The sequence below is a fragment of the Nerophis ophidion genome, linkage group LG08, assembly GCF_033978795.1.
Source record: "Nerophis ophidion isolate RoL-2023_Sa linkage group LG08, RoL_Noph_v1.0, whole genome shotgun sequence".
NCBI lineage: Eukaryota > Metazoa > Chordata > Actinopteri > Syngnathiformes > Syngnathidae > Nerophis > Nerophis ophidion.
This window is the reverse complement of record NC_084618.1, coordinates 19,827,093-19,971,271: the sequence shown is the minus strand read 5'-3', so window position 1 is coordinate 19,971,271 and position 144,179 is coordinate 19,827,093. Positions and strand designations below refer to the sequence as shown.

Sequence of the window (144,179 nt, the reverse complement as noted above, 5' to 3'; positions counted from 1 at the left end):
TTAGTTTACTAAATTGCAATTTTAAATTTCCCGGGAGTTTTTTCTTGAAAACGTCACGTAATGATGACGTGTACGCTTGATGTCACGGGCTGTTAGGGAATATGAGCGCTGTGCACACACACAGCTAAAAGTCATCTGCTTTAAAGGCATAATTACACAATATTTTGGACATCTGTGTTGCTGAATCCTTTGCAATTTGTTCAAATAATATCGGAGAAGTCAAAGTAGAAAGATGGTGTTGGGAAGCTTTAGCCTTTAGCCACACAAACACACGGTGATTCCTTGTTTAAAATTCCCGGAGGTGAAACTTTACTATGGATCACAGCGAACATGGATCCCGACCGAATGTCAACCAGCAGGTTTCGGGGAGAAAATTGTGGTAAAAAGTTGCTTCTTGCCGGATATCGGCTGAGCTTGTGCCGTCCATACAGCACTATTAATATCCTCAAACACGAATCTTTCACCCTCGCTCAAATTAATGGGGAAATTGTTGTTTACTCGGTCCGAATAGCTGTTTTTGTTGGAGGCTCCCATTAAAAACAATGTGAATATGTGAGGAGCCATCAACATGTGACGACGTTGTCTGCGACTTCCGGTACAGGCAAGGCTTTTCTATTAGCGACTAAAAGTTGCGAACTTTATCGTCGATGTTCTCTACTAAATCCTTTCAGCCAAAATATGGCGATATCGCGAAATGATCAAGTATGACACATAGAATGGACCTGCAATCCCCGTTTAAATAAGAACATCTCATTTCAGTAGCCCTTTAAAGGCCTACTGAAACCCACAACTACCCACCACGCAGTCTGATAGTTTATATATCAATGATGAAATATTAACATTGCAACACATGCCAATACGGCCTTTTTAGTTTACTAAATTGTAATTTTAAATTTCCCGGGAGTTTTTTCTTGAAAACGTCACGTAATGATGACGTGTACGCTTGATGTCACGGGCTGTTAGGGAATATGAGCGCTGCGCACACACACAGCTAAAAGTCGTCTGCTTTAACCGCATATTTACACAGTATTTTGGACATCTGTGTTGCTGAATCCTTTGCAATTTTTTTCAATTAATTTTGGAGAAGTCAAAGTAAAAAGATGGAGTTGGGAAGCTTTAGCCTTTAGCCACACAAACACATGGTGATTCCTTGTTTAAATTTCCCGGAAGTGAAACTTTACTATGGATCACAGCGAACATGGATCCCGACCGAATGTCAACCAGCAGGTTTCGGTGAGATAATTGTGGTAAAAAAGTCGCTTCTTACCAAATATCGGCTGAGCTTGAGCCGCCCATACAGCTGTTGTCGAATTCCCTGAGACACTAAGCATCAACACACACATGGACCTACACCTCCAACTATCAGGTACTGTTAAACTCACTAAAACACTACCAACACAAAAGAAAGATAAGGGATTTCCCAGAATTATCCTAGTAAATGTGTCTAAAAACATCAGAATCTGTCCCAATGCAATCGCGTTTTTTTCCTTCAATATCCTCAAACACGAATCTTTCATCCTCGCTCAAATTAATGGGGAAATTGTTGTTTACTTGGTCTGAATAGCTGTTTTTGTTGGAGGCTCCCATTAAAAACAATGTGAATATGTGAGGAGCCCTCAACACGTGACGTCATCGTCTGCGACTTCCGGTAAAGGCAAGGCTTTTCTATTAGCGACTAAAAGTTGCAAACTTTATCGTCGATGTTCTCTACTAAATGCGTTCGCGAAATGATCAAGTATGAGACATAAAATGGACCTGCAATCCCCGTTTAAATAAGAAAATCTCAAACCCACTACTACCCACCACACAGTCTGATAGTTTATATATCAATGATGAAATATTAACATTGCAACACATGCCAATACGGCCTTTTTAGTTTACTAAATTGCAATTTTTAATTTCCCGGGAGTTTTTTCTTGAAAACGTTGCGTAATGATGATGTGTACGCTTGACGTCACAGGCTGTTAGGGAATATGAGCGCTGTGCACACACAGCTAAAAGTAATCTGCTTTAAAGGCATAATTACACAATATTTTGGACATCTGTGTTGCTGAATCCTTTGCAATTTGTTCAAATAATATCGGAGAAGTCAAAGTAGAAAGATGGTGTTGGGAAGCTTTAGCCTTTAGCCACACAAACACACGGTGATTCCTTGTTTAAAATTCCCGGAGGTGAAACTTTACTATGGATCACAGCGAACATGGATCCCGACCGAATGTCAACCAGCAGGTTTCGGGGAGAAAATTGTGGTAAAAAGTTGCTTCTTGCCGGATATCGGCTGAGCTTGTGCCGTCCATACAGCACTATTAATATCCTCAAACACGAATCTTTCACCCTCGCTCAAATTAATGGGGGAATTGTTGTTTACTCGGTCCGAATAGCTGTTTTTGTTTTTAATGGGAGCCTCCAACAATGTGAACATGTGAGGAGCCATCAACACGTGACGTCATCGTCTGCGACTTCCGGTACAGGCAAGGCTTTTCTATTAGCGACTAAAAGTTGCGAACTTTATCGTCGATGTTCTCTACTAAATCCTTTCAGCCAAAATATGGCAATATCGCGAAATGATCAAGTATGACACATAGAATGGACCTGCTATCTCCGTTTATATAAGAAAATCTCATTTCAGTAGGCCTTTAAAAGCACCCAACTGCTCAGATGTCACTATAGTGGACATTTTTTGTTTTTTTATGTGCAATAATTGCACAGCAGCAAGTTAGCTTAGCATGGTTGTTATGTTTGCACGGCTAACCGGACTAATCTGCTTAACGCTGCCGTGCAAGGTGGTGTAAGAGCACACGGAAGCACGAACTGCGTGTGCAAAATAAAATGTGCAAAATGAGACTATTGTCATTATAGTGAAGTTATCGTCTCACAATATTGCAAAGTGACCTCGGCTCAATGGCCTTAGCAGCATCGGCTTAAAGGGTGTATTAAAATGTGACATCTTCATCCGTTAAGACCATTTGGGTTAAAAAAAAAAAGGTGCAATAAGTAGAAATAGAGACATTATTAGTGATAATGGCTGCGTTCTGGCTATATTTGTGCTAACTAGCAATGCTAACGCTATGCTAAGGCTAGCTCGCTACTCACCAGGAGGAGTAGCCTTGTTCCGCCATGTCGCCGACGACGGTGGCCTCTCACACGGACTCCGGGCTCCGTGACGAGCCGCTGGGGCACGGGGGATGCTCTCCGGGCCTTTCAGCGGCGACTTGTCGGTGCCAACACGGGGATGTGATGCATCCTGGCGGCGGACGGCAGGAGCCACACGAGCCGAATGCGGTGCGCTTGGAGCGGCGGTGATGAGACAAAGCGACGCCGGAGTAAAAAAAAAAAAAAAAAAAAAAAAAACCACAAAAGTCCGCTGTTATTTGTGCTGATTAAAGTCCTGCCGTCCCCATTAGCCGAGCAGGCTCGATGTCCAGCGCCGCTACAGCCACAATAGATCCATACTAGCGCGATGTTGCTAGCTCAAGAAGTGTTATGGAAGACGTTTGGCTTTGTTGTCTATGACGAGGGCCGCGGGAGCGCGCACACTCGCCCTGCTGTGCTGTGCAGGGAGCGCGCGGGCGCGTGCACGCTCAGAGAGACCTTTATTTTATTTTTTGGCAAAGAGGACGCGCTTTTGTGCGTGCACTCGCTAAAAATCTTTATATCAATCAACCGATCAATCAATGTTTATTTATATAGCCCTAAATCACAAGTGTCTCAAAGGGCTGCACAAACCACAACGACATCCTCGGTAGGGCCCACGTAAGGGCAAGGAAAAACTCACCCCAGTGGGTCGTCGACCATGATGACTATGGGAAACCTTGGAGAGGACCCCCAACTGATGGCTAGTACTTCATCCATGGCCATCAGACCGGACCCCCTCCACAAGGGAGAGTGGGTCTTAGGAGAATAAGAAAAGAAACGGCAGATCAACTGGTCTAAAAAGGGGGTCTATTTGAAGGCTAGAGCAAGGGTCACCAACCTTTTTGAAACCAAGAGCTACTTCTTGGGTACTGATTAATGCGAAGGGCTACCAGTTTGATACACACTTAAATAAATTGTCAGAAATAGCCAATTTGCTCAATTTACCTTTTTTTAAATTTACCTTTAATATATATATATATATATATATATATATATATATATATATATATATATATATATATATATATATAAATGTGTATTTCTGTCTGTCATTCCGTCATACATTTTTTTTCCTTTTACGGAAGGTTTTTTGTAGAGAATAAATGATGAAAAAAACCCTTAATTGAACGGTTTAAAAGAGGAGAAAACACGAAAAAAAATGAAAATTTAATTTTGAAACACAGTTTATCTACAATTTCGACTCTTTAAAATTCATTGGGGCGGCATAGCTCGGTTGGTAGAGTGGCCGTGCCAGCAACTTGAGGGTTGCAGGTTCAATTCTCGCTTCCGCCATCCTAGTCACTGCCGTTGTGTCCTTGGGCAAGACACTTTATCCACCTGCTCCCAGTGCCACCCACACTGGTTTAAATGTAACTTAGATATTGGGTTTCACTATGTAAAGCGCTTTGAGTCACTAGAGAAAAGTGCTATATAAATATAATTCACTTCAGTTAAAAAACTAGCTAATTTGAATCTTTTTGAAAAAATAAAAAAATAAAAATTTATGGAACATCATTAGTAATTTTTCTTGATTAAAATTAATTTTAGAATTTTGATGACATGTTTAAAATAGGTTAAAATCCAATCTGCACTTTGTTAGAATATGTAACAAATTGGACCAAGCTATATTTCTAACAAAAACAAATCATTATTTCTTCTACATTTTCCAGAACAAAAATTTTAAAAGAAATTCAAAAGACTTTGAAATAAGATTTAAATTTGATTCTACAGATTTTCTAGATTTGCCAGAATATTTTTATTTATTTTAATCATAATAAGTTTGAAGAAATATTTCAAAAATATTCTTCGTCGAAAAAACGGAAGCTAAAATTAAGAATTTAATTAAAATGTATTTATTATTCTTTACAATAAAAAAAAAAATACTTGAACATTAATTTAAATTGTCCGGAAAGAAGAGGAAGGAATTTAAAAGGTAAAAAGGTATATGTGTTTAAAAATTCTAAAATCATTTTTAAGGTTGTATTGTCTTTCTGAAAGTTATAAGAAGCAATGTAAAATTAAAGCTGCAAGCAGCGTTGGTCGGGTCCGCCTTTGGCTGCTGCCGCCGTGTCCCGAGTCTCGATCTTAGTCAGACCTACATAGAAGTTTTCGTTTCATCACTCTACGACATTCCTAACAGAATTTACAAGCAGTTTTGTCAGTTTTTTTTCCTAGGGGGCGCTAGAGCACAATTTTAATTTTTGGGGTTTGGTTTTTTATTGGATGGCAATTTTCACCAGTCCTGATGTGTGTGTAAAATTTGGTGAGTTTTGAAGCATGTTAAGGGGGTCAAATTACGGATTGGCGTTTCTGGATGTTGTTGATAAATGGCTTTCGCTTGGCATAGTATAGCTTTAACTTGCACTTTGAAGCATTTTAAGGGGGTCAAATTACAGTTTAAAGAGGCAAAATATACATTTTTTAGGAAACTTTGCGCAGGGGTTTTTTGAAGGCGCGTAAAATCCAAACCGGAGCAGTAATCAAAACTTTGTTCGACAGTTTTAATGAAAAGGGTTTAATCTCTCTCCTGTGCGAGTTTGAAGCCGAAACGACAAACGCACTGGGAGGAGTTTCGATTTGAAAAAGGTGACAGGTTTTTACAAAACTTTTATTTTGAAGGGGTAATTTTTAACTTCCTGTTGATTTTGGCCGAAGGATGTCAATTATCTAAATGTAGATCTAAGTGAGACCTACATAGAAGTTTTTGTTTCATGTATTTCCGGCATTCCTACTGGAAGTTACAAGCAGTTTTGTCTGTTTTCTCTTTCTAGCAGTTTTTTCTGTGTTTTATTCAAAAATTGCGCTTATTTAAACAAGTGAAGACCGAGTCTTTAAAATATTTTCTTGGATTTTCGAATTCTATTTGAGTTTTGTCCATCCATCCATTTTCTACCGCTTATTCCCTTTCGGGGTCGCGGGGGGCGCTGGCGCCTATCTCATCTACAATCGGGCGGAAGGCGGGGTACACCCTGGACAAGTCGCCACCGCATCGCAGGGCCAACACAGATAGACAGACAACATTCATACTCACATTCACACACTAGGGCCAATTTAGTGTTGCCAATCCACCTATCCCCAGGTGCATGTCTTTGGAAGTGGGAGGAAGCCGGAGTACCCGGAGGGAACCCACGCATTCACGGGGAGAACATGCAAACTCCACACAGAAAGATCCAGAGCCTGGATTTTAACCCAGGACTGCAGGACCTTCGTATTGTGAAGCAGACGCACTAACCCCTCTGCCACCGTGAAGCCCTCTCTTAGAATTAAAAATGTCGAGCAAAGCGAAACCAGCTTGCTAGTAAATAAATACAATTTAATAAATAGAGGCAGCTCACTGGTAAGTGCTGCTATTTGAGCTATTTTTAGAACAGGCCAGCGGGCGACTCATCTGGTCCTTACGGGCTACCACGTTGGTGACCCCTGGGCTAGAGTAAAAAATGAGTTTTAAGATGAGACTTAAATGCTTCTACTGAGGTAGCATCTCAAACTGTTACCATGAGGGCAGTCCAGAATACTGGAGTCCGAATGGAAAACGCTCTATGGCCCGCAGACTTTTTTGTGCTCTGGGATTCACTAATAAGCCGGAGTCCTTTGAACACATATTTCTTGCCGGGACATATGGTACAATACAATCGGCAAGATAGGCTGGAGCAAGACCGTGTAGTATTTTATACGTAAGTAGTAAAACCTTAAAGTCACATCTTAAGTGCACAGGAAGCCAGTGCAGGTGAGCCAGTACAGGCGTAATGTGATCAAACTTTCTTGTTCTTGTCAAAAGTCTAGCAGCCGCATTTTGTACCAACTGTAATCTTTTAATGCTAGACATGGGGAGACCCGAAAATAATATGTTACAGTAATCGAGATGAGACGTATTGAACATATGGATAATATCAGGGGTGTCCAAAGTGTGGGACACTGACCAAAGCTTAAAGGCCTACTGAAATGAGATTTTCTTATTTAAACGGGGATAGCAGGTCTATTCTATGTGTCATACTTGATCATTTTGCGATATTGCCATATTTTTGCTGAAAGGATTTAGTAGAGAACATCGACGATAAATTTCACAACTTTTGGTCGCTAATAAAAAAGCCTTGCCTTTACCGGAAGTAGCAGACGATGTGCTCGTGACGTCACGGGTTGTAGAGCTGCTCACATCCTCACATTGTTTACAATCATAGCCAGCAGTAGCTAGAGCTATTCGGACCGAGAAAGCGACGATTTCCCCATTAATTTGAGCGAGGATGAAATATTCGTGGATGAGGACGTTTAGAGTGAAGTACTAGAAAAAAAGAAAAAAAAAGAAAAGGCGACGGCTCTAGGCGGCGTTTCAGATGTAATTAGACACATTTACTAGGATAATTCTGGAAGATCCCTTATCTGCTTATTGTTTTAATAGTGTTTTAGTGAGATTGTAAAGTCATACCTGAAAGTTGGAGTGCTGCGGTGAACGCCAGTGTCTCTGAGAGAAGCCGAGGAGCCAAGATCATAGCTGCCTTTTTGAGCTGCAGTAGGAGGAGGTATAACCCACTGATGTCTACGGTAAGAGCCAACTTAATATCACAATTTTCCCATTAAAAACTTGCTGGTTGACGTAGAGAAACATGTACACTTGACCGCTCTGTGTTAAAGCTTCACAACAAACAAAGACACCGGCTGTGTTTCGGTGCTAAAGGCAGCTGCGATCCACCACTTTCCACCAACAGCATTCTTCTTTGACGTCTCCATTATTAATTGAAGAAATTGCAAAAGATTCAGCAACACAGATGTCCGAATTATTGTGTAATTATGCGATGGAAAGAGACAACTTTTAGCCGTGTGTGGTGCTGGGCTAATATGTCCGCTACAACCCGAGACGTCATCATACGCGTCATCATTCCGCGACGTTTTCAACGAGAAACTCCGCGGGAAATTTAAAATTGTAATTTAGTAAACTAAAAAGGCCGTATTGGCATGTGTTGCAATGTTAATATTTCATCATTGATATATAAATGATCAGACTGCGTGGTGGGTAGTAGTGGGTTTCAGTAGGCCTTTAACCCATTGTTACTATAACAATCTACAAGCTTAATATAGGTTGCCTATCTCTCTTCCCCTCTGTTTTTCAGTATTACTTTTTTTTTTTTAAATCCGTAGTTATTATGTATATGTATTGTTGCATTTGAACAACTGCATTGTTGATAATAAAGGTAAACTATTGGTATTTTTCATGATCAATAGAGCTTTTTCTATTGGTATTCGTATTGCTCCAGTTGTAGTGTAAAAATGCTTATTGTCATTTCTATATTATTTATTTCGCTAACTGCTTCTTTGCTATCACTTTTACGAGCATATTTGTACATATTGTATGTGCTGGTGATGCTCTATTGTTCTTGTTATTGTTGTATTTGCTGTTGTTGTTTTTGTCTCTCTGTCTAATCCATCTCTTATCCCCACAATTTCCCCCTCTGTCTTCCTTTTTTTCTCTTTCTATCCCCTCCTGCTCCGGCCCGGCTGCACCAAATGAAAATATAAATACATTTAATAAAGTCAAATTGAAATAAGGCTGAGATAGGCGCCAGCACCCCCCGCGACCCCAAAAGGGAATAAGCGGTAGAAAATGGATGGATGGATGAAATAAGGCAAGAAGAAAAGTATCCTACACTTCTCTTTTGTAAAGTGGATCTGAACAGCCGATACGGGCATCTACATCAACTATATGATTTGCCTGAGAAGCTGGACAGGACAAAAAACAAAAAAGAAAAAAGTTTGGCCCCGAGGGGCCATTTGCGGCCCGCAGCTAATGTTTTGCCGGCCCGCAGCAAATCATTCTAAAAATACTAATATATATATATATTTTTTTTTTTAAACAATAAAAAGTGGAATAAAAGAGCAAATTTGTGAAATGCAATGACAAAAAGTTGCATTGTTGACTCTAATAACTTAATTTAAATAGACTCCCTTTTTAGACCAGTTGATCTGCCGTTTCTTTTCTTTTTCTTCTATGTCCCACTCTCCCTTGTGGAGGGGGTCCGGTCCGATCCGGTGGCCATGTACTGCTTGCCTGTGTATCGGCTGGGGACACCTCTGCGCTGCTGATCCGCCTCCGCTTGGGATGGTTTCCTGCTGGCTCCGCTGTGAACGGGACTCTCGCTGCTGTGTTGGATCCGCTTTGGACTGGACTCTCGCGACTGTGTTGGATCCATTATGGATTGAACTTTCACAGTATCATGTTTGACCCGCTCGACATCCATTGCTTTCCTCCTCTCCAAGGTTCTCATAGTCATCATTGTCACCGACGTCCCACTGGGTCATTATTGTCACCGATGTCCCACTGGGTGTGAGTTTTCCTTGCCCTTATGTGGGCCTACCGAGGATGTCGTAGTGGTTTGTGCAGCCCTTTGAGACACTAGTGATTTAGGGCTATATAAGTAAACATTGATTGATTGATTGATTGAATTTTTTAGATAATTTCTCCAAAAATCATGATGAATAAAAATCAATGTTGCTATAAATTATTGATTGATTTAAGGACAAAAAGGACATAAATACAACAAACATAAAAACATGAAAATTAGAAAAAAAATATTTCCATACTAATTATTAGGGCTACGAATCTTTGGGTGTCCCAGGATTCCATTCAATATCGATTCTTGGGGTCACGATTTGATAATATATCGATTTGTTCGATTCTCGATTTAAAAACGATATTTTTCCGATTCAAAAGGATTCTGTATTCATTCAATACATAGGATTTCAGCAGGATCCACCCCAGTCTGCTGATATGCAAGCAGAGTAGTAGATTAAAAAAAAAAAAAAAAACCTTTATAATTATAAAGGACAATGTTTTATCAACTGATTGCAATAATGTAAATTAGTTTTAACTATTAAACGAACCAAAAATATATCTTATTTTATCTTTGTGAAAACATTGGACACAGTGTGTTGTCAAGCTTATGAGATGCGATGCAAGTGTAAGCCACTGTGACTGAAATCATTCTGGGTCCTTAAGACCTAACTTGAGGGAGCCCCAACAATTAAAAAAAAAAAAAAAGTGTATATTGTATTGGTTTTGAAAATGAAAAAATATCAACTTGGCCCCCGCGTGCTTTGATTTTTCAGTGTGCGGCCATCAGTGGAAAAAGTTTGGACACCTCTGCTTTATATGTAAAATGTTTCTCGTTTTGCAAATGCAACATTTTTAAACTAAAATATTGTTGTTTGTATTTAAACAACAGCATTATTACTCTAAATCATTATTGTTTGTATGTAAACAAAAACATTAATCCATCCATTTTTCTACCGCTTTAGAGGTCACGGGGGGTGCCATTATTGCACAAAAACATTATTGCTTGTATGTAAACAACAACATTATTACTCTAAAACATTGTGTGTATGTAAACAACCACATTTTTACATTAAACATGAGTTTGTATCTGAACAGGAACTTTATTACACTAAAAAAGTAATGTGTGTATGTAAACAAGAACATTATTACACTAAAACAATATTGTTTGGATGTAAACAACAACATTATTGCACTAAAACATCATTGTTTGTATGTAAACAACAACATTATTACTCAAACCCATTATTGTTGTATGTAAACAACAACATTATTACACAAAACATTAGTTTGTATGTAAACTAATATATAAATAAATTACAACATTATAAGACTAAAACATTAGTTTGTATGTAAATGACAACATTATTACACTAAAACATTAGTTTGTATGTAAACTAATAAATAAATAAACTATAACATTGTAAGACTAAAACATTAGTTTGTATGTAAACAACAACATTATTAGACTAAAACATTAGTTTGTATGTAAACAACAACATTATTACACTAAAACATTAGTTTGTATGTAAACAACAACATTATTACACTAAAACATTATTGTTTGTATGTAAACAACCACATTTTAGTTTTTATCTGACCAGGAACATTATTACACTAAATCAGTATTGTGTGTATGTAAACAAAAACATTATTACAATAAAACAATATTTTTTGGATGTAAACAACAACATTATTGCACTAAAACATCATTGTTTGTACGTAAACAACAACATTATTACACTAAAACATTATTGTTTGTATGTAAACAAGAACATTGTTACACTAAAACATAATTTTTTGTATGCAAACAAAAACATTACACAAAAACATTATTGTTGTATGCAAACAACAACATTTTTACAGTAAAACAATATTGTTTGTATGTAAACAACAACATTATTTCAATAAAATTTCATTTTTTGTATAAAAAAACATTAGACAAAAACATTAGTTTGCATGTAAACAACATTATTACACTAAACATTTGTTTGTATGTAAACTACAACATAAATACAATAAAACATCATTGTTTGTATGAAAACAAGGACATTATTACACTAAAACATTAGTTTGTATGTAAACAACATTATTAGACTAAACATTAGTTTGGATGTAAACAACAACATTATTAGACTAAACATTAGTTTGTATGTAAACTACAACATACATACAATAAAACATAATTGCTTGTATGTAAACAACATTTTTACACCAAACCATTATTGTTTGTATGTAAGCAAGAACATTATTACACTAAAACATTATTGTTTGTATGTAAACAAGAACATTTTTACACAAAAACATTGTTTGTAAGTAACCAACAACATTATCACACTAAATCATTATTGCTTGTATGTAAACAAGAACATTATTACAATAAAAATTAGTTTGAATGTAAACAACAACATTATTAGACTAAAACACTAGTTTGTATGTAAACAACATTATTAAAATAAAAAATAGTTTGTATGTAATCTACAACATAAATACAATAAAACATAATTGTTTGTATGTAAACAACAACATTATTACAGAAAACATTATTGTTTGTATGTAAACAACAACATTATTACAGTAAAACTATTATTTTTATGTAAACAACATTAGTACAATAAAACATAATTTTTTGTATACAAACAACAACATTATTACACAAAAACATTAGTTTCTATGTAAATTACAACATAAATACAATAAAACATCATTGTTTGTATGGAAACAACATTATTACACTAAACATTATTGTTTGTATGTAAACAAGAACATTATTACTATAAACATTATTGTTGTATGTAAACATTTTTTACAGTAAACCAATATTGTTTGTATGTAAACAACAACATTATTTCAATAAAACATTGTTTGTATACAAACAACAACATTATTAGACAAAAACATTAGTTTTTATGTAAAGAACAACATTATTAGACTAAACATTAGTTTGTATGTAAATTACAACATAAATACAATAAAACATAATTGTTAGTATGTAAACAACAACACTATTAGACTAAAACATTAGTTTGTATGTAAATTACAACATAAATACAATAAAACATAATTGTTAGTATGTAAACAACAACACTATTAGACTAAAACATTAGTTTGTATGTTAACAACAACATTATTAGACTAAAACAGTTTGTATGTAAACAACAACATTATTAGACTAAATATTTATTGTTTGTATGTAAACAAAAACATTTATACACTAAAACAATATTGTCTGTATGTAAACAACAACATTACAAGACTAAAACATTAGTTCGTATGTAAACAACAACATTATTACACTAAAACATCATTGTTTGTATGTAAACAACAGCATTATCACACTAAATCATTTTGTTTGTATGTAAACAGTAAACAATATTACACTAAAACAAAATAGTTTGTATGTAAACATTATTACACTAAAACGTCATTGTTTGTATGTTAGCAACATTATTAGACTAAACATCTGTTTGTATGTGAACTACAACATAAATACAATAAAACATCATTGTTTGTATGTAAACAACAACATTATTACACTAAAACATTATTGTTTGTGTGTAAATAACATTATCACAATAAAACATCATTGTATGTAAACAAGAATATTATTACACAAAAACTTTATTGTTGTATGTAAACAAAAACATTATTACAGTTAAACAATATTGTTTGTATGTAAACAATTATAATATTACAATAAAATATCATTTTTGAATACAAACAACATCAGTAGACAAAAACATTAGTTTGTATTTAAAAATCAACATTATTACACAAAAACATTATTTTTTGTATGTAAACAACAACATTATTACACTAAACCATTATTGTGTGTATGTATACAAAAACATAATTACACAAAAACATTAGTTTGAATGTAAACTACAACATTATTAGACTAAAACATTATTGTTTGTGTGTACAAGAACATTATTACACTAAAAATATCGTTTGTATGTAAAAAGCAACAAAATTACACTAAAACATAATTGATTGTATACAAACAACATTATTAAACTAAAATATTATTGTTTATATGCAAAAAACATTATTAGGGTAAAATGTTACTGTTGGTATGTAAACAAGAACATTATTACACTAAAACTATATTGTTTGGATGTAAACAACAAAATTATTGCAATAAAACATCATTGTTTGTGTGCTAAAAACAACAATGTTAGAGTAAAACATTAGTTTGTATGTAAACAACAACATTATTAGACGAAAAAATAGTTTGTATGTAAACAACAACATTATTACACTAAACCATTATTGTGTGTATGTAAACAACAACGTAATTACACAAAAACATTAGTTTGAATGTAAACTACAACATTATTAGACTAAAACATCATTGTTTGTGTGTGTACAAGAACATTATTACACTAAAAATATCGTTTGTATGTAAAAAGCAACAAAATTACACTAAAACATAATTGATTGTATACAAACAACATTATTACTCTAAAACATTATTGTTTATATGCAAAAAACATTATTAGAGTAAAACGTTACTGTTGGTATGTAAACAAGAACATTATTACACTAAAACTAGATTGTTTGGATGTAAACAACAACATTATTGCACTAAAACATCATTGTTTGTGTGCTAAAAACAACAATGTTAGAGTAAAACATTAGTTTGTATGTAAACAACATTATTAGACGGAAAAACTAGTTTGTATGTAAACAACAACATTATTACACTAAACATTAGTTTGTAGGTAGACACCATTATTACACAAAAACATTATTGTTTTTATGTAAACTACTTTATGACACTAAAACAATATTGTTTGTATGTAAACAAGAACATTATTAAACTAAAAGATCATTGTCTGTATGTTAACAAGAACATTACTACACAACACACTATTGTTGTATGTAAACAACAACATTATTACAGTAAAACAATATTGTTTGTATGTAAACAACAACACTGTTGCACTAAAACATCATTGTTTGTATGTAAACAACATTATTAGAGTAAAACATTAGTTTGTATGTAAACAACATTACTACACTAAATCATTATTGTTTGTCTATAAACATTATTACACTAAAGCATAATTGTTTGTATGTAAATAACAATATTAGACTAAAAAAATATTGTTTGTATATAAAAAAGAACATTATTACACTAAAACAATATTTTTTGTATGTAAACAACAACATTATTGCACTAAAACATCGTTGTTCGTATGTGAACAACATTATTACACTAAAGCATAATTGTTTGTGAGCAAATAACATTATTAGGCTAAAACATTATTGTTTGTATGTAAAAAAGAACATTATTACACTAAAAAGATATTTTTTGTATGTAAACAAGAACATTATTGCACTAAAACATCATTGTGTGCATGTAAACAACAACATTGTTACACTTAAACATCGTTGTTTGTATTTAAACAACATTATTACACTAAAACATTGTTTGTATGTTTACAAGAACATTACACTAAACATTTTTGTTTTTTTATTTACAAGAACATTATTACACTAAACATTCTTGTTTGTATGTAAACAACAACATTATTACACTAAAACATCGTTGTTCGTATGTGAACAACATTATTACACTAAAGCATAATTGTTTGTGAGCAAATAACATTATTAGGCTAAAACTTTATTGTTTGTATGTAAAAAAGAACATTATTACACTAAAAAAATATTTTTTGTATGTAAACAAGAACATTATTGCACTAAAACATCATTGTGTGCATGTAAACAACAACATTGTTACACTTAAACATCGTTGTTTGTATTTAAACAACATTATTACACTAAAACATTATTGTTTGTATGTTTACAAGAACATTACACTAAACATTTTTGTTTTTTTATTTACAAGAACATTATTACACTAAACATTCTTGTTTGTATGTAAACAACAACATTATTACACTAAAACATTATTGTTAGCATGTAAACAACATTATACTAAAACCGCATTGTTTTTATACAAAAAACATTATTACACTACAACATTATTTTTTGTATGTAAACAACATTATTAGAATAAAACATTATTGTTTGTATGTACATGAGAACATTACTACAATAAACATTCTTGTTTGTATGTAAAAAACAACATTATTACTCTATAATGTCATTGTTTGAATGTAAATAACAATATTACACTAAAATATTATTTTTTGCATGTAACATTATTACACTTAAACAGTATTGTTTATATACAAACAAAATTTCATTAAAACGTTATTGTCTGTATGCAAACAACAACATTATTACACTAAAACGTTATTGTTTTTATGTAGACAACATTATTAGAGTAAAACGTCATTGTTTGTATGTAAACAAAAATATTATTACGCTATACATTCTTGCTTGTATGAAAAAACACTAATATTACACTAAAACATTATTGTTTGAATGTAAACAACCTTATTAGACTAAACATTGCTGTTTGTACGTAAACAAGAACATAATTACACAAAAAATTCTTGTTTGTATGTACATAACAATATTACACTAAAACATTATTGTTTGAATGTAAACAACATTTTTACCCAAAATTATTTTTTTGTATGCAAACATTTGTACACTAAACATTTTTGTTTGCATGTAAAAAAAACATTATTACACTAAAACATTATTGTTTGTATGTAGACAAAAAAATTACACTAAAACATCATTGTTTGTATGTAAACTGTCACATTGAGTTTGTGACGAACCCCAAGATGTGGAGATGGCGGCAGGCATGGTGCGGGAAAACATGATTTAATGTCCAAAAGTAAAAAAAAGAAAAGACACAAACCAGGTTCTAGGAACAGCCAAGCTGGAAAACGGAAAACAGGATCCAGCAAACAGGAACTAGGACCAAAAAGCAGTCAACGGCATACAGGAACAGCGACAAGTAACAGGTAGTAGCTACAAGTATTGATGACAATAATCCAGCTCTGACTGGAGGACAAAGCAGGTTTAAATAGGAGCGGGCTGATTGACACCAGGTGTGGCCAGGTGCCAATCAGCTGCAGTTGAGGGGAAACAGCGCTCAGGGAGAAAAGCAGGAAATGACCAAAATAAAAGCGCTGACTGGAAACAAAGACATATACAGAGGAAAAACTAAAACAAAACAAAACTATCAGGGACAAGCCTGACACAAACAACATTATACCACAAAAATACTATTGTTTGCATGTAAACAACAACAGTATCACACTAAAACATTATTGATTGTATGTAAACAACAACATTATTACACTAAAACATTGTTTGTATGCAAACAACAGCATTATTACACTAAACATTATTGTTTGTATGTAAAAAACTACATTATTAAACTAAAACACTATTGTTTGTATATGAACAAAATGATCACACTAAAAATTATTGTTTGTCTGTCAACAACAACACTATTACACAAAAACGTTATTGTTTGGATGTAAACAACAACATTATTAAACTATTATTTGGCGCAGCCAGACCTGAGCAAGAGGGTTTAGAAAGACAAAAAAGGAAAGACAGAGGGGAAAATTGTGGGGACAAGAGGGGGATAAGACAGAGATGACAACAACAACAACAAAAGAACAGCATCAGCAAATAGGATAAGTACAAATATGACAGTAAAAGTGATAGCAAAGAAGCAGTTAGTGAATCAAATATTAATAACACAAAAATGACAGTTAACATTATTAATCTACAAATGGATCAATACAAATAGCAAAAGAAATAGCACTATTGATAATAAATAATAACAATAATTACCTATATTATTAGCGATACAATTGTTTCCAATGCAACAATACATATATGTAATGATAACTTAAAATACAAAAGAAAGCAGATAAATAGAGGGGAAGAAAGAGAAGCAAACTGTACTAACCTTGTAGATTGTTATAGTAACAATACTTTAAGCTTTGTCAGTGTGCCGTGTGTTACCCAGTTTCCCCAAGGGCAACAACCCCGACTCAAAACAGCAGGTGCGGTACTCAGGGAACAAGGGACCACCGGTGGCAGGCCATAGACAGACACACCCAGCAGAGAACAAGGCATGGGAGAAGCAGGAAACAGCCCCCAAGTCAGCGAAAGACCACACCCTATGTTGGCAGGAAGACGGATTGCCACCCACTCCACCTTCAGGCACTCCAACGATGGAGATGGAACATCCAGCAACTACCCTGGCGGATCCTCCCCCTGAGGGAAGAGGGGAAAAAACAGGAGATCACAGACATGCTGACACACAAGGTCAATACCCCAGCAGAATACTCTGCAGCACACCAAGCTGCCACGATAGACGCAGGGACTAGACCCAACCAAAACGGGCATCAGGAAGGGGTGGACGGTGGGACCCAGGGGCCCCAGACACACAGCCTGGCTGCTGTACCCTGAGGCGCTAACCCCCGTTGGACAAGCAGGCCCCCAAAAAACCCAATCTAAACCCGCACAAACACACCACCGCCCAAACAACCGGGACACATCACCCACACCCAACTAGAGGGCTGCGCTGCCCGTGCATCTACCCACCGACACAGACCCCACAACGCTAGGCCAGACCAGACAGGCACGGACTTCGCCCAACAGGAAGTAAAACCCTCGCAAACGCCCAAAAAAACTGAAGTGAAGACCACTGACCACCCATTACACTTCCATTAAAAAAGTACAAATATAATTAAATACAAAACAATTAAAACCTCACATCCTCAGTGAGGACCCCCGAACCCCAACCCACGGTTAGTTCATGGACCGCCAGAATTACTAGGACAAAACGGCGCATGTTATATATAGTATATATCATCTACTGTTATTCTGGCAACATTATACTTTATACACAAGTAGTCTAGTACTCATTAAGTAGTAACCATGTTGGAGACATGGTTACTACTGTTGTGATAGTGAACCAGACTGTGTCCACATCTTGACCACCAGATGCCAGTGTTTACCTAATATCAGTAAATATTATCCACTATAGTAATGTCAACATTATACCTCATACACAAGTAGTTTAGTACTAGGTTAGTACTACTTAAATAGTAACCATGATGGGAAAAAAACACACTATTGTGATCTTGAACCAGACTGTGTCCACATCTGACCACCAGATGTCAGTGTTTACCTAAGATCAGTAAATATTCTCTACTGTATTACTGGGAAAATTATACTTGATACACAAGTAGTTTAGAATTGATTGATTGATACTTTTATTAGTAGATTGCACAGTACAGTACATATTCCGTACAATTGACCACTAAATGGTAACACCCGATTAAGTTTTTCAACTTGTTTAAGTCGGGGTCCACGTTAATCAATTCATGGTAAGAACTAGTTAAGTAGTAACCATGTTGGAAACACACACACTGTTGTGATAGTGAACCAGACTGTGTGTCCACATCTGACCACCAGATGTCACCTTTTACCTAAGATCAATACATCTTCTCGAGTGTAATACTGGCAACATTATACTTAATACACAAGTAGTTTAGTACTAGTTAAGACCTACAAGTCAGTCTCCAAGATCGAGTATGCAGATGATACCACCATAACTGGACTCGTAACAATCTACAAGGAACAAATAACTAGACCTCCACCCACAAGTCAGTCCCCATAATCAAATTTGCGGATTATTCCACCATAATTGGACTCACAACAAATTACAGGGAGCAAAAAACTTTACCTCTACACGCAAGTCAGTCTCCATGATCAAATATGGAGATCATGCCACCGTAATTAGACTCATAACAACGTAAAAGTAACAAATAACTTGACCTCCACCCACAAGTCAGTCTCCAAGATCAAGTGTGAAGATGATTCCATCATGATTGGAGTCATAACAATCTACAAAGAACTAATAACTAGACCTCCACACACAAGTCAGTCTCCATGATCAAGAATGCAGATGATATCACCATAACTGGACTCGTAACAATCAATAAGGAACCAATATCTTGACCTCCACCCACAAGTCAGTCTCCAAGATCAAGTATGCAGATCATGCCACCATAATTAGACTCATAACAATGTAAAAGGAACAAATAACTTGACCACCCACAAGTCAGTCTCCATAATCAAGTTTGCGGATGATACCACCATAATTGGAGTCATAACAATCTACAATGAACAAATAACTAGACCTCCACAAACAAGTCAGTCTCCATAATCAAGTTTGTGGATGATACCAACATAAATGGACTCATAATCTACAAGGAACAAATAACTAGACCTCCACCCACAAGTCAGTATCCATGATCAAGAATGGAGATGATATCACCATAACTGGACTCGTAACAATCTATAAGGAACCAATATCTTGACCTCCACCCACAAGTCAGTCTCCAAGATCAAGTATGCAGATCATGCCACCATAATTAGACTCATAACAATGTAAAAGGAACAAATAACTTGACCACCCACAAGTCAGTCTCCATAATCAAGTTTGCGGATGATACCACCATAATTGGACTCAAAACAAACTGCAGGCAATTAAAAACTTTACCTCTACCCGCAAGTTAGTCTCCATGATCAAATATGCAGATCATGCCACCATAATTAGACTCATAACAACGTAAAAGTAACAAATAACTTGACCTCCACCCACAAGTCAGTCTCCAAGATCAACTGTGAAGATGATTCCATCATAATTGGACTCATAACAAATCATGAGGAACAAATAATTTGACCTCAACCCACAAGTCAGTCTCCATGATTACGAATGCAGATGATACCACCATAATTGGAGTCATAACAATCTACAAAGAACTAATAACTAGACCTCCACACACAAGTCAGTCTCCATGATCAAGAATGCAGATGATATCACCATAACTGGACTCGTAACAATCTATAAGGAACCAATATCTTGACCTCCACCCACAAGTCAGTCTCCAAGATCAAGTATGCAGATCATGCCACCATAATTAGACTCATAACAATGTAAAAGGAACAAATAACTTGACCACCCACAAGTCAGTCTCCATAATCAAGTTTGCGGATGATACCACCATAATTGGACTCAAAACAAACTACAGGCAGCAAAAAACTTTACCTCTACCCGCAAGTTAGTCTCCATGATCAAATATGCAGATCATGCCACCATAATTAGACTCATAACAACGTAAAAGTAACAAATAACTTGACCTCCACCCACAAGTCAGTCTCCAAGATCAAGTGTGAAGATGATTCCATCATAATTGGACTCATAACAAATCATGAGGAACAAATAATTTGACCTCAACCCAAAAGTCAGTCTCCATGATTACAAATGCAGATGATACCACCATAATTGGAGTCATAACAATCTACAAAGAACTAATAACTAGACCTCCACACACAAGTCAGTCTCCATGATCAAGAATGCAGATGATATCACCATAACTGGACTCGTAACAATCTATAAGGAACCAATATCTTGACCTCCACCCACAAGTCAGTCTCCAAGATCAAGTATGCAGATCATGCCACCATAATTAGACTCATAACAATGTAAAAGGAACAAATAACTTGACCACCCACAAGTCAGTCTCCATAATCAAGTTTGCGGATGATACCACCATAATTGGACTCAAAACAAACTACAGGCAGCAAAAAACTTTACCTCTACCCGCAAGTTAGTCTCCATGATCAAATATGCAGATCATGCCACCATAATTAGACTCATAACAACGTAAAAGTAACAAATAACTTGACCTCCACCCACAAGTCAGTCTCCAAGATCAAGTGTGAAGATGATTCCATCATAATTGGACTCATAACAAATCATGAGGAACAAATAATTTGACCTCAACCCAAAAGTCAGTCTCCATGATTACAAATGCAGATGATACCATCATAATTGGAGTCATAACAATCTACAAAGAACTAATAACTAGACCTCCACACACAAGTCAGTCTCCATGATCAAGAATGCAGATGATATCACCATAACTGGACTCGTAACAATCTATAAGGAACCAATATCTTGACCTCCGCCCACAAGTCAGTCCCCAAGATCAAGTATGCAGATCATGCCACCATAATTAGACTCATAACAACGTAAAATTAACAAATGACTTGAACTCCACCCACAAGTCAGTCTCCAAGATCAAGTGTGAAGATCATTCCATCATAATTGGACTCATAACAAATCATGAGGAACAAATAATTTGACCTCAACCCACAAGTCAGTCTCCATGATTACGAATGCAGATGATACCACCATAATTGGAGTCATAACAATCTACAAAGAACTAATAACCAGACCTCCACACACAAGTCAGTCTCCATGATTACGAATGCAGATGATACCACCATAACTGGACTCGTAACAATCTATAAAGAACCAATATCTTGACCTCCACCCACAAGTCAGTCTCCAAGATCAAGTATGCAGATCATGCCACCATAATTAGACTCATAACAATGTAAAAAGAACAAATAACTTGACCACCCACAAGTCAGTCTCCATAATCAAGTTTGCGGATGATACCACCATAATTGGGCTCACAACAAACTACAGGCAGCAAAAAACTTTACCTCTACCCGCAAGTTAGTCTCCATGATCAAATATGCAGATCATGCCACCATAATTAGACTCATAACAACGTAAAAGGGACAAATAACTTGACCACACACAAGTCAGTCTCCAAGATCAAGTGTGAAGATGATACCATCATAATTGGACTCATAACAAATCATGAGGAACAAATAATTTGACCTCAACCCACAAGTCAGTCTCTATGATTACGTATGCAGATGATACCACCATAATTGGACTCATAACAATCTACAAAGAACAAATGACTAGACCTCCACCAACAAGTCAGTATCCATGATCAAGAATGCCGATGATACCACCATAACTGGACTCGTAACAATCTATAAGGAACCAATATGTTGACCTCCACCCACAAGTCAGTCTCCAAGATCAAGTACGCAGATGATACCACCACACTTAGACTCATAGCAAACTACAAGGAGCAAAAAACTTGACCTACACCCCCAAGTCATACCATCATAAATGGACTCATAACAGACTATGAGGAACAAATAACTTGACCTCAACCCACAAGTCAGTCTCCACGATCAAGATTCAAGATTGTTAATTGTCATATGCACAGTTAAACAAACAGTTTGCCGTACGATGACAATCTCACTTTGCTACTCCACCCTTCAACAAGTCACACGGTACTTAGCTAAAAGTAATACAAAAATAAAATAAAAATGTATATACAAGCCACAGTAAGTAACATAACATTATTGCACATTCTGATTGACAGTCAACAGTATAAATATGGAGGTGACCTTGGGTCAAAAGTTAAAGTTAAAGGCCTACTGAAATGAGATGTTCTTATTTAAACGGGGAGAGCAGGTCCATTCTATGTGTCATACTTGATCATTTCGCGATATTGCCATATTTTTGCTGAAAGGATTTAGTAGAGAACATCGACTACAGCTAAAGTTCGCAACTTTACGTCGCTAAGAGAAAAGCCTTGCCTTTACCGGAAGTCGCATACGATGACGTCACCCGTTGATGGCTCCTCACATCCTCACATCCTCACATTGTTTTTAATAAGAGCCTCTAACAAAAACAGCTATTCGGACCAAGAAAACGACAATTTCCCCATTATTTTGAGCGAGGATGAAAGATTTGTGTTTGAGGATATTGATAGCGACGGACTAGAAAAAAAAAAAAATAATCAAGTTAAAAAAAAAAACGCGATTGCATTGGGATGGATTCAGATGTTTTTAGACACATTCACTAGGATAATTCTGGGAAATCCCTTATCTTTCTATTGTGTTTGCTAGTGTTTTAGTGAGTTTAATAGTACCTGATAGTCGGAAGGGTGTGTCCACGGGTGTCTTGAGGCCAGTGTCTGATGGAAGTCGACGGCACAAGCTCAGCTGATCTCCGGTAAGTGGCGACTTTTTACCACAATTTTCTCACCGAAAACTGCTGGTTGAGATTTGGTCGGGATCCATGTTCGCTTGACCGCTCTGATCCATGGGAAAGCTTCACCTCCGGGATATTTAAACAAGGAATCGCCGTGTGTTTGTGTGGCTAAAGGCTAAAGCTTCCCAACTCCATCTTTCTACTTTGACTTCTCCATTATTAATTGAACAGGCCGTATTGGCATGTGTTGCAATGTTAATATTTCATCATTGATATATAAACTATCAGACTGCGTGGTCGGTAGTAGTGGCTTTCAGTAGGCCTTTAAAGTGTCTTTAGTGATCAAAGGTGAAAAGTGTCTACAGTGATGGTTCACAGTTCAGGGGTGGTCAAGGTACCTGTTTTGTTCAAAAGACAAAGTAAAAATGGGCTGGGGGAGGGGGGAGCTAGCATTCACAAGTTAGCCTTCACAATCCTGATGGCCTGTGGGTAGAAACTGTTTGTCAGTCTTGTAGTTCTGGATTTCAGGCTCCTGTATGGTCTGCCTGATGGTAGGAGGCTGAAGAGACTGTGCTGGGGGTGTTTACTGTCCTTTATGATGTTGTGTGTTCTCCTGGTGGCCCTGGTAGAGTACATGTCCTGTAGTGCGGGGAAGGCTGCTCCTGATATGTATTGAGCAGTTTTAATCATTCGCTGGAGTGCCTTCCTGTCCTTAGCAGAGCAGTTTCCATACCAGACCGTGATTGAGCTGGTAAGGACACTCTCAACCGTACTTCTATAGAAATTGCTGAGAATTTTGGGTGGCATTCCAAATTTTCTCAGCCTTCTTAGGAAGTACAGTCGCTGCTGGGCTTTCCTTATTGTTTGTTGGGTGTTGTGATCCCAGGTGAGGTCCTCGCTGATGTGGGGCCCGAGGAATTTAAAGGTTTTCACCCTGTCCACCTTTGTCCCCCCTATGTACAAAGGTGTGTACTGTGCACTTCTTCTCCGTGGGTCAATAATCATCTCCTTGGTCTTGTCTGTGTTCAAGGAGAGATTATTATCCTGACACCAGGCCACCAGTTCCGCTACCTCCCTTCTGTAAGCTGCCTCAGCTCCCCCGGTGATCAGTCCGACGACCGTAGTCTCATCTGCAAACTTGATGATACTGGTGTTGTTTTGGGAGGCCACAGTCGTGTGTGAAGAGGGTGTACAGTAGGGGGCTCAGCACGCAGCCTTGGGGGGTCCCTATGCTTAGAACCTTTGTGCCTGATGTCTGGTTGCCGATTCTGACTGACTGGGGCCGGTTTGAGAGAAAGTTCAGGACCCAGTCACAGAGAGTTGGTGTCAGACCAACAGTGAGGAATTTAGCGGTGAGTTTTTGTGGGATGACCGTGTTAAAAGCAGAGCTGTAGTCGATGAATAATAGCCTGGCATAGGTGTCCTTGCCTTCTAAGTGGGTGAGGGTAGTGTGGATGACGGTGTTGACTGCATCCTCAGTGGACCGGTTCTGCCGGTAGGCAAACTGTAGAGGGTCCAGTGTGTCTGGGATGGTCTTCTTGACCCAAAAGTCAGTCTCCATAATCAAGTTTGCGGATGATACCACCATAATTGGACTCATGACAATCTACAAGGAACAAATAACTAGACCTCCACACACAAGTCAGTCTCCATAATCAAGTTTGCGGATGATACCACTATAATTGGACTCATAACAATCTACAAGGAACAAATAACTAGACCTTCACCCACGAGTCCGCCTTCATGATCACGTATGCAGATGATACCACCATAATTGGACTTGTAACAATCTATAAGGAACCAATAACTTGACCTCCACCCACAAGTCAGTCTCCAAAATCGAGTATGCAGATGATTCTACCATAACTGGACTCATAACAATCTGTAAAGAACCAATAACTAGTCCTCCTCCCACAAGTCAGTCTCCATGATCAAGTATGCAGATGATACCACCACACTTCAACTCATAACAAACTACAAGGAGCAAAAAACTTACCCTTACCCACAAGTCAGTCTCCATGATCAAGTATGCAGATGATACCGCCACAACTGGACTCATAACAAACTACAAGGAAGAAGAGTACCGTTAGCAAATAGTACAAACACTCAACCGGTGCCAAGACCACCAAGTCAATAGAGCTGAAAGGCACTTCACCCGTACACTCACAATAAAGTCCCCCCGAAACATCTCTTATAGACCCTACTCCATCTAAGACTGGTTCAGGGTCTTTGGCACTCACATCCCCAACTCCCTTCAATGAATACTTCACTCTGATCACTTTTACAAAAAAATAAAATCTCGACTTATGATTATGACAATTCATATATTTGAATTAATATGAAGATGTATGTATTTGAGTTATGATTATGATTTATGCATTTGTGTTATGATTGACGGTTACTGTATTTAAGTTATGATTATGATTTATGTATTTCAGTTATGATTATGATGATTTATGTATTTGAGTGTGAATTAGTTATGATTATTTGTGTTTGAGTTATGATTATGATGGTTAATGTATTTGAGGGTGAATTAGTAATGATGATTATTTATTTTTGAAACATGATTATGATGATTTATGTGGTTGAGTTATGATTATGATAAATTATGTATTTGAGCTTGAATTAGTTATGATTATTATTTGTGTTTGATTAATGATTATGATGATTTATGTGGTTGAGTTATGATTATGATTTATGTGTTTGAGTTATGATTATGATAAACTATGTATTTGAGTGTGAATTAGTTATGATTATTATTTATGTGTTTAAGTTCCATCCATCCATCCATTTTCTACCGCTTATTCCCCTTTTTGGGGTCGCGGGGGGCGCTGGCGCCTATCTCAGCTACAATCGGGCGGAAGGCGGGGTATGTGTTTAAGTTATGATTATGATTTATGTATTTGAGTTATGATTATGATAAACTATGTATTTGAATGTGAATTAGTTATGATTATTATTTATGTGTTTAAGTTATGATTATGATTTATGTGTTTGAGTTATGATTATGATAAACTATGTATTTGAATGTGAATTAGTTAGGATTATTATTTATGTGTTTAAGTTATGATTATGATTTATGTGTTTGAGTTAAGATTATGATTATTTATGTTTTTGAGTTATGATTATGATGATTAATGTATTTGATGGTGAATTAGTTATGATTATTATTTGTGTTTGATTTATGGGTATGATGATTTATGTGTTTTATTTATCATTATTTATGTATTCGAGGATGAATTAGTTGATTATTATTAATGTTTTTAATGTATGATTATGATGATTTATGTGTAAAATTTATGATTATGATGATTTAAGTTTTTGAGTTATGATGATTTATGTTTGAGTTATGATTATTATTGTGTTAAATTTATGATTATGATGACTTATGTGTTTGATTTATGATTAAGATGATTTAAGTTTTTGAGTTATGATGATTTATGTGTTTGAGTTATGATTATAATGGTTTATGTATTTGAGGGTGAATTAATTATGATGATTTATGTGTTTGGTTTATGTCTTTGAGTTCTGATTATGATTTATGTATTTGCGTGTTTGAGTGATGATTATGATTTATGTTTGAGTTATGATTATGATTTATGTATTTGAGTGTGATTTAGTTATGATTATTATTTATGTGTTTGAGTTATGATTATGATTTATGTGTTTGAGTTATGATTATGATGATATATGTATTTGAGGGTGAACTAGTTATGATTATTATTTAGATTAGATTCGATAGTACTTTATTTATTCCTTCAGGAAAATTAAAATTTTCAGCACAATCCCATTCAAGATCAGACAAACATTACAGGGAGACAGTACAGGATCGCTGACGGGTCTGCCGGCTATCAGTGCCCCTTACAAAAAAGGTGAGATACAGGTAAACAAGTGGGGAGAATGGGAGAAAAAAATAGAAGATTAAAATAAAATAAAATATATTTAAAAAATCGGTCTAAGCCTGGGCCCTGGAGAGGGGTCCAGACTGAGGCCAAGGGAAATTAGTGTGAATTAGTTATGATTATTATTTATGTGTTTGAGTTATGAATATGATTTATGTATTTGAGGCGAGCGTGTGCTGGTGTGCTTCAAATGAGGGTTTGACGCACCTGACAGTTTTGGTATAAACACTGACTTGGTGTTTATTATGTATACACGATAGCCTGTTGAGTGAAGTATTCTTCTTGTGCTCACACTTCAAGTCTTCATTATGTTTGATCGGGTTACTCTCCATTGTCGCCTTCCTCGCCTCCATTCCTGCGTTTTATTTCCTCTTCTTTGTAACTTTTTCAAACAAGTGTTTGTTTAAAAAGTTTCAAAGAAGTTTGTATTTGATGCAAAAAAAAATCTGCATGGCGACTCCCGCCACCCATCCCGTTGTGGGGTCCCTGGGTCTTGCCACCCATTCCCCAGGTGGGGCCCTCGGTTCTTGCCCACTCAGTCCCCTTGTGGTGCCCCTGGGTCCTACCACCAATCACCTTCTGGAATCTTTGCGTAATGGGGGCCTGCTCGGTGTAGTCCCCGTGAATCCCTTGTTGTGACACTTGGCGGTGATCCCCCTGGCTACGGGGAATTTCCTGGCCACTCAGGGCCGGGCCTCCTATTTTTCCTTCTTCCCGCATAGGGTGTGGTCTCTCAGTGGCTGGTTGTCTCCTGCTTCTCTCGTGCCTCGTCCTTGGCCAATCATGTCCGTCTGTGGCCTTTGCTTGCTGAGCTGCCAAGGCTGGATCCGCTCCTGGGATTTTGTCGCCGGCGTGGACTGTATTGGCACTGAAACCACATCATTTTCCCACAAATGTACATCAAGTCCATCGTATTTTATCGTTAACATTATTCCCATTAATGATAGTAATCATATGTGCAGACATTGTTAGCACGGATGAAAGCTGGCTTGTTCTGCCTGACTGAGGTCCACAGGATTAGGGATTAGCAGACAGGAAGCTGGGAGGGACAAAAAAAACAAAGGATGATGATTATGTACGACGAGGAAGTCATGAGGAAAAAAACTGCTTGAGAAATCAACATCTCAATTCTCCTTTTAGGGTACATGAAATTCAAAGTAGATATATATATGTACACATGTGAGGTGAACAATTGATGATTATATACATGAAATATATATATTTCCTTTGTATTTCATGTATATAATCATTCATTCTTCAGTTCAGATTGAAGAATAATGATTATATACATGAAACATACATGAAATACAGAGGAAATATGCAGATGTACACATAAGTGAGTTGAACAATTGATGATTACATACATGAAATAAACAAAAAAATACACAGATGTGCATACGTTAGTTGAACAATTGACGATTGTATACATGAAATACACAGTAAATAAACATATGTACACATGCGTGAGTTGAATTGATGATTATATACATGAAATGAACAAAAAATACAAATATATATATACACGAGTTGAAAAATTGATGATTATTTACATGAAATATACACAGTAAATGTACATATGTATACATATGTGAGTTGAAGATTAAATGATTATATACATGAAATATGCATGAAATACACATCTGTACATATGTGAGTTGAACAATTGATGATTATATACATGAAATATGTATATTTCCTGTGTATTTCATGTATATAATCATTAATTCTTCCACTCACGTATGTGTACATATGTATATTTACTGTGTATTTAATTTATATGTACACATACGTGAGTTGAACAATTAATGATTGTATACATGAAATGTACATGAAATACACAGTAAATAAACATATGTACACATACATGAGTTGAAGAATGAATGATTATATACATGAAACCAACATGAAATACAGAGGAAATATACATATGTACAAATATGTGAGCTGAAAAAATTATGATGATATACATGAAATAGACAAAAAATACACATATGTACAAACATGAATTGAAGAATTGATGATCATTTACATGGAATTTACACAAAATACACAGTAAATATACATATGTGAGTTGATGAATTAATGATTATATACATGAAATATACATGAAATATATTTATATACATGATTAGACATTTGAGTTGAACAATTGATGATTATATACATGAAGTATTCATGAAATACACATATGTACACATTAGTGAGTTAAATTATTCATTATATATATGACATGGTAAATATACTGTACATACAGTATGTACACACTTGAGTTGAGGAATTATATACATGAAATACAGAGTAAATATACATATGTACACACGTGAGTTGAACAATTGATTATATACATGGAATATACATGAAATACGCATATGTATAGATAGGTGAGTTGAAAAATGTATGATTATATACATGAAAAATACATGAAATATACATATGTACACTCATGAGTTGAAGAATTGATGATTATATACATTAAATATTCATTTAATACACAGGAAATACACATAGGTACACATTCTTGAGTTGAAGTATTGATTATATACATGAAATATACACAAAATATACATGGAATACACAGTAAATATAAATTTGTTCCCATGTGAGTTGAATAATACATGTTTATATACATGAAATACACTGTAGATATACATATGTACACACATAAGTTAAAGAACTGATGATGATATACATTAAATATACATGGATTACACAGTAAATTAATATTAACACACGTGAGTTGAATAATTAATGATTATATACATGAGATACACAGTAAATATATATATGTACACACATGTGAGTTGAAGAACGTATTTCTGACATTTTTTATCACGTGTTCGTCCTCATTGGTGTGGATGTCAGCGGACTTTGCTCAGCCAATCACAGGAAACCTTTCAACAAACTCAAACAACCAATCAAAACATGCAAAGATTCAAACCCTCAACCTCCAACACGCTGCACCCTTGATCACTGACAAGTTTCAACTTAGTACCAACCTTCTGAAGGTCAGTGTACTAAAACACGTGCGAGGGGATCTACTAAACTTGTGAGCAGACCATTGTGTGTCTTCAGTCAGCAGAATGAGGCTGTGGGTTTTCATTTTGCATTCCTGTTCCTGTTCCTTGCTGCAAGTGACTGCTGATTGGTCGGCTGCCAATAATCTCACTTTAGCGACCATCTGCAGCAGCCACTCACTGAGCAGAACGCAAACACCAGCACCGGCTCCAGGACTGGTTTCCACAACAAAACCGGCTCCAAGACTGATTTTCCACACCATCACCGGCTCCCTGACTGGTTTCCACACCAGCATCGGCTCCACGACTTGTTTCCACACCAGCACCGGTTCCAAGACTAGTTTCCACACCAGCACCGGCTCCACGACTGGTTTCCACAGCAGCACCGGCTCCAAGACTAGTTTCCACACCAGCAACGGCTGCAAGCCTGGTTTCCACACCAGCACCGGCTCCAGGACTGGTTTCCACACCAACACCGGCTCCAAGACTGGTTTCCACACCAGCAGCGGCTCCAAAACTGGTTTCCACACCATCACTGGCTTCCACACCAGCATCGGCTCCACGACTTGTTTCCACACCAGCACCAGCTCCAAGCCTAGTTTCCATACCAGCACCGGCTCCAAGACTAGTTTCCATACCAGCACCGGCTCCACGACTGGTTTCCACACCAGCAGCGGCTTCAAGACTGGTTTCCACACCAACACCGGCTCCAAGACTGGTTTCCACATCAGCAGCGGCTCCAAAACTAGTTTCCACACCATCACTGGCTTCCACAACAGCATCGGCTCCACGACTTGTTTCCACACCAGCACCAGCTCCAAGACTAGTTTCCACAACAGCACCGGCTCCAAGACTAGTTTCCATACCAGCACCGGCTCCACGACTGGTTTCCACACCAGCAGCGGCTTCAAGACTGGTTTCCACACCAGCACCGGCTACACGACTGGTTTCCACGCGAGTACCGGCTCCAAGACTGGTTTCCACACCAGAACCAGCTCCAAGACTAGTTTCCACACCAGCACCGGCTCCAAGACGGTTTTCCATACCAGCACTGGCTCCACGACAGGTTTCAACACCAGCACCGGCTCCACGACTGGTTTCCACACCAGCAGCGGCTTCAAAACTAGTTTCCACACCAGCACCAGCTCCACGACTTGTTTCCACACCAGCACCGACTCCACAGCTAGCACCTGTTTCAGCACCACGACGAGCACCTGTTGCAGTCCCTCGGCAAGCACCAATACCAGCACCTCGGCAAGCACCAGTACCAGCACCTCGGCAAGCACCCGTTCCTGCACCTCGGCAAGTACCCGTTCCTGCAACTCGGCAAGCACCCGTTCCTGCAGATAATGTGGTTCTGATGGCTTCATAGGGCCAGGATCTTCAGCTCTCACAGGATCGGTTTGCTTGTAGTCGAGGAAGATGCGACTGGGATGACAATCAGCACATCCAAGTCCGAGTCCATGAACTTGGAGAAAGGGTGGAGTGCGGTTCAGCGCCCACATAAGGGCAAGGAAAAACTCACAACCCAGTGGGACGTCGATGAGAATGACTATGAGAAACCTTGGAGAGGACCGCAAATGTGGGTAACCTACCACCCCCTCTAGGGGAGACCGGATGCAATGGACGTCGAGTGGGTCTGACATAATATTGTTAAAGTCCAGTCCATAGTGGATCTGACATAATAATGAGAGTCCAGTCCATAGTGGGGCCAGTAGGAGACCAGCCCAAGCGGAGACGGGTCAGCAGCGCAGAGATGTCCCCAACCGATGCACAGGCAAGCGGTGCAACCCGAGTCCCGACTCTGGACAGCCAGCACCTCATCCTTGGCCACCGGACCTGTGCATTCCTCCCCCGGTGGGGTTCAGACATCTGGTCAGGATGCCCCCTGGACACCTTCTTGGGGACGTCCGACCGGTAGGCCCAGGACACCTTGGGAAGACTGGGAACGCCTCTGGATCCCCCGGGAGAAGCTGGACGAAGCGGCTGGGGAGAGGAAAGTCTGGGCTTCTCTGCTTAGGCTGCTGTCCCCGCGACACCTCCTCGGATACATCGGGGGAAGACCAGATACAATGGACGTTGAGTGGGTCTGACATAATATTGTGAAAGTCCAGTCCATACTGGATCTTACATAATAGTGTGAGTCCAGTCCATAGTGGATCCAACATAATAGTGAGAGTCTAGTCCAAAGTGGATATAACATAATAGTGAGAGTCCAGTCCATAGTGGGGCCAGCAGGAGACCATCCCAAGCGGAGACGGGTCAGCAGCGCAGAGATGTCCTCAACCGATGCACTGGCCAGCGGTCCACCCCGGGTCCTGACTCTGGACAGCCAGCACTTCATCCATGGCCACCGGACCTGTCTCCCCCTCGTGTTGGGGTTCAGGCATCAGGTCAGGATGCCCCCGAACACCTCCTTGGGGAAGTCCAAGTGCCAGGACACGTTGGGAAGACTGGGAACGCCTCGGGATCCCCGGGAGGAGCTGGACGAAGCGGGTGGGGAGAGGGAAATCTGGGCTTCTCTGCTTAGGCTGCTGTCCCCGCGATGTCGAGTGGGTCTGACATAATATTGTGAAAGTCTAGTCCATAGTGAATCTGACATAATAGTGAGAGTCCAGTCCATTGTGGATCTAACATAATAGTGAGAGTCCAGTCTATAGTGAATCTGACAAAATAGTGAGAGTCCAGTCCATAGTGGATCTAACATAGTAGTGAGAGTCGAGTCCATAGTTGAGACCATCCCGAAAAGAGACGGGTCAGTAGCGCAGACATGTCCTTAACCGATGCACAGGCGAGCGTTCCACCCTGGGTCCCGACTCTGGACAGCCAGCATTTCATCCATGGCCACTGGACCTGTCCCCCCCGCCCTCCCGACACATCCTTAGGGATGTCCAACCGGTAAGCCCAGGACAAGTTGGGAAAACTAGGAACGCCTCGGGATCCCCCGGGAGGAGCTGGACGAAGCGGCTGGGGAGAGAGAAGTCCGGACTTCTCTGCTTAGGCTGCTGACCCCGCGACACCACCTCGGCTAGGTGGAAGAAGATGGATGGATGGATGGATGGCTGAATGGATCGGGGACGAACATTTTGAGAAATATTTGGGACATTTTGAAAAAGGGGACGCGAGTGTTGCGTCCCCAGCAGCAGAGAAACAAAACAGAAGACCAAAAAATAAATAATTCAATTCCCAACCTGTCCATCACTTCCTGCTTCCCAGCCAATGGCAGTGGAGAAAGTGGTCACATTGTCACGGAGACAGTTGGCACGGAAACAGCACATTACACCATCGTCCATCCCCCCCTCCGACTCCCACCCTGCGCCCCCTCCCTCTGCTGCCGTCATCGCTCCCTTCCCCTTTCCCTCCCTCCACCCGCTGCCCTCCTTTTTCTCTCTCGGTTTTTTTCCTGTCATTAATGAAATCACAAGCCATGCTCGCCTTCATCCCGCACACACACACACACGCACGCACACACACATTCACACACACGCACGCACACACACACACCTTGATTGACTCCTCAGTAATGGAGGACATGAATGTATGACATAAACATCATGGACGCTCTCTTTTTACATCCTCAACACTTTTCCCTTTTCTCTCTCTCTCTCTCTATCCTCGCTGCTGCTGACTCCTCCCTCCGTTCCTACCCCCCCCCCCCCCCCCCACACACACACACGCACACACACACAAATACACGCCCTCCACCCCCATCGCTGCAGTGTCTCTGCTGGCCAGGAGCAAAGCGGGCGAGGATACAGACGCTTTGTCAGGGCGCAGAAAAGACGGAGAGATGAATGTTGGTGTGTGTGCATGTATGCGCGGGTGTGTGTGTGCGTACGTGCGCACGCGTGTGTGTGTGTGAGGAAGATCTGAAGATGAGGATGAGGGATTAAAGGCTGGATTTTCTGGGCGGACTGGTCAGTAATGGATGCTGCCTTGTGAACACGGTAAGACGCCTCGCCGCTCGCACACACACACACACACACACACACACACACACACACACACACACACACACACACACACACACACACACACACACACACACACACACACACACACACACACACACAAAGAGGAAGATGAGGATGAAGAGGATGCCACCCAGCAGCTTCTTCGTATTCGTCTTCCTCCGTCCTGCTACCTTTGCTAGTTGACATTCCTGGCTCCTATTGGTCCATTTCTGCACACGACTTCCTGCTTTTAGCTCATGAAGGACAAGTGGAGGATGTGTGACACTGTGTGTGTGTGTGTGTGTGTGTGTGTGTGTGTGTGTGTGTGTGTGTGTGTGTGTGCATGTGTGTGTGCATGTGTGTGTGCAGGCCCGCAGGCTAAGAAATGTGTGTAAGGAGCAGCACACATGATCAGGTGTTGTGTAGCCGCAAGAACGATCAATTGCTTAGTGTGTGGTAGCGACAAGGGACAAGGCCACGAAAGCCTAAACATCAACACATAATAATAATTATTATGATGATTTTTATGACTATGATGATTATAAGTGTGGTTATAGTCAACGGAGGTGTTGTTTTTTTGGGGGGGGAAGAAACGCTCAAAGGAGGGTGGAGTTGGCCGAGGGCGGAGGTGGTGATGCAAAAGAAGCAACTTTTTTATTTTTTGCAGACATGCTGGATAAAGTGAGGTGTTGGATAAAGTGGGTGTGTGTGGTGTCCTGTTATTACTTAAGCAAGTTGTTTCAAAAGTTATTTTGTCGACTTGGTATGTCATGCGACCCAATAGTGTGTGTGTGTGTGTGTGTGTTTTGGCAATTCTGACTTAATGGGGACATGGCTCTGTTTACACAGTCACCTTTAGGGGACTTCTGACAGTATGAGGACCAAAAAAAAGGAAACCTTTTTAAATAATAGTCAGATCCATTCTGAAGATGCCTAAGTGACTTTTTTTTATGCCTCCATAACCTGTAGAAAGGGCGGTCCCCACAAGTTCTGATCAAAAGCTTGGTACCCATTCCAAATGATAACCAGTATATGTGTGTTTGTGTGTGTGTGTGCAGGCCAGCAGGCTAAGAAATTTGTGTAAGAAGCAGCACACATGATCAGGTGTTGTGTAGCCGCAAGAACGATCAATTGCTTAGTGTGTGATAGCGACAAGAGACAAGGCCACAAAAGCCTAAACATTAACACATAATAATAATTATTATGATGATTATTATGATTATTAGTGTGGTTATCGTCAACGGAAGTGTCGTTTTTTTTTTTTTTTTGGGAAGAAACACTCGAGGGAGGGTGGAGTTGGCAGAGGGCGGAGGTGGTGATGCAAAAGAAGCAACTTTTTTTTTTGCAGACATGCTGGATAAAGTGAGGTGTTGGATAAAGTGAGGTGCAGGATAAAGTGGGCGTGTGGTGTCCTGTTATCATTGAAGCAAGTTGTTTCAAAAGTTATTTCGTCGACTTGGTACGTCATCCGTATCACTGCAACATGCACCCAATAGTGTGTGTTTTGGCAATTCGGACTTAATGGGGACATGGCTCTGTTTACACAGTCACCTTTAGGGGACTTCTGACGGTATGAGGACCAAAAAAACAGGAAACCTTTTTAAATAATAGTCAAATCCATTCTGAAGATGCCTAAGTGACTTTTTTTTATGCCTCCATAACCTGTAGAAAGGGCGGTCCACACAAGTTCTGATCAAAAACTTGGTACCCATTCCAAATGATAACCAGTATGTGTGTGTGTGTGTGTGTGTGTGTGTAGGCCAGCAGGCTAAGAAATGTGTGTAAGGAGCAGCACACATGATCAGGTGTTGTGTAGCCGCAAGAACGATCAATTGCTTAGTGTGTGGTAGCGACAAGGGACAAGGCCACGAAAGCCTAAACATCAACACATAATAATAATCATTATGATGATTATTATTATGATTATGATGATTATTAGTGTGGTTATAGTCAACGGAAGTGTTGTTTTTTTAGGGGGAGGGAAGAAACGCTCGAAGGAGGGTGGAGTTGGCAGAGGGCGGAGGTGGTGATGCAAAAGAAGCAACTTTTTTATTTTTTGCAGACATGCTGGATAAAGTGAGGTGTTGGATAAATTGGGTGTGTGTGGTGTCCTGTTATTACTTAAGCAAGTTGTTCCAAAAGTTATTTTGTCGACCTGGTATGTCATGCGACTGCAACATGCACCCAATAGTGTGTGTGTGGTGTTTTGGCAATTCTGACTTAATGGGGACATGGCTCTGTTTACACGGTCACCTTTAGGGGACTTCTGACGGTATGAGGACCAAAAAAAAGGAAACATTTTTAAATAATAGTCAGATCCATTCTGAAGATGCCTAAGTGACTTTTTTTTTTATGCCTCCATAACCTGTAGAAAGGGCGGTCCCCACAAGTTCTGATCAAAAACTTGGTAGCCATTCCAAATGATAACCAGTATGTGTGTGTGTCGGGCAGCAGGCTAAGAAATGTGTTTAAGAAGCAGCACACATGATCAGGTGTTGTGTAGCCGCAAGAACGATCAATTGCTTAGTGTGTGGTAGCGACAAGGGACAAGGCCACAAAAGCCTAAACATCAACACGTAATAATAATCATTATGATGATTATTATGATTATGATGATTATTAGTGTGGTTATCGTCAACGGAAGTGTCGTTTTTTTGGGGGGGGGAAGAAACACTCGAGGGAGGGTGGAATTGGCAGAGGGCGGAGGTGGTGATGCAAAAGAAGCAACTTTTTCTTTTTGCAGACATGTTGGATAAAGTGAGGTGTTGGATAAAGTGAGGTGCAGGATAAAGTGGGTTTGTGGTGTCCTGTTATTACTGAAGCAAGTTGTTTCAAAAATTATTTTGTCGACTTGGTACGTCATGCATATCACTGCAACATGCACCCAATAGCGTGTGTGTGTTTTGGCAATTCGGACTTAATGGGGACATGGCTCTGTTTACACAGTCACCTTTAGGGGACTTCTGACGGTATGAGTACCAAAAAACAGGAAACCTTTTTAAATGATAGTCAGATCTATTCTGAAGTGATTTTTAAGCTCTGGCCCATAAAACATGTTTACTGGTTGGTTTGAGTGTGAGACATTTGCACAGCAGACAACTTCATTACTGCCAAATAGCAGTTTTCGGTAATGTCACAGAAGATGCAGGATTTGCGTTAACATTTGGGCGGTGAAACTTCCTATAAGAGGACAACTGTAGTGCTGTATTCTGAGGATCATGTCTATTTAATTTGAACTTTTAATATCAACTTTTTCCCCCAGGGTCCCCAGTAAGACTGATCAGCACATTACTTCATCAATCCAGAGATTTAAAGACGTGTATTAGCTAGATGGGCAGTGGCCATTTTACCAAATTTTTTTTAATGCCTCCACAACCTGTAGAAAGGGCGATCTCCACAACTTCTGATCAAAAACTTGGTGCACATTCCAAATGATAACCAGTATGTGTGCACGTGTGTGTGTTTCATTGCAATCACGAGAATGCGGACACCATAGGGACCAAGAAGATTTCTCAGAAAGTGTGTTTGTGAAGGTGGGCTTGGACTAAGTTTTAGGCGCATTAACTCTGACACCCGTGATGCGTTTGCGCCTGCAACGTTCCTGAACAATCAATTAATCAATCAATCAATCCATAAACCAATCAATCAATCAAAGTTTATTTGTACAGCCCTTAATCACAAGGGAGGGACAGGAAGAGGAAGGCGTAGCACCTCAAATCAATTGGAGTCACACATTGGCTGGCATCAACAGTGCCAAGGAGGAGCCCGAGCTGGAAAACCTTCCCCTGTCACTCCAGTTTCCCCATTTGAACACGGAATACACAATTAAAAAAGACCCGAACAAGAACCAGCTGATCAGACACTGGCAGAGTGGTGACCTTGTTCACCGGTCAAAGATTAGTCACGGAGCCCCCAATTCACATATACTGCACAAACCACAATGACATCACTGGTCTGAAGCCACATCCGGGTAAGGAAAAACTCCAAAAAGCCCAAAATTATAAAAAAGCAGAAAGGTTGGGACAGACCCATCACTCGGTGCCGAGTAGGTACAGTTCTTGCAAATTCCTCTAGGTAAGGTGAGAGTCCGGTCCATTGGTATACATATACCTGGACACGTTCTTTGTACAACTAATTTTAATGTCGTTTGTACAAACACTTTCATGTAGTCTGTACAAATAATGTCATGTATTTTGTACACATAATTTGCATGGAGTTTGTACAAATATTTTCATGTAGTTTGTACAAATACTTTCATGTATTTTGTACACATACTTTTCATGGAGTTTGCACACATTATCTCAGGTAGTTTGTACAATTACTTTTATGTTTTTTATACATATACTGCTCATGTAGTTCGTACAAATACTTTCATGTAGTTTGTACAAATACTTTCATGTATTTTGTACACATACTTTTCATGGACTTTGCACACATTATCTCAGGTAGTTTATACAATTACTTTTGTGTTTTTTGTAGTCTGTACAAATACTTTCATGTAGTTCGTACAAATACTTTTTATGTACAGTAGTTTATGAATATATTTTTCATGTGTTTTGTACATTGTCATGTCAGCAGATAAGTCCATATATGGGCATGGTTAACTTGTCATGTCAGCAGATATGTCCATATTAGGGCATAGTTAAAGTATCATGTCAGCAAATATGTCCATATATGGGCATAGTTAACTTGTCATGTCAGCAAATATGTCCATATATGGGCATAGTTATCTTATCATGTCAGCAGAATGTCCATATATGGGTATAGGTACCTTGCCATGCCACAGATATGCCCATATATGGGCATAGTTCACTTGTCATTTTAGCAGTAATGTCCATATATGGGCATACGTACATTGTCATGTCAGCAGATCTGTCCATATATGGGCATAGGTACCTTCCCATGCCACATATATGCCTGTATATGGGCATAGTTAACTTGTCATGTCACCATAATAGTCCATATATAGGCATAGGTACCTTGCCATGCCACAGATGTGCCCATATATGGGTATAGTTCACTTGTCATGTCAGCAAATATGTCCATATATGGGCATAGGACACTTGTCATGTCAGCAGATATGTCCATATATGGGCATAGTCAACTTGTAATGTCAGCAGGTATGTCCATATACGGGCATAGTTGACTTGTCATGTCACCATAATAGTCCATATATGGGCATAGGTACCTTGCCATGCCACAGATATGCTCATATATGGGCATAGTTCACTTGTCATGTCGGCAGATATGTCCATATATGGGCATAGGCAACTTGTCATGTCAGCAGATATGTCCATATATGGGCATAGTCAACTTGTAATGTCAGCAGGTATGTCCATATACGAGCATAGTTGACTTGTCATGTCACCATATATGTCCATATATGGGCATAGTTAACTTGTCATGTCAGCAGATATGTCCATATATGGGCACAGTTAACATGTCTTGTCAGCAAATATGTCCATATTTGGGCATAGTTAACTTGTCATATCAGCAGATACGTCCTTATATGAGCATAATTACTTTGTCGTGTAAGAAGATATGTCCATATATGGGCATATTTACCTTGTCATGTCAGCAGATATGTCCATTTACGGGCATGGTTAACTTGTCATGTTAGCAGATTTGTCCATATATGGACATACTTACCTTGTCATGTCAGCAGATATGTCCATATATGGGCATGGTTAACTTGTCTTGTCAGCAAATATGTCCATATATGGGCATAGTTAACTTGTCATGTCAGCAGAATGTCCATATATGGGCATAGTTAATTTGTCATGTCAGCAGATATGTCCATATATGGGCATGGTTAACTTGTCATGTCAGCAGATATGTCCATATACGGGCTAATTAACTTGTCATGTCAGCAGATATGTCCATATAAGGGCATAGTTAACTTGTCATGTCAGCAGATATGTCCATGTATGGGCATAGTTAATGTGTCTTGTCAGCAAATATGTCCATATATGGGCATAGTTAACTTGTCTTGTCAGCAAATATGTCCATATATGGGCGTAGTTAACTTGTCATGTCAGCAGAATGTCCATATATGGGCATAGTTAACTTGTCATGTCAGCAGATATGTCCATATAAGGGCATTGTTTTATTAAATACTGTTGTGCGATTTCATAGTTTGTGTAGTGTGTTTGTAGTGCAACAAAGGTATGTCAATGTCATATCCACCATCTCAAAGGTTGTGTTGTTTTGTTGTTGTTTGTATCATACTAATGGTTTTGTTGTTGTTTTTGTCATCTCAAAGGTTGTGTTGTTGTGTCATCTAAGTGGTTGTGTTGTTGTTTGTATCATATAAATGGTCGTGTTGTTGTTTGTGTCATCTCAAAGGTTGTGTTGTTGTTTGTGTCATCTCAAAGGTTGTGTTGTTGTTTGTGTTCTTCAAAGGGTTGTGTTGTTTGCGTTCTCTAAACAGTTGTTATTGTTTGGGTTTTGTAAAAGGTAGTGTTACTTGTGTGAAACAGCCAAGTCAAAACACAAAGTTGCAGTTGTTATTGTTAGCAAGTAGCAAACATGCAGCTATAGTTAGCATTCATTCTTTGTTAGCATGATCTATTACTTTCAAACATCCGTACTGCATTATAGAAATATTAATACATTGAACAAAAGTATAAACAAAACACTTTTCTTTTTGACAATATACACCAAAGATCTATTCCTCTCAAATATTGTTGACAAATGTGTGTAAAGCTGTGTTAGTGAGCATTTCTTCTTTGCCAAGATAATACATCCCACCTCACAGGTGTGGCACAGGTGTGACGAGCATGCAAATGAATTTCCCTGAGACGGTTTCTCACAGTTTGTGCAGAAATTCTTTGGCTATGTAAACCAATTGTTGCAGCAGCTGTCCGGGTGGCTGGTCTCATACAACCACAGTAGCATAGCAGACATAAGTATTCATTAAGTACCACCATAATGACACCATTAAAATACAGTAGTTTAATAGGCCTAAGTATTCATTAAGTACCACCATAATGACAACATTAAAATACAGTAGTGTAATAGGCCTAAGTATTCATTACGTACCACCATAGTGACAACATTAGAATACAGTAGCATAGTATACCTAAGTATTCATTAAGTACCACCATAATGACAACATTAAAATACAGGAGTGTAATATGCCTAAGTATTCATTAAGAACCACCATAATGACCAACATTAAAATACAGTAGCATAGTAGACCTAAGTATTCATTAAGCACTACCATAATGACAGCATTAAAATACAGGAGTGTAATAGGCCTAAGTATTGCCATCTTGTGTTGTCACTTTTCAAAATAAAAGTAATAATGAAGGGGAAGGCAAAAATCTTGTGTTGTCACTCTTCAAAATAAGAGTGTTAGTGAATGGGAAGGATGCCATATTGTGTTGTCACTCTTCACAATAAGAGTAACAGTGTTGTCACTCTTCAAAATAAGAGTAACAGTTTGTTGTCACTTTTCACAATAAGGGTAATAATAGTGTGTCGTCACTTTTCACAATAAGAGTAACAGTGTGTTGTCACTTTTCACAAAAAGAGTAACAGTGTTTTGGCACTTCACAATAAGAGTAACAGTGTGTTGTCACTTTTCTAAATAAGAGTAACAGTTTTGTTGTCACTTTTCACAATAAGAGTAACAGTGTGCTTTTACTCTTCACAATAAGAGTAACAGTGTGTTTCTACTCTTCACAATAAGAGTAACAGTGTGTTGTCACGTGTCATGTTGTACCACAAACAAGTCTTTGTCCACTCTGGAGGTCAGGTGACTCAAATCAGCTGCTGGGTGTCTCCAACTACCAACAAAGAAGAAACACAAACATCAGCTCCAGCCTCCGCTCACTCTTTGCCTTTCCATTCTTCTTTGGACCCAATAGGTGGCCATTAAAAATACCTCCTATAAATGGCCCCAATGAGCAGCCCCTTGTAGTGTCCCTTATGAGCCGTCCCTATCAGTAGCTCCTATAAGTGGCCCTTATAAACTGACCTTATTCATGGCCCCTATGAATGGCCCTAATGAGCAACCCCTACAAACAGCCCTTGTGAATCACCCCTATAAGTGCCTCCTATATACACACCCTATGATCGGCCCCTATAAGTGCGCTTTATGATTGGCCCGTGTGTTCCCCCATGAGTGACCTTTATGATTGGCCCCTATGAGTCGCCCCTTCTATGCATGGCCTCTATTAGTGGCTTTAATGAGTGGCCCCTATGTGCGGCCTCTGTTAGTGGCCCTAATGAGTGGACCCTCTAAGCGGCCCAATGTGCAGCCCCTATTTGCGGCCCTAATGAGTGGCCTCTATTAGCAGTCCCTATGCATGGCCTCTATAAGTGGCCCTAATGAGTGGCCACTATTTGTGGCCCCTATGCACAGCCTCATTCAGTGGCCCCCAATGAGCGGCCCAAATTAGTAGCTCCTACATGCGGCCCTAATGATTGGCCCCTATTAGTGGTTCCAAGGAGTGGGCTCTACAGCGTCTCCTATTAGTGGCCCTAATGAGTGGGCTCTATTAGCAGCCCCTATGCACGGCCTCTATTAGAGGCCCCTATGAGCGGCCCCTATGTGTGGGCTCTATTAGTAGCCCTAATGAGTGGCCCCTCTTAGTGGCCTCTATTAGCAGCCCTTATGAGCGGCCCCTTTGCACAGCCTCTATCAGTGGCCCTAATGAGTGGCCCCTATTAGCAGCCCCTATAGCGGCCCTAACGAGTGGCCCCTATCAGCGGCCTCTATTAGTGGGTCCTAATGAGTGGCCCCTATGTACGGCCTTTTTTAGTGGCCATAAAGAGTTGCCCCCTTTAGAGACCCCTATGAACGGCCTATTTGTGTAGCCCAAATGAGTGGCCCCTATGAGCTGCCTCTATTAGTGGCCCCGATGCACGGCCTCTATTAGTGGCCCTAATGAGTTTCCCCGATTAGAGGCCCCTATGAGCGGCCCCTATGTACGGCCTCAATGTGCAGCCTTTATGTGCGGCCCCCTATGAGCGGCCCCTATTAGCAGCCCCCTACAGTTGTGATCAAAATTATTCAACTCCCACACAATTTTGGTGTTCTAGCAAGTTGGACATTTATTCCATATTTTGTTTATAGGCATATCAAATAAAGATGTGTCAAATAGACAAATGCAACTTCAATTGTAACACTGTATTTTACAAAATACCAAAAAAAAGTATTTTTCTTAATATCTCATTGACAAAATGATTCAACCCCCTAGTTCCATGCATCTTTAGTACTTAGTAGAACACCCTTTGGCAGTAATGACATCCTTCAAAGGTGATACATAACCAGACACAAGCTTCTTGCAACCATCTATAGGTATTTTTAGCCCATTCCTCCTGAGCAAAGGCCTCCAGTTCATTCATATTCTTGGACTTGTGTGCTGCAACTGCCTTCTTCAAGTCCCACCACTGCTTTTCTATAGGATTTAGGTCTGGCGACTGTGAAGCCCACTCCAGAGTCTTCCAGCCCTTCTTCTGCAACCACTCTGATGTTGATTTGGAGGTATGTTTGGGATCGTTGTCCTGTTGGAAGGTCCAACGTCTCCCAAGCCTCAGCTTCGTCACTGACTTCATGACATTTGCAGCTAATATATCCTGCTAGGAAATAGAATTCACAATGCCTTGAACGCGCTGGAGATTCGCGGTACCTGAGGCAGAGAAACAGCCCCAGAGCATGATTGACCCCCCACCATGCTTAACAGTAGGAAAAGTGTTCTTCTAATTTTTTCTCCTCCAGACATAACGTTGATTCATAGGCCCAAAGAGTTCCACTTTTGTCTCATCACTCCATAGAACAGTTTCCCAAAATCTTTGGGGTTTGTCCAGATGATTTTTGGCATACTGGAGTCTATTTTCTTGTGCCTGGTAGTCAGAAGTGGGGTGCACCCGGGAGTTCTGGCATGGAGGCCTTCATCTGGTAGTGTGCGCCTTGTTGTCTGGGACGAAACCTGCGTTCCCCCCTCTGCAATGTCCTGTTGTAGTTCCTCAGCTGTTACCCGGGGGTTTTTCACCACTGTACGCTTCAAATACCGGACAGCAGTTGCACACAGCATCTTCTTTCTACCACGCCCAGGTAGTGTTTCCACTGTGCCTTTAGCTTTAAACTTGCAAATTATGCTCCCAACTGTGTCTCTTGGAATGTGTAATGTCTTTGCTATTTTCTTATATCCATATCCTTTCTTATGAAGAGAAATGACCTCCTCTCTTGACTTCTTTGACCACTCCCTGGACTTCACCATGTTGCAAATACACCATTGACCATCTACAAGAAGCCGAGCGTCGCAGTCTTTTTCAATCATTTTAATTGTTGCTCGTTATGGTTCTAATCACATCTACAGGTGTTTTCAACACCTGATTGAAAATACCTTATTCAAATTCTGTTCTTATGAGTTATGATCTTCAAGGGGTTGAATAATTTTGTCAATGAGATATTAAGAGAAATGACACTGTTTGTTTGTGACAAAAAATATAATGTAATTCAAGTTGCATTCGTCTGTTTGATGCATCTTTATTTGATATGACTATAAACAAAATATGGAATAAATGTCCTACTTGCTAAAACACCAAAATTGTGTGGGGGTTGAATAATTTTGATCACAACTGTATGTGCATCCTCTATGTGCGTCCTCTACTAGTGGGCCCTAATGAGTGGCCATTTGTGGCCCTTATGAGAGGCCCACTGTGTTTTGAGGAAAAAGAGAGACTAGTGCCAGCATGGTTTTTGCAGAATGAATGATTGGCCCGCTCATGTACACACACACACACACACACACACACACACACACACACACACACACACACACACACACACACACACACACACACACACACACACACACACACACTTACCATCCAACAGTACTGCATCATGTTTACACATCACATGAAAATACACAACCTCATTCGAAACGAAGCATGAGTTATTCATACACAGGGTCTCTATTAGTGGCCCTAATGAGTGGCCCCATCAATAAATATCTTTCTGAATACATAAATATAGAATTAAATACATAACAGACAATATTGCATACAATTAAGGACTCAATTGTAGTTGTCACAATACTCCCTAATAAGTATATTAATATGTTATAAACTCTAGTGTGTATATTAATCAAGACTGAAACTGTTCTGTTTTGAGTTCCTATTTAGCAGGTCTAGAAGAAATATCTGTTAAAGAGGAAGTGTCATACCATGTATTTATTTATCCTGGGTATGACTATGAAGAAAATATTTTCATTTGCAACGTTGACCTAGCAAAGAGTCAGCATGTAGAAGTTAGAGAAGTTGAAGTGTGATGATCGTCTCTCTGTTTGCTAAACATTGTTGTCATCTGTTGACATATGTTGTTGAAGTAGGAGTGTGGGGACATACACAATGTTGTCAAGCAGGTGTGTGGGAACATAAACAATGTTGTTGAAGCAGGTGCGCGGGAACGTAAACAATGTTGTCGAGTGTAGAAGAGTGTCTGCAACATGTGGAGCACAGAGCAGACTGACGACAACGAGGAAGTCTTTGCTGCCGTGTCTTTCTCTTATTATGATCAATTTTTACTGTTAGAAGTCATGTGTATCTATAAGTATACATATAGGTATATAATAGAAGAGTATACATTTATAAGTATATATTTAAGTATAGAAACATATATATACATATATATATATGTATATCAGCATATCATATAAATACAGTCACTTGACAAGGAGGATGTACTTTTACTGCCATCTAGTGTCTACTTTCAAGTCTGTCCTTTTGAAGTCTGTTGTCATGTGACCTCTATCTCATGTGACCTCCATGTCACGTGACCTCTAAGTGATGTGACCTTTACACCATAAGACCTTGACATTATTTGACCTCTATGTCATATGACATATGTCATGTGACCTTTACACCATAAGACCTTGACATTATTTGACCTCTATTTCATATGACATGTGACCTCTGTCATGTGACATTGACGTCAATTGACCTCTACGTCATGTGACCTTTACGTCATGTGTCATCTACGTCACGTGACCTTTACGGCATGTGACATTGACGTCAATTGACCTCTACGTCGTGTGACCTTTACGTCATGTGACATCTACGTCACGTGACCTTTACGGCATATGACATTTACATCATGTGACCTCAACGTCATGTGACATTGACGTCATTTGACCTCTATGTCGTGAGACCTTCAGGTCAAGTGACATCTACGTGCCGTGACCTTTACGGCATGTGACATCTACGTCAAGTGACCTTTACGGCATGTGACATTTACATCATGTGACCTCAACGTCATGTGACATTGACGTCATTTGACCTCTATGTCATGAGAACTTTAGGTCAAGTGACATCTACGTGCCGTGACCTTTATGGCATGTGACATCCAGGTCATGTGACCTTTACATCAGATGACAATTACATCATGTGACCTCAACGTCATGTGACCTCTATGTCAGTAATTTGACCTCTATGTCATGAGACCTTTACGTCATGTGACATCTATGTGCCGTGACCTTTACGGCATGTGACATTGGCGTCATTTGACCTCTACATCACAAGACTTTTACGTCATATGATCGCTGTCATGTGACCGCTATGTCTTGTGACCTCTATGTCATGTGACATTGACGTCATTTGACCTTTTCGTTACGTGACATCTATGTCACGTGACCTTTATTTAATGTGACATTTACATCATGTGTCATGTGACCTCTATATCATGTGACCTCTACATCGTGAGACCTATACGTGATGTGACTTCTACGTCACGTGACCTCTACACCATGTGATCTCTACGTCATGTGACCTCAATGTGACATGACCTCTAGGCAATGTGATTTCTGTGATGTGTCCTACGTCGTTTGACCTCTATGTCATCTGACCTTCACGTCATGTAACCTCTACGTGATGTGACCTCTACATCACGCATAAAAGTAATCACACATCATTTTGAGACACACATATATATATATATATATATATATATATATATATATATATACACACACACACACACACATATACACAGTATATATAGCTACTTAACAAATGTTTTTATCACAATGTGGCCCCCGAGTCAAAAAGTTTGGATACCCTTACTATAGATGGTGTGCATATTAATGAAATAGTCAATACATATACTGTAGATGGTGAACATCACGCCTCCAGACGATTGTTTGATATCATTAAGACATGCCTCCAGATGATTGTTTGATATCATTAAGACATGCCTCCAGATGATTGTTTGATATCATTAAGACACGCCTCCAGATGATTAATTAATTTCCTTTAGACACGACTCCGGGTGATTGTTTGATATCATTTAGACACGCCTCCAGATAATTGTTTGATATCATTAAGACACGCCTCCAGATGATTGTTTGATATCATTAAGACACGCCTCCAGATGATTGTTTGATATCATTAGGACATGCCTCTAGATGATTGTTTGATATCATTAAGACACGCCTCCAGGTGATTAATTAATTGTTTGGACACGCCTCCAGGTGATGGTTTGATATCACATGCCTCCAGATGATTGTTTGATATCATTAAGACACGCCTCCAGAAGATTAATTTCCTTACGACACGCCTCAAGATGATTGTTTAATCTAATTAAGACACACCTTCAGATGATTGATTCATTTCATTTAGACACGCCTCTAGATGATTGTTTGATGTCATTTAGACACGCCTCCAGATGGTTGTTTGATATCATTAAGACACGCCTCCAGATGAATTTTTAATTTCCTTTAGACACGCCTCCAGATGATTGTTTGATATCATTAAGATAAACCTCCAGATGGATGTTTCATGTCATTTAAACACGCCTCCAGATGATTGTTTAATATAATTAAGACACGCCTCCAGATTGCTTAATATAATTAAGACACGCCTCTAGATGATTGTTTAATTTCATTACGACATGCCTCCAGATGATTGTTTGATGTCATTAAGACACGCCTCCAGATGGTTGTTTCATGTCATTTAAACACGCCTCCAGATGATTGTTTGATGTCATTAAGACACGCCTCCAGATAGTTGTTTAATTTCACTAAGAAACGCCTCCAAATGATTAATATAATTTAGATATGCCTCCAGATGATTGTTTGATGTCATTAAGACACGCTTCCAGATGATTGGTTTATGTCATTTAGACACGCCTCCATATGAATGTTTGATGTCATTAAGACACACCTTCAGGTGATTGTTTGATGTCATTAAGACACGCCTCCAGATAGTTGTTTAATTTCACTAAGAAACGCCTCCAGATGATTGTTTAATATAATTTAGACACTTTCCAGATGATTGATGTCATTTGGACATGCCTCCAGATCATTGTTTGATTTATTTTAGACACGCCTTCAAATGATTGTGTGATGTCATTTAGACACGCCTCCAGATGATTGTTTGATTTATTTTAGACACGCCTCCAGATGATTGTTCAATATCATGTAGACACGCATACAGGTGACAACAATCTAGTGTGTGGGTCAGCTTTAGGGGCATGTAGAGTTGGGTGTCCTCAGCAAACCACTGAAAGCTAACACCGTATTTGCGTATGATGTCACCTAGTGACCCCTCCATCCCTTTTAAGGGGAAGGGCAATATGTGCACTATTATAGTTAGGAAGAGATGCCTCGTTAAGCGGGAAAACTTCATTTGGTTTGAGGCATGTTTTGCTGAGACCAATGGCGTTAAGATTGTTATCTCTAATTACCTCATTAACTAATAACGTTTTGACAGATAATGATCTGATGTTTAAAAAGCCCATATTGTTGGTCGTGGGCTGTTTTTTTTGTTGATGTTATCCATATAAGTGATATTAATAACGTCACGTTGATTTTGTGTACTGATCACATCTAGGAATTGATATGATGGGGATCTTCAGATTGTTTGCTTGGTGCTGGGACATATTGTCCGTGTCATAATTTGCCAGTAAAATGCGCGTTCACCTCTGGCACAGTCACTGCAGAAAAAACATGTGAGTTGTGTATTATTCAAGGAGAAATTCTATGTGTGCAGGAGTTTTCCAGCCTGGCGCTAGTTAGTTCTAGCTTAACTGACTCCTCACCCGGATTTACAGACTCTCTAATTGCCTGTGTCTGAGCTGGCTCTAGTGCAGTTAGTCAACTGTGACTCAAACAGTAATCTGTTTCTTGGTAGAGGGATGGCGCCTTCCCAGTTAGGGTGAAGGTCATCCCTCATTAGCAAGCCCTGTTTGCCCCAGAAAGAGGTCCAATTAGGGCTGGGCGATATTGGCTTTTATTAATATCGCAATAATTTTATGCCATATTACGATATACGATATATATTACGATATTTTGCCTTGGCCTTGAATGAACACTTGATGCATATAATCACAGCAGTATGACGATTCTATGTGTCTACGTTAAAACATTCTTCTTCACACTGCATTAATATATGCTACTTTTAAACTTTCATGCAGAGAGGGAAATCACAACTAAGTCAATTGACCAAAACTGTATTTATTAAATACTCTTCATTCTCTCACGGATGAATTTTTATTGTTTTTCCTCCATTTGTGATAAGTTTGGCACCTTCTCTCTCTTGTATTGCCACAAGCTCCGCTCGACCTGCGTCAGCTAATGTTAGCCATGCTGCTACCTCTCTGATTGGTGAGAGCTATGACGCTACACTCGCGAGAGTATGTGACTTATGTAAGAAGGCGGGCTTGTTTTCCGTATCTGTCATAATGAGAGACGAGAGAGAAGGAGTGATAAACGCCAGTAATGTAATGCACGCAGCTAAAAGCAACGGTGTGAGAACATATAATCGAATATTACGATAGTCATTTTCTATATCGCACAGAGACAAACCTGCGATATATCATTTATATCGATGTATCACCCAGCCTAAGGTCCAATCATCAAAAAACATTATAGATCATAAAAAATTATCAAATATGAAGTATGGAATTAAGTATTTACTATATGTGTAACTAAAATATCGAATAAAGTATTCAATGTATGTCGGATTAAAGTATGGAATGAAGTATTTAGTGTATGTAGGATACATGTATGGAATGTATTGAGTAAAGTACTTAATGATGTTTACAAAGTATACAACAAAGTACAGTGACGGATATATTACTATATCAACGAGTGCTAATGATTACTAGTATTAGTCTGCTAAATGTGCGAGCCAGGCACTATTAATATGCTAAACATGCTAGCCAGGTATTGTTAATATGCTAAATATGCTAGCCAGGAATTATTAATATATGATCAACATGCTATCCAGACATTATTAATATGTTAAATATGCTAGCCAGACATCAAGAATATGCTAAATATGCTAGCCAGGCATCATGAATATGCTAAATATGCTAGCCAGGCATTGTTAATATATGCTAAACATGCTAGCCAAACATTATTAATATGCTAAATATGCTAGCCAAGCATTATTAACATTCTATATTAGGCATTATTAAGGTGTGTAAATGTGTGTGTGTGTGTGTGTGTGTGTGTGTGTGTGTTTGGACTGTCAACAGTGTCACTCCCAGCGAGGAAAGACAGTAGCGTTTGACTTCTAAATTTTCTTCAAGAGTTTGTTGAAGAGTTTTGTAAATAATACAGAGTAGTAAATTTTCTACAAGAGTTTGATAAATGATACAGACTAGTGTATTTTTTACAAGAGATTGATAAATAATACAGAGTAGTGTAATTTCTACCAGTTTTAACGATAATGCAGAGTAATGTATTTCATGACGGATATGAACGCAATGTGGATAAATGATATCAGACATTTATTTGTACTCTTTTAGTCCAGTTAAAAATGGCTTTTGACTCCTCCCCCCAAAAAACTTTGAAATACTTTGCCTTAGTACAAATACAGGCGTGTAATCATCTCTGTGTTCGTACCGTTCTCTTATATTAACCATCTAGATCTAGACTGAGATGCAACACATCTAGGTGTAGGCCTAGATGTGACCCATCTATGTCTACTACTGGATGTGACCTATTTAAGTCTAGGACTAAATGTGACCCATTTAGGTCTAGGACAAGCTGTGACCCATTTAGGCCTAAGACTGGATGCAATCCGTCTAAGTCTAAGACTAGATGTGACCCGTTTAGGTACATGACTAAATGTGACCCACCTAGGTCTAGGACTAGATGTGACCCACCTAGGTCTAGATATGACTAATCTAGAACTAGGACTACTTGCGACCCAACTTGGTCTTGGACAAGATGTGGCCCATTTAGGTTTTTAACTAGTTCTGACCCACCTAGGTCTAAGACTAAATGTGACCCACCCAGGTGTAGAACTAAATGTGACTCCATCTAGGTCTTCAACTAGATGTCACTCACCTAGGACTAGGACTAGATGTGACCTATCTTGGTCTAGGATTAGATGTGACCCATTTAAGTCTAAGACTAGATGTGACCCATTTAGGTCTGACTAGATGCGACCCATCTAGGTCTAGCACTAGTTGTGACCCATCTAGATCAGGGGTTGGCAACCTTTACCACTCAAAGAGACATTTTGACCCGTTTCACAAAATAAAGAAAACAATGGGAGCCACAAAACTCATTTGAAATTTAAAATGAAATAACACTGCATAAAGAGTTGTTTTTTTTTGCTTTGTGTTATGGATAAACCAGGGGTCTCAGACACGCGGCTCACACCTTATTATGAAAATTTAATGTCAGTGCGGCACGCAAGTTTTATATGAATGCCGCTTGACAACATCACACTTGCCAACCCTCCCAATTTTTCCGGGAGACTCCCGAATTTCGGAGCAACTATTCTTGCAAATGTCTGCTGATTTTCACCCTAACAGTAATAATAAGGGTGTGCTATGATGGCACAGAATTTGATGCCCCTTACAACCTGTGCCATCAGCTTGTCAGCCCAGTCACTTGTTGTGTGTGGCTTCTTATGGCTGTTGGAACAAGTATGCCTTGCAGACACAAGGCATAATTGTTTAACAGCCATACAGGTCACACTGAGGGTGGCCGTTTAAACAACTTTAACACTCTCACTAATATGCGCCACACTGTGAACCCACACCAAACAAGAATGGCAAACACATTTCGGGAGAACTTTCGCACCGTAACACACAACAGAACAAACACCCAGAATCCCATGCATCTCTAACTCTTCCGGGCTACATTATACACCCCCACTACCACCAACCCCTCCATGCGTCGGTTGAGGTGGGGGGGTTTGGTGGTAGCAAGGTGGGGTGTATAGATGGATAAATAGATAGATAGATAGATAGATAGATAGATAGATAGATGGATAGATAGATAGACAGTCCTTTATTGATTCCTTCAGGAGAGTTCCTTCAGGAAAATTAAAATTCCAGCAGCAGTGTACAGAGTTGAGATCAATTTAAATTAAAGTAAAAAGTAAATAATGGGGGTTTAAATGGAAACAAAATAGGGAAATATTACAATAAGAAGAAAAAATCAAAAGCAACGATGGGAATAAAAATATAATCAATCAATCAATCAATCAATGTTTACTTATATAGCCCTAAATCACTAGTGTCTCAAAGGGCTGCACAAACCACTACGACATCCTCGGTAGGCCCACATAAGGGCAAGGAAAACTCACACCCAGTGGGACGTCGGTGACAATGATGACTATGAGAACTTTGGAGAGGAGGAAAGCAATGGATGTCGAGCGGGTCTAACATGATACTGTGAAAGTTCAATCCATAATGGATCCAACACAGTCGCAAGAGTCCAGTCCAAAGCGGATCCAACACAGCAGCGAGAGTCCCGTTCACAGCGGAGCCAGCAGGAACACATCCCAAGCGGAGGCGGATCAGCAGCGCAGAGATGTCCCCAGCCGATACACAGGCGAGCAGTACATGGCCACAGTAAAGTAAGAATATAACACGACAAAGTAGGCAGTAGTGACCATGTTATGAAAACGTATTGCACTGTTATTGTTACTGTTATTGTATAATGTAACCCGGAAGGGTTAGGGATGCATGGGATTCTGGGTATTTGTTCTGTTTTGTTTATGTTGTGTTACAGTGCGGAGCAGATGTTCTCCTGAAATGTGTTCGTCATTCTTGTTTGGTGTGGGTTCACAGTTGGGCTGGGCGATATCGCCTTTTTTTAATATCACAATATTTTAGGTCATATCGCAATATACGATATATATTACAATAATTTGCCTTGGCCTTGAATGAACACTAGATGCATATAATCACAGAAGTATGATGATTCTATGTGTCTACATTAAAACATTCTTCTTCATACTGCATTCATATATGCTACTTTTAAACTTTCATGCAGAGAGGGAAATCACAACCAAGACAATTGAACAAAAGTGTATTTATCAAAGTTATTAAGCAATGGCACAAACATTCAAGTCATTTTCAAAACATAAATTGCAAGATTGTCAGAGACATTTTAAGTGTCAAATAAAGATGAGCTGCATAACAGGAAATCAAATAGTCCTTCACTATGTGGTATGTTACTAAGGTTATGAAATTCTCTTCATTCTCTAGCGAGTGACTTTACAAACGATGCTACATATTAGCAGTAATGCTACTTTTTATAGCAACGCTTTTTCCCCACACTTGACAAATTATGGTTGTCTGTTCGACATGTTCCCGCTTGAAGCCGAACCACCGCCAGACGATGGAAACCCTGCTGTTTTTATTGGGAATTAAGTCTTCCTTCCGCACCATTTTTCTCTCGTACGGCTACGTTAGCAGCTAACGTTAGCCACGCCGCTACCTCTCTGCCCCGCGAGGGCGTGTATGTGACGTATGTAAGAATGTGCGCCTGCTTGTCTGTGAGGAGACACATGAAAGAGCGAGGAGAGCCGGAAGTGTACGCCCGCAGCTAAAAGTCCTGCGTGAGAACGTATACTCGAATATTACGATACAGTCATTTTCTATATGACACAGAGACAAACCCGCGATATATCGTATATCAGCCCTAGTTCACAGTGTGGCCCATATTAGTACAAAACGTTTGTAAGAGTGTTTAAGTTGTTTATATCACAACCATCAGTGTGACCTGTGTGGTTATTGAGCAAGTATGCCATGAGGTCAGTTACGTGTGCTAACAAGGGTCGCATGACCGGCCAGTACGCTGATATCATGGCGTCAAAGTGGGCGTGACGACATGTTATAGGGGACGTTTATAGCATTGTATAGCATATTGTCGTGCGGGCGAAAATCGGAGAATGTTAGCACCGGGATATTTCTGGGAGAGGCACTGGAATCCGGAAACCTCACGGAGTAATCGTGGGGGTCAGCAATTGATTGATACTTTTATTAGTAGATTGCACAGTTCAGTACATATTCCGTACAATTGACCACTAAATGGTAACACCCAAATAAGTTTTTCAACTTGTTTAAGTCGGGGTCCACGTTAATCAATTCATGGTAAGTATGCAGCTGAGTCACATCAGAGTGATCAAAGAGCCGCATGCGGCTCCGGAGCCGCGGGTTGCCGACCCCTGATCTAGGACTTTGACTAGATGTGACCCATCTAGGTCCAAGACTAGATGCAACCCATTTAGGTCCAGGACTATTTGTGACCCGTCTAGGACTAGAAGTGACTCATCTTGGACTAGGACTATTCTAGACTCATCTAGGACTAGGACTAGATGTGACCCATCTAGGTGTAAGACAAGATGTGATCCACCTGAGTCTAAGACTAGATGCAACCCTCTAGGTCAGGGGTCGGGAACCTTTTTGGCTGAGAGAGCCATACAAGCCAAATATTTTAAAAAGTATTTCCGTGAGAGCCATATAATATCTTTTTTTTAACAATGAATACAACTAAATGCGTGCATTTTTAAGTAAGACCAACCTTATTAGAGTATAATAAATCACTTATTCTTTTCAATAGCATTGTTATTCTGAAGCTAACCAACAATAAAAAAAAATCATTCTTACCGTTAATGCGACTTCTTGAACAGGTGCGGTAGAAACCGGATGGATGGATTAAAATGCATGAGAATGTTTTATATTTTGAACGTTATTTTTGACACAGAGATTATCAGCGGAATTATTCATTACATATCGTGTTAAGCAATGTCAGCTAAGATTTATCTGAGAGCCAGGTGCGGTCATCAAAAGAGCCACATCTGGCTCTAGAGCCACAGGTTCCCTACCCCTGCTCTTGGTCTAGGACTAGTTGTGACCCATCTAGATGTAGGACTTGATGTGACTCAGCTAGGACTAGGACTATTGGTGACTCATCTAGCACTAGGACTAGATGTGACCCATTTAGAACTGGGAAAAGATGTGACCCATCGATGTCTAAGACGAGATGTGACCCATCTGAGTCTAGGACTAGTTGTGACTCACCTAGGTTGAGGACTAGATGTGTCCAGTGGTGTGTCGTCAGGGCCAGCAGAGAAGGCCTAACATAACCAGAAATCATGATCATAATTAAAAATAAAAGTATTTTTTTTCTTTACTTTCCCTAAATATGTAAAAGTATTCTTGTCGTCTTCATGTCATATTATGCTCCTTCCAGTGCTGTTTTTAGGTTTGCGTTTTTATCCAATCAGAATTCAGTTAGCTTATGTTGCCATGCTGTACCAAATCTGCCCGGGGCATTTACAATCAACAATGCAGGCGTCTGTGCACTGTAAGTGAATGGGCACATACAATTGATAGATAATTGCGATCAGATCACGAGTTGTCGCCAGTAAGACCTTCTAGATGGCCTCACGTTGAACGTGACATTCACGCGTCCTAGGACCGGATACTCACTGGTTTGAGCCGCCGCGGTGCTTTGCTGATCAGCCGAGCCACACCCTTGACGGTTAGCAGATTAATTTAATTATTAAATTCCTCTGATGATCATATATTAATCAAAGTTAATTTTATTTTTAATTTACTTTCCATAGATATATAAAAGTACTCATCATGTAGTCTTCATGTAGGGCTCCAGTGTTGCTTGTAGCCATTGTCCTATTTAGGTCTAGGACAAGTAGTGGACAATTTAAGTCTAAGACTAGATGTGACCCACCTAGGTCAAAGACTAGATGTGACCGATGTAGGTCAAAGACTAGATGTGACCCACCTAGGTCTAAGACTAGATGTGACCGATGTAGGTCAAAGAATAGATGTGACCCACCTAGGTCTAAGACTAGATGTGACCGATGTAGGTCAAAGACTAGATGTGACCCACCTAGGTCAAAGCTAGATGTGACCCACCAAGGTCAAAGACGAGATACGACCCATCTATGTCTAAGACTAGATGTGACCCACCAAGGTCAAAGACTAGATGTGACACATTTTGGTCTAGGACTACATGTGACCCATTTAGGTGTAAGACTAGATGTGACCCATCTAGGTCAAAGACCAGATGTGACTAACCTAGGTCTAGGACTAGATGTGACACATTTAGGTCGAAGACTAGATGTGGCCCACCTAGGTCAAAGACTAGATGTGACCCATGTATGTCTAAGGCTAGATGTGACCCATTTATGTCTAAGACTACATGTGACCAACCAAGGTCAAAGACTAGATGTGACCCATCTAGATCAAAGACTAGACGTGACCCACCTAGGTCTAAGACTAGATGTGACCCATTTAGGTGTAAGACTAGATGTGACCCACCTAGGTCTAAGACTAGATGTGACCCATTTAGGTGTAAGACTAGATGTGACCCGTTTAGGTCAAAGACTAGATGTGACTAACCTAGGTCTAGGACTAAATGTGACACATTTAGGTCAAAGACTAGATGTGGCATACCTAAGTCAAAGACTAGATGTGACCCATTTAGGTGTAAGACTAGATGTGACCCACCTAGGTCTAAGACTAGATGTGACCCATTTAGGTGTAAGACTAGATGTGACTAACCTAGGTCTAGGACTAAATGTGACACATTTAGGTCAAAGACTAGATGTGGCCTACCTAGGTCAAAGTCTAGATGTGACCCATCTAGGGTCTAAGACTAGATGTGACCCACCTAGGGTCTATGAATAGATGTGACCCACCTAGGGTCCAAAACTAGACGTGACCCACCTAGGGTCTAAAACTAGATGTGACTCACCTAGGTCTACGACTAGATGTGACCCAACTAGGCCTAGGACTACATGTGACCCATCTAGGTCTAGGACTACATGTGACCCATCTAGGTCTAGGACTACATGTGACCCATTTAGGTCTAAGACTAGATGTGACCCATCTAGGTCAAAGACTAGATGTGACTAGCCTAGGTCTAGGACTAGATGTGACCCACCTAGGTCTAAGACTAGATGTGACCCATTTAGGTGTAAGACTAGATGTGACCCATCTAGGTCAAAGACAAGATGTGACTAACCTAGGACTAGATGTGACACTTTTAGGTCAAAGACTAGATGTGGCCCACCTAGGTCAAAGACTAGATGTGACCCACCTAGGTCTAAGACTAGATGTGACCCATTTAGGTGTAAGACTAGATGTGACCCATCTAGGTCAAAGACAAGATGTGACTAACCTAGGACTAGATGTGACACTTTTAGGTCAAAGACTAGATGTGGCCCACCTAGGTCAAAGACTAGATGTGACCCACCTAGGTCTAAGACTAGATGTGACCCATTTAGGTGTAAGACTAGATGTGAAACCTCTAGGTCAAAGACAAGATGTGACTAACCTAGGACTAGGACTAGATGTGACACTTTTAGGTCAAAGACTAGATGTGGCCCACCTAGGTCAGAGACTAGATGTGACCCATGTATGTCTAAGGCTAGATGTGACCCATTTATGTCTAAGACTACATGTGACCAACCAAGGTCAAAGACTAGATGTGACCCACCTAGGTCAAAGACTAGATGTGACCCATCTAGGGTCTAAGACTAGATGTGACCCACCTAGGGCCTACGAATAGATGTGACCCACCTAGGGTCTAAAACTAGATGTGACCCACCTAGGGCTATGACTGGATGTGACCCATCTAGGCCTAGGACTACATGTGACCAATCCAGGCCTAGGACTACATGTGACCCATCTACGCCTAGGACTACATGTGACCCATCTAGGGCTATGACTAGATGTGGCCCATCTCGGGCTAAGACTGGATGTAACCCATACAGGTCTAGGACTAAATGTGACCCCCTCTAGGACTAGGACTAGATATGACCCGTCTACGTCTAAAACTAGATGTGACCCATCTAAGGCTAGATGTGACACAGCTAGGTTTACGATTAGATGTGACACACCAAGAGCTAGGACTAGATGTGACAATATAAGTCAGTGACTATGAAGTGATACATACTACTAGGATTAGAGGATAATCTGAATCTGTTTTGGTATCAAACATAAATAATGTTTGATACCACCATATATACCACCATGGCAACCCCCATAGATATCACCTAAGCAACCACCATAGATATCACCTAAGCAACCACCATAGAAACAGCCATAGATATTTCGCCTTAGCAGCCACCATTGCAACTCCAATAGATACCATCATAGATATTACCTGAGCAACCACCATAGATACCAACGGAGATATCACCTTAGCAACCACCATAGATACCACCAGAGATATCCCCTTAGCAACCACCATAGCAACCCCCATAGATATCACCTGAACAACCACCATAGATACCACCAGAGATATCACATTAGCAACCACCATAGCAACCACCGGAGAAACCACCATAGAAAACCACATAGTAACCCCCATAGGTATCACTGTAGACACCACCATAGCAACCCCCATAGATACCACCATAGATATCTCCAGAGCAACCACCATAGATACCACCATAGATATTACCTGAGCAACCACCATAGATACCAACGGAGATATCACCTTAGCAACCACCATAGATACCACCAGAGATATCACCTTAGCAACCACCATAGCAACCCCCATGGATATCACCTGAACAACCACCATAGATACCACCAGATATCACATTAGCAACCACCATAGCAACCACCGGAGAAACCACCATAGAAAACCACATAGTAACCCCCATAGCTATCACTGTAGACACCACCATAGCAACCCCCATAGATACCACCATAGATATCTCCAGAGCAACCACCATAGATACCAACATAGATAACACCTTAGAAACCACCATAGATACCACCTCAGAAACCTCCATATATACCATCTGAGAAACCACCGTAGATACCACAATAGGAACCACCGTAGATACCACCATAGATAATGTATCACCTTAGCAACCACCACATATAATACCATAGACACCACCATGGATACCACCACAGTACCCACCATAGATACCTCAAACTCCCCTGAAGAGCAGGGTAACAGACCTGTAGAGATAAAATAGCCTCCGTGTTTTTTTACCCCCAAACAAAGTAAAGGGACAAGCGGTAGAAAATGGATGGATGTGTATTGACACCTCCGGAAAGACTTTTAACATGTCACTAGGGAGGTGTGGGACATTGAGTACGAGTGGACCATGATCCGCACCTCTATTGTCGAGGCGGCTGATTGGAACTGTGGCCGCAAGGTAGTTGGTGCCTGTCGTGGGGGTAATCCTAGAACCTGTCGGTGGACACCGGCGGTGAGGGATGCCGTCAAGCTGAAGAAAGCGTCCTATCGGGTTCTTTTGGCTCATAGGACTCTAGAGGCAGCGGACAGGTACCGACAAGCCAAGCGGTGTGTGGCTTCAGCGGTCGCGGAGACAAAAACTCGGACATGGGAGGAGTTCAAGGAAGCCATTAAAAACGACTCCCGGACGTCTTCGAAGCGATTGTGGACCACCGTCCGCCGCCTCAGGAAGGGGAAGCAGTGCACTGTCAAAACCGTCAGTGGTGGGGATGGTGTTCTGCTGACTTTGACTCCGGATGTTGTGGATCGGTGGAGGGAATACTTTGAAGACCTCCTCAATCCCACCAACACGTCTTCCAGTGAGGAAGCAGTGCCTTGGCTAATCTGTGGTGGGCTCTCCTATTTCTGGGGCTGAGGTTGCTGAGGTAGTTAAAAAGCTCCCGGGGGTAGATGAGATCCGCTCGGAGTTCCTCAAGGCTCTGGATGCTGTTGGGCTGTCTTGGTTGACAAGACTCTGCAGCATCGCGTGGACATCGGGGGCGGTGCCTCTGGATTGGCAGACCGCGGTGGTGGTTCTTCTCTTTAAGAAGGGGAACCGAAGGGTGTGTTCCAACTATCGTGGGGATCACACTTCTCAGCCTTCCTGGTAAGGTTTATTCAAGTGTACTGGAGAGGAGGCTACGCTGGATAGTCGAACCTCGGATTTAGGAGGAACAGTGTGGTTTTCGTTCTTATAGTGGAACTGTGGACCTGCTCTATACTCTCGGCAGGGTCCTTGAGGGTGCATGGGAGTTTTCCCAACCAGTCTACATGTGCTTTGTGGACTTGAAGAAGGCATTCGACCATGTCCCTCGGGAATTCCTTTGGAGAGTGCTCAGAGAGTACGGGGTATCGGACTGTCTGACTGTGGCGGTCCGCTCCTTGTATGATCAGTGTCAGAGCTTGGTCCGCATTGCCGGCAGTAAGTCGGACACGTTTCCAGTGAGGGTTGGACTCTGCCAAGGCTGTCCTTCGTCTCCGATTCTGTTCATAACTTTTATGGACATAATTTCTAGGCGGATTCAAGGCGTTGAGGGGATACGGTTTGGTGGCTGCAGGATTAGGTCTCTGCTTTTTTGCAGATGATGTGGTCCTGATGACTTCATCTGGCCAGGATCTTCAGCTCTCACTGGATCGATTCGCGACTGGGATGAGAATAAGCACCTCCAAGTCCGAGTCCATGGTTCTCGCTCGGAAAAAGGTGGAGTGCCATTTCCAGGTTGGGGAGGAGAACCTGCCCCAAGTGGAGGAGTTCAAGTACCTAGGAGTCTTGTTCACTAGTGAGGGAAGAGTGGATTGTGAGATCGACAGGCGGATCGGTGCGGCGACTTCAGTAATGCGGACGCTGTATCGATCCCTTGTGGTGAAAAAGGAACTGAGCCGGAAGGCAAAGCTCTCAATTTACCGGTCGATCTACGTTCCCATCCTCGCCTATGGTCATGAGCTTTGGGTTATGACCGAAAGGACAAGATCACGGGTACAAGCGGCCGAAAGGAGCTCCCTCCGCCGAGTCATGGGGCTCTCCCTTAGAGAAACGGCGAGAAGCTCTGCCATCCAGGAGGAGCTCAAAGTAAAGTCCCTACTCCTCCACATCGAGAAGAGCCTGATGAAGCGGTTCGGACATCTGGTCAGGATGCCACCCGAACGCCTCTCTATGGAGGTGTTTCGGGCACGTCCGACCGGTAGTAGGCAACGGAGAAGGCCCAGGACAAGTTGGGAAGACTATCTCTCCCGGCTGGCCTGGGAACGCCTCAGGATTCCCCGGGAAGAGCTGGACGATGTGGCTGGGGAGAGGAAAGTCTGGGCTTCCCTGCTTAGGCTGCTGCCCCCGCGACCCAACACACACACTTTATGTACAGTGTGTGTATATAAAGTTCCCAGTGCTGTGTGGGCATCCAAATGTTTTGGGTTGAGGTAGTCTTTCTTGTTCTGACTGCAGGAGGAGGCAGTTGATAGTAAACAAAGTGGTGTCACCTTGTGGTGTGAGCAGAGGTGGAGTATTGGTCATCTCACTAATGCCTTGCTCATTGACCGTGTCAGCAACATCACATAAAATAATAATCCTTCTCGTGTCCAGCCGGACTTCAGTCTCCATTCTCTTACTTTTGATACGCTAATAACGAGGTGATCTTCCTTGGATTTGATGCCAGATCTGCAGTCACTTGACACTGATGTTGGGACCGGCTGCTGCTTTGGAAGTTGGCCCAGAGACTTCTGGGAATCGGCCTTTGAAAGGAAAAACAAGTGTCATGTGGCAAGAAGCGAGCGAAATGATCAGCTGACTGGAGGACATGTGAGCACTTTATGTGTGCCTGCACTGTCCTGGCGTCTGCAAGGCTCCTGCTCCAAGGTCTGCTGAGTATGCGGAGATAAACCTTCCTTTGTGAGGACCTCATGCTTGTGAGCAGGAAGAACTCTGCAGCCGGACTCCCAGCCTGCAGCTCAAAGGATGTGAAGTCACTGCAAAGTCACACCAACTGACACATTTCAACTATTTCTAATGACATGCCATAATAGTCTACTTATGTGTGTACTTATCATCAGTGTACTTAAAGTGAGTACTTGACATCAGTGTATGTGCACTTGACACCAGTGTACTTCAAGTGTGTACTTGACATTAGTGTATGGGTACTCAACATCAGTGTACTTTAAGTGTGCACTTAACATCAGTGTACTTAAAGTTTGTACTCGACATTAGTGTACTTAAATTGAGTACTTGTCATCAGTGTATTTAAAGTGTGTACTTGACATCAGTGTACTTCAAGTGTGTACTTGACATCAGTGTACTTAGTATGTACTTGAGATCAGTGTACTTAAAGTGAGTACTTGACATCAGTGTACTTAAAGTGAGTACTTGACATCAGTGTACTTAAAGTATGTACTTGACATCAGTGTATGTGTACTTGACATCAGTGTATTTTATGTGTGTACTTGACATAAGTGTATGGGTACTTAACATCATTTTAAATAAAGTGTGTAGTTGACATATGCGTACTTCAAGTGAGTACTTGACATTAGTGTACTTAAAGAATGCACTTCACATCAGTTTATGTGTACCTTGCATCAGTGTACTTCAAGTGTGTACTTGACATCAGTGTATGGGTACTTAACATCAGTGTGCTTTAAGTATGTACTTGACATCAGTGTACTTAAAGTGAATACTTGACATCTGTGTACTTCATGAGTGTACTTTACATTAGTGTATAGGTACTTAACATCAGTGTACTTCATGTGTGTACTTGACATCCGTGTACGTCAAGTGTGTACTTGACATCAGTGTACTTCAAGTGTGTACTTCACATCAGTGTATTTCAAGTGTGTACTTCACATCAGTGTACTTCAATTGTGTACTTCACATCAGTGTGCTTCAAGTGTGTACTAGACATCAGTGTATGGGTACTTAGCATCAGTGTAGTCTAAGAGTGTACTTAACATCAGTGTATGTGTACCTTGCATCAGTGTACTTCAAGTGGGTACTTGACATCAGTGTATTTAAAGTGTGTACTTGACATCAGTTTATGGATACTTAACATCAGTGTACTTTAAGTGTGTACTTGACATCTGTGTAATTCAAGTGACTCCTTGACATCAGTGTATGTCTACCTTTCATCAGTGTACTTCAAGTGTGTACTTGACATCAGTGTATTTAAAGTGCATACTTAACATCAGTGTACTTAAAGTGTGTCCTTCACATCACTGTATATAAAGAGTGTACCTCACATCAGTGTCCTTAAAGTTCCTAATCAACAGTGTACTTAAAGTATGTACTTGACATCAGTGTATGTCTACCTTGCATCAGTGTACTTGACACCAGTGTATGTGTATTTTTCATCAATGTACTTTAACATTAGTGTACCTAACGTGCATATTTGAAATTAGTGTACACTTAACATTATTGTACTTAAAGTGTGTAATTAACATCAGTGGACTTAAAACGTGTACTTAAAATATTTTCAAATGCAACAATACATACATGTAATGATAACTTGAAATGAGAAAGAAAGCAGATAAATGGAAAGGAAGAACGAGAAGTGAACTGTATTAACCTTGTAGATTGTTATAGTAACAATAGTTTAAGCTTTGTCAGTGTGCCGCGTGTTACCCAGTTTTCCCTAGGGCAGGTGTCGGCAAGCTGCAGCAGACAAAGAGCCATTTAAGCTCATTTCCCACCAAATTAAAACCCACTCGGAGCCACAACCTGTGTTTGATCCCTAAAATAACAAAACACTACTTTTAGTGGAAATACGACCACATCACAGCACTTCTCAAATCCCTTCACTGGCTTCCTGTTCCACTCAGAATTGAATACAAAGTCTACCAACTAACTCACCAGTTCCTCCATGGAAATGCCCACCTCGACCTCAAAGAACTGCTCACCCCCAAATCCTCCACACGACACCTCCGCTCCGGACATGCGATCTCTCTCAAATGAAAACAGTTACAATAAAATACAACACCTAAATACAATTAATCAAAATTAAATAGCCATTATTTATTGACTTTTTGTAAAAAGCCAATGGGAGCCAGGGTGGAGGCATGAAAGCCACATGCGGCTCCAGAGCCGTGGGTTGCAGATGACCAATATTCATGTGCTCATTCGGAATACAGGTCGAAATATTCATGTGCTCGATTGGAATACCAGTACAAATATTTGTGTGTTTATCTGGATTAAAGGGTAACATTTATAATGTACTCATCTGGAATACAAGGCCAAATATTCATGTGCTCATTTGGAATTCAAGTCCAAATATTCATGTGCTCATTTGGAATACAAGTCCAAATATTCATGTGCTCCATTAGAATGTGAGTACAAATATGCATATGCTCATTTGGAAGACCGGTACAACTATTCATGTGTTCATCTGGTTTAAGGGGAACATTTATAATGTGCTCATCTGGAAAACAGGTCGAAATATTCATGTGCTCATTTGGAATAAAAGTTCAGATATTCACGTCCTCGATTGGAATGCGAGTAAAAATATGCATGTGTTCATTTAGAATACCAGTACAAATATTCATGTGCTCATCTGGATTAAAGGGTAAAATGTAGAACGTGCTCATCTGGAATACAGGTCCAAATATTCATGTGCTCCATTGGAATACAAGTACAAATATTCATGTGCTTATTTGGAATTAAAGTCATAATATTCATGTGCTCATTTGGAATACAAGTCCAAATATTTATGTGCTCGATTGGAATGCGAGTACAAATATGCTTTTGCTCATTTGGAAGACCGGTACAAATATTCATGTGTTCATCTGGTTTAAGGGGAACATTTATAATGTGCTCATCTGGAAAACAGGTCGAAATATTCACGTGCTCATTTGGAATAAAAGTTCAAATATTCACATGCTCGATTGGAATGCAAGTGCAAATATGCATGTGCTCATTTAGAATACCAGTACAAATATTCATGTGCTCATCTGGATTAAAGGGTAAAATTTAGAACGTGCTCATCTGGATTAAAGGGTAAAATTTATAACGTGCTCATCTGGAATACAGGTCCAAATATTCATGTGCTTATTTGGAATTAAAGTCATAATATTCATGTGCTCAATTGGAATACAGGTCCAATTCATGTGCTCGATTGGGATGAGAGTAAAAATATTCATGTGCTCACCGCAATACAAGTACAAATATTTATTTGCTCATCTGGAATATAAATACAAATATTCATGTGCTCATCTGGAATACGAGTTCAAATATTCATGTGCGCATTTGGAATACAAGTCCAAATATTAATGTGCTCATTTGGAATACAAGTCCAAATATTTATGTGCTCGATTGGAATGCGAGTACAAATATGCTTTTGCTCATTTGGAAGACCGGTACAAATATTCATGTGTTCATCTGGTTTAAGGGGAACATTTATAATGTGCTCATCTGGAAAACAGGTCGAAATATTCACGTGCTCATTTGGAATAAAAGTTCAAATATTCACATGCTCGATTGGAATGCAAGTGCAAATATGCATGTGCTCATTTAGAATACCAGTACAAATATTCATGTGCTCATCTGGATTAAAGGGTAAAATTTAGAACGTGCTCATCTGGAATACAGGTCCAAATATTCATGTGCTCCATTGGAATACAAGTACAAATATTCATGTGCTTATTTGGAATTAAAGTCATAATATTCATGTGCTCATTTGGAATACAGGTCCAAATAATCATGTGCTCGATTAAAATTCAAGTCCAAATATCCATGTGTTCAATTGGAATACAAGTCCAAATATTCATGTGCTCGATTGGGATGAGAGTAAAAATATTCATGTGCTCACCGCAATACAAGTACAAAAATGTATTTACTCATCTGGAATATAAGTCCAAATATTCATGTGCTCATTTGGAATACGAGTTCAAATATTCATGTGCGCATTTGGAATACAAGTCCAAATATTAATGTGCTCATTTGGAATACAAATCCAAATATTCATGTGCTCGATTGGAATGCGAGTACAAATATGCTCTTGCTCATTTGGAAGACCGGTACAAATATTCATGTGTTCATCTGGTTTAAGGGGAACATTTATAATGTGCTCATCTGGAAAACAGGTCGAAATATTCGCGTGCTCATTTGGAATAAAAGTTCAGATATTCACATGCTCGATTGGAATGCGAGTACAAATATGCATGTGCTCATTTAGAATACCAGTACAAATATTCATGTGCTCACCTGGATTAAAGGGTAAAATGTATAACGTGCTCATCTGGAATACAGGTCCAAATTTTCATGTGCCCGATTGGAATACAAGTACAAATATTCATGTGCTCTTTTGGAATCAAAGTCAAAATATTCATGTGCTCAATTGGAATACAAGTCCAAATATTCATGTGGTCGATTGAAATTCAAATCCAAATATTCATGTGTTCGATTGGAATACAAGTCCAAATATTAATGTGCTTGATTGGGATGAGAGTACAAGTATTCATGTGCTCACCGCAATACAAGTACAAATATTCATGTGCTCATCTGGAATATAAGTACAAATATTCATGAGCTCATCTAGAATACCAGTTCAAATATTCATGTACTCATCTGGAATACCAGTACAAATATTAATGTGCTCATCTGGAATACCAGTACAAATATTCATTTGCTCATCTACAATATAAGTACAAATACATGTGAGCTCATCCGGAATACAAGTTTATATATGCATGTACTCATTTGGAATACCAGTACAAATAGTCATGTGCTCATCTGGATTAGAAGTTAAAATGTGCTCATCTGGAATGTAAACCCAAATATTCATGTGTTCATCAGGAATAAAAGTACATGTATTCATGTGCTCATATGTATCATAAGGTAAAATATTCATATGCTCATTTGGAATGCAAGTCCAAATATTCATGTGCTCACCTGGAATACAGGTACAAACATTTATGTGCTCATCTGGAATGCAAGTCCGAATATTTAAATTCTCATCTGGGATATACTGTAAATTCAAAAATTCATGTGCCCATTTGGGATATAAATATATATATTCATGTGCTCATCTGGAGTGAAAATGCAAATATTCATGTGCTCCTTTGGAAAACAAATACAAATATTCATGCGCTCATCTGCGATACAAGTACACATATTCATGTGCTCATCTGGAATACAGGTACAAACAGCCATGTGCTTATCTGGAATGCAAGTCTAAATTTTTCATGTGCTCATCTGTAATATATGTTAAAATATTAAGAGGCTCATTTGGAATGCAAGTCCAAATATTCATGTGCTCACCTGGAATACAGGTACAATATTCATGTGCTCACCTGGAATGCAGGTACAAACATTCATGTGCTCATCTGGAATGCAAGTCCGAATATTCATATTCTCATCTGGGATGTACTGTAAATCCAAATATTCATGTGGTCATCTGTGATATGAATGTAAATATTCATGTGCTCATCTGGAGTACAAATGCAAATATTCATGTGCTCGTTTGGAAACAGTTCCAAATATGTATGTGCTCATCTGGGATATAAGTACAGATATTCATGTGCCTCACTTGGGATATAAGTACGAATATTCATGTGCTTATCTGGAATGCAAGAACAAATATTCATGTGCTCATCTGGAATACAAGTTCTTTGTTCCGTGACACACCTTTTCTTCATGGCACTCCCAGCTGTCTAATAATTTTCTGGACTGTGAGCATGTGTGTAAAATAATGTTAGGGTATAAAAAAGCGCCATTAGATCTAATCCATTATTGTTGTTATAATTATTTCTTGTAGACATCTGCAGGTTTGAATGATTTGATGTTTGCGGCCAAGATCCAGATCTTGTTTAACTGCTGTGCCAGTTTGCAAAGGTCTAATAGTATGTACGTTCAAAAGGTGCAGAAAGGCAGTTGCTTATATCCATCCATCCATCTTGTTCCGCATATCCGAGGTAGAGTCACGGGGAGAGCAGCCTAAGCAGAGTAGCCCAGACTTCCCTCTCCCTAGCCACTTCGTCCAGCTCCCCGCAGGGGATCCTGAGGAGTTCCCAGGCCAGCCGGGAGCAATAGTCTTCCCAACATGTTCTGGTTTTCCCCCGTGGCCTCCTACCGGTCGGACGTGCCCGAAACACCTCCCGAGGGAGGCCTTCGTGTGGCATCCTGACCAGATGCCCGAACCAACTCATCTGGCTCCTCTCCATGTGGAGGAGCAGCAGTTTTACTTTGAGCTCGCCCCGAATGACAGAGCTTCTCACCTTATTTCTAAAGGAGAACCCCGGCACCCGGCGGAGGAAACTCATTTCGGCCGCTTGTACCCGTGATCTTGTCCTTTCGGTCATAACCCAAAGCTCATGACTATAGGTGAGGATGGGAACGTAGATCGACCGGTAAATTGAGAGCTTTGCCTTCCGGCTTAGCTCCTTTTTCACCACAACGGATCAATACAGCGTCCACATTACTGAAGACGCCGCACCGATCCACCTGTCGATCGCACGATCCACTCTTCCCTCACTCGTGAACAAGACTCCGGAGGTACTTACTTGAACTCCTCCAATTGGGGCAAGATCTCCTCCCCAACCCGGGGATGGCACTCCACCCTTTTCCGGGCGAGAACCATGGATTCGGACTTGGGAGGTGCTGATTCTCATCCCAGTCGCTTCACACTCGGCTATTGTTACATTAATGCATAATACAGGGGTCCAGTCCATTGAGAAGCTGACAGATAGTAGGGGGGATATTCTTCTGGGCCCAGTCAGATCCGCCCACATTTCTGCTTGGAAGAGTGATTCACCCCCGGGTCTCAACTCGGGAACAGCCAGAACCTCATCCAGACTGGTACTTCTCCAAATATGAACTGTGACCAGCTGTTATTCTTTCTCAGCAGGAGAAGTGGGCAGAATAGAAAATGGGCAGATCAACTGGTATAAAAAGGGTCAATTTAATTTATAAAAGAGTTATAAAGGCGGGATTTGAATTGTTTGACTGCAAAATGACACCAAGACATTGGAACTTCAGAATATTTAGCGAGTGGCCACGGACTTAAGGACACACCTTCACACCTGACCAGCTGTAATATTTCCGAGGATTGGTTACAAAATTTGTCCGTCATTGAGCAAAGCATTTCAGCAATTTAGAAGCTAATTGTCCATCAGTCAGAAAACATACAAAGTTAGGAAATATCAGTTTTGACCACAGATCATAGAGGTCGCCAAAAATGTGTTTCTGCACCTGTTCAAAATGCTGAAACCGGTCTTCATGTGTGTCTTCTCTGTTGTTTTTCCAGACACACGGCCCTTCGGTAAACTGAAGAATCATCGGCAAGACGAGGACAGTTGTGGACGATTGCAACACTTCCGCCATGTGGAGGCGGAGCCAGATGAGTTTCACCATCGCACACCTCAAGCCAGAACATTTCTTGCACTGACCAACGCTGAAAGGTGTCGGCCTTCCCTTGCAGAGCATTGCCCCCGGGGCGCCCCTGCTATGAACCCCAGATCCCTAGGCTTCAGCAGGCAGTCCATCCTCAGTGCCAGGCACTGTGTGGGCATCCCACCGGTCTGGGTTTTGCCCACACAGGACACAGACTGCCCCTGAGCTAAAAGAATGAAACGCTCCTAAGTCACTCGCCGGTTGTGACGTCGTACCCACCTCCTCTCCCGAAGATCCTCGGCCTCTGCCGCAGTTACCGTAACCTCTTCTTTGCAATTTGCTCCCTCGTCCGGCGGCAGCACGAGTTCCTTTGCGCTCACCACGTGGTGGAGGACCATGGGATGCCGTCAGAGCTCGGAGGAGAAGGAAGCGGCTCGGCGCTCGCGGCGGATCGATCGCCACCTGCGCTCCGAGAGCCAGCGACAGAGGCGTGAGATCAAGTTATTGCTGCTGGGCACCAGCAACTCCGGCAAGAGCACCATCGTCAAGCAGATGAAGATCATCCACAGCGGCGGCTTCAACCTGGAGGCCTGCAAAGAATACAAGCCCCTCATCCTGTACAACGCCATCGACTCGCTCACCCGCATCATCCGTGCCCTGACCACACTTAAGATTGACTTTCAGGACCCTGATCGCGCCTACGACGCCGTGCAGCTCTTCGCCCTCACAGGGCCGGCGGAAAGCAAGGGCGAGATAACTCCGGAGCTGCAGGGGGTCATGAAACGCCTGTGGGCGGACTCCGGGGTCCAGGAGTGCTTTCAACGGTCCAATGAGTACCACTTGGAAGACAACACGGCGTACTACCTGAACGACCTGGACCGCATCTCCGCGGCAGAGTACATCCCCACGGTGGAAGACATCCTGCGATCCCGCGACATGACTACCGGCATCGTGGAGAACAAGTTCACCTTCAAGGAGCTCACCTTCAAGATGGTGGACGTTGGCGGACAGCGATCAGAGAGAAAGAAGTGGATCCATTGCTTCGAGGGCGTGACTGCAATCATTTTCTGTGTTGAACTGAGCGGCTATGACCTCAAACTCTACGAGGACAACCAGACGGTAAGGAGCATGAAGCTTGTCTTTTCCATTGTTTTCTCCTCCTTATCCCTTTTTCTCTCCTTCTCCTTATCATCCCTCCATCCATCCATTTTCTACCGCTTATTCCCTTTCGGGGTCGCGGGGGGCGCTGGCGCCTATCTCAGCTACAATCGGGCGGAAGGCGGGGTACACCCTGGACAAGTCGCCACCTCATCGCAGGGCCAACACAGATAGACAGACAACATTCACACTCACATTCACACACTAGGGCCAATTTAGTGTTGCCAATCAACCTATCCCCAGGTGCATGTCTTTGGAAGTGGGAGGAAGCCGGAGTACCCGGAGGGAACCCACGCATTCACGGGGAGAACATGCAAACTCCACACAGAAAGATCCCGAGCCTGGATTTGAACCCAGGACTGCAGGACCTTCGTATTGTGAGGCAGACGCACTAACCCCTCTGCCACCGTGAAGCTTCTCCTTATCAGTCTTCTCCTTTTTTTTCTCCTTCTCCATCTTCTTTTCTTTCTCCTTCTCCTTGTTCATCTTCTCAATCTCCTTCTTCCTCTTCTCCAACTTCTTCTCCTTATCTTTGTCTTTCTTCTCCTTCTCCCTTTCCACCTTCTCTTTCTTCTTCCTCTTCTCCATCTTCTTTTCTCTCCCTTTCTTTCTCCTTCTCCATCTTCTCTTCTTTCTCCTTGTCCATCATGTCCTTTTCTTTATCCTTGTCCATATTGTCCTCCTTCGTCCTCTTGTACTTCTCCTTTTCTTTCTCTTTGTCCATCTTTTTCTTTTCTCTTTTCTTTCTCTTCTCTGTCTACTCCTTCTCCTTTTTTTCTCCTTCCCTTCTCCTTGTCCATCTTCTTTCTCTTCTCCTACTTTTCCTTTTCTTTCTATGTCTATCTTCTCCTTCCTTTCTCCTTGTCCATCTTCTCCTTCTCCTCTTTGTCTATCTTTTTCCTTATTCTCTCCTACTCCCTTTCTTTCTCCTTGTCCATCTTCTCATTTTCTTTCTCCATCTTATCCCTCTCTTTCTTCTTCTTCCTCTTCTGCTTCTTCTCCTTTTTCTCTCCTTCTCTTTTCTTTCTCCTTCTCCATCTTCTCCTTCTTCTTCTCCTCCACATTTTTCTTCTTCTTCATCATTTTGTGTTAGTCCTCATTTTCAAAATGGCTTCCAATGTTTGTTCTGACAGCTTGGATTGCCAACTTGTTATTTTGCGGCTCCACTCATAAATATTCACAAGTCATGTTCACTGTATCACTACAAGACACATTCATTATACGGTTTCTCTTTATTTGATCAAAAATACTGCAGGCTTTGACTGTGCGGATATATTTTCAAATCCTTCTACTTATTTTGTAGGTAATCACAAACGTCACGTAATCACAGGTTCGTTGTGGTACCACATCTGTTGTTCATGAACACGTGAATAATTAATACTGAACAAAAATAACTATTTACGTGTGTGGTAGAGTAATATATATAGTAGTAGTGTGTGGCAGAGTAAAACCTATAGTAGTAGTGAATGGTACAGTAAAACAGTAGTGTGTTGTAGAGTCTAATATGTATAGTAGTAATGTGTGGCAGAGTAATACCTATAGTAGTAGTGTGTGTTAGAGTAAAACATATTAGGGTGTTGTAGAGTCTAATATACTGTATATAGTAGTAGTGTGTGGTAGATTAATACATATAGTAGTAGTGTGGTAGAGTCATACGCATAGTAGTAGCGTTTGATAGAGTAATCTATTTAGTAATAGTGTGTGGTAGAGTAATATATATAGTAGTAGTATGTGGTAGAGTAATGTTTATAGTAGTAGTATGTGGTAGAGTAATATGTATAGTAGTAGCGTATGGTAGAGTCATACGTATAGTAGTAGTGTATGGTAGAGTAATACGTTTAGTAGTAGTGTGTGGTAGAGTCATAAACATAGTAGTAGTGTGTGATAGAGTAATTTATTTAGTAGTAGTATGTGTTAGAGTAATATGTATAGTAGTAGCATGTGGTAGAGTAATATGTATAGAAGTAGTGAGTGGTAGAGTAATAAGTATGGTAGTATTGTGTGGTAGAGTAATATGTATAGTAGTAGTGTGTGGTAGAGTAATACGTATAGTAGTAGTGTGTGATAGAGTAATTTATATAGTAGTAGTATGTGGTAGAGTAATATATTTAGTAGTATGTGGTAGAGTAATACGTATAGTGGTAGAGTCAAAAGTATCGTAGTAGTGTGTGGTAGAGTAATACGTATAGTACTAGTGTGTGGTACAGTAAAACGTAGAGTAGTAGTGTGTTGTAGAGTCTGGTATATATATTAGTAGTGTGGTAGAGTAACTTGTATAGTAGTAGTGTGTAGTAGAGTAACATGTGTAGTAGTAGTGTGCGGTAGAGTAATATGTAGAGTAGTAGTGTGTGGTAGAGTACTCTGTATAGTAGTAGTGAGCGGTAGAGTAATTACGTACAGTAGTAGAGAGTGGTAGAGTAATAAGTGTAGTAGTGTGTGGTAGAGTAATACGTACAGTAGTAGTATGGGGTAGAGTAATATGTATTGTAGCAGTATGTGGCAGAGAAATATGTATAGTAGTAGTATGTGGTAGAGTAACATGTATAGTAGTAGTGTGTGGTAAAGTAATACGTATAGTAGTAGTGTGTGGTAGAGTAAAACGTATAGTAGTAGTGTGTAATAGAGTAATTTATATAGTAGTAGTATGTGGTCGAGTAATATATGTATATTAGTAGCGTGTGGTAGAGTCATGCGTATAGTAGTAGTGTGTTGTAGTGTCTAATATGTATATTAGTAGTGTGGTAGAGTAACATGTATAGTAGTAGTGTGTGGTAGAGTAATATGTGTAGTAGTAGGGTGTGTGTATTAGAGTAATATGTAAAGTAGTAGTGTGCGGTAGAGTAATATGTAGAGTAGTAGTGTGTGGTAGAGTACTATGTATAGTAGTAGTGTGTGGTAGAGTAATTATGTACAGTAGTAGTGAGTGATAGAGTAATATGTGTAGTAGTGTGTGGTAGAGTAATGCGTACAGTAGTAGTATGTGGTAGCGTAATATGTATAGTGGTAGTATGTGGTAGAGTAACATGTATAGTAGTAGTGTGTGGTAGAGTAATACGTATAGTAGTAGTAGTGTGTGGTAGTGTAATATGTATTGTAGTAGAGTAATTTATATAGTAGTAGTATGTGGTAGAGTTATATGTATAGTAGTAGTGTGTGGTACAGTAATACGTATAGTAGTAGTGTGTGGTAGAGTAATTTATATAGTAGTAGTATGTGGTTGAGTAATATATATAGCAGTAGTATTTGTTCGAGTAATATGTATAATAGTAGCGTGTGGTAGAGTTATACGTTTAGTAGTAATGTGTGGTAGAGTAATATGTATTGTAGTAGTGTGTGGTACAGTAAACGTAGAGTAGTAGTGTGTTGTAGAGTCTAATATGTATAGTAGTAGTGTGGTAGAGTAACATGTATTGTAGTAGTGTGTGGTAGAGTAATATGTGTAGTAGTAGTGTGTAATAGAGTAATATGTACAGTAGTAGTGTGTGGTAAAGTACTATTTATAGTAGTAGTGAGCGGTAGAGTAAATACTTACAGTAGTAGTGTAATATGTGTAGTAGTGTGTGGTAGAGTAATATGTATAGTAGTAGTATGTAGTAGAGAAATATGTATAGTAGTAATGTGTGGTGGAGTTAAATGTATCGTAGTAGTGTGTGGTAGAGTAATACGTATAGTAGTAGTGCTATGTGGTAGAGTAATACGTATAGTAGTAGTGTGTGGTAGAGTAATACGTATAGTAGTAGTGCTATGTGGTAGAGTAATACGTATAGTAGTAGTGTGTGGTAGAGTAATACGTATAGTAGTAGTGCTATGTGGTAGAGTAATACGTATAGTAGTCGTGTGTGGTAGAGTAATACGTATAGTAGTCGTGTGTGGTAGAGTAATATGTATAGTAGTCGTGTGTGGTAGAGTAATACGTATAGTAGTAGTGTGTGGTAGAGTAATACGCATAATAGTAGTGTGGTGGAGTAATACGTATAGTAAGTATCACTGATAGTCAGACACACTAGGTGTGGTGAAATTACTCTCTGTTTTTGACCCTTGTTCCAGCCCCTGGGAGGTGAGGGGAGCAGTGAGCAGCAGCGCTGGCTGCGCTTGGGAATCATTTTAGTGATTTAAACCCCAAGTCCAACCTTTGATGCTGAGTGCCTAGCGGGAGGTAATGGGTCCCTTTTTTATAGTCTTTGGTATGACTGGGCCATAGTAGTGTGTGTGGTAGAGTAATACGTATAGCAGTAATGTGTGGTAAAGTAATACGTATAGTAGTAGTATGTGGTAGAGTAATATGTATAGTAGTAATGTGTGGTAAAATAGCACGTATAGTAGTAGTGTGTGGTAGAATATTACATATTTGTACTCATTCATACAAATATTACACATACTGTCTATTCAGCAATAGCATTTTATAATGTGCTGGATGACTTAAAGTAATTAAATGTTTTTACAATGCTCTTGGTTTTTTCATTTCAGAAATATATTTGATTTTCTGAATGAAAAAACAAACAGTATTAATAACAAGTTAGACATTAAAAAATAATGCCTTGCAATATGCATTTTCTTGTGTTTGGATCATTCAGACGCATGAAAGTGCTGCAGTGTCCTGATGATCCCCTGCCTCTCTGCAGCGTGTCACTACTAAAATACTTTGTGTTGTCTATATATTGTTTTACAATATATGTACTAAGGTTTTACAAATTATACATGTTGCTGCTTTTTACAAAGTACTCATTTCAGTAAGTACTACTTTTCAAATTGTACACACAGTGTTAGTAGATCACACGTAAAACACCCACTAATAGTACACACTATTTTATACTTTGTACACAGAAAAATTTTACACACTATTGTATACTTTTTACACACAAATATTACACACTATTGTATACTTTGTAAACACCAACAGAAAACACTGTTTTATACTTTGTACACACTAATAGTACACACTATTTCATACTTTGTACACACTAATAGTACGCACTATTTTATAATTTGTACACACAAATATTACAAAATATTGTATACTTTGTACACACTAACAGAAAACACTGTTTTATACTTTGTACACACTAATAGTAAACACTATTTTATATTTTGTACACACTAATAGTACGCACAATTTTATAATTTGTACACAGTGTACTTTGTACACACTAACAGAAAACACTGTTTTATACTTTGTGCACAATAATAGTAAACACTATTTTATACTTTGTGCACAATAATAGTAAACACAATTTTATACTTTGCACACAATAATGGTAAACCTTATTGTATACTTTGTACAATTTAATATTACACACTATTTTATACTTAGTACACACTATTCTATATTTTGTTCATAGTCATAGTACACACAAATTGTACATTTTATACTTTATACAAATTAGTAGTGCACACTATTTTACTTTCTATGCACTAATAAACATTATTTTATACTTTGTACACAAAAAGAGTACACATTATTCTATACTTTGTACACTCTAGTTATACTTTGTACACACTAATAGTACATACTATTTTATACTTTGTACACACATATTGATTACATGACATACTTTCTAATAATATTGATGATGAGACATAATTTATGATAATGTTGATCAGATGACATAATAGTATTGATCCCGTAACATAATTTATTATACTGATCATGCGATATTATTTATTATAATATTGATTATGTGACATCAGTATTATCATTATTGATCATGTGAGTGACATCATTAATAATGATAATTTTGATTATGTGACATTAATAATAATATTGGTCACGTGACATTTATATTGATCACGTGACATCATTATTAATAATACTGATCACGTGACACCATTAATATTGATCATATGACATCATTAATAATATTGATCATGTGATATCATTTATATTAATAATGGTCACGTGACAATCCTTAATAATAATATTAAATCATGTGACATCATTAGTAATAATATTGATCACGTGACATCATCAATAATAATATTGATCACGTGACATCATTAATAATAATATTGATCACATGACATCATTATTAATAATGCTGATCACGTGACAAAATTCCTGCCTGTTTCAATGATTGTCACACGGCAACTTCGTGTTGCCATAATTCTCACAGCAGAACACATTCATACCCGCATCCTCCCTGTCCCGTCCTTGTCCTCGTAATGAATCGGTTTCTGTGGTTACTGTTGCATAGCAACAAGCCAGTCAACTGCTCCTGATCCTGCAATGTTGACAATCAGCAGTGACGAGGGAGAGAAGGGAGGATGAGAAGAAACGGGAAAAGGAGGCAAGGGAGGGGCTGCGCACAACACACAGCGCATATATATATATATATATATATATATATATACATATACATATACACACACATATATATAGTTCAAGTAAAAAAAAATTAAAAATAAATAAATAAAAATATATATATCTGTATATCTATACACACACTTACATACATACATATATATATATATACACACACGTATTCTGTATATACATACATACATATATACACATACTTACATACATATATATATACACACACACATATACATACTGTACATACACACACATATACATTATATGTATATACACACATGTATATATACATATATACACGTATATATATATACACACGTACAGTATATATACATACACATACACACACACACATAAATACATATACACACACACACACACATATACATAAATACATATAAACACACACACACATATATATATGTATATATATATATATATTTATATTTTAAACAGTACAGATGGCATAATACATATACGTGGTATGTAGTACACATACAGTATGAATATATATTTACTGTGTATATGCAATACACAATACCATCTGTACTGTACACACACACACACAGAGTGGGTGTGTATAGATTAGAGATGTGTATAGTGTGTGTGGTATATAGTGTACATACAGTAGATGTGCAGCACAAACAAAATATTTCACTAGCATGTGATTTCTTACTGCATCATCTCATAATGCCGCTTTCATGACCGCAGGAAATCAGATGTTGCTTTTGTTGCCAAACTCAGGACGTGAACAAAAATGCATCAAAACTTTCTTTTTGAAAAGACATTCCTATTTGTAAATGTCACATGCTTTCAATCAACACCAGATTATTATTACTAAAAGATATTTCCCCCCATGTCGTGCCATCATGCAGACATGCCAGTGTATCATCTGTAGAACTGTAAACAACAGTCACAGTTGTTGTATCATGTGTAGAATTGTAAACTACAACATTCACAGTTGTTGTATCGTGTAGAACAGCAAACATTCACGTGGACAACAATGTGATGAACACACACGATTCAGTCTCATGATGATGTCATCATAAAGTCCCATTCTGCACTAACTTCTACTACACGCTGGTGATAAAGAACTGCAAACTTGATAGGACACAAAGACGATCAACTAAACTAAAATATTATTTAGTAAGATTTTGTTGAGTATATATCTTATATTTGCAGATTATCTTGTACAATTCTGTCAAGTTAATATCTTACATATTATATACTATGATTTTGTCGAGTAAATATCTTAAACTTGCAGATTATGATTTTGTCAAGTAAATTATTTATATTTGCATATTATTTATTAGGATTTTGTCAAAAACATATCTTATATTTGCCAATTATTTTGTATGATTTTGTCAATATCTTATAATTGCAGATTTTTGTTGTGTGTTTTTGTCGAGAAAATATCTTATATTTGCAGATTATTTATGATTTTGTCAATTTATATTTACTTTTTGTATGATTATATAACTACATATCTTATATTTGTGGACTATTATTTTTTATGATTGTCAAGTAAATATCTTATATTTTGTAACTATTATTTATTACGATTTTGTCAAGTTAATATTTTATATTTGCAGATTATTTACAACATAGGATTTCATCAAGTAAATATCTTAAATTTGAATATTTGTATTTGTTATGATTTTGTTGAGTAAATATATTATATTTTTAGACTAATATGATTTTGTCAAGAAAATATATTTGCAGATTATGATTTTGTCAAGTAAAATATTTATATTTGCATACTACTTATTATGATTTTGTCAAGTAAATATATTTGTAGAGCATAATTTTGTCAAGTAAATATCTTGTATTTATAGATGTATTATAATTTTGTCAAGTTAATCTTATATTTGCATATTATTTAGTAAGATTTTGTCAAGTAAATATCTTATATTTGCAGATTAATTAGTACAATTCTGTCAAGTTAATATCTTATATATTTGCATATCATGTACTATGATTTTGTAGAGTAAATATCTTAAATTTGCAGATTATGATTTTGTCAAGTAAAATATTTATATTTGTATATTATTAATTATGATTTTGTCAAGTAAATATATTTGTAGAGCATAATTTTGTCAAGCAAATATCTTGTATTTACAGATTTATTATAATTTTGTCAAGTTAATCTTATATTTGCATATTATTTAGTAAGATTTTGTCAAGTTAATATCTTATATTTGCAGATTAATTAATACAATTCTGTAAAGTTAATCTTATATAATTGCATATTATGTACTATGATTTTGTAGAGGAAACATCTTAAATTTGCAGATTATGATTTTGTCAAGTAAATTATTTATATTTGCCAATTATTTTGTATGATTTTGTCAATATCTTATATTTTCAGATTTTTGTGTGTAATTTTGTCAAGTATTCGACTAAACTTGTGAGCAGAGGATTGTGTGTCTTTAGTGAGCATACAGTCCACTTATTGTGTTTGTCTTTAAGAATATGCAAAACATATGCTAATCATCAGAATGCCAGCAATAATGGGATGAGAAGATGCAAATTTAACACACAGTGTGATTTAGCAAGACTACAACTGTTCTGCGGGGGCTATTTGGTGTCTTCATTTAGCAGGTCTTAAAAGAATGTTGCACGGAAAAATATATGTGGGAGAGGAAGCTATCGTGTTGCAGCTCCATCCTACGAGTGTGTGTCAACATATGTGTATTGTCATTCGCACAAATATCACTTGTCTATTCAGCAATATCATTTTCTAATTTTACATCTGCCGGATGATTTAAAGGGCTTATTAAAACTAACTTTTAGGTGTCTGCTGGCGTTGTTTGAATATTTTAATGGTTTGTTTTGTTCACATTGAAAAAAAAAAAAAAAAACCTGAGATTTTGTTGAGAGACCAGTTGATCACTTCCATTGTTTAGGTTTTAGAGAGCAGTGCAAAAAGAGGTGGCAAGACATAAGGGGCAGGGGGAGGGAGTGTCCGCCTTCGATGAGAGCCAGTGAGGAAAAAGCCCAAGTGTGATTCCAGTTTGAAGGTTGGATTCCGAAAATATATGAGTGTTAGTGGGAGATGTCAGGCTTGTTAAAATGTTCAAAAGGTATTAAAATATGAAAAATGTGCGTTGCTTAGTGTCATTCAACATGTGATGAGAAACAATAAGACAAGTTATGGTGTCGTCACAATGTTTTTTTAGTTGTCCAAAGTATGATTTTGAGTAAATATCTTATATCTGCAGAATATTTATTATGATTTTGTCAGGTAAATATATTATATTTGCAGATATATTTATTTAGACCGTGCCTAGTAAGTATCTTATATTTGTAGACTATTATTTATTGCGATTTTGTCAGATATTTTTATATTTTCAGATTATTTATTATGATTTTGTCAAGTAAATATATTTACAGATTATTCATTATAATTATCAAGTAAATATCTTATATTTGCATATTTATTATGATTTTTGTCAAGTAAATATCTTATTTGCGGAATATGATTTTGTCAAGTAAATATTTTATATTTGCAGAGCATTATGATTTTGTCAGGTAAATATCTTGTATTTGCATATTATTTATTTTGAATTAGTCAAATACATCTTATATTTGCATATTATTTAGGAGGATTGTGTCAAGTAAATGTCTCATACTTGCAGATTTAGTTTGATTTTGTGGAGTAAATATCTTATATTTTCTGATTATTTTGTCAAATAAATATATTTTATTTGCATATTTATTATCATTTTTGTCAAGTTAATATCTTAGATATTTGCACATTATTTAGTACGATTTTGTCAAGTAAATATCTTATATTTCAAGATTTAGTACAATTCTGTCAAGTTAATATCTTATATATTTGCATTTTACGTACTATGATTTTGTCGAGTAAATATCTTACATTTGCAAATTATGATTTTGTCAAGTAAAGTATTTATATTTGGTCAAAAACATATCTTAGAGTTTTTTTGTATGATATTGTCAAGTAAATATCTCACATTTGCAGATTTATTATGATTTTGTCACGTAAATATCTTATATTTGCAGAATATGTATTATGATATTGTCAAGTAGACAGCTTATGTTTGCAGAGCATAATTATTTTGACAATATCTTGAATTTGCAGATTTAGTACAATTCTGTCAAGTTAATATCTTATATATTTGCATATTATGTACTATGATTTTGTCGAGAAAAGATCTTAAATTTTCAGATTATGATTTTGTCAAGTAAATTATTCATATTCGCATATTATTTATTATGAGTTTGTTAAAAACATATCTTATATTTGCCAATTATTTTGTTTGATTTTGTCAATATCTTATAATTGCAGATTTTTTTGTGTCATTTTGTCCAGTACATATCTTATATTTGCAGATAATATTTCAAGTAAATATATCAAATTTGCAGTTTATTTAGTATGGTTGTCAAGTATATGATTTATATTTGCAGATTATTATAATTGTGTTGAATAAGCAAATATAAGATATTAATTTATTATGGTTTTGTTAAGTACATTTCTTATACTTACAGATTATTTAGTATGATTTTGTGGAGTAAATGTTTTATCTTTGCATATTTCTTTGTATGATTATATAACTAAATATCTTATATTTGTGGACTATTATTTTTTATGATTGTCAAGTAAAATGTCTTATATTTTGTAACCATTATTTATTATTATTGTGTCAAGTAAATATTTAATATTTGCAGATTATTATGATTTTGTCAAGTAAAAAATTATATTTGAAGATTTTTATTTATCATGATTTTGTTGAGTAAATATCTTAAATTTGAAAACCATGGTTAGGACTTGGCAGGAATGAGGACTCAGTTGCAGACGGGAAACGATTGAAACTGACACTGATCTAATAACAACAATCCATGATAAGCTTCACAAAAGGAAAATCGCCCACAAAGAGCGAGAGACAAATCGCTATAAACAGAAACTACTCTATAAAGAGCTAAGAAAAATCTACAAAGAATAAATCAAGGCAGTACTTATCGACTTTGACAAGACTGTGACAGCCGGCTGGAGGTACAAGACGAGACGATATACTCTGGCAACAAGACAGGGGGGGACGAGGACTATATACACATGAGGGAGGGTGACACAGGTGGACACAATCAGGCAATCAGGAGAGACATCAGACCAGTGTCACAGGTGGAAGGGCAAAAGGATTACATTTTCCACATAAAACAGGTAGTTTGCCAGACAACCCCAAAACAGGACTTCCCTCACCGCGGTGTGACAACTATTATTAATTATGATTTTGTCGAGTAAATATATTTGTAGACAATTTTTTACTATGATTTTTTTCAAATAATTATCTTCTATTTGTAGACTATTATTTAAAGTAAATACTTGACAATGCAAATTATTTATTATTTATTTTGTCAAGTAAATATCGTAAATATAAAGACTATTAATAGACTATTATTTATTATGATTTTGTCAAAAAAAATTATATTTGTAGACTATTATTTATTATGATTTCCTCAAGTAAATACTCGACAATGCAGATCACTTATTCTGATTTTGTCAAGTAAATATTTTATATTTGCAGATTATTTATTATGATTTCATCGAGTAAATTTCTTGAATTTGAAGACTATTATTTATTATGATTTTCTCAAGTAAATATGTTATATTTGTAGAATATTATTTATTATGATTTTGTCAAGTAAATATTTTATATTTGAAGACTTATTTATTATGATTTTGTTGAGTAAATATATTTTATTTGTAGACTATTATTTATTATGATTTTGTCAACTAAATATCTTATATTTGTAGACAATTATTTTTTAGCATTTTGTCAAGTAAATATCTTATATTTGTAGACTATTATTTATTATGTTTTTGTCAAGTAAATACTTGACAATGCAGATCATTTATTATAATGTTATCAAGTAAATAGTTTATATTTGCAAATTATTTATTTTGATTTTGTCAAGTACATTTCTTAAATTTGAAAACTTTTACTCATTATGATTTTGTCGGGTAAATATATTATATTTGTAGACTATTATTTATTATATTTTTGTCAAGTAAATACTTGACAATGCAGATCATTTATTATGATTTTATCAAGTAAATATCTTATATTTGTAGACTATTATTTATTATATTTTTGTCAAGTAAATACTTGACAATGCAGATCATTTATTATGATTTTATCAAGTAAAAAGTTTATATTTGCAGATTATTTATTATGATTTTGTCAAGTAAATTTCTCAAATTTGAAAACTTTTATTCATTATGATTTTGTCGGGTAAATATATCATATTTGTAGACTATTATTTATTATGATTTCGTCAAATAGATATCTTAGATTTGTAGACTATTATTTATTATGATTTTGTCAAGTAAATATCTTAGATTTGTAGACTATTATTCATTAGGATTTCGTCAAGTAAAAATTTTATATTTGCAGATTATTTATTGTGATTTCGTCAAGAAAATTTCTTAAATTTGAAGACTATTATGATTTTGTCGGATAAATATATTTTATTTGTAGACTATCATTTGTTATGATTTTGTCAAGTAAATATTTTATATCTGTTGACTATTATTTGTTATAATTTTGTCAAGTAAATATTTTATATTGTAGACTATTATTTATTATGATTTTGTCAAGTAAATACTTGACAATGCAGATTATTTATTATGATTTAGTCAAGTAAATATTTTATATTTGCAGATTATTTAGTACGATTTTTGAAATTTTTATTTGTGGCAGCCGTAATTCTTTCTTAAATGTTTGGGAAACCCTGCAATGTATTATGATTTTGTCGAGTAAATATTATTTATTTGTAGACTATCATTTATTATGATTTTGTCAAGTAAATATTTTATATTTGTTGACTATTATTTATTATGATTTTGTCAAGTAAATATCTTATATTTGTAGACTATCCTTTTTTATGATTTTGTCAAGTAAATATCTTGTATTTGTAGACTATTAATTATTAATATATTGTCAAGTAAATATTTTACATTTGCAGAGTATTTATTATGATTTTGTCAAGTAGATATCTTATATTTGCAGATTATTCACTATGATTTGGCAGAGTAAAAGGTGAATACTTGCAAATTGTTATTTAGTAAACATTGATCCAAAGTTGACCGAGTCCAAGACTTATTTCCGTGATCTTCTATTGACAGTCCTGCCAAGCGACCTTGGACTAAGGTTCTCCATCCCTCGTTCTTCCGTCCCTCCATCTTCCACTGCCTATCCCTGTCAGGGTGGCCGTGGATCTGGATCTGGATCCCGTCCCCCTGCACCGGCTTGGTCTTGTCGCTCTAAAAAGTCTTCTTGTCCTCCTTTCAGAGCCGCATGGCGGAGAGTCTGCGCCTGTTCGACTCCATCTGCAACAACAACTGGTTCACCAACACGTCGCTCATCCTCTTCCTCAACAAGAAGGACCTGCTGGCGGAGAAGATCAAGCGCATCCCGCTGACGCTGTGCTTCCCCGACTACAAGGGCCAGAACACCTACGAGGAGGCGGCCGTCTACGTCCAGCGGCAGTTCGAGGACCTGAACCGCAACAAGGAGACCAAGGAGATCTACTCGCACTTCACCTGTGCCACCGACACCAGCAACATCCAGTTTGTGTTCGACGCCGTCACGGACGTGATCATCCAGAACAATCTCAAGTACATCGGCCTGTGCTAGGGCCCGGCCCGGTCCACGGGGGGTCAGGGAAGGCACGTTTCTGTTCACGCGCAAGATGTCCCATCAAGTGGAGCACTTAACGGCGGCCATGTTGGACACCTTCCTCCACCTGCCGGCCGCACCTGAGACCGGCGAGAACTCGCCAGGTGACTTTGGTTCGACTGAAGACTTTTAATGCTGCTTTACGAAAACTACATGGACACTTTTTCTTTCGGGGACTTTTTTTTTTTTTTTGCTACTTTGGTTCACACCTGAGAGGTTGTTAGAAAAGTGCGCACTTCACGCTCGTATTCTTTTGCCATGTGACCACAGCTGCGCCGTCAAGAACAGAAACGCGACGCAAATATTGGAGAGGTAAAAATATTGCACCGGCAGACAGAATTCCAGTGACTTGGCATGTCCTCTAAAGCAGGGGTGTCCAAACTACGGCGTCTTTACAATGGCAAGTCAGACATTGTGAGGACTCTGACCAAAACAAACCACAGCATTCGCTTATATGACCCAATGCAAACAACCTTCTCTAGTCATGCTGCAAAAACAACCAACAACAAATCCATTAGTGGATATTATCAAAAACGAGCATGCACCGTAAAAATATTCATAGCCACACCCATTGCAAAGCATGATGGGAAAAATTCAAAGTTTGGACACCCCTGCTTTGAAAGAACCCAAGTCCTTAACCGTATCCAGTGACTAAGAGACCAAGTGGGGACCCTTACTTGCATATGTAGTATAAAGGTATATACTCTCCTAAAAGTACAGTGTATTTGTGCAATACTAAAATGTTCACTTACTACAGTATAGAGCGGCTAATCGCCAGCTGCTAGCCAGAACGCTAATTGCTAGTTATCTATGGATAAAATATAATTATCTTAGCGACGTTCTTGGAAAAGTTGCACAGGGAGAGTAAATAGATACATATATATATTTTTAAAAATTCTTATCAACCAAAGATTTCCTCACCTCCCTGCAATACCTCTGCGGATCCCTAGGGGTCATGGACCCTCAGTTCAGAAGCTTTTGCTGAAATCTAAGTTAGTAAATACAACAGAATATAAAAATTAATAAAATAATGTATTCTTGGAATCTTGAGTCAAATACACTATATATACATACACACACACACACACACACACACACACACACATATATGTATATATATAAAATCTCTATTATTAGCTCAATTAATATCAATAAATCTTGAATTTTTATATATATATATAATTTCTATAATTTAATTCATATATACATATATGTGTATGTATATGTATATATATATATACATATATATGATTTAAGATATAATGACATTAATTTAGCTGATAAGAGAAGTTTATATATATATGTATATATATATCTATATATATATAGATATATATATATGCTAGAAGTTTATATATATATATGTGTGTATGTATATATGTATATATATATATATATATACACATATAAATATGAGTATATATAAATATATATATATACAAAATTTAAGATATAATTGATATTAATTTAGCTGATAATAGACATTTTAATATTATGTCATAATCCACGTTTATGACACATCCTAGCTGAGTGCAATGTCGCTTCCTTGCTGGTGGCTAACCTCCCTCCACAGTGCAAAGCTATATCTATTTTTTTTCTAAATGATCCTCGCCCGCACGGAGGCAAATAAAGTAAGTTGTCCACAAGTATTATTATCAATGGAGGACGTGGAAGAGGTTTTGATTGATTGATTGAAACTTTTATTAGTAGATTGCAAAGTACAGTACATATTCCGTACGATTGACCACTAAATGGTAACACCCGGATAAGTTTTTCAACTTGTTTAGGTCGAGGTCCACGTTAAGGTAAACATGCTATACAGGAAGTCATGCTCACCGCTAAGCTATAGCTCTTGATCGTAAACCAAGGTAGGCGTAGCGATGCGAATATTGAGAGTAATGATACCAAGTATAATACCAGTTTATGATCAATACTACAGTAAACGGACCAATATTTTTACTATCACATCATCTTTTCTTTGTCATTCCTGTTATTGTTTACAAACTCAGGAAATAAGTTTAAGTGCAAAATCAAATGATTTCAAGCAGTTTTTGTTTATGTTTCCTTTTTTTCTGTGCTATTGACTTCATTTAGTGCCAAATATTTTAAAGTAATCAGGAAATTATTTCAACTTTGAATTGGACTTCAGTCTGATTGGAATTGTGATCAATAATGTGACAATGTATTGACGTTTTTCGGTTTCAGTATTGGTATGATCCGTAATGATACTGGAACTACCCGTGCACCCGATCCAGACCCATACTTGAAGTATCGCCCAAAAACGTTAAAAGAGCCATATTGGACCAAAAAACAAAAAATAAAAATCTTAACACTTATATAACTTAAAAGCCTTATATAAGTGTTATAATGAAGGCAACACATGATCTATATTTGCCATATTGGCCTATTATCAAAGGCTGATGCAAATCTCCATTGACAGAAATGTTGTATTTTAGTATTTATTTTACACATTTTTACAACATAGGAAAAAAATAGTATAACTTCTCACAGGATGAGATAACTTCTGGAAATTACTGGCTTAGAATGGCCAAAGATATAGATGTGTGTGTCCAAGTTTAATGGATGTATTACAATCTTTGCAAGCTAGTTTGCTGTGGTCTGGAACAACATGGCACACAAACAACTATCAGAAATGCAGCCAATATTACATACAGATAATGTGTCATGAGACATGCAAATATAAATTAAATACACAGAGGACATAAGTAAAGGAAACTAAATGAGCTCGAATATACCTACAAACGAGGCATAATGATGTAAAATGTACATACAGCTAGCCTAAATAGCATGTTAGCATCGATTAGCTTGCAGTCATGGATTGACCAGATATGCCTGATAAGCACTCCAGCAAATCAATAAAAATCAACAAACCTTACCTTTGTGCATTCAGTGCACAGCATAAAATATTTGGTGGACAAAATGAGACAAAAATGAGTGGCGTAAAATTAGTCTTTCTGTGGCAGCATCGGAGAAAATTGTCCATGTAAACAAACGAAGATAAGTTCAAGGATTGCTGAAATTAGTAGAACAATACGGTGCTTGCGAAATACTGTCATCAGTGAGGATTGCGAACAATTGGTAAGGTTTGTGTCATCTTTGAAGAAAAGTAAAAAAAATAAATGAATTTATTTAAACAAGTGAAGACCAAGTCTTTCAAATATTTTCTTGGATTTTCAAATTCTATTTGAGTTTTGTCTCTCTTAGAATTAAAAATGTCGAGCAAAGCGAGACCAGCTTGCTAGTAAATAAATACAATTAAAAAAATAGAGGCAGCTCACTGGTAAGTGCTGCTATTTGAGCTATTTTTAGAACAAGCCAGCGGGCGACTCATCTGGTCCTTACGGGCGACCTGGTGCCCGCGGGCACCACATTGGTGACCCCTGATCTAGAAGAAAGCGCTCACACAGGAAGTAATGATCTAGTAGAACACGCTCAAACAGGAAGTATTCAAATAGTACAACACTCTCGAACAGGAGGTAATGATCTAGTAGAACACGCTCAAACAGGAAGTAATGATCTAGTAGAATACGCTCAAACAGGAAGTATTTAAATATTAGAACACTCTCAAACAGGAAGTAATGAACTAGTAGAACACTCTCAAATAGGGAGTAATTAACTAGCAGAATACCCTCAAATAGGAAGTAATGAACTAGTAGAACACATTCAAACAGGAAGTAATGAACAAGTAGAACACGCTCACACAGGAAGTAATGATCTAGTAGAAGACGCTCAAACAGGAAGTATTCAAATAGTAGAACACTCTCAAACAGGAAGTAATGAACTAGTAGAACACTCTCAAATAGGAAGTAATTAACTAGCAGAATACCCTCAAATGGGAAGTAATGAACTAGTAGAACACATTCAAACAGGAAGTAATGAACAAGTAGAACACGCTCACACAGGAAGTAATGATCTAGTAGAAGATGCTCAAACAGGAAATATTCAAATAGTAGAACACTCTCAAACAGGAAGTAATGATCTAGTAGAAAACACTCAAACAGGAAGTGTTAATATAGTGGAACACTCAAACAGGAAGTAAATATCTAGTAGAACACGCTCAAATAGGAAGTATTCAAATAGTAGAACACTCCTAAACAGGAAGTAATTAACTAGTAGAACACGCTCAAACACGCAGGAAGTAATGATCAAGTAGAACACTCTCTAACAGGAAGTAATGATCTAGTAGAACACGCACAAACAGGAAGTAATGAACTAGTAGAACATGCTAAAACAGGAAGTAATGAACTAGTAGAACACGCACAAACAGGAAGTAATGAACTAGTAGAACATGCTAAAACAGGAAGTAATTAACTAGTAGAATACACTCAAACAGCAAGTAATCAACTAGTAGAACACGTTCAAACAGGAAGTAATGAAGAAGTAGGACACACTCACATGGGAAGTAATGATCTTGTAGAAGATGCTCAAACAGGAAGTATTGAAATAGTACAACACTCTCGAACAGGAGGTAATGATCTAGTAGAACACGCTCAAACAGGAAGTAATGATCTAGTAGAATACGCTCAAACAGGAAATATTTAAATATTAGAACACTCTCAAACAGGAAGTAATGAACTAGTAGAACACTCTCAAACAGGAAGTAATGAACTAGTAGAACACTCTCAAACAGGGAGTAATTAACTAGCAGAATACCCTCAAATAGGAAGTAATGAACTAGTAGAACACATTCAAACAGGAAGTAATGAACGAGTAGAACACGATCACACAGGAAGTAATGATCTAGTAGAATACGCTCAAACAGGAAATATTTAAATATTAGAACACGCTCAAACAGGAAGTAATGATCTAGTAGAATACGCTCAAACAGGAAATATTTAAATATTAGAACACTCTCAAACAGGAAGTAATGAACTAGTAGAACACTCTCAAACAGGAAGTAATGAACTAGTAGAACACTCTCAAACAGGGAGTAATTAACTAGCAGAATACCCTCAAATAGGAAGTAATGAACTAGTAGAACACATTCAAACAGGAAGTAATGAACAAGTAGAACACGATCACACAGGAAGTAATGATCTAGTAGAAGACGCTCAAACAGGAAGTATTCAAATAGTAGAACACTCTCAAACAGGAAGTAATGAACTAGTAGAACACTCTCAAATAGGAAGTAATTAACTAGCAGAATACCCTCAAATGGGAAGTAATGAACTAGTAGAACACATTCAAACAGGAAGTAATGAACAAGTAGAACACGCTCACACAGGAAGTAATGATCTAGTAGAAGACGCTCAAACAGGAAGTATTCAAATAGTAGAACACTCTCAAACAGGAAGTAATGATCTAGTAGAAAACACTCAAACAGGAAGTGTTAATATAGTGGAACACTCAAACAGGAAGTAAATATCTAGTAGAACACGCTCAAATAGGAAGTATTCAAATAGTAGAACACTCCTAAACAGGAAGTAATTAACTAGTAGAACACGCTCAAACACGCAGGAAGTAATGATCAAGTAGAACACTCTCTAACAGGAAGTAATGATCTAGTAGAACACGCACAAACAGGAAGTAATGAACTAGTAGAACATGCTAAAACAGGAAGTAATGAACTAGTAGAACACGCACAAACAGGAAGTAATGAACTAGTAGAACATGCTAAAACAGGAAGTAATTAACTAGTAGAATACACTCAAACAGCAAGTAATCAACTAGTAGAACACGTTCAAACAGGAAGTAATGAAGAAGTAGGACACACTCACATGGGAAGTAATGATCTTGTAGAAGATGCTCAAACAGGAAGTATTGAAATAGTAGAACACTCTCAAACAGGAAGTAATGATCTAGTAGAATATGCTCAAACAGGAAGTGTTCAAATAGTAGAACACTCCCAAACAGGAAGTAATGAAGTAGTAGAACACGCTCAAACAGGAAGTAAAGATCTAGTAGTACATTCTCAAATAGGAAGTATTGCTCTAGTAGAAAGCACTCAAACAGAAGTAATGAAGTAGTAGAACACATTCAAACAGGAAGTAATGAACAAGTAGAACACGCTCAAACAGGAAGTAATGATCTAGTAGAACACGCTCATACAGGATTTAATGATCAAGTAGAACAAGCTCAAAGAGGAAGTATTTAAATGGTAGAACACTCTCAAACAGGAAGTAATAATCTAGTAGGTCACACTCAAATAGGAAGTATTGCTCTAGTAGAGAGCGCGCAAACAGGAAGTAATGAACTAGTAGAACACATTCAAACAGGAAGTAAAAATCTAGTAGAACATTCTCAAATAGGAAGTATTGCTCTAGTAGAAAGCGCTCAAACAGAAGTAATGAACTAGTAGAACACGCTCACACAGGATTTAACGATCAAGTAGAACAAGCTCGAACAGGAAGTATTCAAATAGTAGAACATTCTCAAACAGGAAGTAATGATCTAGTTGAACACCCTCAAATAGGAAGTATTGCTTTAGTAGAAAGCGCTCAAACAGGAAGTAATGAACTAGTAGAACACATTTAAACAGGAAGTAAAGATCTAGTAGAACATTCTCAAATAGGAAGTATTGCTTTAGTAGAAAGCACTCAAACAGGAAGTAATGATCAAGTAGAACAAGCTAAAACAGGAAGTTTTCCAATTGTAGAACACTCTTAAACAGGAAGTAATGAACTAGTAAAGCACTCTCCTACAGGAAGTACTGATCTAGTAGAAAACGCTCAAACAGGAAGTTTTCAAATAGTAGAACACTCTCAAACAGGAAGTAATAATCAAGTAGAACACGCTGAAACAGAAAAATAATGAACTAGTAGAACAATGTAATGTGTTTATGGTATACTAATTTAATATTTGTGGTGTATTACAGTAACATGGTTTGGTATATTATTACAGTATTATCTGCTCACAGAAGAAAGAGATGATGCAGTATTATCTGCTCACAGATGCTACCTGCTGCTTGTTTGAGGACACTGCAACAGTCCTGCTCCTTAATGTTTCAGTCACTCGCAGGATTCTCACAGGACTGGGGAAAAAAAAGTGTGTATTTTGTCCCTATTTGTTTTTCAAATATATCTCGTTGATGTTTTTTACTGCGCAGCTTCTGCTCGCATGGCCCGAATAGTAGCGTGAAGTCCGAGATAATATTTGATGTTTGATGTCTGAAGGATGTTTTTCTGACACGTGTGCTCACGAGCGCGCTCGAGGAATGCGCTGACACGGCGTGCAACCAAATATTATTGGCATGGAAAAGCGACGTGTTTCAACTTTCCTACGCACCATCGTCTTCTCTAATTTTCTTCATGTTTTATTTTGTCTTCACATAACTCCTCTCACTTCCTTCTTGACATTTGATTTTGTCTGCACATGATTTACTCGTTTCCTGTCCCTGTGTGTGCATTCAAGCAAAAACAAAAGGCGAAACAAGCGGGCAGGTGACGAGTGTTACGCTGAAAAGTGTCCCCCCCCCCCACCCACAGCGAGGAGGAAAACGGTGCCAACATAACTCTGTAAATAATAACAGCATTATTTTTCTGTTGGTTGTCATGGAAACGATACGTTAGCACATGCATGGTTTTTGTTACTTCTCGATTTTCCTTGAAAAATAATGATCTTTCTCTTTTTCTTAGCTTGGAATTATTAATATATTCCCCAAAAGTATATCTTGAGAGTCCAACACTGTACGATTCATGTACCTTGTCCAGAGTTTATTCATGTACACAGAAATATGAAGATGATGATGATAATTCATGACGATGGGCATGATTATTGATGATGTAAATGGTGATTATTCATGATGATTATTAATATTCATGATGATGATTATTCATGATGATGATGACAATTATTCATGACTGGTATTTATGATGATCAAAATTATTCATAATTATTATGCATTGTGATTAGTATGCACAATGATGAATATTATCACTACAATTCATGATAATGATGGTTTTTATTCATGATGTTTACTTATGATAATGAGGGTCATTATTATTCATGATGATGCCAATTATTCATGATTGTTATGCATGATGATGACTATTCATAGTGATGATTACTATTCATGATAATGTTGAATATTCATGATGATGATCGTTTTTCATGATAGCACTGATTATTGTTCATGATATTGATTAGTATCCATGATAATGATGAGGATTATTCATGAAGATGATGATTATTTATGATGATCATCATCATTGCTACTTATGATTGTTATTCATGATGATAATGATTCATGACTGGTATTCATGATGATCATTATTTATGTTTGTTATGTATGATGATGATTTCTATTCATGATGATAATTATTATTCATGATAATGACTATTCTTGATGACCATTTTTCATGATAATGCTGATTATTGTTCATGATAGTGACTATTATTCATGATGATTATTTATGATGATGACAATCATCATCATTATTATTCATGATGATAATTGTCCATGACAGGTATTTAGGATTATCATTATTATTCATGATTATGATGATTATTCCTGATGAATATCATTCCGATGACAATGATTAATCATGATGATAATGCATGGTGATGTTTATTCATGATTATTATTATTCATTACGATGGTGATGATGAATATGAAGATATTTATGATGATGGCGATGATGAAGCTGATGATGGTAATGATGATGACGATAAAGACAAAGACGATGATGATGACGACATTGATGATGACGATGAAGACTAAAATGTTGATGAAGACAAAGTTGATAATGACAATGATGATGGCGATGATAATGAGGATGAACATGATGAGGGTGATGATTAAGATGATGATGAAGATGAAGTGGGAGGAGAACAAGGACTGTTCAGAATGTTAAAGCAGTTCCAATCTTCCTTTCATTATTTATGTGGACTTCGTCAGTGTGATGTGTCAATATGGCGTCCAAAAATAAGAATAATACTAACAATAATAATGACGATGATGATAATGATTATAATAATAATGATAATAATAATAAGGGTGGTGTTTGAATTGGGAAGAGAAGGAGGAAGGTTCCAGTGCACTCCTCCTGTGATGCTTTCACTTTCACTTCCCGTGGGCTAACAAGTGAGCTAAGGGCTTTCTTCACGCGGGACATCAGAGGTCCACCAACACAAACCTAGTCAAGGAAGACGTACAAATATGAATAAACAACTTATGCAAATTTCCACCATCTTGTCAAGTCTTTTGTTTCCACAAGCGTGCAGTATTGATAGATCATCAGTCAATCATGTCCACGTGAAGATGAACTCGGGACTACAAAGGTGGGTCCGTGATTGTTTGACAGATCATAATCAGTCAATCAGGCCGGAAAATTAATTTCTTTATGGAAGTATGTGGAAAAAATCTGCTCTTTCTAATCCACTGATAATTGGAGCGTTGTGCTCGCTCTGCCTCGTGATCCTCATGTGGATCATGATTCAGATCATAATGTAGACTATGATGTGGATCATAATGTGGATCATGATGTATGTACATCATCATGTGGATCATAATGTAGATCATGATGTGGATCATGATGTATGTACATCAAATGTAGATCATGATGTGGATCATGATGTATGTACATCAAATGTAGATCATGATGTACGTACATCATCATGTGGATCATAATGTAGATCATACTGTAGATCATGATGTACGTACATCATCATGTGGATCATAATGTAGATTGTCATGTGAATCATACTGTAGATCATGATGTGCGTACATCATCATGTGGATCATGATGTTGATCATCATGTAGGTCATAATTGTAGATCATAATGTGGATCATCATGTAGATCATAATGTTGATCATAATTTAGATCACCATATGAATCATAATGTAAATCATAATGTGGGTCCTAATTGTTGATCATAATGTGGATCATCATGTAGACCATAATTTGGATCATAATGTAGATCATCGCGTTGATCATCATGTGGATTATTACGTAGATCATCATGTAGATAATAATGTCGGTCATCATGTAGATCGCCATGTAGATCATCATGTGGGTCATATTTGTAAATCATAATGTGGATCACCATGTAGACCAAGATGTGGATCATTATGTTAATCATCGTGTAGATAATCATGTAGATCACCATGTAGTTTGTCATGTGGATCATAATGTAGATCATATTGTGGATCATCATGTATACCATGATGTGGATCATAAAGTAGATATGGATCATCGTGTGGATCATAATGTAGATCTAAATGTAGATCATCATGTGGATCATTATGTTAATCATCGTGTAGATAATCATGTAGATCACCATGGAGTTTGTCATGTGGATCATAATGTAGATCATATTGTGGATCATCATGTATACCATGATGTGGATCATAATGTAGATACGGATCATCGTGTGGATCTAAATGTAGATCATCATGTGGATCATAATGTAAATCATCATGTGGACCATAATGTAGAATTTTCATGTAGATTCTCATGTAGGTCATAATGTAGATTATCATTTAGATCCTCATGTGGACCATAATGTGGATCGTAATGTAGATCCTCAAGTGGATCATAATGTAGATCATGATGTGGATGATAATGTGGATGATCATGATGTGGATCATAATGTAGACTATGATGTGGATCATCATGTGGATCATAATGTGGTACATACAACAATGTAATATATAATAATAATAATAGATTTTATTTGTAAAAAGCACTTTACGTTGAGCAAAAGTGCCACAGTGAAAAAAATAGTGATAATAAAAATAAATAAAATATAAAACTAGAAACAGCCCAATAGCTACAACCAGCATGCATGTCTATAGAAAAGCTTTTTTAAAAAGATGGGTTTTTAAGCCTTTTTTAAAAGCATCCACAATCAGAGGTGCCCTCAGGTGGTCAGGGAGAGCGTTCCACAGACTGGGAGCAGCGGAGCAGAAAGCCCGGTCTCCCATTGTTCGAAGCTTTGTCATATATCAATCAATCAATCAATCAATGTTTACTTATATAGCCCTAAATCACTAGTGTCTCAAAGGGCTGCACAAACCACAACACAAACCACTACGACATCCTCGGTAGGCCCACATAAGGGCAAGGAAAACTCACACCCAGTGTATAATATATTATACATAAAAAACATATATACATACATACTATATATATGCTTTTTAAAGTATACAGTAATAATATATTATATAATAAATAAAAACATATATATGCATACATGCATACATATGTATATATGTATATGTATATATATGCATATATACATACATATATACAGTATATATGTCTGCGTGTGTGTATGTGTATACATATATGCATGTACGCATATGTATATATATATATATGTATATATGCATGTATGCATATATGCATACCTACATACATATACATACTGTACATATGCATACATACATACATATACACATACACACACATGCAGACATATGTATGTATATATATATATATATATATATGTATATATATATATATATATATATATATATATATGTATATGTATACATACATACATACACATATGTATGTCGATATGCATACATATATTGTCTGTCATCTCAACATACATATATACACATTTATACATATACATACATACATACGTATATACATACATATAATACATAAAATAACATTTTACATCGTTGTAAAAGGTAGCAAATGGAGCTTTCTATAAGGGTTGCAACATTTTCATTAGTAATGGATAAGAATTACCAGGATTTGAAAGCATTTTGCTGGAAATGAGCAAACATTTTAGTTCATTTAGAAAACATCCTGCGATAAAATTTGCCTCAACCAAAGTAATTACTGCAATTCTGATTCACTGTTTTAGGAATTTATTCATCAGTCCAATTACCATTTGCGTTTTTGTGATTCAAATGATGGATTAAAGTACTATTAGTCAATGTATTAAAAAAAAACATCCTTATGTGTTTTTTTCTTTCTCTTGGTTTCCCTGGTTGAAAAAGTAATATTTGGGATCGATTATAATAAAGGCACTGTCTCTCGACCTAACTCAGCTGCGATAGGCTCTAGCTTACTTGAGACCCTAGGTAAGCGCTATAGAAAATGGATGGGTAATAAAGACATTACAGTGGACAACAAACACTATGTAACATATTTCACACGATGAACTGTGACGCTGCAGTGTATACATGCAGGCACACGGGTAAAGCCAAAAGTAAGTAAATAAGTAAGTAAATACTGAAAATAAACTGAATTTGCAAAAAACTATTTTCGTTTTTAAATTTAACCTGCAAGTTATTTTCTTTCCAAACCATTTTTTTTTCTATAGTAACAAGTTAGAACCCTTGTTGCTATAAAAATTAATCTAATGTGCTGTTTATTACCACATATTCTTGTTCATATTCCTATGGAACATGAACTTTGCGTAATGTGCTTTCAAAGAAGGCAGGACATTTAAATAGAGCCGATTGTGTGCAAATATTTAAAATGTCTTACACTTTTTTTTTTTTTTATACATTTTGTCAAGTACTGAACAAGTGCAAGATATTTGTAAACACATGTTTACACTTTGTGTAGGGCACTGTGCACATACAATAATTTTATCTTCACAAACACTCCTTTATCATATTAAGGGTAAATTTCACACCAGTTTTGCCTTCTACAGCCATTAAAAAGTCATTCCTGTCTTGTAAAATACTAATGAAAAAAGATAATTATTTTCTTCGAAAACGAGAAGAAAATACGATTGTGCGTTTCATGCAATATAAAAACTAAAATTATATAAAACCTAAAATGAGCACAAAAAGAAAAAAAAGGAATACTAAAAACATAACAGAGCATGTTCACATTTTGTTAGTTGACCTATTTGTGGTGAACCTAAAGATGTTTACTCTGCTAATTATTTTTTTAAGCTATAACCTAAAAAAAACCCGAACTAAATTAAAGTGACTAAACAGTCCTGTTGGTAGCAATGACCAATAGTGACCACTAGTGTCTATGAAGGTTTTCATTCACCCAGGGCATTCAATCTAACCAAACAGTCCAGATTGCCCCGAGATGACCACAAGTCCTTCTATTAGTAACACCTGAGCATCACTGTATTTTGCAGCAAAACTGGAGAGATATTTTCTACACTGCAGGAGACATGTTCTACACTGCAAAAGTAGTATTCTTGCACACTGTAGACTTGACTTGAAATCCAAAACAAATGCAAAAGAGTCCGCACCATCATGGATGTTCACCTTGTGTCTGGGCGCTGATTGTGGCCTGAAAATGTAAGAAGCCCTCACAAGTACCGAGGCCAGGCCCCGTATTTCTCGTGTCATTTTTTTTTTTTAATAAAATAAACATAAATCCTGTGCGATGATAAAAACACTGAGCTGAATCAAAAAGGGTCCAGTGGCATAAATATGTGCGCTTAAAAGCAACTCACTGCTTTCTTCAGTTCTTCCTGGCGAGTTCGTCGGGCTGCAGGACAAAATGAGAAACTCACATTCCTTCATCAGAATGCTGCGGCGGTTGATGGACGACTCCTCTTTCAGTCAAGTGCTGAATAACAAAGCTTGTTCCAAAGAGAAAGTATCACACAATATCACACACAACAATTCAATAGATGCCATATATCACATGAAACAACGTAACAGATGTCAAATATTACACACAACAATGTAATGCATGTTGTATATCACATACAACAATGTGATAGATGTCATATATCACATACAACAATGTGATAGATGTCATATATCACATACAACAATGTAATAGATGTCATATATCACATACAACAATGTAATAGATGTCATATATCACATACAACAATGTAATAGATGTCATATATCACAAACAACAATGTAATAGATGTCATATATCACATACAACAATGTAATAGATGTCATATATCACATACAACAATGTAATAGATGTCATATATCACACACAACAATGTAATAGATGTCATATATCACACACAACAATGTAATAGATGTCATATATCACATACAACAATGTAATAGATGTCATATATCACATACAACAATGTAATAGATGTCATATATCACATACAACGATGTAATATATGTCCTATATTACATACAATAATGTAATAGATGTCCTATATCACATACAACAATGTAATGTCATACATCACATACAACAATGTAATATATGTCATATGTTGCATAGAACAATGTAATAGATGTCATTTATCACATACAACAATGTAATAGACGTCATATATCACACCGTAGATAGATGGTGGATGTCATACTCGGGCTTGTTTTGGCAGAAGATGATGTGTTTATTCCTTGTCCTATTATTTGTATCAATATTATCGTTATTGCGAGGATTACTGTGTTTATTATCATTCACGAATGCATTTTTGTGTTTTTGTGAGTCCTCTTCACACTCGATGACTGATACGAAAGAAGCCGCAAGGATGAAAACCAATCCTCCTGTCCACAAAAAAAAAAAAGCGACTCCAGATGTTTCCACGGCGACCTCTGACCCGTCCGCCACGATGCTGACGTCCGCCATCACACACCACGTCCATGAAAAGAGGAACTTGCATCCAACACGCCTCCTAATGTCATCAAATACTCCATCTTGTCATCTTTTACGTCAACTGGCACTTAATGTCACAATCTGAAGATAATTACTTGTGTTGACAGGCATTATTCCTTCTTAAAAAGGTACAGACACGCAAACAATGTTCCTAAAAAGGCTGGTTCTAATCACTCATAAATATCACATACTCTCATTTGGAGAATACATGCTTCCAATGCAAAATATTATTGAGCATTACAGCCATCTCTGATAAGATTGTTTTTTGCTGCCATCTAGTGGTCACTCTGTGTTAGTGACTAAATAAAGAACACATGGCAATAGTTCCTATTGTGGCTGTGAATGCATGCTTTAGATCAGATAGTGAATTTGACCATATCTGACTTAACTATCCAAACATCCCTGTCTTCACCTAGTGGTTAGAGCAGGCCAGGGCAATTATTTTGATTCGGGGGGCCACATTTAGAGAAAAAACTGTGTCTGGGGGCCGGTATATCTATTTTTATGAGCACTAATATAAAACCTCACAATAATGTCTGATTGAATGTTAAAAAAATGTTATGATAGACCGCCTTAAAAAAAAGGAATGAAATTTTACATTTTTCTATGAAGGATAAAACACTGAATATTGACAAAATATGAGCGTCACTCCCCCTTTCGATTGACATATTTAACAATCTAGTGAAACGCGACAAAAATGCAACAAACAGTGAAATATGAATGCGAAGGGTAAAGAATAAACCCACCTACAATCTGATACATCTGAAATTGTCAGAGTTAGTTGGGAACGAACCCCAAGATGCAGAGAAGGAGTGAGGCATTTTGCAGGAAAACATGATTTAATTAAAATATTAGAATAAGAACAAACAAAAGGGTACTAACAAAGGCCGCGCATGAGACGGATAACAAACAAAAGGGTCTTTAGCATGGAAGCTAGCAAGAAACAAAACAGGGCCTAGCGTGGAAGCTAGCGGGTAGCAAACAGGAAAACAGAAGTCGTTACTTGTAGAGTGAAAACAAAACGGAAGCAGGGAACAAAAAACTGTAAGCTACTAACAGATACCGAAAGATAGCTTACCGCTACGCTGCAATGACTCGACAGGAGCGACAATAGGGAAGTCATCGACAAGACAATAATCCAGCCCTGACTGGAGGAACAAAGCAGGTAAAATAGGACGGACTGATTGACACCAGGTGTGGCCAGGTGCCAATCAGCCGCAGCTGAGCGGGAAACAGCACACAGGGTAAAAAAACAGGAAACAGACAAAATAAGAGCGCTGACAGGAACTAAAAACAGAAAATACTAAACATACACAGGAAAAACTAAAACACAGACAAACTGTCAGTGGCAAGCCTGACAGATATATCACTAAGTTTTAGAACTTTGTTGTGAAAATCTCCTTCCGCGTCTGTGGAAATGCTTCCCGCCCACACTGCTTGGTGCCTCGTCTGTGCTGCTGTGACGTAGATGACCATAGTAACTAATTACATGACCATTTTAACTAATTAGATAACCACAGAAACTGGTATATCATCCATAAGCGCAGATTCCAAGCATTGAAAGACTTAGTATAGTTGAAGACTTACGGTCATTAGAAAACATGAGTGCACATCATAATGGCAGCTATAATTATAAAGCTATCTTAAAGATCTAAAAAAAATATTTGGGAATGTCCGGCGGGCTGGATTGATGAGTTTAACGGGCCACATGTGGGACCTAGGACTTCATTTTCCCAGGTCTGGGTTCGTGTGTCCTACCTAAGATCGGTAGGTTGTGAGTTCAAACCAAAGGACCTAAGACTATAAAAAATACTTTGCTTCTTGGCACTCAGCATCAAGGGGTGGAGTTGGGGGTTGAATCACCAAAAATGATTCCCGGACTCGGCCACCGCTGCTGCTCGCTTTTCCCTTCACCTTCCAGGGGATGAACAAGGGGGTGGGTTGAATGCAGAGGACAAATTTCATCACACCTTGTGTGTGTGTGACAATCATTGGTACTTTAACTTTAACTTCAATTCAACGTTTCCAAGTCAGAGTCCATGGTTCTCGGCCAGAAAAGGTATGGAGTGCCATTTCTGGGTTGGGGAGGAGATCTTGCCCTAGGTGGAGGAGTTCATGTGCCTCGGAGTCTTGTTCACGAGTGAGGGAAGAGTGGATCGTGAGGTCAACAGGCGGATCGGTGCGGCGTCTTCAGTAATGCGGACGCTGTATCGGTCCGTTGTGGTGAAGAAGGAAGGCAAAGCTCTCAATTTACCGGTCGATCTAAATTCCCATCCTCACCTATGGTCATGAGCTTTGGGTTATGGCCGAAAGGACAAGATCACGGGTACAAGCGGCCGAAATTTGTTTCGTCCGCCGGGTGGCGGGTCTCTCCCTTAGAGATAGGGGTGAGAAGCTCTGTCATCCGGGAGGAGCTCAAGTAAAGCCACTGCTCCTCCACATCGAGAGGAGCCAGATGAGATCGTTCGGGCATCTGGTCAGGATGCCTCCCTAAGGAGGTGTTTCGGACACGTCCGACCGGTAGGAGGCCACGGGGAAGATCCAGGACACGTTGGGAAGACTATGTCTCTCGGCTGGCCTGGGAACGCCTTGGGATCCCTCGGGAGGAGCTGGACAAAGTGACTGGGGAGAGGGAAGTCTCGGCTTCCCTACTGCTGCCACCGCGACCCCACCTCGGATAAGCGGAAAAGATGGATGGATGATGGTTTTAAAGACCTGTGCTGATGCATTATTAAATTTGGTCCACCAGGTGGTGCAATTTATCCACAAATGCACATCACAATAATACATGTCACCTTCAAATGGTTTGCGCCTGGGCTGTGACCCCAGAGATTAAATCATCCTAAAGTCCTCAAACTAGAGACTTGATTACGTGCGACTTGTGTGGAACTCACCAGTGTTAGAATAAAAAATTGAACTTCATTCAATAGTACAAGGAAATGTGTGCTGTCCAAGAGACACGGTGGATTCAAAAAGGTAAACAAGGGGGCAGGGGAGGACAAGAACAACACCATGGGGGTTTTGGGGGTCAGTTTGACACCAGGAAAAAAAACAAAAACAGCCCACAGCATTGTGTTGTGTCTAAAATACTTCATCGAAATAAGTTAAATATTTATTAGCTCGCACAGGCGGTTTGTGCAAGAGTGACGTAAACAACTTTGTTGCTCACTTCCTGGTTGAGAAGCGGGAAGTCGTCCCACTGCAGTATGTGTGTGTGTGTGTGTGTGTGTGTGTGTGTGTGTGTGTGTGTTTTGGCAATGCTTACTTAATGGGGACGTCACTCTGTTTACACAGTCACCTATAGGGGACCTCTGACGGTAGAGGGACCTAAAAACAGGTCCACGAAAGGGGAACCTTTTTAAATGATGCCTAAGAAATTTTAAGGTTTGGCCCATAAAACATGTTTACTGGTTAGTTTGAGTGTGAGAAATTTGCACTGCAGCCCCCTCATCGGGCTATAGCTGGTACTGCACTCGCTGCTTTTTTTAAATGGTCCTCAGTAGTCACGAACAAATGTGTGTGAATTATGCAAAATTATTTCAATTTGGTCCCCATGAACCATGTTATTAACTCTTTTTCCCCAGGGTCCCCAGTAAGTATGATAAGCACATTACTTCATCAATCCAGAGATTTAAAGATGTGTATGAGCTAACTGGGCAGGGGCCATTTTACCTAATTTTTTAATGCCTCCACAATCTGTAGAAAGGGTGGTCCCCACAAGTTCTGATCAAACACTCGAGTGTGTGTTCAATAAGTGGCTGTCAAAGTGAACTCCTCAGCTCATGCAATCAATCAAATATATCCAAGATATCACATGAATCACGTAGAATTGCAGATGAATCACGCAATTTATTATTTTATTGTTCCGTTTATCAGAACTGTGGATGTTTACCTGACAGGTGTGTCGTTAGGCGTCATTGATCGGATCAATAATAGGTCGTTAATCAACTCGATTATACGTCATTAATTTGATCAATAATGTCATTGATTAGATCAATAATATGTCATTAATCACATTAATTATACATCATTATTCGGATCAATAATATGTCATTAATCACATTAATTATACATCATTATTCAGATCAATAATATGTCATTGATCAACTCAATTACCGTATTTCCTTGATGTGCGGCAGGGCTTCCCAAAATAATTAGCGCATGCTTAGTATTACCGCCTGGTCAAACTCGTGACGTCACGAATGACACTTCCCCTGTCATCATTTTCAAAATGGAGGAGGCTGATTTCAATACTGGTAATTTGAAATACTGTAGCATAAAGGGAAGAAGATTAAGAGCTATTCAGTAGGATTTAAGGTACAAACCTACATCACACTCAAATTTTTACTGCATACCTTTGGTAAGTGCCTGAGCGAGAAGAGGTTTTAAAATAATTAGCGCATGCTTACTTTTACCGCATGCCTTTGGTAAGCGCAGGAGTGAGGTTTTAAATTAATTGGCGCACCGGCGGCAATTCAAGGAAATACGGTATACATCACTAAAATATGATCAATAATATGTCACTGATCCAAATAATATTACATTAATCAGCTCAATTTTACATCATTAATCTGATCATTGGGGACGGCGTGGCGTAGCTGGGAGAGTGTCAGTGCCAGAAGCCTGAGGGTTCCTGGTTCAATCCCTACCTTCTACTAATGAAGTCCTTGAGCAAGACGCTTACACATAAATATATATGTATGTGTATATATATATGTATATATATATATATACACATATATATATGTGTGTGTCTGTCTGTGTCTGTGTGTATATATGTGTGCTTATATATATATATATCTATATATATATGTATATATATAACACACTTTACACTGTACACACTATTACTAAACACTAGTTTATACTTTGTACACACTAATAGTACACATTACTTCCTACTTTGTACACACTATCAGTACACACTATTTTGTACTTTGTACACACTAATAGTACACACTATTTCATACTTTGTACACACTATTCTATACTTTAACACTAACAGTACACACTATTGCATACCTTGTACACACTAATAATACACACCATTTTATACTTTGTACATACAAATAGTACACAGTACTATTTTATACATTGTACACACTAACAATACACACTATTTTATACTTTGTACACACTAATAGTACACACTAGTTCATACTTTGTACACACAAATATTCCACACTATTTATACTCTGTACAAACAGTACACACAATTTTATACTTTGTACACACTAGTTCATACTTTGTACACACAAATATTCCACGCTATTTATACTCTGTACAAACAGTACACATAATTTTATACTTTGTACACACCCATTTTGCACACTATTTTATATTTTGTACACAATAATAGTACACAATATTTTATACTTAGTACACGCTAATAGTACACACCATTTCATACTTGGTACACACTAATAGTACACACAATTTTATACTTAGAACACACTAATAGTACACACTATTTTATACTTGGTACGCACTAATAGTACACTTTTTTTTATAATTTGTACACAGTAATAGTACACGCTATTTCATACTCTGTACACACTAATATTACACACTATTCTATACTTTGTAAACACTAGCAGTACACAGTAATTTATACTTTACACACACTAATAGTACACTCACTTTTATACTTGGTACACACTAATAGTGCAGACAATTTCATACCTTGTACACACTAATAATACACACCATTTTATGCTTTATACACACACACAGTACACACCATGTTATACTTTGTACACACTAATAGTACACACTAGTTCATACTTTGTACACACTAATATTCCACACTATTTATACTCTGTACAAACTAATGGTACACACTATTTCATACCTTGTACACACTAATAATACACACCATTTTATACTTTGTACACACAAATAGTACACAGTACTATGTTATACTTTGTACACACTAACAGTACACACTATTTTATACTTTGTACACTCTAATAGCACACACTATTTCATACTTTGTACACACTAATATTACGAACTATTTATACTTTGTACACACTAATAGTACGCACTATTTTATACTTTGTACAAATTAATATTAAACACTGTTTTATACTTAGTACACACTATTTTATACTTTGTACACACAAATAGTACACAGTACTATTTTATACTTTGTACACACAAACAGTACACACTATTTTATACTTTGTACGCACCTAGTAGTACGCACCATTTCATACTTTGTACACACTATTCTATACTTTTGTAAACACTAACAGTACACACTATTCTGTACTTTGTGCAGACTAATAGTACACACACTTTTATACTTAGTACGCAGTAATAGTACACACTATTTCAACTAGTTTAGCATACTTGAGGTAGTATTTGTTGTACTGATTGACAGTTGTCATGGGTTGGCGTGCACGTGTAGATGGATCAGTGATTAGTGATCATTGATTAGTGATCAGGGATTTGTGATCAGCCCTTAGTGAATAGTGATTATTATTAAGTGATTAATGTCAAGGTGACAAGCTTCACTTCATGGAGTTTATCAGAAGCCCTTTTGTTTTACAGGAATGGATTTCCTCGAGAGTTGATGATTAACAACATAACTGCCACCAGTGAGCAAAAAAAGCAAACAAAAGCGTCTTACTTTTTTTCCAACCAGACACCTAAAGGGATTCTCACGCCTGACTCCGCCTCTTCCTTTCGAGGTGTGCACAGGTGTTTCATTCACTTCGGAAGCGCAGGTGGAGGATGTTGCCCGCCGTCATGCCTGGCCACTTTTTAGACTCGTACGTCGCGAGGAGCGGCGACCCAGGAAGTAACAACGGCACCGTCGCCCTCAACAATGCGGCCGACATTTCCGTCATCGTCCTTTACTTTGTGCTCGTTTTGGCTGTTGGAATATGGGTGAGTTATTAGTCATGTGTTAGTAATATTTACCATATATATATATATATATATATATATATATATAGCTGGTTTATGAGCAGACAAGCATGTTCGGCAGCGCACACACACAGAGTACTTACAAGCAGACACAGTGTGTAGACAGATAAGGGACAATGGACGCATTTTGGCCTAAAAACTAACGATAAAGGTGAAGCTATAACACTGAAACGCCCTCAGGAAGAGGTAGCGGCTAAGGTCCGTCCGCGGTCTGCAGTGTTTTAGCTACTTCTAAATCACTAATCCTCGCCTCCACGGCGACAAATAAAGTACGTTGCTTACAATTATTACTATCACAGCAGGACGAGGAATAGCTAAACATGCTTCACTTCAGACCATAGCTCACCGGCGTCACAATGTAAACAAACACCATTGGTGGATCTACACCTGACGTCCACTGTAATGATACCAAGTACAGGAGCATATATAGTCGATACTACTATAATTAGCCCCCTATAATTAGCCCCCGGACGACGTGCCATAACTGATAAACCCCAAGTCGTGGATGTGGCAAACAGAGGAAAAGCAAAGAAACTCGCCACCTCATCGCAGGTGAGATGGCGACTTGTCCAGGGTGTACCCCGCCTTCCGCCCGATTGTAGCTGAGATAGGCGCCAGCGCCCCCCGCGACCCCGAAAATGGATGGAATGATACTATAATTAGCATCTAAAAATCTTCTTTCGTTTAAAATTATATATGTTATGTTTAGAAACTAAGTAAATACGTCCCTGGACACTTGAGGACTTTGATTATGACCAATGTATGATCCTTGGTATCGGATAGATACCCAAATTTGTGGTATTATCCAAAACCAATGTAAAGTATCAAATAGTTGAATAAGTGATTATTACATTTGAACAGAAGTGAGAAAGTAAGCAGATATTAACAGTAAATAAGTAGATTAATAATTCATTTTCTACCACTTGTCCTTAATCATTTTGATGAAATAATAGAATGATAAATAACACAATATGTAACTGCTTATATGTCAGCAGACTAATTAGGAGCCTTTGTTTACTTACTAACTAAAGACAAGTATTCTTGTATGTTCACTATTTTATTTAAAGGGGAACATTATCACCAGACTTATGTAAGCGTCAATATATACCTTGATGTTACAGAAAAAAAGACCATGTATTTTTTTAACCGATTTCCGAACTCTAAATGGGTGAATTTTGGCGAATTTTCTATTTATCGCTCTCGGAGCGATGACGTCAGAACGTGATGTCACCTAGGTAATAAAGCCGCCATTTTCTCAAACTCGTTACAAACACTGCGTCTCAGCTCTGTTACTTTCCGTTTTTTCAACTATTTTCTGGAACCTTGGAGACATCATGCCTCGTCGGTGTGTTGTCGGAGGGTGTAACAACACTAACAGGGAGGGATTCAAGTTGCACCACTGGTCCGAAGATGCGAAAGTGGCAAGAAATTGGACGAAATTTGTTTAAAATACGAGGGTGTGGGGAAAGCCGACGAAAAGGTCAGTCGTTTGTTCCGCACACTTTACCGACGAAAGCTATGCTACTACAGAGATGGCAAGATTGTGTGGATGTCCTGCGACACTCAAAGCAGATGCATTTCCAACGATAAAGTCAAAGAAATCTTCCGCCAGACCCCCATTGAATGTGCCGGAGTGTCTGCACATTTTACCGGCGGTGCTAAGGCAGACATGGCACAGAGATGTATGGATAACCTGCAGATGCATTTCCAACGATAAAGTCAACAAAATCACAAAGGTGAATTTTGTTGATATTGTTGACTTATGTGCTAATCAGACATATTTGGTCGCGGCATGACTGCCAGCTAATCAATGCTAACATGCTATTTAAGCTAGCTGTATGTACATTTGAAACTATATCTGCATCCAGCGTTTCCCTCCACCCACATTCAATGCCAAACAAACACTTACCAATCGATGGAATTAAGTTGATCCAGTGTCCCAAGATGCGAAACTTCCGATCGTTAGTCTGCACATTTTACCGGCGAAGCTAAGGCAAACATGGCCGAATAGCGTCAATAGCTATTCGCTCAATAGCTTCAGTTCTTCTTCAAATTTCGTTTTCGCTATCTGCCTCCGTACGTCAACCATCCGTTTCAAAACATGCGTAATCTGTTGAATCGCTTAAGCCGCTGAAATCCAAGTCTGAATCCGAGCTAATGTCGCTATATCTTGCTGTGCTATCCGTATTGGAATCACTGGATGACATCACAGGAAAAGGGACGATGGCTTCACAGATAGCGAAAATCAGGCACTTTAAAGCTTTTTTTTAGGGATATTCCAGGATGGGTAAAATTTTGAAAAAAACTTCAAAAAATAAAATAAGCCACTGGGAACTGAATTTTATTGGTTTTAACCCATCTGAAATTGTGATTAATGTTCCCCTTTAAGTACAAACTTGCAACAAGAAACATGTTTAATGTACCCTATTGTAAAGCCAATAATGCATTTTTGTGGTCCCCTTTATTTGGAAAAGTATAGAAAAGTACTGAAAAGTATCGAAATACATTTTGGTATAAATATTGTTATCCGGACAACACTAATATATATATATATATATATATATATATATATATATATATATATATATATATATATATATATATATATATATATATATATATATATATATGTATTTGGATACTTTTCAGTACTTTGATACTTTCCTAAATAAAGGGGACAACACACATACATATATATATGTGTGTGTATATATATATATACACATGCATATATATACATATATATATTCATACACATATATATATATATATACACACACACATATATACATATATATACATATATAATGTATATAGTTAAATAATTTCTTCCATTATAACACATTTATTATTAACATTTGTATTGTATAATCAATATTATAATTATTATTATCATCATTGTTATTATTATTACTGTTATTAATGTTATTATTATCCTTGTTATTGTTACTATCATTGTTATTATGTTATTGTCATTAATATTACATTATTGTTTTCATCATTGGTATCGTTCTTGTTATTATGGGTATTATTGTTATTGGTAGTGTTATTATTATTATTGTTATTATTGCTATTATTATTGATATGTTTTCTTATTCACTTGCAAGTATGAAAGTAAGTTTCAATCTGTGCAATAAAATAAAACTTTAAAAAAGTGCTTCCTTAATCAAAGCGTTATATTTGTGTTTCTTACAAACACACCTGTAGAATGAATACAGGTGTATCCACTCTACAGGTGACATTTTGATATGTCCTAATATCGTACTGACACAGAAAGAAAAGGACTCATCTCTTCGACCGCAGACATGAGCAATACTGGCATCTTGTGGCGTTTTATGGGTATTAATGTAATTACGACATACTTTTTTGCCCAACTATGTAGCCTTTGCGTGAAACTCGTTTTTTAAATGGAAAAAAACAACTAACAAAAATAAACAACACCATTTTTTCTCTATTATTAAACCTTCATGAACTATGTGATGTTTTGCGTCAAATTGTGGTGGAATGAAGTTAATTTCTATATCATAAAAGTACATACAAACACAGTTAAATCAAATAAATAATGTATATACGTCATGAAAAACTAAAGTTAGTTGTACACAAAAAAGGTAAATACTATTAGCTATCATACTGTCACAACCTGTCTGACTTTATTTGTATATTTCCACATTTCTGTATTTATTTCCTGTCCAGCGCTCTTATTTATGTTCCACTTCCTGTTTTCCGCCACCACTCTGTCAGTCGGAACGCTGTTCTTCCCGCTGACTGGATTTATGTGCCAGCCTCATGACTTGCAATTATCTTGCTTGTGCACTTCCCTGCTGCACTATTCAGTTTTTTGGGGCAACTTTAAATATATATATACCTGTGCTACGACAAAAACTACTGTATGATTGTGGAAGCTCTCTTCCAGTGGGTCCTCCAGACCACCAAGCACTGGCATGCGAGCCCATTTCCTGGTTACAATAGACTATTTTTCAATAATGTTCTCAAATTTGCTTTTCAACAGTAGTCTGTTGGTCTCTCGCTTGCCCTCTTGCTCCAGTTCCAACAACTCTCTCCTCGAGGTGATTAGATAACTATGCCCAGGTGGGCCATCTACGCACCTGTCGCTGAGTCAAATAAAGTACAACTACTTTACGGGAGTAGTTTTACGTTGATGTCAGCCATGACGACGGGACTGAGCAGAGCGATAGTGCCATCCTGTGATGTTTAATCAATCAATCAATCAATGTTTACTTATATAGACCTAAATCACTAGTGTCTCAAAGGGCTGCACAAACCACAACACAAACCACTACCAGATCCTTGGTAGGCCCACATAAGGGCAAGGAAAACTGGACGTCGGTGACAATGATGACTATGAGAACCATGGAGAGGAGGAAAGCAATGGATGTCGAGCGGGTCTAACATGATACTGTGAAAGTTCAATCCATATTGTGAAAGTTAAATCCTTATTGGATCCAACACAGTCGCGAGAGTCCAGTCCAAAGCGGATCCAACACAGCAGCGAGAGTCCCGTTCACAGCGGAGCCACCAGGAAACCATCCCAAGCGAAGGCATTTCTTTTCTTTTTCTCCTATGTCCCATTCTCCCTTGTGGAGGGAGTCCGGTCCGATCCGGTGGCCATGTACTGCTTGAGATGTCCCCAGCCAATACACAGGCAAGCAGTACATGGCCACCGGATCGGATCGGACCCCCTCCACAAGGGAGAATGGGACATAGGAGAAAAAGAAAAGAAACGGCAAATCAACTGGTCTAAAAAGGGAGTCTATTTAAAGGCTAGAGTATACAAATGAGTTTTAAGGTGAGACTTAAATGCTTCTACTGAGGTAGCATCTCAAACTGTTACCGGGAGGGCATTCCAGAGTACTGGAGCCCGAAATGAAAACGCTCTATAGCCCGCCGACTTTTTTTGGGCTTTGGGAATCACTAATAGGCCGGAGTCCTTTGAACGCAGATTTCTTGCCGGGACATATGGTACAATACAATCGGCAAGATAGGATAGAGCTAGACCGTGTAGTATTTTATACGTAAGTAGTAAAACCTTAAAGTCACATCTTAAGTGCACAGGAAGCCAGTGCAGGTGAGCCAGTACAGGCGTAATGTGATCAAACTTTCTTGTTCTTGTCAAAAGTCTAGCAGCCGCATTTTGTACCAACTGTAATCTTTTAATGCTAGACATGGGGAGACCCGAAAATAATACGTTACAGTAGTCGAGACGAGACGTAACAAACGCATGGATAATGATCTCAGCGTATTATTTTTGATGGATCTATTATTTATTTGCAGGCGATGGTTCGCACCAATCGTTCCACCGTGGGGGGTTTCTTCCTGGCGGGCAGAAGTATGGTCTGGTGGCCGGTGAGAAACTTCAATGACTTCAACTGCTAGCTTGTTAAATGCAGTTCATGCTGAAAATGGCCCAATTAAGCCTTGTTAAAAATGAACAATAACAAATCAAATTCTGCTTTCCAAAGATCGGCGCGTCACTTTTTGCCAGCAACATCGGAAGCGGACATTTTGTGGGAATCGCTGGGACCGCTGCCGCTTCCGGAATCGCCATCGGTGGATTTGAATGGAACGTGAGTGATAAAATGATGTCAGACATTTAGTTATGGTCTTACATAATTCAGGACGAAAATGAATCTACATTCCTACTCTCACTTATGGTCATGAAGTGTGGGTCATGACCGAAAGACTAAGATCGCGGATACAAGCGATCTGAGTTTCCTCAGAGGGGTGGTTGGCATCTCCCTTAGTGATAGGGTTAGAAGTTCAGTCACCCGAGAGAGACTCGGAGTAGAGCATCTGCTCCTTCGCTTGGAAAGGAACCAGCTTAGGTGGTTCGGGCATCTCGTGCGGATGCCTCACGAGCATCTCCCTTGGGAGGTCCTTGTTGCACGTGTCCACTGGGAGGAGACCCCTCGGCAGGCCAAGGACCAGATGGGGGGATTACATCTCCTCTCTGCCCTAAGAATCCTTCGAGATTCCCCAGGAGGAAGTTGCTAATATTGCTGTGAAGAGGGAAGTCTTGGGGTCTCTGCTGGAGCTGTTTTCCCCACGACCCAATTCTGGATAAGCGGTTGAAGATGGAGGGCGAAAATAAAGTTATGGGAAAGTACTATCACACAAACGTCCATAGTATTACATCAATAAAATCAAAATTTTACAGAAAATTTGTCATTAGAGTGAAAATTAGCAAGAGTTGTGGGAAAAAAAAAAACATTCCACAAGAAAAATGACGAATGGAGTCTGAATTTGTCTGTCCATTTTCCGCCGCTTATCTGCAGTCCAAGCACAGACTTCCCTGTCCCCGGCCACCTCCTATAGTTCCCCTAGGGGGACACTGAGGCTTTCCCAGGCCAGCTGTGAGACATACTCCCTCCAGTGTGTCTGAAGTCTGCCCCAAGGCCTCAGGGACCGATTGGCCCGTAGTGGACCCTGGACCCCATATTCCTGGAGCACCCCCCACAGGACCCCGTGAGAGACACGATCGAATGCCTTCCCCATATCCACAAAAAACATGTGGACTGGTGGAACAAACTCCCGTGCCCCCTCCTGTACCCTAGCGAGGGTAAAAAGCTGGACTTGTGACTCACGACCAGGAAGAAAACTGCATTGTTCCTCCTGAATCCGAGGCTCGACTCGCAGCCAGACTCTCCTCTCCAGCAACTTGGCATAGACTTTTACCGAGAGGTTGATGAGTGGGATTCTTCTATAATTGGAACATACCCTCCAGGTCCCTTTTTGAAAAGAGGGACCATTACCCCGATCTGCAAATCCAGAGGTACCGCACCCCAGACTCCCCTGCTTTGTTGAAGAGACTTGTCAACCTCAAAGGTCCACAACATCCAAAGCCTTGATGTATTTGGGGCAAATCTGGTCCTCTCCTGTGGCCTTGCTACTGGACAGTTTTTTAATGACCTCAGTGATCCCGGCTTCAGTGATGGACATGTCTACGTTTATGACATCAGACTCTGCTTGCACGGAGGATGTGTCTGTAGGATTTGAGGGCCGGGGGGGTCAAAGTAATCCTTCCACCGCACAACTCTATCCCCTGTATTGGTCAGCAGGTTTCCGCACCCAGTATACACGGTGTAGACAGGGCACTGTTCCCCCCTCCTGAGTTAAGTTAAAGTTAAAGTATTGTTGAGGTATCGATGGTTTGTCAGAATCTCTCTGAGACCAATAGAAACTATTGCTCCATGGTCTCTCCGATCTCCTCTCACGTAAGTTTTTAATTCCGCAACCGCCGAGGCCGCGGTTCGCTTGGCCTGTCCATACCTGTCAGCTGCTTCAAGAGTCTCACAAGTGAGCAAAGCTTTGTGGGACTCCTTCAGTTGATGGCTTCCTTTACTTATGGTGTCCACCATCGAGTTCGGGGGTTGCCACCACAACAGTCACCAACCGCCTTGCGACCACAGCTCCGATCAGCAGTAACAGTAATGGAGGTACAGAACATGGCCTATTCGGACTCAATGTCCCCCATCTCCCTCAGAATGCCGTAATCCAGCTCACCATCAAGTGGTGATCAGTTGAGAGCTCAGCAACTCTCTTCACGCAAGTGTTCAAGATATGCGGTCACATACTGTATGTGATGATACGACTACAAAGTCAATCATGCAGTCCTGTGACCTAGTGTGACATGAGGCTACATGCTCTTTCTGGCCCACTTATGTCTGAACATGGTGTGTGTCATGGACAGACCGTGGCTAGCACAGACGTCCAATACCAGAACACCACCCCGATTCAGATCAGGGAGGCCGTTCCTCCCAATCACGCCCCTCCAGGTTTTGCTGTTGCTGTCAACATGAGTCTTGAAGTCACCCAGCACTCCCCCCAGGGAACCCAAGAAGGCCGGTTCCTCCAAACTGCCATTTGGTGCTAACGCGCAAACTACAATCAGAGCCTGACCCCGACCAGATGGCACAGTGATATAATCCTTCCTTTCACAGGGGAAGACGCCAACACACCGGTGCCAAACCGCAGAGCTAATAAAACGCTCAAACCTGCTCGCCGCCTATCCTCTTCGACAACTCTAGCATAGAGCAAAATCGAACCCCTCTCAAGGAGTTTGGTTCCAGAGCCTTCGCTGTGCGATGAAGTGAGCCTGCCTAAATCGAGATGGTACCTATAGGTTTCACGCACAAGCTCAAGCTCCTTCCCCACCAGGGAGATGACTTTCCATGTCCTGACAACCCGACTTCTGACCGAGAACCTGGCAAGACTTTGACTGCCACCCAGTCCGCATAGCAGCAGACTCTAACGGATCCCCTCTGCAGGTTGCGGGTCTGCAAGAGGGACAGGGGTTACACGTCCCTCTTTCAGGCTAGGCTGACAAGCTTTTGCCCTAGGCCTGGCTCCAAGATAGGGCTCCAGTATCCCTCCCCAGGGCAAGGTGTGGTTCCTGGATTGTCCTTTCTTCATGGAGTCTTCTAAATCACTTAGTCAGACACATCACCTTGGACCAGTATCTTCTTGAAACATTTCTGTATTAACTCCAAGTGCTAATCATACCAACTTGATGTTGAATGTGGTAAATATGATCCCTGGCCGTATAAAAGGAGTGATACCAATAACCATAAAAACGTTCCTGTGTGTTCCAGGCTCTTATTGTGGTGGTCATCCTGGGCTGGCTCTTTGTGCCGGTCTACATAAAAGCCGGGGTAAACGCGTCAATGCACTTCACTCTGGAATCATCAACAAAGAACAAGAACATATTTGTGTTCAGGTTGTCACCATGCCGGAGTACCTGAAGAAGAGATTTGGAGGGCAGCGTATTCGAATCTACCTTTCTCTGCTCTCGCTCTTGCTCTACATCTTCACCAAGATCTCAGTAAGTATGCCTTTCAACAATTGGAGTCTGCCTTTCAACAATAACAGTCTGCTTTTCAACAATAAAAGTCTACTTTTCAACAATAAAAGTCTGGTCACACAGAACCAGCAACTTCAGAAATCAGCAGTAGTATATATATATATATATATATATATATATATATATATACACATTATATATATATATATATATATATATATAAATGCATGTATGTATGTATGTATGTGTATATATGTATATATACACATATACATATATATACTATATATACTGAATATATATACTATATATACTGAATATATATACTATATATACTGAATATATACATATATATGTATACATATATACATATATGTATACATATATATATATATATACACATATACACACATATATGTATACATATATATACATATATATATACACGTACATATATACACACACACACATATATATATATGTTATATATACACACACACACACACACACACACACACACACACACACACACACATACATATATATATCATGTTCTTGTTTTGTATTCATGATGTACATTCATGTCGTGTATTAATGTTGTGTTCATGGTGTGTATTCGTGTAGTGTGTTTATGGTGTGTATTAATGCTCTGCATTCATGTTGCGCATTACTGTTGTGTGTTCATGTTGTGTATTCATGTTGCACATTTATGTTGTGTATTAATAGTGTTAACCATGTTCATTACTATTATGTGTTCATTTTATGCATTCATTAATGTGTCTTAATGTAGTGTATTAATGTTGGGTGTTCTTTTTCTGCATTTATGTTGCGTATTACCTTGTGTAGTAATGTTGTTAATTAATGTTTCGTATAAATTGTGTGTATTACTATTGTATGTTCTTGTTTTGTATTCATGTTGTACATTCATGTTGTCTAATATTGTCAACCATGTACAATATTTTTGTGTGTTCATGTTGTATCTTATTGTAGTGTATTAATGTTGTGTATTCTTTTTCTGCATTTATGTTGTGTATTACCTTGTGTAGTAATGTTGTTAATTGATTTCTATTATTTTGCAAATTACTGTTGTGTGTTCTTGTTTTGTATTCATGTTTGTATCAATGGTGTGTATTATTGTTGTGTATGAATGTTGTGCATTACTGTGGTGCATTAATGTTGGGTGTTTGTTTTGTGTTCATGTTGTGTATGCATGTTGTGCATTGGTGTTGTGCTTTTATGTTTTACATGTATGCTGTATGTTTCCTGTTGTGTGTTCATGTCGGGTATTTATGTTGTACATTACTGTCGTGTATTTATATTATCTATCTATTCATGGTGTGTATTAATGTTGCTCATCCCTGTTGCATATTTATGTTATGTATAGATGGATGGATTAATATTGTGTAATGTTGTGCATTTCTGTTGTGCAATCATGCCGAGTATTTTTTAATTGTGTTTAATTTTTGTGCGTTTATGTTGTGTATTCTTGTTGTATATTTATGTTGTGTATTTAAGTTATGTATTAATGTTGTGTATTTTTTGTGCATTTATATTGTGTTAATTGTTTGTATATATGTTGTTTTAATCTTTTTTTGTTTGTGTTGTGTGTTGTGTTGTATATTGATGTGCATTTAAGTTATGCATTCATGTCATGTATTTTTTGAGCATTTATATTGTGTTAATGTTTTGTATTTATGTTGTGCGTTATATTGTGTGTTTATGTTGTGTGTTCATATTGTGTATTTATGTTTTGTTTTAATGTTTATGTTGTATTTCATTGTTGTGTGTTAATGGTGTGTGTTCATGTTGTGTATTAATGTTACTCATCCCTATTACATATTTGTTATGTATGGATGGATTCATGTTGTGTAATGTTGTTCATTTGTGTCGTGCATTCATGTTGTGTTTTTATGTTTTGTATTAATGTTGTGTATTCATGTTGTGTATTTTTGCATTACTGTTGTGTATTTAAGTGATGTATTCAAGTCGTGTATTTTTTTGTGCATTAAAATTGTGGGTTAATGTTTTGTATTTATGTTGTATTTCAATCTTGTGCATTTATGTTGTGTGTTCATATTGTGTATTAATGTTTTGTTTTAATGTTTTTTGTTTATTTTGTGTATTCATGTTGTATATTGATGTTGCGCATTACTGCTGTGTATGTAAGTTATGTAGTCATGTCGTGCATTTTTTGTGCATTTATATTGTGTGTTAATGTTTTGTATTTTTGTTGTGTTTTACTCTAGTGCGTTTATGTTGCATGTTCATATTATGTATTTATGTTTTGTTTTCATGTATTTTTGTTTATGTTGTGTGTTCATGTTGTATTTCATTGTTGTGCGTTAATGGTGTTCGTGTTGTGTATTAATGTTGTGTACTCATGTTGTGTTTGTTGTCCACCCAGGCAGACTTGTTCTCAGGCGCTATTTTCATCAACCAGGCTTTGGGCTTGAACATCTACTTGGCTGTGGTGGCCTTACTCGTGATCACGGCGTTGTACACCGTCACAGGTGTGTGTGTGTGTGTTTATTCGCGCATACTTGAAGTCGTAAACGGGCAGGCAGGTGAAAAGTCAAAGTGTGTTGTTGTTGCTTATCATTGACCTCATGGAGTTGTTGATTATTAACGAGTATATTAACCTATTGATCATTTTTATAAATGTCATTCTTTTTATTTATTTTTTTTTATTGTTTTTCCTGCAACATTCATCTATCTTTATTTAATTCACTTTGGTAGAAAAAAAATACTATTTTGTTACTGAAATATCAACATCAAAACGTACATAAATCATGAAAATTCTTCTTATCAAAGTACACATTTTAGTCTACAAAAATGACTTGATTATGTTCTTGCAATATTAAAACTCAAAGTATTACAACTTGGGATGCTAATTTTCACTATCAGACCGATACGGTACCAATTATGGGTACCTGAGTACTCAAGGTCATCAATCACCGATACAGTACCAATTGCGGGTACCTGAGTACTCAAGGGCGCCAATCAGTTTGTCCGAGGGTGTGTTGCCGTACTCGGGAAGTAGTTTGTGCCATTAAATTGGAATGTGCCAGTCTTGCCTTGTGTTGAGTCCTACAAAGTGTTAATACCGCAAGTATTGCACTCATTTGGAGGTCTTGAAATCGCTAATACTAATCATGTATATAGCATTTATATGGCATATTCAATATAAATGAGCATCCAGCTGAAGTGGAGCCTCACCATTGAGCGCTTTTTATCAGGTATACCTGATTTGTTGACTTGCAAAATCATTGTTTTGCCTACTTATGGAAGGTTGTGTTGTTTTCCAGGCGGACTGGCCGCGGTCATTTACACGGACACCTTACAGACCGTCATCATGATCGTGGGATCTTTCATTCTCATGGGCTTTGGTAACGTCCTCGTTATCGGCACACAGTATTTGTCACCCTCCTGCACATTCAGTGAAATAGGAACCCTTCAGCGTTCAACGAGGTGGGCGGCTACGAGCAGTTCCAGGAGCGCTATATGACGGCCGTTCCTTCCGTCACGGGCAACTTCAGTGAGAGCTGCTACAGACCTCGTCAGGACTCCTTCCACATCTTCAGGGACGCCATCACAGGGGACATACCGTGGCCCGGTTTGGTCTTTGGGCTGACAATCCAAGCTCTGTGGTACTGGTGCACTGATCAGGTCAGAGCCTTTTGCAGATAAGATTAGAGGGAATAAAAAAGCATAAGTGAGGTCTTTATCTGCTAGTTCCTGTATCATCAAGGTTAATATGCTTGTGCTTCTGCTAGCTTGTTGACCAAAACTATCAGGGACGCATCAGTAAGCCTCGCAAAGCTCTTCCTCTTCATTTTAGCCTCAGAAACCTCTAATTAACCTCATAGTTTAACGTAATTACACTCACGGGTGGCTAACCATCAAGCATATAGTGAACGCCACTAGAAAAAAAACTATAACTACAACTACAATCTGTGCAAAATCCCGGTAGGAATTGCGCGTAAATGCAACCGCCGAAACGCACAAGCCGGCGGTACACGCGAGTCGAACTGAAATGCCAACGTTAGCATGTTAACAGTCACCAAGTTTAATAACTCAAAAGTATAACTATGTAAAAAATTTGATGAAAAATAGTTAGCATGCTAATGCTAACATGCTAAAAGTAGGAAGTTGTATGACTCTGGAGTAAACAGTTGCAAAGGTTAGCTCATAAAGTTTGCATGCTAATGTTAGCATGCTTACAGTTAGCATGTTATATAACTAAGCTGCAGAATTGGCAGAAACAAGTCTAAAGGTAGTTGAAAAAGTTAGCATACCAATATCAGCATTAGCATGCTAACTTTTAGCAGTAAGTAACGAGAGCAAGGAGCATTTCGTCTTTGCAACCGTTCAAATTTGTTGAAAAATGTGGTGTGTCGGAGTTTATATTGCTCATTCATCTTCAATGGAGGGCAATTCATGGTCATTCCGGGTGATGCGGGAATTATCGATACAAGCTAGTTCAATTGACCAGGGTGAGTGGGGGGGGTGGTTGGTGGAACGGCTCAAATTGGGTGAAAAATTTGGCAGTTTTTTAGCTTTGAAAATCCCAATTCCTTTTAACAGGAATTTAAGGAAATCTTGAAATTAAAAAAAATAATAATAATTACACTTTACACAGCACAATTGTCCTGGGCGAATTGAGTCGGTTAGGGTTGGAATTGTTTGAATCGGTTGAGAAATGTGGAAAAACTATTTTTATTGGAGAAGGTCTTTACATAAAATCGGATTTTTTTCCCCCCTCCAAAAAGTACACAGTTTTAATGTCCTGACAAGGAGGAACGCTCTGATGGTAGAACGGTCAAAATTGGATGAAAAATGTGGGAGAAGTAGTCAAAAGAAAAAAGAGTGATGTTTAAAAGCCTACATTCCTGGTAATCAGGGAAATGTTGGAACTCTAAAGCACTTTGGCATGATGTCCCGGATAAGTGGAGAGTGTGGAATGGTAGAACTTTGGCGTGATGTCCCGGGTGAGTGGAAAGTGTGGATGGTAGAACATTGGCGTGATGAACCGGGTGAGTGGAGAGTGTGGATGGTAGAACTCTGGCATGATGTCCCGGGTGAGAGGAGAGTGTGGATGGTAGAACTTTGGCGTGATGTCCCGGGTGAGTGGAAAGTGTGGATGGTAGAACATTGGCGTGATGAACCGGGTGAGTGGAGAGTGTGGATGGTAGAACTCTGGCATGATGTCCCGGGTGAGAGGAGAGTGTGGATGGTAGAACTTTGGCGTGATGTCCCGGGTAAGTGGAGAGTGTGGATGGTAGAACATTGGCGTGATGAACCGGGTGAGTGGAGTGTGTGGATGGTAGAAATTTGACGTGGTGGATGGTAGAACTTTGGCGTTATGTCCCAGGTAAGTGGAGAGTGTGGATGGTGGAACTTTGGCGTGATGTCCCGGGTGAGTGGAAAGTGTGGATAGTAGAACTTTGGCGTGATGTCCCGGATGAGTGGAAAGTGTGGATGGTATAACATTGGCGTGATGAACCGGGTGAGTGGAGAGTGTGGATGGTAGAACTTTGGCGTGATGTCCCGGGTAAGTGGAGAGTGTGGATGGTAGAACTTTGGCGTGATGTCCCGGGTAAGTGGAGAGTGTGGATGGTAGAACATTGGCGTGATGAACCGGGTGAGTGGAGTGTGTGGATGGTAGAACTTTGACGTGGTGGATGGTAGAACTTTGGCGTGATGTCCCGGGTAAGTGGAGAGTGTGGATGGTAGAACATTGGCGTGATGAACCAGGTGAGTGGAGTGTGTGGATGGTAGAACTTTGATGTGGTGGATGGTAGAACTTTGACGTGGTGGATGGTAGAACTTTGGCGTTATGTCCCGGGTAAGGGGAGAGTGTGGATGGTAGAACTTTGGCGTGATGTCCCGGGTTAGTGGAAAGTGTGGATGGTAGAACATTGGCGAGATGAACCAGGTGAGTGGAGTGTGTGGATGGAAGAACTTTGACGTGATGTCCCGGGTAAGCGGAAAATGTGGATGGTAGAACTCTGGCGTAATGTGCCGGGTGAGTGGAAAATGTGGATGGTATAACTTTGGCGTTATGTCCCGGGTAAGTGGAGAGTGTGGATGGTAGAACTTTGGCGTGATGTCCCGGGTAAGTGGAGAGTGTAGATGGTAGAACTTTGGCGTGATGTCCCGGGTAAGTGGAGAGTGTGGATGGTAGAACATTGGCGTGATGAACCGGGTAAGTAGAGAGTGTGGATGGTAGAACTTTGGCGTGATGAACCATGTGAGTGGAGTGTGTGGATGGTGGAACTTTGGCATGATGTCCCGGGTAAGTGGAGAGTGTTTGGATGGTAGAACTTTGGAGTGATGTCCCAGCTGAGTGGACTGTGTGGAATCGTAGAACTTTGGCTTGATATCCCGGGTGAGTAGAGTGTGTGTGGATGGTAGAACTTTGGCATGATGTCCCAGGTGAGTGGTGAGTGAGAAGGACAGATTCCAGATGTCACTAGAAACAAAAACTAAGAAGAAGTCCAAGGCTCACCGGAGGGCGGACTTGGTGGTGGGTCGAATCCACTGGGGACGAGTCAGGTGGTGGCAGCGAGTCGAGCATAGCTGTAGCAGGCGATGCGGGTGAACACGGAACAGCCACATGAGCGGCCGTCGAGAAGGTGAGCGCGAGTGGGGCCAGAATTTCAGCAGCCATGGGGATCTACGCTTTTGTCCTGGACGTCCCTGCTATTTGTGCCACGGGCATCTATTAATTGGCCCTTGAGGGAACCGGGTGCGGGCGGCTGATGGCCGCTTGTGCGGCAGGCCAGCTGGAGGTCGCGGACAATGCCAGCGTTAGCTTTTTAACAACAATGCTGGAGATGTGGGTGTTGGCGCAGTGGGACGGCCCGCCGGAGAAGAGGGTTTTAACGGGGCCGTGGGAACGCCTGCCGGAGACGATGAGCATGGCGGCGCCGTTGGAAGGCACACCAGAGACGAGGAGGAAGATGGAGGTGGTGCCGTGAAAAAACCCGCCAAAGACGAGGACCTCGTCATGCGAAGAGCAAAAGCTGGCCGTGGTGCTGCCGCAGGAGCCAAGGTGCTTGCACGGGGACCCACCTTGGAGTAGGTGCTGGCGCGGAGACAAGTCGTGGTGCAGGTGCTGGAGTGGGGACCAGACGTGGTGCAGGGACAGGAAGCAGCCGGGTTGCTGGGGCAGGAGGAGGAGGAATGGCGTCTGCAGTCCCACCTGGGTTGAGGTTAGCTGTGACATTGGCAGAGGTGGCCTAGCTGGAGATTGCGTCTTGGTATGCCAGAAAATAGGTAGTGGTGGTCGGGCAAGAGGTTGCTGCCAGGTTGGGCGCAGCTGTGCCACCCCACTAGCACAGCTCCACGTGTGTATGAGACAGATGTGTGTGTACGTGTGTACGACACAGATGTGTGTGTACGTGTGTATGAAACGACATGTTGCAATCCCCCATGGAATGATTTTTGTGTTGCAGGTGATTGTTCAGCGGTGCCTGTCGGCCAAAAATTTGTCGCACGTGAAAGGTGGCTGCATCCTGTGTGGGTACCTCAAGCTGCTGCCCATGTTCCTCATCGTGTTCCCAGGAATGATCAGCAGGATTCTTTACCCCGGTGAGTGCAAGTCCACGAGCCACGTGACCGAGCAACAAATACCACTATTGCTATCATCATTGTTACTATGATTTGTAGACGTTGTGGCTTGTGTGGACCCCACTGAATGTGCCAGACACTGCGGGGCCAGCGTGGGATGCACCAACGTGGCTTACCCCAAACTGGTGGTGGATCTGATGCCCGACGGTCAGTCCTGGATTCACTTTGGTGGCTACAGAAAAGTCAACTCCTGCATTTTTTGTCGAATTCAATTCCAGGAAGTGGAATTGTCCCAAAGACCCAATGGAAGATTTTGGTGTATTGTAAATGTTTCCATCTATGAGTTTTACATAAGGTCAAACTTGGGCAAGCGGTTACAAAAAAAGTTTAGAAAAGTCGAGTAAAAAATTTTTTTTTATATATTCGAGTTACCTAGCGCGTGACTCCACTAACCCGATTCAATGCAATGCCGCTAAGGCTTCTGGGAAATGTAGTTTCACTGCACTTACCAACACATCTCCCTTTCTTTTAAAACATCAACTTTTGTATCAAACTATTGCATTTCCAAACACTAGTGTCCTGTGGACTTTGATGGTCCTCGTTAAGGTTTTTAATGTTTGTCACCTCTGAGCTGTTGGCCTGTAGGCGGACGTCCTTGTTTCTTGTTCCTTATGATGACCCATTATGACCATGTAAAATCTGTGTGCACCTTGCTCCTGTACCAGTCCTGGATATGTCCACACCCCGATCATGTAGTCCAGAAGGCGAACTCTGTCCCCTGGTTGCAGGCATGGCAGGTTTTTCCTTGGCGTGTGTCACCTTTATGGCCCCCTTTGGGTTGAGCAGGGTATCGCCACAGACAGGTTAGTGCCAATGTGACGTCCACCAACATCAGGTCGACAGACTCTTCTGAAAATCTGATTTTCGAGTCCTTTGATGATCCTAACTTTGCAAGTTTCTTGGATCTGGGGTTGTTCATGTGTTGTTGTAAAAAGTCCGCCCTTTATTGTCTATGGATGTTCTCATTCATCAGGTCATTGACTTCTCAGGACTTTCAACCATTCACAACTGGACTGCTTAGTTTGTCTTAGAAGACGTTTATCCTCTCATACAAGTAGATTTACTTCATGTTCATAGACATAGATTGGTCACATCTAGTCTTGGACTTAGATTGGTCACATCTAGTCTTGGACTTAGATTGGTCACATCTAGTCTTGGACTTATATTGGTCACATCTAGTCTTGGACTTATATTGGTCACATCTAGTCTTGGATTTATATTGGTCACATCTAGTCTTGGATTTATATTGGTCACATCTAGTCTTGGATTTATATTGGTCACATCTAGTCTTGGATTTATATTGGTCACATCTAGTCATAGACTTAGATTGGTCACATCTAGTCTGAGACTTAGATTGGTCACATCTAGTCTGAGACTTAGATTGGTCACATCTAGTCTTGGACTTAGATTGGTCACATCTTGTCTTGGAATTAGATTGGTCACATCTAGTCTTGGACTTAGATTGGTCACATTTAGTCTTAGACTTAGATTGTTAGCATGTAGTCTTAGACTTAGATTGTTAGCATGTAGTCTTAGACTTAGATTGGTCACATCTAGTCTTAGACTCAGATTGGTCACATCTAGTCTTGGACTTAGATTGGTCACATCTAGTCTTGGACTTAGATTGGTCACATCTAGTCTTGGACTTAGACTGGTCACATCTAGTCTTGGACTTAGATTGGTCACATCTAGTCTTGGACTTAGATTGGTCACATCTAGTCTTGGACTTAGATTGGTCACATCCAGTCTTGGACTTAGATTGGTCACATCCAGTCTTGGACTTAGATTGGTCACATCCAGTCTTGGACTTAGATTGGTCACATCCAGTCTTGGACTTAGATTGGTCACATCTAGTCTTGGACTTAGATTGGTCACATCTAGTCTTGGACTTAGATTGGTCACATCTAGTCTTGGACTTAGATTGGTCACATCTAGTCTTGGACTTAGATTGGTCACATCTAGTCTTGGACTTAGATTGGTCACATCTAGTCTTGGACTTAGATTGGTCACATCTAGTCTTGGACTTAGATTGGTCACATCTAGTCTTGGACTTAGATTGGTCACATCTAGTCTTGGACTTAGATTGGTCACATCTAGTCATAGACTTAGATTGGTCACATCTAGTCTTAGACTTAGATTGGTCACATCTAGTCTTGGACTTAGATTGGTCACATCTTGTCATGGAATTAGATTGGTCACATCTAGTCTTGGACTTAGATTGGTCACATTTAGTCTTAGACTTAGATTGGTCACATCTAGTCTTAGACTCAGATTGGTCACATCTAGTCTTAGACTTAGATTGGTCACATCTAGTCAGAGTGAGATTGGTCAGATCTAGTATTAGACTGAGATTGGTCAGATCTACTCATAGACTTATATTGGTGAGATCTAGTTTTAGACTTAGATTGGTCACATCTAGTCTTAGACCTAGATCGGTCACATGTCATCTTAGACTTAGATTGGTCACATCTCGTCTAAGACTTAAATCAGTCACATCTAGTCTTACACTTAGAATGGTCATATCTAGTCTAGATCCCGGTGACAAAACCCACTCTTTAATGAAACTCAACAAAATGGCAGAATCTCTATGATAATGTTTGGGCAGTGGGTGTGGCAACAGCGGCCATGCCCACTGTTTGGGTCTAACTACGAGTCACAGCTCACATGCAGGGGTGGTATGACTGAAGTCGGTGTTCTTTGGTAGTCAGTAAGTCACTTTGCGCGCCCTCCGTCTGCATGTTTCTTTTCCCAAAATCCTGATGTGTATCTTTAGCAAGATTTCTGTTCTCATCACACGTGGAACGACGTACTTGTTCCCATTGAATATGATGCCATCCGCAACAGTAAGTTCTGTTCTAGACGTCCAGTTGCTGCCAGACATGTTTGCCTTGGTTCAGGCCATACTCTCAGTATTAGCACTTTTAGAGTTCTCATGGTCTGGTCTGCGTCAGTCTCTTTTCAGGTCTTGTCTGTTCTGTCTTGTGAAACTGCAAGGGTGACACCATCATGTCCACAAGAGTCTGTAGTTCAGCCTTCTTCCTTTCGTCTGGTCTTTGATTTGTATCTACTGCAGGAGAAAATGTGTGTGGATCATATCGACGCCATACATCACCGGCCCGGTATGGCGTAGTGCGTAGAACGGCCGTGTTAGAAAACTGAAGGTTGCAGGTCCGCTCCCCGCCTCTTGACATCCAAATCGCTGCAGTTGTGTCCTTGGGCAGGACACTTCAACCTTACCCCCGGTGCCGCTCCCACTGGTGAATGAATGATGAATGAACGATAGTGGTGGTCGGCAGGGCCGTAGGCGCAAACTGGCAGCCTCGCTTTCGTCAGTCTAGCCTAGGGCTGCTGTCGCTACAAATGTAGCTCAGCACCACCAGAATGATGGGTTCCCATTTCTCTGTGAAAAGCACAATATAAAATCTAAACCATTTATACTATTATTATTATATACTTAGAGTCGAATGGACAGTCAGTGGGTGGTTTTGACATGATCAACACCTGGGGTTTATGATCTGTTTCCACCTCAAAGGTGTGGCCATAAACATTCAGATGGAATTTTTCACATCTGTAGGTACTGGCTAGAGCCTCCTTCTCTATCTGGACGTGGAGGCAACATGTTTCCAATCTTTGTCATGCAGCTGTAGCAACACTGCTACTAGTCCATACTGTGAGTCGTCAGCAGGTATTCGAGGGACCTCAACCACCTGTAGACCACTAGAAGTACAATGGGTTTCATGTTCTTTGACTTCTTCTTCCAACACCATCCAACTGAAACTGGAAGAGGCAGGGGTTGGACCATGGATCATCAACTACCTCTTGGCCAGACTACACAACGTGAGGGTGTGTGACTGTTCTTTAGATTTGGTAGTTTGCAGCCTGGGGCTCCCAAAGGAACGATGCTCTCACCTTACTTGCTCATGCTTGATACTGTACCTCACTTTTCAACCGCTACCAGCTAAAGATGGATTGACGATGGATCAGATTGATTTTTTTCTAGACACTCAAAGCGCTTCACAAGGAACTGAGAATCTGTAGAAGTTCTCAGGTGTCTGCGGAGTTCTGGGTTGTGTTTGAGGGGAGCAAACAGGAATACTGTATCAGAAGTCAGCTCAGGCTTCTTGAGCACCAGTAAGACAAAAGGGCTCCACCACCCAAACCGATGAACATCGAGGGTTGAAAAACATGAAATTGGTTGTCTCATTTAAATACCTGGGTGTTCACTTCAAAAAATAAACTTGACCGGACTCACCCGTACAAGAAAGTACGCATTTAGTGGCCCTTACCTTCTGAGAAGACAGAAGTCCTTCGAGGTGTGCGTATGACTTTTGTGGTATTCTATGCCGTCGTTTGCTGGGGTGGGGACAGCAGGCTCAGAGACAGGAACATACTTAGAAGACTCCATCGTAGGCTGCCCACTAGCAGCATCGAGAACAGAAGGATGTTCACCAAGTTGACATTCAAGTCTTCTGGCCCCATGTACGGCACTGTGGACACCCTGAGTAAAATCCTTAATATTAGACTGTTACATCCACAGTACATTAGGCTGTTACATCCACAGGACATTAGATTGTTAAATCCACATTGCATTAGACTGTTACATCAACAGTGCATTCGGCTGTTATATCCACAGTGCATTAGGCTGTTACATCCACAGGACATTAGATTGTTAAATCCGCAGTGCATTACACTGTTACATCCACAGTGCATAAGATTTTTGCATACACAGTGCATTACACTGTTATATCCACAGAGCATTAGATTTTTGCATACAGTGCATTAGATTGTTACATGCACAGTACATAAGACTGTTAGATTCACCGTGTATTAGACAGTTACATCCACGGTGCATTGGACTGTTACATAAACAGTGCATTAGACTGTTCCATCCACAGTGCATTAGATTGTTACATCCACAGTGCATTAGATTGTTACATCCACAGTGCATTGGACTGTTACATCCACAGTGCATTGGACTGTTACAGCCACATTGCATTGGACTGTTACAGCCACATTGCATTAGACTGTTACATCCACAGTGCATTAGATTGTTACATCCACAGTGCATTGGACTGTTACATAAACAGTGCATTAGACTGTTACATCCACAGTGCATTAGACTGTTCCATCCACAGTGCATTAGACTGTTACATCCACAGCGCATTAGACTGTTACATCCACAGCGCATTAGACTGTTACATCCACAGAGCATTAGATTGTTCCATCCACAGTGCATTAGACTGTTACATCCACAGTGCATTAGATTGTTACATCCACAGTGCATTAGACTGTTACATCCACAGTGCATTAGATTGTTACATCCACAGTGCATTAGACTGTTACGTCCACAGTGCATTAGACTGTTACATCTACGGTGCATTAGATTGTTACATCCACAGTGCATTAGACTGTTACGTCCACAGTGCATTAGATTGTTACATCCACAGCGCATTAGACTATTATATCAACAGCGCAGTAGACTGTTACATCCACAGCGCATTAGACTGTTACATCCACAGTGCATTAGACTGTTACATCCAAATATAACGTATAATATGTATATATGAATAATACACACATGTATTCAATATAAACTTATATATAATACGTAACATGTATATATAAAAAATGCACACATCATGTATATAATCTACCAAGCGTATTTGTGTGCCTAGGTCTACGTGGTCTCATGTTGTCGGTCATGCTGGCGTCTCTGATGAGCTCGCTGACGTCCATCTTCAACAGCGCCAGCACGCTCTTCACCATGGACATCTACGCCAAGGTGCGGCGCTCGGCCTCTGAAAAGGAGCTGATGATCGCCGGCAGGTGAAGCAAAACGCCGCCATCGTCCCTCCCTGGCGTGCGGGCTGCGAACTGGTGACGTGTTTGCTTCCTGCAGAGTCTTCATCCTGGTCATGATCGGCGTCAGCGTGGCCTGGCTGCCTGTGGTGCAGTCGGCTCAGAGTGGCCAGCTCTTTGACTACATCCAGTCCATCACCGCCTACCTCACGCCGCCTGTGGCCGCAGTCTTCGTGCTGGCCATCTTCTGCAAGCGCGTCAATGAGTCTGTGAGTTCCCAGCATGCAATTCCTTTACTGGCGCATAGAAAAACACGCCGGCTGAACTCTGCTCGCTTTATCGTCCCCGTAAAGAAGGACCGATCAAAGGTCTTGAAATGTTGCGCAAAGAAGACTTGTACCACAAATATTTCATCCAAATGAAATCAGCACTGTTTCAAAAACTACTTTTAAAAAGTACTTAACTATCCTTTTACTCTTGAATACATGTTATTAATTTCCAGGAAAAGTAATGGATGTCAAACAGCAGAAAACTTCAAATATTTGCCATATTTAGTTGAGGGACATTTCATGAGAGCAGAGCGTGTGCCTTTAAAATGCAATGTCTATTGCCATCGGCAGTTTGTATATATGATATATCCATCCGTCCATTTTCTACCGCTTATTCCCTTTTGGGGTCGCGGGGGGCGCTGGCGCCTATCTCAGCTACAATCAGGCGAAAGGCGGTGTACACCCTGGACAAGTCGGCACCTCATCGCAGGGCCAACACAGATAGACAACATTCACACTCACATTCACACACTAGGGACCATTTAGTGTTACCAATCAACCTATCCCCAGGTGCATGTCTTAAACTACAACAAATGTTATCCAGGTGTGACAATAAGTGATATAATTGTGTTACAAATACAAAGAAGTATATTTTAACCACATGATGACATCTGAGTTGTCATCAAAGAGTAAAAACAAGGGAAGCACTAAAAAATGTCCAACTATTTGCGCTCTTTCTCTCCTTTGGCTCTCAGGGTGCTTTTTATGGCCTCCTGGTGGGTCTCCTGGTGGGCCTGGCCAGGATGATTAGTGAGTTTGTGTACGGGACTGGTAGCTGTGTGGAGCCGAGCAACTGTCCTACCATCATCTGTGGCGTCCACTACCTCTACTTCAGCATTGTCCTCTTTGTGCTGTCCTGTCTGGTCATCCTGGGAGTGTCCCTGCTCACCCAGCCCATCCCTGACAAACACGTACGGACGTCCTCTACCGCCTTAGCTTACTACCTGTGTTTAAGTCTAAAGTTGTATTCAACTCATCTACCTTCTGTAGCACCTCAGATAACCATGTGTGTGTGTTTAAAGTAGTGTTCAACTCCTCTACCGCCTGTAGCACCTTAGCTTACTACTTGTGTTTGTGTCTAAAGTTGTATTTAAACTCCTCTACCGCCTTAGCTAACCATGTGTATGTGTCTAAAGTGGTGTTCAACTCCTCTACCGTCTGTAGCGCCTTCGCCCACCACCTGCCTTTGTTTCTAGAGTAGTGTTCAACTCCTCTACCGCCTGTTGAGCCTTAGCTAACCAACTGTCTTTGTGTCTAAAGTAGTATTCAACTCCTCTACCACCTGTAACCGTGTGTTTGTGTTTTAAGTTGTATCCAACTCCGCTACCGCTTGTAGCACCTTAGCTAAACATAGGTTCGTGTCTAAAGTTGTATTCACCTCCTCTACCGCCTGTAGCACCTTAGCTAAACATAAGTTTGTGTCTAAAGTTGTATTCAACTACTCTACCACCTGTAGCACCTCAGCTAACTAACTGTCTTTGTGTCTAAAGTTGTATTCAACTCCTCTACCGCCTGTAGCACCTTAGCTAACCATGTGTTTGTGTCTAAAGTTGTATTCAACTCCTCTACCGCCTGTAGCACCTTAGCTAAACACGTGTTTGTGTCTAAAATTGTATTCAACTCCTCTACCACCTGTAGCACCTTAGCTAACCAGAAATGTGTCTAAAGTTGTATTCAACTCCTCTACCACCTGTAGCACCTCAGCTAACTAACTGTCTTTGTGTCTAAAGTTGTACCGCCTGTGTTGGAGTCTGAGGAACTGTGAGGACGAAAGAGTCGACCTGGAAAAAGACGACTGGGTAGAAAATGATGACAACATGGAAGTTGAAGGTACTTCATCAACGTCAACTCTTTCAGAATATTTTACTGCAATCCAAAAGCTAGTACTCATACTTACTGGCCAGAAAATACTTAATACCTGTGTACTTTCATGGTTATGTATTCTTCCTGTGGACCAGCAGTAGTCCTTGAACAAGCAGTAGTACTTGAACAAACAGTAGTACTTAAAAACGTAGTTGCACTTGAACAAACAGTAGTACTTGAGTGAGCAGTACTTGTTCAAGCAGTAATACTTGACTAAGCAGTAGTACTTGACTAAGCAATAGTACTTAAGCAGCAGTAGTAACTGAACAAGCAGTAATACTTGCACAAGCAGTAATACTTGACCAATAGTAGTACTTGAACGAGCAGTAGTTTTTGTAAAAGCAGTAGTACTTCAACAAGCCGTAGTACTTTAGTGAGCAGTAGTAACTGAGTGAGCAGTAGTACTTGAACAAGCAGTAGTACTTGAACAAGCAGTAGTATTTAAGTTAGCATTAGTACTTCAGTGAGCAGTAGTCCTTGAGTGAGCAGTAGTATTTGTTCAAGCAGTAGCATTTGTACACATATTACTTGAACAAGCAGTATTACTTGAACAAGCAGTAGTACTTGAACAAGCAGTAGCATTTGTACACATTACTTGAACAAGCAGTATTACTTATACAAGCAGTAGTACTTGAACAAGCAGTAGCATTTGTACACACATTAGTACTTGAACAAGCAGTAGTACTTGAACAAGTAGTAGTACTTAAGCAGCAGTAGTTAATGAACAAGCAGTAGTACTTGAATGAGCAGTAGTTTTTGTCTGAGCAATAGTACTTGAACGAGCCGTAGTACCTGAGTGAGCAGTAGTCCTTGAACAAGCAGTAGTACTTGAACAAACAGTAGTACTTAAAAACGTAGTTGCACTTGAACAAACAGTAGTACTTGAGTGAGCAGTACTTGTTCAAGCAGTAATACTTGACTAAGCAGTAGTACTTGACTAAGCAGTAGTACTTGACTAAGCAATAGTACTTAAGCAGCAGTAGTAACTGAACAAGCAGTAATACTTGCACAAGCAGTAATACTTGACCAATAGTAGTACTTGAACGAGCAGTAGTTTTTGTAAAAGCAGTAGTACTTCAACAAGCCGTAGTACTTTAGTGAGCAGTAGTAACTGAGTGAGCAGTAGTACTTGAACAAGCAGTAGTACTTGAACAAGCAGTAGTATTTAAGTTAGCATTAGTACTTCAGTGAGCAGTAGTCCTTGAGTGAGCAGTAGTATTTGTTCAAGCAGTAGCATTTGTACACATATTATTACTTGAACAAGCAGTATTACTTGAACAAGCAGTAGTACTTGAACAAGCAGTAGCATTTGTACACATTACTTGAACAAGCAGTATTACTTATACAAGCAGTAGTACTTGAACAAGCAGTAGCATTTGTACACACATTAGTACTTGAACAAGCAGTAGTACTTGAACAAGTAGTAGTACTTAAGCAGCAGTAGTTAATGAACAAGCAGTAGTACTTGAATGAGCAGTAGTTTTTGTCTGAGCAATAGTACTTGAACGAGCCGTAGTACCTGAGTGAGCAGTAGTACTTGAACAAGCAGTAGTTAAGGGAGCATTAGTACTTCAGTGAGCAGTAGTACTTGAACAAGCAGTAGTACTTGAGTGAGCATTGATACTTCAACGGGCAGTAGTACTTGAACAAGAGGTAGTAGTTGAACATGCAGTATTACTTGTACAAACAATAGTACTTTACAAGCAGTAGTATTTATGTGAGCAATAGTACTTGAGTGAGCAGTAGTAATTGAATGACCATTAGTACTTGAACAAGCAGTAGTATTCAAGTGAGCATTAATACTTCAACGAGCAGTAGTACTTGAACAAGCAGTAGTATTCAAGTGAGCATTAATACTTCAACGAGCAGTAGTACTTGGAAAAGCAGTAGTACTTGAACGGTCAGTAATATTTGAACAAGAAGTAGTACTTGAGTGAGCAGTAGTAGTTGAACGAGCAGTAGTAATTGGACAAGAAGTAGTATTTGAGTGCGCGATAGTACTTGAGTGAGCGGTAGTACGTTAATGAGCAGTAGTACTTCAACGAGCAGTAGTACTTCAATGAGCAGTAATACTTGAGTGAGCGGTAGTGCTTGAACGACAAATAATACTCTAACAAGCAGTAGTAGTGCAACGAGCAGTAGTACTTTTAAAAACAGTAGTACTTGAACAAGCAGTAGTACTTGAACGAGCAGTAGTACTTTAACGAGCAGTAGTACTTCAACAAGCAGTAGAACTTAAGTAGTAGTACTTCAATGAGCAATAGTACTTCAGCAAACAGTAGTATTTAAATGAGCAGTAGTACTTCAACGAACAGTACTTCTTGAACGAGCAGTAGTACCTGAGTGAGCAGTAGTACTTGAACAAGAAGTATTATTTAAGTGAGCATTAATACTTGAACGAGCAGTAGTAGTGCAACAAGCAGTATTACTTGTACAAACAGTAGTACTTTAACGTGCAGTAGTACGTGAATCAGCAGTAGTACTTCAACAAGGAGTACTTTTTAAAAAGTAGTAATACTTGAACGAGCAGTAGTACTTGAACAGTCAGTAATATGTCAACAAGCAGTAGTACTTCAACAAACAGTAGTACTTCAATGAGTAGTACTTCAACAAGCAGTAGTACTTCAATGAGCAGTATCACTTCAACGAGCAGTAGAACTTCAACGAGCAGTAGAACTTCAACGAGCAGTAGAACTTCAACGAGCAGTAGTACTTCAACAAGCAGTAGTACTTCAACAAGCAGTAGTACTTCAACAAGCAGTAGTACCTGAGTGAGCAGTAGTACTTGAACAGGAAGTATTATTTAAGTGAGCATTAATACTTGAACGAGCAGTAGTAGTGCAACAAACAGTATTACTTTTACAAACAGTAGTACTTGAACAAGCTGTTGTTCTTGTACAAACAGTAGTACTTTAACATGCAGTAGTACGTGAATCAGCAGTAGTACTTGAACAAGTAGTACTACTTGAACAAGTAGCCCTCTTTGAAAAAGTAGTACTACTTGAACGAGCAGTAGTACTTGAACCGTCAGTAATATTTCAACAAGCAGTAGTACTTCAACGAGCAGTAGTACTTCAATGAGCAGTAGTACTTCAACGAGCAGTAGTACTTCAACGAGCTGTAGTACTTCAACGAGCTGTAGTGCTTCAATGAGCAGTAGTGCTTCAAACGAGCAGTAGTACTGGAGTAAGCAGTAGTACTTCAACGAGCAGTAGTACTTCATGGGCAGTAGTTCTTCAAGAGCGGTAGTTCTTCAACGAGCAGTAGTACGTCAACGACCAGTAGTACTTCAGCGAGCAGTAGTACTTCAACAAGCAGTAGTACTTCAACGAGCAGTAGTACTTCAACGAGCAGTAGTACTTCAACGAGCAGTAGTACTTCAACGAGCTGTAGAACTTCAACGAGCAGTAGTACTTTAACGAGCAGTAGTACTTCATGGGCAGTAGTTCTTCAAGAGCGGTAGTTCTTCAACGAGCAGTAGTACGTAAACGAGCAGTCGTACTTCAATGAGCAGTAGTACTTCAGCGAGCAGTAGTACTTCAACAAGCAGTAGTACTTCAACAAGCAGTAGAACTTCAACGAGCTGTAGAACTTCAACGAGCAGTAGTACTTCAACGAGCAGTAGTACGTAAACGAGCAGTAGTACTTCAACGAGCAGTCGTACTTCAATGAGCAGTAGTACTTCAACGAGCAGTAGAACTTCAACGAGCAGTAGTAGTTCAACGAGCAGTAGTACTTCAACGAGCAGTCGTACTTCAATGAGCAGTAGTACTTCAACGAGCAGTAGAACTTCAACGAGCAGTAGAACTTCAACGAGCAGTAGTACTTCAACGAGCAGTAGTACTTCAACGAGCTGTAGAACTTCAACGAGCAGTAGTACTTCAACGAGCAGTAGTACTTCATGGGCAGTAGTTCTTCAAGAGCGGTAGTTCTTCAACGAGCAGTAGTACTTCAACGAGCAGTCGTACTTCAATGAGCAGTAGTACTTCAGCGAGCAGTAGTACTTCAACAAGCAGTAGTACTTCAACAAGCAGTAGAACTTCAACGAGCTGTAGAACTTCAACGAGCAGTAGTACTTCAACGAGCAGTAGTACGTAAACGAGCAGTAGTACTTCAACGAGCAGTCGTACTTCAATGAGCAGTAGTACTTCAACGAGCAGTAGAACTTCAACGAGCAGTAGTAGTTCAACGAGCAGTAGTACTTCAACAAGCAGTAGAACTTCAACGAGCTGTAGAACTTCAACGAGCAGTAGTAGTTCAACGAGCAGTAGTACTTCAACGAGCAGTCGTACTTCAATGAGCAGTAGTACTTCAACGAGCAGTAGAACTTCAACGAGCAGTAGAACTTCAACGAGCAGTAGTACTTCAACGAGCAGTAGTACTTCAACGAGCTGTAGAACTTCAACGAGCAGTAGTACTTCAACGAGCAGTAGTACTTCATGGGCAGTAGTTCTTCAAGAGCGGTAGTTCTTCAACGAGCAGTAGTACTTCAACGAGCAGTCGTACTTCAATGAGCAGTAGTACTTCAGCGAGCAGTAGTACTTCAACAAGCAGTAGTACTTCAACAAGCAGTAGAACTTCAACGAGCTGTAGAACTTCAACGAGCAGTAGTACTTCAACGAGCAGTAGTACGTAAACGAGCAGTAGTACTTCAACGAGCAGTCGTACTTCAATGAGCAGTAGTACTTCAACGAGCAGTAGAACTTCAACGAGCAGTAGTAGTTCAACGAGCAGTAGTACTTCAACGAGCAGTCGTACTTCAATGAGCAGTAGTACTTCAACGAGCAGTAGAACTTCAACGAGCAGTAGTACTTCAACGAGCAGTAGTACTTCAACGAGCTGTAGAACTTCAACGAGCAGTAGTACTTCAACGAGCAGTAGTACTTCATGGGCAGTAGTTCTTCAAGAGCTGTAGTTCTTCAACGAGCAGTAGTACGTAAACGAGCAGTAGTACGTCAACGAGCAGTAGTACTTCAACGAGCAGTCGTACTTCAATGAGCAGTAGTACTTCAGCGAGCAGTAGTACTTCAACAAGCAGTAGTACTTCAACAAGCAGTAGAACTTCAACGAGCTGTAGAACTTCAACGAGCAGTAGTACTTCAACGAGCAGTAGTACTTCAACGAGCTGTAGAACTTCAACGAGCAGTAGTACTTCAACGAGCAGTAGTACTTCAACGAGCTGTAGTGCTTCAAACGAGCAGTAGTGCTTCAAACGAGCAGTAGTACTGGAGTAAGCAGTAGTACTTCAACGAGCAGTAGTACTTCATGGGCAGTAGTTCTTCAACGAGCAGTAGTACGTAAACAAGCAGTAGTACGTAAACGAGCAGTAGTACGTCAACGAGCAGTAGTACTTCAACGAGCAGTCGTACTTCAGCGAGCAGTAGTACTTCAACGAGCAGTAGTACTTCAACAAGCAGTCGTATTTCAACGAGCAGTCGTACTTCAACGAGCAGTAGTACTTCAGCGAGCAGTAGTACTTCAACGAGCAGTAGTACTTCAACGAGCAGTAGTACTTCAACGAGCTGTAGTACTTCAACGAGCTGTAGTACTTCAACGAGCAGTAGTGCTTCAACGAGCAGTAGTGCTTCAAACCAGCAGTATTACTGGAGTAAGCAGTAGTACTTCAACGAGCAGTAGTACTTCATGGGCAGTAGTACGTCAACGAGCAGTAGTACTTCAACGAGCAGTAGTACTTCAGCGAGCAGTAGTACTTCAGCGAGCAGTAGTACTTCAACGAGCAGTAGAACTTCAACGAGCAGTAGTACTTCAACGAGCAGTAGAACTTCAACGAGCAGTAGAACTTCAACGAGCAGTAGTACTTCAACGAGCAGTAGTACTTCAACGAGCTGTAGAACTTCAACGAGCAGTAGTACTTCAACGAGCAGTAGTACTTCATGGGCAGTAGTTCTTCAAGAGCGGTAGTTCTTCAACGAGCAGTAGTACGTAAATGAGCAGTAGTACGTCAACGAGCAGTAGTACTTCAACAAGCAGTAGAACTTCAACAAGCAGTAGAACTTCAACGAGCTGTAGAACTTCAACGAGCAGTAGTACTTCAACGAGCAGTAGTACTTCAACGAGCTGTAGAACTTCAACGAGAAGTAGTACTTCAACGAGCAGTAGTACTTCAACGAGCAGTAGTACTTCAATGAGCAGTAGTGCTTCAATGAGCAGTAGTACTTCAACGAGCTGTAGAACTTCAACGAGCAGCAGTACTTCAACGAGCAGTAGTGCTTCAATGAGCAGTAGTGCTTCAAACGAGCAGTAGTACTGGAGTAAGCAGTAGTACTTCAACGAGCAGTAGTACTTCATGGGCAGTAGTTCTTCAAGAGCGGTAGTTCTTTAACGAGCAGTAGTACGTCAACGAGCAGTAGTACGTCAACGAGCAGTCGTACTTCAACGAGCAGTCGTACTTCAACGAGCAGTTGTACTTCAATGAGCAGTAGTACTTCAACAAGCAGTAGTACTTCAACGAGCAGTAGAACTTCAACGAGCTGTAGAACTTCAGCGAGCAGTAGTACTTCAACAAACAGTAGTACTTCAACGAGCAGTAGTACTTCAACGAGCAGTAGAACTTCAACGAGCAGTAGTACTTCAATGAGCAGTAGTACTTCAATGAGCAGTAGTACTTCAATGAGCAGTAGCTCAACGAGCAGTAGTACGTCAACGAGCAGTCGTACTTCAACGAGCAGTCGTACTTCAACGAGCAGTAGTACTTCAACGAGCAGTAGTACTTCAATGAGCAGTAGTACTTCAATGAGCAGTAGTATTTCAACAAGCAGTAGCTCAACGAGCAGTAGTACTTCAACGAGCAGTAGTACTTCAACGAGCAGTAGTGCTTCAAACGAGCAGTAGTACTGGAGTAAGCGGTAGTTCTTCAACGAGCAGTAGTACGTCAACGAGCAGTAGTACCTCAATGAGCAGTAGTACTTCAACGAGCAGTAGTACTTCAACGAGCAGTAGAACTTCAACGAGCAGTAGTACTTCAATGAGCAGTAGTACTTCAACGAGCAGTAGTACTTCAACGAGCAGTAGTACTTCAACGAGCAGTAGTGCTTCAAACGAGCAGTAGTACTGGAGTAAGCGGTAGTTCTTCAACGAGCAGTAGTACGTCAACGAGCAGTAGTACGTCAATGAGCAGTAGTACTTCAACGAGCAGTAGTACTTCAAGGAGCAGTAGAACTTCAACGAGCAGTAGTACTTCAATGAGCAGTAGTACTTCAACGAGCAGTAGTACTTCAACGAGCAGTAGTACTTCAACGAGCAGTAGTACTTCAACGAGCAGTAGTGCTTCAACGAGCAGTAGTACTGGAGTAAGCAGTAGTATTTCAATGAGCAGTAGTACTTCAGCGAGCAGTAGTACTTCAGCGAGCAATAGTACTTAAACGAGCAGTAGTACTTCAACGAGCAGTAATACTTCAACGAGCAGTAGAACTTCAACTAGCAGTAGTACTTCAACGACAGTAGTACTTCAACAAGTAGTAAAACGTCAACAAGCAGTAGTACTTCAACAAGCAGTAGTACTTCAACAAGTAGTAAAACGTCAACAAGCAGTAGTACTTCAACAAGCAGTAGTACTTCAACAAGCAGTAGTACTTCAACAAGCAGTAGTACTTCAATGACAGTAGTACTTCAACAAGGAGTAGTACTTCAACAAGCAGTAGTACTTCAATGACAGTAGTACTTCAACAAGTAGTAAAACTTCAACAAGCAGTAGTACTTCAACAAGCAGTAGTACTTCAACGACAGTAGTACTTCAACAAGCAGTAGTACTTCAACAAGCAGTAGAACTTCAACAAGCAGTAGAACTTCAACAAGCAGTAGTACTTCAATGTACTTCAATTCTGTATGAAAGGCACAGGAAGTCAAGCGACATAATTAACCCACCAGCCTAAAATGGAGGGAAAACTTCAAAGGAAGTGCCGCCGCCACTGTGTGAGTGACAAGTGCTAGCAAACACAACACTCGCAAAAAGTTTGCTAAAACACGCAAACTCTGAACAAAACACGTAAACATGAACATATCAGCAACACTGGCAGCATAAGAGTAAATTATAAGATGGTTTCACAGCTACATTGTCTTAAAAACACCGCAGCAAAGAAGAAGACTTACCTCCTCACGGCCTGTCTCATCAGCAGGGGAGGACGATGACGTCACTACCGGAAGAATAAAATGACAAATAATCCCAAAAACGAACTTTTTGCTGAAAAAAAAAAATTACAAAATAAAAGTGACAATGAATAACAACAGAGCAATCAAATAAAACGTGAGGGAATTTTTGTGTGGAATGTATACAATATATCTTATATACCTGCTTGAACAAGAAGCAGTATTTGATTGAGCAGTACTACTTGAACAAGCAGTAGTACTTGAACAAGCAGTAGTTCTTGAACGAGTAGTATTACTTTAGGGAGCAGTAGTACTTGAACAAGCAATAGTACTTCAACGAGCAGTAGTACTTGGACAAACAGTTGTACTTGAACAAGCAGTAGTACTTGAACGAGCACTAGTACTTGAACGAGTAGTAGTACTGAACAAGCAGTAGTACTTGAACGAGTAGTAGTACTTGAACAAGCAGTATTACTTGAGTAAGCAGCAGTATTTGAATGAGCAATAGTACTCAAACAAGCAGTAGTAGTGCAACGAGCAGTAGTACTTCTACAAACAGTCGTACTTGAGTGAGCAGTAGTACTTGAAGAAGTAGTAGTACTTGAACGAGCAGTAGTACTTGTACAAACAGTCGTACTTGAGTGAGCAGTATTACTTGAAGAAGTAGTAGTACTTGAACGAGCAGTAGTACTTGTACAAACAGTAGTTCTTGTACATTCAAGTTGTACTTGAACAAACAGTAGTACTTGAACGAGCAGTAGTACTTGAACGAGCAGTAGTACTTGAACGAGCAATATTACTTGAACGAGCAATAGTACTTGAACGAGCATTAGTACTTAAACGAGCAGTAGTACTTGTGTAAACAGTAATACTTGAACAAGCAGTAGTTCTTGTACAAAAAAGTTGTACTTGAACAAGCAGTAGTACTTGAACAATCAATAGTATTTCAAGGAGCAGTAGTACTTGTACAAACAGTAGTACTTGGACAAGCAGTTGTACCTAAACTAGCAGTAATACTTGAACGAGAAGTAGTACTTGTACAAACAGTAGTACTTGACCAAGCAGTTGTACCTAAACTAGCAGTAGTACTTGAACAAGCAGTAGTACTTCAAAGAGCAGTAGTACTTGTACAAACATTAGTACTTGTACGAGCAGTAGTACTTGAACGAGCAGTAGTACTTGAACGACCAGTAGTACTTGAACAAGCAATAGTACTTCAATGAGCAGTAGTACTTGTACAAACAGTAGTACTTGACCAAGCAGTTGTACCTAAACTAGCAGTAGTACTTGAACGAGAAGTAGTACTTGAACAAGTAATAGTACTTGAATGAGAAGTAGTCATTGAACAAGCCATAGTACTTGAACAAGCAGTAGTACTTCAAAGAGCAGTAGTACTTGTACAAACATTAGTACTTGTACGAGCAGTAGTACTTGAACGAGCAGTAGTACTTCAAAGAGCAGTAGTGCTTGTACAAACATTAGTACTTGTACGAGCAGTAGTACTTGAACGAGCAGTAGTACTTGAACAAGCACAAGTACTTGAACAAGCAGTAGTACTTCAAAGAGCAGTAGTGCTTGTACAAACATTAGTACTTGTACGAGCAGTAGTACTTGAACGAGCAGTAGTACTTGAACAAGCAGTAGTTCTTGTACGAGCAGTAGTACTTGAACGAGCAGTAGTACTTGAACAAGCACTAGTACTTCAACGAGCAGTAGTACTTGTACAAACAGTAGTATTCGAACAAGCAGTTGTACTTAAACAAGCAGTAATACTTGAACGATAAGTAGTACTTGAACAAGTAATAGTACTTGAATGAGAAATAGTACTTGAACGAGCCATAGTACTTGAAAAAGCAGTAGTACTTCAAAGAGCAGTAGTACTTGTACAAACATTAGTACTTGTACGAGCAGTAGTACTTGAACGAGCAGTAGTACTTCAATAAGCAGTAGTACTTCAACAAGCTGTAGTACTTGTATAAACAGTAACACTTGAACAGGCAGTAGTTCTTGGACAAACAAGTTGCACTTGAGCAAGCAGTAGTAATTGAAGAACCAGTAGTACTTCAACAAGCAGTTGTACTTGAAAAAGTAGCAGCATTTGAACAAGCAGTAGTACTTCAACAAGCAGTAGTACTTGAACAAGTGACGGTACTTGAACAAGCAGTAGTACTTGAACGAGCAGTAGTACGTGACCCACCAGTAGTACTTCAACAGGCAGTAGTACTTCAACAAGTAGCGGTACTTGAACAAGCAGTAGTACTTGAACAAGCAGTGGTAATTGAACAAGCAGTAGTACTTGAACAAGCAGTGGTAATTGAACGAGCAGTAGTACTTGAACGAGCAGTTGTACTTGAACAAGCAGTGGTACTTGAAGAGAGTCTCACTGCAGGGACCTCCTTTAAGTGCCTTGAGGGGGAGGGGCCAAAATGCAGATTAGAATTCGGGTTAGGGCGAGTAGATTTGTTCCAATACTACAGTCTACTCTAATTGTCCCTTCCTGGCTACTACATTCCTCTTAATCTCGCCCTGCAGAGTGGAAAGCTTCTTTGAGATGTTCTCCAGTTTTGCGATTTCGTTCAGAAATCTTCACAGTCGTTGATATTGTCACATGACACCCTGGCCGCAAACCATCTCTGATGTTCCAGAAGCTTCCGAGGAGACGGCGGGCCCCTGCAAGAAGGCCCTGGCGTGTTTCTGCGGCCTGCAGCAGCAGAAGGCCGCCAAGCTCAGCGAGGAGGAGAAGGCGGAGCTTCAGAGGAAGCTGACGGACACGACAGAAGCGCCGCGTTGGAGGAACGTCGTCAACGGCAACGCCATCGTCCTGCTGTGCGTGGCCATCTTCTTCCACGGCTTCTACGGCTAGCACAGCGTTGACCGGTGTGACCCGGTCTTCTGGCCTGTCGAACCAGTGGCACTTTAAAACTCATTTCCTTCACAATTATTATTATTTTTATTCTCTGCCTTGACCTATGGGACAGTTATTCATGCTGACAACGTGGTATTAAACGTCTTGCCTCAGCCCTAAGTCCAAAGTCTCGTATTTCATTCACACTTTCGTTGTCTCAGACGGAAATTAAAATGTACTTTCCCGTCTTGCCACTAGAGGACACTGTTGCTTTGTTTTCATACTCGACAAAACAGAACTAAACATGTCCTCTCCTTACTCGCCGCTAGAGGACACTGTTGCTTTCTTTTTTGAAGACTGACCTTAAAACTGTAGTTAAGAAGTGATATCCTTTTTTACTTATTATTTGATTCTTTATATTTCACCTCACACAAAACTGATAAGTTTAATTTCACATCCATCGGAAAAACTTTGTACGAAGTCAAATGACATGACTAGGTTTTATCCTCTAATTGCAACACAAAATGTGTAAGAATAAAATATGTAAGAAAAATATCGATTAATCAGTTGACATTTGCAATCATCAAATCAACTATACATTAGTCCTTTTGTTGAATATGATACGATATAGAAACAAATATGTATGATAATAGTATGGATGTGCCAAAATTAATTGAATATGATGAAAATTAAAGAGATTACATTCGACAATAATTTGTCAAATTGTCCAATAATATATTTAGTTGTGAAATGTAAGACAATCCAACTGAATCGATTCATGAATGAATTATAAGATGTTTTGTGGGAAAATTAAAACACACTTTTAAAGTCACTTTCTAAAAACGAATAAAAAAGATTAAAATTCTAACTAACTGAGAAAAAAAGTCATATGTAAATATCGTTATTTATTCTCCATACACTTCATTTATCCATTTTATTTGGCTTGTTCCTCTCAGGGTCGCCGGGGGGTGCTGGAGCCTATCCCAGCTGCACTCGAGCGGAAGGCGGTGGACATGTTTTTATATATACTGTATGTCAATATATATATACATATATATATATATATATAAACTGTATATTAATATATGTATACGGTACTTGTATTATGCAAAAAATTGTTTTGGGGATTTACAGTCAATTTGCTCTGCAGACAAGTTCATTAAGTCAAAAATGATCTAGTGTTATAATAAACTTGTCAGAGGTCTTTGTTGTTGACGAACCCCAAGATGCAGAGACGGAGGCAGGCATAGCATATGAAAACATGATTTAATTAAACTTAAACAAGAACAAACAAAAAGCATGCAGGTGGGCGAAATAACAAACTAAGGGAGCTAGCACTGGAAGCTAGAAAACAAAAAGGAACTTTAGCTTGGAAGTTAGTGGATAGCAAACAGAAAAACTGGAAATAACTAATGGCTAACAAGAACAGCTTACCGCTACGACGACCAGGACAAAACGTAGCATGACAGGTAATAGCTGAAAAGAATCAGACACGACAAGAGCAACATATGGCAACGACGAGTCCGAATGACAATAAAACGATCCAGCACTGACTGGAGGAACAAAGCCGATTGACATCAGGTGTGACCAGATGCCAATCAGCCGCAGCTGAGTGAAAACAGGACACAGGGAGACAAACAGGAAGCTGAACCAAAATAAGAGCACTAGACAGGAACTAAGGACAGGAAATACTAAACACACAGAGGAGAAACTAAAACACAAACAAACTGTCAGTGGCAACGCTGACAAAACTATTAATAACAATAATAACATTACTTGTACTAATGATGATAATAACAACAATATTAAATAAATAATAACAATAATAATAATTAAAATAATAACAACATAATAATAATAAAAACGTTAATTATAATAATGATAAAAACAACACTATTAAATTAATAGCAATAATAATAATTCAAATAATAATAACATCAACAATGAAATAATAATAATACAATAATTATAACAGTAACAACATTAATACAATAATTATAACAACAACAATAATAAAAATAATGACAATAAAAATAATAATACTGACGATGACGATGATGAAAATGATGAAGCAACCACATTATCTTTGGCAGCTCTATTTAGACCACATCAATAAACACAAACAATATTTGTGAAAACATTGATCTCGCCGCGCCAGTGACGATCCATAGCGAGGCTACCTTTTCTACTGGTGTTATTGGCGGCGGTGTGGACACTCCCACTTTGACACTTTTCATCATTCATGTCGGGATTGAAGCGCCCACTCAGCATCTTGACCATTAGTCAGCGACTTTACTCTTCGCTCGCTCTTCCCTGCACTTGGGAGATTACATCCAAATGTGTGTGTGTGTGTGTGTGTGTGTGTGTGTGTGTGTGTTTGCTGATGTTTCTCATTGGCTGAAAGCGTCCTTTTTCAGTGTGCTGCCTGCAAACACTGCAGTGCAGAAGAGGGGGAGAGAGAGAGAGAGAGAGAGAGAGAGAGAGAGAGAGAGAGAGAGAGCATAGTGCGCATGTGCAGCAGTGAGGAGCAGGAGGAGGAGGACGAGGAGGAGGTGCTGTGAGGGAGCAGAGGAAGCAGGAGAAGGAGAGGAAGGAGACATGTCGCTGTGGTGCAGGAGATGAGTGCAGGAGCTCGGACGCCATCTTTGTCAACGCCATCCACGCCATCGCGAAGAGGCAGGAGGACGAGAGCGGCGAGAGGAGGCGGGAAGGACCTCCATCTTCTCTCTGCATCCCAGGCAGGTGAGGAGGATGATGAC

General features: G+C 39.2%; 4 protein-coding genes across 6 annotated transcripts in view; 3 read left to right on the top strand and 1 right to left on the bottom strand.

Annotated features, from left to right (window-relative positions):
- The window catches only part of sppl3 (signal peptide peptidase 3), a 93,329-nt gene extending 89,790 nt beyond the window's left edge, over window positions 1-3,539 (bottom strand). Inside the window, exon 1 of the mRNA XM_061907974.1 lies at window positions 3,094-3,539. Within this exon, the coding sequence (XP_061763958.1) occupies window positions 3,094-3,119 (26 nt within the window). The 5' untranslated portion in view covers window positions 3,120-3,539. The remainder of the gene's footprint in view (window positions 1-3,093) is intronic.
- A 30,372-nt stretch (window positions 3,540-33,911) lies between these two features.
- Window positions 33,912-93,760, top strand: gnaz (guanine nucleotide binding protein (G protein), alpha z polypeptide). Its single transcript, XM_061907973.1, has 3 exons — window positions 33,912-34,148; window positions 69,358-70,562; window positions 84,228-93,760. The coding sequence occupies exons 2-3, from the start codon at window positions 69,840-69,842 to the stop codon at window positions 84,570-84,572; spliced, it is 1,068 nt and encodes a 355-aa protein (XP_061763957.1). The 5' UTR covers window positions 33,912-34,148; window positions 69,358-69,839; the 3' UTR covers window positions 84,573-93,760.
- A 12,005-nt stretch (window positions 93,761-105,765) lies between these two features.
- Window positions 105,766-142,134, top strand: slc5a1 (solute carrier family 5 member 1). Its single transcript, XM_061907972.1, has 15 exons — window positions 105,766-105,989; window positions 111,321-111,392; window positions 111,509-111,613; window positions 114,638-114,697; window positions 114,763-114,867; window positions 117,251-117,356; window positions 118,152-118,232; window positions 118,304-118,512; window positions 122,304-122,439; window positions 122,518-122,625; window positions 128,154-128,304; window positions 128,378-128,546; window positions 129,302-129,517; window positions 130,337-130,436; window positions 141,221-142,134. Exons 1-15 carry the CDS (start codon window positions 105,834-105,836, stop codon window positions 141,436-141,438), a joined length of 1,992 nt encoding a protein of 663 aa, XP_061763956.1. The 5' UTR covers window positions 105,766-105,833; the 3' UTR covers window positions 141,439-142,134.
- Window positions 142,135-143,887: 1,753 nt separating this feature from the next.
- Window positions 143,888-144,179, top strand: part of rnf208 (ring finger protein 208) — a 13,612-nt gene continuing 13,320 nt past the window's right edge. For 2 of the 3 annotated variants that reach the window (XM_061907963.1, XM_061907964.1), the window contains exon 1: window positions 143,888-144,162. The gene's annotated coding sequence lies outside the window, so the exon portion shown is untranslated. The remainder of the gene's footprint in view (window positions 144,163-144,179) is intronic. The other variant, XM_061907962.1, reaches the window with a different exon arrangement.

What these genes read in the sequence shown, in the direction of transcription:
- gnaz (XM_061907973.1), top strand. Translation starts at nt 69,840, where the DNA reads ATGGGATGCCGTCAGAGCTCGGAGGAGAAGGAAGCGGCTCGGCGCTCG. An exon ending in TCTACGAGGACAACCAGACG is followed by an intron (nt 70,563 to 84,227) that starts GTAAGGAGCATG and finishes TCCTCCTTTCAG; the next exon opens with AGCCGCATGGCGGAGAGTCT.
- slc5a1 (XM_061907972.1), top strand. Translation starts at nt 105,834, where the DNA reads ATGTTGCCCGCCGTCATGCCTGGCCACTTTTTAGACTCGTACGTCGCG. An exon ending in ACATCTTCACCAAGATCTCA is followed by an intron (nt 114,868 to 117,250) that starts GTAAGTATGCCT and finishes TTGTCCACCCAG; the next exon opens with GCAGACTTGTTCTCAGGCGC. An exon ending in AGCCCATCCCTGACAAACAC is followed by an intron (nt 129,518 to 130,336) that starts GTACGGACGTCC and finishes TTGTGTCTAAAG; the next exon opens with TTGTACCGCCTGTGTTGGAG.